General features: G+C 39.1%; 2 protein-coding genes across 10 annotated transcripts; both read left to right on the forward strand.

Moving 5' to 3' along the window:
- The first annotated feature begins 20,965 nt into the window (after window positions 1-20,965).
- LOC23687646 (lysosomal alpha-glucosidase) lies at window positions 20,966-55,078 on the forward strand. Of its 8 annotated transcripts, none has more exons than XM_021850360.1 (5): window positions 20,966-21,304; window positions 21,672-21,838; window positions 34,964-35,695; window positions 53,136-54,757; window positions 54,813-55,078. In XM_021850360.1, the coding sequence occupies exons 2-5, from the start codon at window positions 21,754-21,756 to the stop codon at window positions 55,035-55,037; spliced, it is 2,664 nt and encodes an 887-aa protein (XP_021706052.1). In that variant the 5' UTR covers window positions 20,966-21,304; window positions 21,672-21,753; the 3' UTR covers window positions 55,038-55,078. The 8 variants fall into 8 exon arrangements, with proteins under 8 accessions (XP_021706052.1, XP_011493504.1, XP_021706055.1 ...); XM_011495202.2 differs by having other exon boundaries at window positions 21,705-21,838; XM_021850363.1 differs by having other exon boundaries at window positions 20,966-21,257.
- Window positions 55,079-64,605: 9,527 nt separating this feature from the next.
- Window positions 64,606-117,624, forward strand: LOC5572241 (histone-lysine N-methyltransferase ash1). Of its 2 annotated transcripts, XM_021851534.1 has the most exons (9): window positions 64,606-64,879; window positions 65,028-65,191; window positions 93,177-93,523; window positions 104,336-104,759; window positions 104,816-111,143; window positions 111,206-112,332; window positions 112,398-112,556; window positions 116,341-116,388; window positions 116,509-117,624. In XM_021851534.1, the coding sequence occupies exons 3-9, from the start codon at window positions 93,288-93,290 to the stop codon at window positions 116,677-116,679; spliced, it is 8,493 nt and encodes a 2,830-aa protein (XP_021707226.1). In that variant the 5' UTR covers window positions 64,606-64,879; window positions 65,028-65,191; window positions 93,177-93,287; the 3' UTR covers window positions 116,680-117,624. The 2 variants fall into 2 exon arrangements, with proteins under 2 accessions (XP_021707226.1, XP_021707227.1); XM_021851535.1 differs by lacking the exon at window positions 116,341-116,388 and having other exon boundaries at window positions 64,606-65,191.
- Window positions 117,625-144,179: the final 26,555 nt, after the last annotated feature.

Consider the following 144,179-nt stretch of genomic DNA (forward strand, 5'->3'; position numbering starts at 1 on the left):
TGCATAGCGTTTTTCAACAGCCTACTTGATGGCAAGACGAAGTTTGCCGGGACCACTAGTATTCAATAAAACAAGTGAAACAAAAGCTACAGACTAATTTTGACAGCATGGATAGCACACTGCCGGCCAAAAACTTTGCAATAATGTGTTTATTGAAAACATTTAGCGGGGAAAAGTGGGGCAAAAGTTTGTGTAAGACCAGAGTTTCTGTTTTAAGATTTCTAGCTCAATTCGAAATAAATGTTTTAAGGGCCCATTCACAAATTTCATAACTCTAACGGGGATGGGTAGGTATTCTGAAAATATTACAGCTCATATAAAATTTGAAAAATATCCCTACAAAATGCGTTACGAGGGGTGGGTGGGTATCGAAAATGATCATTTTTGACGTTATGAAATATGTGAATGAACCCTAAACGTCATGGTCATAACTCTTGTACCACCGGTGAGGCAAAAGTTCGTTTAAGATTATCAGCTTAAAAACTATAACTAAAAATGGCTAAATATTTGAACCCAAGATTGTTCAACAAATTTAAAGTCAATATATTAAAAGTTTACTGTGATGATTTTTTTCTTTCACTCTTGTCAAACTGATTATTTTACACCCGATTCTGTTTTTGTGCGGATTTTTTTTACACGGCCGTGCAAAACAAGTTGCCAAACATTTTTTCCGCCAAAACCTTATTTTTGCATGAAACGTCGAGAAATGTTGTTACTTTTTTTTGCACGGTTTTTGAAATTTTGAACTTTTTTTGCACGGTACGCATCCCCAAAAACAGAATCGGGTGTATTTCACTATGGTCGAACTTTTACCCCATTTTATTCTAATAATATGAATAATATTTATAAAACATACTTGCTGGCACAGCAAACTTTGCACTGTTTGCAATAAAATAATGACAATTGATTAGCAACGCATTTTTTGTCTTTTTCCAAAACATTCGTCATGCAGTGTTTCCAAGATTCCATCTTATTTTTTAATTTGTTTCTTGTATGTATGCTCAAACCATAAAAATTTGGTTTTGGAGAGTTACAAATAGTAATATAAGCTTGATGAAATTAATGCGAATCATTAGAAAATAAAATAATGAATTTATATGTTTGGTCTGATGATCATTTATTATTATTGATTATCATGATTTATTTAGTTTGTTGTAATATAATGTGAATCGAGCGATTTATTATGGCGAGCTGTTAATATCGAAGCAAAAAGGCTAACTTCACGATGAATTTTGATTTGCACATGAATTTACAGTCCAATAAGAGCTACCTTCTTCAAATATCCTCCAGTAAATTAGTGATGCTTGACAATGTTTGCACTTCTACTTTTTTCATTGCCGACATTTTAAACGTTTCCAATTACAGCTATAAAACTAATAAAAATTTCAAACATGAAAATCGTAAATGTTTACAGCATTTTGTTGCATTTATGTTTTGTTGAACAAATTGTAATACATATTTAGGTATTCCTAAACTCATATAATACATAATTTTGACAACAAAAATATGTTGCAGAAGCTCCACCTTCTGCGCTTTTCCAGTCATATATCTGTATAAATAACAGTTTTATCGCTATGAAACAGAACATATTCATTAGTCATATTGGAGTCAATGAGATTTATATAAGACATATTGTGTTGCTTGGGTAACGAAACAAAATACACTTTATAGCAATGAGGAAGTCATGTCCGTGTTACAATATTATTCTCGACGCCGAGCAAAATCAGCACTGCTGGTCTGTTGCCAAATCATTCAATTTTACTTCCGCTTATCTCTCTATAAAGGATCACTACCCTTTACCGAGATTTTGATAATAAAATCAATCGGTATCATCAAAGACGAAATGAAGACTTCCATGTCCCTTACAATTGCCCAAAAGTTTATGGCACGTAAGGTAATAAAGCAAAATCTAGATTACCGTGAAAAGTGTACTGCGATCTGTCAAACTTGGGTACCTTTTGCAGGGTGTCCGGCCATTTGGCCGAACGCCGTGTGGCCGAATGCCGTTTGGTCGAACGCCATTTGGCCGAATGACATTTGGCCGAAAGGGTCATTTGGCCGAATCATGAACAAAAAAAATCAAATTGCTACAACGCTGATGTGTAGGATTCATAAGTGTGACCCAATAATTGATAAGTTAATTAATTTGTTGATTTTTATGATGTGACGGGACGTCATGTTTGTCACTATATAAGAGCTCCAAGAGAATGATAAAATCGACCCTTTTTTCAGAACGAAGTTGTGAACTCCACACTTCACGTTAAGACTCTGAGGTGATGATTGATTCGCCACTGGATTACCAATGGTGTAACAAGGTTTCAAGTGTTTGTAATGTTTTCATCAGATTTTTTTCCTTCTTTCAAACATAGGCTATTCTTTCTAGTTATGCTGGTTCCATTACTATCGGCAATGATTGACCTTATATTTTATTTGGGAATTTTTCCTTCTTTAAATCATCGGCAATTCTTTGTTGTTGTACTGGTGAAATAAATTATTATATGCATTGCACATGTTAATTTTCATAAGATATTTATCCTTCTTTTGTTCATAAGTAGGCTGTTCTTTCAAGAGGGAAATATATTTCATAATTAATTTAATTAAAGCTTAAAATACGTTCTGTGATATTTGGGACGATCAATATAAAACGTCTGATCAGTTAGCCGGCCGTAATTCAAGTCAGTTTATTGTTCATATTGTAGATGAGCTCATCATTAATTAGTAAGTGTTAGTGTACAATTTCAGTTCAGTGCTTTATTGCCATATTCATAAAAACTTCCTTCTTGTATGCAAGATATTCCTATGCAGCAATTGTGGATACTTCGTATATTACATCTTCCCCTCAAAGAAAGGATACTTATTTATTATTTAAATTAACCTACTATTTACAGTTTTAATCTAGAAATTTTTGTTTAGAGAAGATGTAAATTTTAAAGTAATTATTTCCAATTCCATTTGGGCAAAATAAATAGAATTCTGTTTTAGATCTCACTGGTGTTTAGCTTTCAACCTTTCACTTCTACTAAGTTCGCGATCACTTCCAGAGTGAGAACCATCGAATCTTGTTTTGACTTTACTCGAAGACTGCTTATCGTTATTCAAAGGATTTTGATCAGTTTTTGAGCGATCCGATAAAAGATCTGGATTATGCGTGTGACGATCAGTAATTTTTTTCAGGTGATGTTTATTCCTCCTATACACTGAACCATCAGAGTTGCGTATCCAATAGGATCTTGGTGTATCAGCCAGTGACGTAACTATTGCTTCGAGCCATTTTCCGTTTTTATCTAAATAAACCACCTTATCTCCCACCGCAAGATCACCTCTACATTTGCTATTTCTATCATAGTATTGCTTTTGTTTTGAAGAGTGCCTATCTTGCAGTTCTCTAACACAGTTATTGATTTTGGGTACTAGCAATGTATTAGAGGCAGGCAAGTATGTATTGCATTTTCTACTCATCAGTAACTCAGCAGGGGAAATTTTCAAATCCTTTAGTGGTGTATTGCGATATTCTAATAACACTTTTCGAAAATCGACGTTTGATTCTTTTGATTTGCGAAGAATGTTCTTAGCAATGTGGACAAACTTTTCGGCAAGCCCATTTGATTTTGGGTAATGCGGACTGGATGATATTAAATTAAATTCAAATTCGCTAGCAAAGTTTCTAAATTCCTTAGAACCAAATGACATATTATCTGCAATTATCATCCTTGGATGTCCCTGAGTAGCAAACAGATCAATTAATCTGTCTATTATTGCTGATGTTGTGTTGCTAGTCAGCCTAATTATTTCCAGCCACTTAGAAAAATAATCTACTGCGACCAAATAGGGTTTTCCTTCAAAGTCTAGAATATCCATTTCCAGTTTAACGAATGGCAATTCTGGTATTTCATGTTTCATCAATGGCTCCCTCACATTTTGCTTAGAAAATTTAAGACATATTTTACATCCACCAACTTTGTCTTCAACATCGGTAGCCAAACCTGGCCAGAAAAACAATTCCCTGGCTCTCGCTTTGGACTTTTCAATTCCGAAATGGCCAACGTGGAGCCAATCCAAGACAGTCCGACGAAGGCCTGTCGGTACATAAATTTTGTCCTTCATAAACACAATATCGTCTTCAACATGTAAGTCATGCTTAAATTTCCAAAGGAATCTGAGATTTTCGTGAAGGGATTTCTTATCATTCGGCCAGCCGTTGTGGTAAATTTTCAAAAAGTCACTCAGAACAGGATCATTTTTCGTAGCGACAACAAATTGTTGTTTGCGATTGTCACTAATGTTAATTGTGTGCACGTATTCTGTCAGGTCCTCTTCGACATCGTCTGGATCTATTATTCTTCTAGAGAAACGTGACAGCACATCGGCGATATACATGTATTTCCCAGGTAAGTACTTCAGCGTTAGTGCGTATGGAAGTAATTTGATACGAAGCCGCTGCAGCCTAGCTGAAGGTATTCCACACAACGGTTTTTCCATGATGGCAACTAACGGCTTATGGTCCGTTTCCACCAAAAACTGGCGACCATAAACATAGTTGTGAAATTTTTTGCAAGCAAACACAATTGAAAGCATCTCTTTTTCAATTTGTGCGTACCGTTGTTCCGCGTCATTCAAACTACGAGAGGAGAACGCCACAGGTTTTCCATCCTGTAAAAGACATGCCCCCAATCCAAATTGAGATGCATCACATTGTAGTTTGATTGGTTTTTTATCATTAAACGCCGACAGATGAGGAGAGTTCTTAATGAGTGTTTTAATATGCTCCAGACAATCCTCTTGAGCTTTTGTCCAAGTGAAAATGCAATTCTTCTTGAGCAAATCTCTTAGTGGCTTTGAAAATTCCGCCAAATTTGGAATGAACGTTCTAATGTAATTGATCATACTCAAAATCTTTTGCAATTCAACTTTGTTTGATGGCCCAGACAACCAGAAATCGCATGAAAGTTCACGTTATAACTCGTTTATTCATACTAATTATATCAAACTCGCAAAACACCGTGGATAAACTCGTCAAATTGATGAGTTTCCTCGCATAAAACACTTCTTTTCTGAGTTCATTTGCACATTTTGTTTCGCCTCGTACACTCGTACAAATTAAGTCGAATCAATTCGTAGCAGCTGTCAAATCAACATTTGTTATCATAAGTTAAGTCGCATAAGATCACAGGTTAGTTCGGTGGAATATTTAAACACTCGCATTGTATGTTATTATTCATCACATAATATATGCACGCATATCGCCTCCACTTTTGTACGTAGAAAGCCGTTTCGCGACATCTTATAAGTGAAATTTTGCACATACAAAACCTCCAGGTGATTTCGTTATGCGTACATTTTGGTTGTCTGGGGGTGCTTTTATTTCCTGAAGATCATCGAGTCGACCTTGATCTGGTCTGAACCCATTTCGCGAGATCTCATGGCCTAAGTAGGAAACTTGTTCCACGCGGTACTGCAGTTTCCTGAGATTGAATTTTATGTTCCTCTCGCGTGCTCTTTCCATCACCTTCTCCATAATCCGATCATGCTCTTCTACGCTATCGGCAAAAATCAAAAGATCGTCTATGTAGACAAACACACCGTCAATATCCGCAAAATTCTCTTCATTGAATTTTTGAAAAACTTCAGGGGAAATCGATAATCCGAATGGCAATCGATTGTAGCGATATACTCCGAAAGGTGTGTTGAAAGAGCACAAAAAACTTGATTTTTTATCCAACTTGATTTGGAAGAATCCATCTTTCAAATCAAGCACAGAAAATATTTTCTTGTTGGCCAATTTATGTCGCAAATCATCAATGGTTGGAATCAAATAAGGTTCCTTCAAAAGAACTTTATTCAATTCACGTGGATCCAAGCATAGCCTCAACGATTTATCCGGTTTTTCAACAATTGTCAGATTAGATATCCATTCTGTAGGCTCATTGACCGGCGAAATAATCTCATCTTCGCATAAACGACCTAGCTCACTTTTCAGTTTATCTAACAAAGCAAAAGCAACACGACGGGGTGGGTTTGCGGAAGGGGTGGCTCGGGGATCTATTTTCAAACGGTGCTGCTCTTTGAAGCACCCAATACCAGTAAAAACATCTGAGTACTTTTCAACAAATTGCTGATTAGGTTTATTCGATCGAATATCGAAAACACGATTTATTAGTCCGAGGTCTACGCAACTTTTCAAGCCCAGTATAGGATTTACATCTAGATCGACAATCACAAAATCCAGATCATGCAAAACGCCACGGGACACCACTTTGAGTGTTTTCTTACCGAGCGGCTTGATTTTAGACGACGTCCCGAATCCTTGGAGCACAATAGAGACATCTTCCAGTTCGGTCACTCCAATCTCCGATAAAACTCGTGCCGGAAGCACATTAACGTCCGCGCCCGTGTCCAGCTTGCATGACACATCCATATTGTCGATCCTAATCACCTCACACCAGGGAGACCCAATGGCAGATTCTAGCACATCCATATAGCAAACAGACAATTCTCCAGCATGTTTCGTCTGAGAACGATTTCGACAGACAGTACTAAAATGGTTTTGCCGACCACAGGCCGAGCAAGTCTTCCCGAATGCTGGACATTTGCCTTTCACGTGATCGTAGCCACAATAGCTGCAATTAGAGACATTAGCTTTAGTGTTGGACTTGACAACCTTTTTCGTGTTAGTGTTAGAATTTTGGTTAGTAGATTTGTGTGAGCTATTCGGTTTTGGCCGATTTTGCCGCTCAGAGCTACTTTTACTCATCCCTTTGCCCGCTGCACTCCCCTTTCTGCTGATCTGGTCCACACGCCCTGACGGTCCCGGATCGCCGTGACTCATAACCTTCAATTGCTCCCTCCTTTGTTCCTCAATTTTGCATGCTTCGATAACCTTCTCCAATGTCAGCTCCTTAGCCTCTTTCCCCATAAGCTTGTCGGAAAACGTCCGGTCGTGCAATCCGAAGACAATTTGATCTCGTACCAAACTATCTCGTAAATTCCCATATTCGCACGTCTGAACTAGGGTCGTAATATCCCGCAGAAAATCGTCAAATTTCTCGCCCTCACGTTGCTGACGATGTGTGAAGACAAATCGCTCGAAGATCACATTCTTCTTCTGGCCGCAATAGGTATCGAAAGCCTCCATGACATCATCAAAGTCTTTTTTTTCGGCTGCTGTTAACGGTAGAATGTTGAAAATCTCCAATCCCTCCGGACCAACGACCGACAGTAATATTGCGATTTTTACGTCGTCATCGTGGCGTTCATGGCCGGCTCCCTTCATCCAGAACACGAAAGCTTGCTTGAACCTCATCCAGTTAGCATGTAGGCTACCTGCCGTTTGTAATGGCGGCGGCGGCGGTAGCGACGGTGGCATTAACGCTTTGAATTCTGGAGTGCGCACTACTGGTGACTCCGATGATTTCGATTTAGTTTTAGTCATACTGCTTAGAAATCACTTTTCACCTTATATTGACGAAGGTGATCACCATGCACGCACTAAGAAGGATCACAATCACTTTTCAATGGCGGTTTTGCTACAGCGCCATGTGATATTTGGGACGATCAATATAAAACGTCTGATCAGTTAGCCGGCCGTAATTCAAGTCAGTTCAGTGTTCTTGAATATAGCAATAAACGACTCAGTGAACACTTACGTCAAAGAAGTACACTGTTTCTCAGTTGTGAAAAGAAGAAGCCAAGACTTGTTGATGTCAGAACTATGACATATATTACTTAGTTCGATTCGAGGGATCGATGCAAGCCGATCCAGCAGAAGGACGAATAAGTTTTAAACTGTTTCAGTTACTGTCAAAAGTTAACTACAAACGCGATGCTGGTGTCTATTACCACTATCATAGCATTGAACAACTGCTTACATTAAGGATGTTCTTCTTTCAGCTCTTCAGCTTTCAGCTGACTGTTTCTTCAAATAACACTAAAAAGCTTATGTATATCAATGATGATATTTCCTATTTTTATGAATAAGCTGAATAAGTTCTTTGAAATTCATAATAAATCCATGCTAACTGTAGTTCACTTTTGTTTTCAATTTCGGCCAAACGGCATTCGGCCAAATGACCCTTTCGGCCAAATGGCGTTCGGCCAAACGGCATTCGGCCAAATGACCCGGAACCCATTCCATGCATCAAAATTCATAAATTTTACCTAAAAGTAAAGAGATATTTAATCTCTAGCACTATTTCGAAAACTTCGCCTTCAAGGTTTCCTTTGTAATGTTTTCCAGTGATTGCTTCAGGATTTCCTCTAGTGATTTCTTTTGAAATTGCTCATAGTTTTCTGCAATAATGTTTCAAGTGATAAATCCACAAATTCCTCCAAAAATTGATTCATGGATTTCTCCAGGGATTCCTACATGACCATATTCAGGAATTTATACACCAGTTTCTCTAGAGATTCTTCTGATAAAAAAAAAACTTTCGATCGCAACCGTAATATCAGTGCCGATAGGGCCCCATTCCTTCACTCCAGAGATTCCTCCAGAGAAGCCAATAGGGATTCCTTCAACAGTTTATCGAAATTCCTACAGGAATATTTCCAGAGACTACTCCAGCCATTCCTCCAGGGATTTTTCCAAAAACTTCTTTAATAGGATTCTCCAAAAAAAGTTCAAAGTATTTTTTCAGGAATCCTTCCAGAGAGTCCTGCAATTGACTTCTCCAATGAAAACTAACAGGGTATTTTTTTCTGGAAAAACTTCCCTGGAAAAAATCCAGGTTGTAATTCCTGTAGCGATTAGGAGGTTTCTCTAGGATTATTCCTGGAGGTAACTCTTGGAGAATCCTTTGATGAATTGGTAAAGCAATTCCTAGTAAGAGTCCTAGAGGTGGCAAGTATCCTTGGAGAATCCATAGAGGAATTTATGAAGTAATCCTGGAGAACTTCTGGCAGAATTTCTGGATGAATTACTGAAGGAACCAATCTGAGAAAAGAATGCGATCTAAAGTTTATCTGTGAGGAATATTAGGAAGAAACTACTAAACATACTACTACTGAAACTACTGAGGCATGGGAAATTTCAAGTATCCTGCCAGATTTTGTTTTTAATTTTGAGTTAATTACTGTTAAAATCCAAAAGAAAATTACTGAACGGTTTCCTGAAGGAATATGTGGAAAAAATTTGGAGGAATTCTTGAAATAAAACTGGGAAAAAATCATTCAAAATCTTTGGACTAATTTAAGAATCTTGTGATAAGTTCCTTGAAGAAGAAAGAAATTACTATGGAAAAGACAAAACTTTTGTGTCCAGTCATCTAACTGCTGGTAATAATAATTTATGGAAAAGTGAACAAACTCTTCTCATGTAACATCTTCCCAGCTACAACTTTGCCGAAGACCACATTTTGATGGGACGTAAGGATAATTTGTTATTAGTGATAGCAAAGTCTAAATCATGCTGAGATGATCATTCAACTACTTTCAGAGCAACACTGCTGTTCTGCTGTAGAACATAGTAGCCTGGATTACTTTGATCTATTCTACCCGCCAGGAGCACCACTGTTGCCTGCCGAGCAGTTGGTTAAGCATGAAAAATGCAAGCCCAGTTTATGATTAAGAACAGCAATTTATCCTGACGTCCTTTCAAAATGTGGTCTTCAGCAAAGTTGTAGCTGAAAGGATTTCACATGAGCAGAGGTTGTTCACTTTTCCATAAAATATTATGTCGAAGAGATAGAGGCCTGGACACAAAAAGTTGGGGTTTTCCATAGTAATCTTCATACAAACTTCAAATGGCTTGTACACAGCCAAATTTCTTCCGAATCATTTTAAACTTTGGGAGGATGCTATTTACCATAATATAAATCGTTTAAGCATAGGAGAGCCAACATTTCAAAATTTGCATCACTCTAATACTCCAGGCATTGCTCCAAATTTGACTCTAGATATGTCTCGAAGGATTCCTCCAGCAATTTATGCAGGATTAACCTTCTGAAATTTTTCCAGCAGTTTGTTCAGGATTTTTTTCACAGATAACTCCAGAAAACCCTTTTTATGGTTCCTCCAGCACTGCCCATAACTGTAAAACAGTCACATTCGACATTTTTGACGAAATGGAGTTAATACCATGGAGAGTCATCAAATGACAAATACTTTCGACCAATTTACTGAAATATGTGAGATTGTTCTAGAAAATTCGAAAAAAATACCAAGATGTTTTGTCACATTGATAATTATAACCGCATAACAGTCACATTGAGATTATAAATAAGCCTCGTAATGTGACAGCATTGAAATTTCTATCAGAATTATTTTCTGACAATTCACCTAGTATGTGATATGAGTTGTACAAAATATCAGCCTCAAATAAGCACTTTTGAGTTCCCTTTTATTTGTTAGAAATTTTAGTTTCATCCCATACTGCCATAAAATGCACACTTGGTCTTCCATTTACTCAATGCCTACTTTTGTCGAATGTTACAAATATGCAGTTATGGGCAGAGCAGCTATTCAAGGGATTTTTCAGGAATTCCTCCAGAGAATTTCCTCCAAAAACTCCAGCATGAATTTTTCCAGAAATTCAACCACATATTTCTCCAAGAATTCTCAAAATTTCCTCAAGGGATGCCTTCACAAAATCCTACAGATTAGTGCTCTTATGAGCACTCCCACAGTTATTAACCGAGAGCTTTCTTTGCCAAAGTTGCCATTTTGCATTCGTATATCGTGTGGCAGGTACGATAATACTCTACGCCCAGGGAAGTCAAGGAAATTTCCATTACGAAAAGATTCTGGACCGACCGGGAATTGAACCCAGATATATTTCTGATGGAATTCCTGGAGGAATTCATGTTGGAATTTCTGGCAGAACTTCTAGAAGAATGCTTGAAAAGAACCCCAAAGTTATTTTTTGAGATCCAGAACCTCAAGATAAACCTTTTGGTAAATCCCTGGCGGATTTGTAAAAATAGTTGTGTAGTTGTAAAAATCCTTAAAGTATTTCCTGTAGCGATTTAACTGAAGCTATCTCCTCTAGGATAATTACAGGATAAAACTTTTGAGGAGTCCCTTTAGGAATTCGCGAAGTTATTATTTGTAGAACCCCAGGAGAAATTAGGTGGAGTCCATACAGGAATTTCTGAAGCAAACCTTGGAGTCATCTCTGCAAGAATCCGTCTAGATATTTTTCTGGAGGAATGCTTGGAGGAATCTCTGAAGAAACATCATGAGAAATCGTTTGAAAATACCTGGAAGTATATCTGGAGGAATCTCTCGACAAATTCTTGAAAAGGTTCATGGAGGAATTCTTGAATATACTCAAGGAGGAATCTTATTAAAATATTACCGAAGGATTTAGAAATCACTGGAAGTTTCCCTTTTGGAAATCTTAAAGAGACTCATTGCAACTAAACTAAAGAAATCTCTTTAGGAAATCCAGGAATCTCTTTATAGATTTTTCTGGAGGAACTCCAGGCAGAATTTCTAGAGAAATTAGGTAAAAGGTACTCCTGGAGTCCTATCTGATCCGGATTAAAAAATATCTGGTTGCGATAAAAACTTCTTCACGAAGGAATCTCTGGTGAAATCGTTGTATGGATCACTGTAGAGATTATCTTGGATAAATTTGTGGTAAAATCCATGGAGGAATATTAAAAAAAAAACCTGGGGAAATCTCTGGAAAAGCCGTTGGAGAAATTCTCTCCCAACACCAATGTTTTCATTACCAATCAGCCCAAAACGAATGAATAATTTGCTTTTTTTATAGGGAAAGTGTACCAGTTATGGCCATAGTGGTTCCCTATTTGGCCATATGTGAAATTATGATAACTTTTCAATTTTAAATCTTTTGAATGTTTTAAAATCAAGATATATCTTAAATCTAACTACTACAACAAACAAAAGTTTTCAAAATTTGAAGACATTAAAAAAATCACGTATGGCGAAATAGGGAACCACTATGTCCATAACTGATACACTTACCCTACTACACCACGGCATAAAAAATTAACAAGGCAGGCTCTTTACTGATATAAATCTGAGGGGTGCGGTCTCGAACATTTTGATCATTCAATTTAAAGACATCAGTTGAATCGGATAGTTTCTGACCGTATTCTTGTTTAAAATCTATTCCACAAAAAATCCGAATAACATACGTATCAATAAGACCAAGTAGATCGTTCCTTCAACACCTTTAACAGTTGATAGTTTTTGTGTCACATAAAATGTATGACAGTTTTTAGCGTAAAGCCTGATTTGCTACTGAAAAGGAATCGCTAAAGAAATTTCTCGCTGATTCCTTGCAGAAATTTTCTACAGGGACTCCCATTTGAACTGACAGTTCTTTTCAATAGAGTCCTAAAATGTTTAATGGAATCTTGTTTTCATCTAAGAACACGAAAGAGTATGTTACTGCAACAACTTTAGTCATTTTTCCCGCTCAAATAACGGATATATCATATTGAAACTTTAATTTAAAAATTTGATCCATAAATGAACCTTGACACTTGAGATCATGTTTGACGTTCGCTGAGTCGACAAAAATACCACAGGGATTTTAGTTTTAACACTGGGGTTATTCCTATCTGACATTTCGGAAGGGACACGGAAAACAAAATACACTCAAAATTTGAGTTTATGCCAAGGGGTGTGACAAAATCTATAAAAAAAAAGAGTTTTTTGTACTTAAACAAATCAAAAACATTAAAAAATGAGTAAAAATGTGTTTTTGGCCTAAACTTAAGCGTTTGGCACTAAAATTGGGACAAAGCTTCAGGACCCTATTGCGTACTGCGATCAGAAGAAAGCGCTTTCTTGATCCATTCCTAGCAGAAATTTCCCATGCATCAAGATAGGCCAAGAAATTACTTGTCAGCAGCGAATCAGGCTTTACGAAGTAATGACCACACACTCCTAGGCATACTCGGTTCATTATGATGAAAATTTAGGCTTGACAGCAGCCTGGCTGCTTGTTGATATCCAATTCGCACTCCCCAGATGTAAATATCAAGTTTGATCGTGAACATGTGACTCCTATCGTACCAAATAACGTCCTAAGATAAGATCGGACACCTGGCTTCTTTTAGTTGTTGTTCTTTTCATCCATCAGCCCAGTTGTGAATTTGACACCCTTGCGTGTGACGTTAAAACAGTGTTGCCATTTGTATAGAAGATGGTATACTATTCCAAAGAAAAAAATATTTCTTAATTATTATTTACTTTTTGATTTTTATGATTAGGTGAATTATAGTATGACCTAATGACAAAAACGACAAAATTCAAATACGCGACGAAAAACAAGTTATGAGAGCCCTTCATGAGCTGTAACATAAGGTGCGCGGCTACGAAGCAATACCATGCTAACACACTAACTTTGATTTGCAGTATTCTGTGAAATTACTCCGAAATTTCAACAGCAGAACGTTCCGTAATATAATATACAGATTTCGGTGAAAGTTTGCTTTTTTCGATAAAAATTTCATCGCAATCTGTAAAATTTCACCGAGTTTTGAGAAATATACCAAACGTTATGTTGGTGAGATTTCGATGAAATTTCACAGAATACTGCAAATCAATCTTAACTTGACAGTTACCTAGGTTTGATTCCCAGTCCATTAAATTTACGTTATGAAAAATTCCGCCGCTTCCATGCACATAAAGTAACTTTTGACTTGCCTCAGACCCGCAGACTTAACAGTTGAAGGCTTTGCACTTCATTTAAAACTGATTTCACTTCATTTTTTGGTAGGTTTACATTACTCGGCTAGTAGACACTAGTAATCCTTTATAGAGAGATTCGCGGAAGCTGACATTTCTGTCAAAGTGTGAGCCAATCGAGCAGCGAGAGCTGTCAAAGTGTGAGCCAAACGAACATGCGATATGTTTGTTTTGAACTTTTCTTGAGTAGTAATGCAATCTGCTTGAAATTATTTCGGTAAAAGGAATTTTGCATGAAACAAAACAATGAAACATTTTTCTTTCTTAAATTTTCGTCGATAAGATTTTTAGTTGTTGATTTTTTCGGCCGTTAATTAGTTTAGATATGTAGCTCAAAGATCTATAACGAAACAAAATACACATTTTAGCAATGAGGAAGTCATGTCCGTGTAACAATATTATTCTCAACGCCGAGCAAAATCAGCACTACTGGTCAGTTGCCAAATCATTCCATTTGACTTCCGCTTATCTCTCTATAAGACCCATAACGCGGGTAGATCACCTTTTCGTGGTGCGTTATGGGGTAAAGATCTACCAGTGAATCCTAGTCCTGACTCCTTTAAACGAAGAGAACAGGATGTTATAGTAGTAGTAATTTTAAACCTTGTTGAAAGTGACAAGTCTCGGTTTTCCCAGTTGCCGAGAATGATCTTGAGACAAGGAAAAAAATGAGTCAAATTCAACAATTTGTTTTCTAATCTTTTATTTATTTCGTTCTCTAGTTTGAAGAAGTAAGGACTAGGATTCTGATGCATAGACAATATCGGTGTAATTTCTTGGCTTTATCGAGGGATCCGATTTTGCCTGATAAAAGGGCGCGCCTGTGGAGAGTGCATGCACCACACTCTTCGAAGGGTAGGAACCTTTCAGTTAGAATCCTTTCCTGTGATCAAGTTAGGAATTACAACTGTAAGAAAACCGAATACTTTATCACTTCTCTATAGTGACAAAGTAAAACGACATGCACTACACAAAGGACACGGGATATACTACAATAGATCAAATATTGGTCGCAGTGGTTTATGTTCCGAACAGAAAAAAAAAAAAAAAAATCTCTCTATAAAGGATCACTAGTAGACACGAACTTTTATGCACAATAGCAGATAATAGCAACCCAACATAGTAATCCGGCAACACGGGCAAAACCAAAACAAACACATCCTATGGTAATTTTCCACACGCAGCCACACACTCGCAGACATCAAAATCAACCAATCAGCGACTGGATCACAAACTGGATCAAATTTTATACCCAGTTGTCCTATCTTTATCTAAGATAACGTCCGGACCACTAGATCATTTTTTCGCTAATTTGTTCAAGGTGGTTAGGATTGACCTGAAGAATTGACGTCGTCAAGTAGCTGTCAGTTTTCGGAATATATCACCTTAAGGCCTAGCCTAGGCTCTTCAGGCTAAGTAGCCCGTAATTCGTTTTAGCAGCAATGATGACTTTTTTTATTTTTTTTTTTTTTTAATTTCTTTATTAGTATCATTCCAAACATTACATTCATTATTTCTTATATCTAGGTGTTCTGTGTTATTAGACAACACTATCATCCTAATTTGATAACAAAAATCGAAGATTTTATTAACATTTTGTTAACAACATATTACATTTCATTTGCCATAGCAGTTCAGTGTTATTTTACAGATGAGTTGATTTCACCTGCTTATAAGAGAAAAAAAAAACGTTTTTAATATACTTAACCTAACTTAACCTAAACATATAACGCATTAATCGTGGCAATAGAAGATTGTAACGATTTTTGCCTGAAATTATTAATTATTTTATTTGACATTTGTTCCAATGTTTCAACATTGGATATTCTATGTAACTCATTGGTACTATACCAGGGAGGAAGCCTCAGAATCATTTTCAAAATTTTATTTTGAATTCTCTGCAGAGCTTTCTTTCTGGTATTACAACAGCTAGTCCATATTGGTACAGCATAAAACATGGCTGGCCTGAAAATTTGTTTGAATATCAAAAGCTTGTTCTTAAGACAAAGTTTTGATTTTCTATTAATAAGTGGATAGAGACATTTTACATATTTGTTACATTTGGCTTGAATGCCCTCAATGTGATTTTTGAAAGTTAAATTCTTATCTAGCATGAGCCCTAGATACTTAACTTCATCTGGTCAATTTATTGGAACCCCTCTCATCGTGACAACCTGTCTACTTGAAGGTTTCAAATAAAGAGCTTTTGGTTTATGTGGGAATATTATTAGTTGAGCTGGAGTGGAAGCATTAGGAGAAATCTTCCATTTCTGCAAGTATGAAGAAAAAATATCCAAACTTTTTTGCAATCGACTACAGATGACACGCAGGCTTCGTCCTTTGGCGGAGAGGCCTGTGTCATCCGCAAACAAACATTTTTGACATCCCTGAGGTAACTCAGGTAAGTCAGATGTGAAAATATTGTATAATATTGGTCCCAAAATGCTGCCTTGGGGAACACCAGTTCTTACAGGAAGTCTTTCAGATCTGGAGTTCTGATAATTAACCTGAAGTGTACGATTGGACAGATAACTTTGAATTATTCTAACAATGTATGTTGGAAAATTAAAGTTTTTCAATTTTACAATCAAACCTTCATGCCAAACTGCCAATGCTGTCGAATGCTTTTTCTATGTCTAGAAGAGCAAGACCAGTAGAGTAGCCTTCAGATTTGTTGAAACGGATCAAATCTGTTACACGTAAAAGTTGATGAGTGGTCGAGTGTCCATGGCGGAATCCGAACTGTTCATTGGCAAAAATTGAATTTTCGTTGATGTGGGCCATCATTCTGTTCAAAATAACCTTTTCAAAAAGTTTACTGATGGAGGAAAGCAAACTGATTGGACGATAGCTAGAAGCTTCTGCAGGATTTTTGTCTGGTTTTAAAATTGGAACAACCTTAGCATTTTTCCATTTGTCAGGATAATATGCTAATTGAATACATTTGTTGAATATATCAACTAAAAATGATATGCTAGTTTCTAGAAGTTTCTTGATAAGTATGTAGAAAATTCCATCATCGCCAGGAGCTTTCATATTTTTGAATTTTTTAATAATAGTTCTCACTTCTTCCAAATCAGTCTCCCAGGCATTTTCGAAAACGTGCTCTTCTCGGCTTGTTCATCTCGGGACCAACGGCTATGTTGGGGGTGGGATTCGATCTCAGGTCCTCGGCGTGAGAGACGAGTGTTCTAACCACTACACCAGGTCCGTCCCCTGAAAGTATATTTACCAGACTGTGTTTCAACAGAAACACCTAAAGTTTCAAAAACTTTAGTTTCAAATGACGAAAACAGTTGATGTTTTATACGCCTATGAATGATGATTACAACTCCCCCACATGCCCCATCAAGTCGATCGTTACGATAAACAAAAAAAGTTATTATCTCTTTTGAGTTTAGATCCAGGTTTTAAATAAGTTTCGGTAATAACTGCTATATGCACGTTATTAACTGTAAGAAAATTAAACAGCTCGTCCTCTTTACCATTCAGAAAACGAGCATTCCAATTTAAAATATTTAAATTATTATTTGGATCCATTAGAAAAACGTAATCCAATAACAATTTGATTTGTAAATTTTACACCTACTTGGACTGCTTCAGTCATAGTGGTGGCTTTGAACATTGCATCAATCATTAGATTCAATTGTTCAGTTAGAAAATTAAAATCAGAGGCAGACATGTCATGTGATTTCCCATTAGAATTTCCGGTAGACGAAGAAGCGGAGTTACCTGTGGCGGTAAGGTTTTTTTTCCATTTGATTTGAAACAAGTAGAATGGGTACTCATGGAACGAATAGGGGAAGAGTTTAAATTACCTGCAACGATATCGGCAAAGGATTTACCATGGGTAGATACATTAGAAATTGAAAGATTCGAACGGCTACCCGACGGATTACAATTAGTTTGTGAATGAGCATGATTATGATCTTCCTGATGGGTATGATTCCTAATCAAGCGATCGTTAACTGAAAAATGAGCATTGTTCGATACTCTACCAGGCAAATTCCGGAAACGACCGTTATCGTAACGGATATTATCTTTCATCTGCCTGGCACGAGCCTCAACGACTCTTTTGCGTGAAGGGCATTCCCAAAAGTATGCTTTGTGAGGGCCCTTGCAATTGGCGCATTCAAACTTTCTGGTATCTTTTTTCACAGGACAGTCGTCCTTAGCGTGAGAAGAACCTCCGCAAATCATGCATTTAGCATCCATGCGACAATTTTTTGTACAATGACCCCACTTTTGGCACCGACGGCACTGCGTGGGGTTCTGGTAATTTCCTCTAGGTTTCTGGAAATGTTCCCAATTCACACGGACATCGAACATAAGTTTAGCTTTTTCTAAAGCTTTAATATTATTTAGTTCTTTTTTGTTAAAGTGAACTAAATAAAATTCTTGAGAAAGCCCTTTCCGAACAATGCCAGATTGGGTTCTCTTTTTCATAATGATTACTTGGACTGGGGAAAATCCAAGTGAATCATTTATACCATTTTTGATCTCTTCAGGTGACTTATAGTCACTTGAGATACCTTTCAACAACTGAACTGACGAACCTGAACAAACGTTCAGTTTTGTCGTCATAAGTAAAAAATTTGTGCTTCTTCTCTTCAAGATGTTTGAGAAGAAGTTCGCGATCTTTAAGAGTTTCCGGCAAAACGCGACAGTCTCCTTTCTTTGCGATTTGGAAGGAAACCTTGATTCCCCTAATGGAGTTCAAGATCTCCTGTCTAAATCCCCCAAGTTCGGAACAACTGACCACGATAGGCGGCACTCTTTGCTTCCTCACTTGAATCAAAGAGCCTGGGCTAGAGGCTGCTTCGATTTGGTGTTCGGAAAATTTGTCTAGAGCATCGAACTGATTGCTCATTTCGATACAATTATCATTATTATTCATTTCACCCTTGGAAGAAAGTTCGCATTCCGGAGAAACGTCCTTTCTTCCATTCTTGCCACGTTTAGTGACAGTTTTAAATCCCACTTTTTTGGAAGGAAGTTGTGAATTCAGAGATTCACCCTTCCTTTTGTTTGTTGTTGATACCATGTTAAGTTAATAAACGGAAGAAGATGTGACCTCCTGAGAGGTTTTTTCCCAAGACGGTGTTCCAAGAAGGATTACCACCGCTAGCTTTCGCCAACGGGTCCAACGAAAAATCGAAGGCACGGGTCCAAACAAGGATCGTAAAGGGATCAATAGTAGAAAAAATAGTACTGAAAAGTACTGTTTTAGTATCACTGAAAAGTACCGTTTTTAATTTTAGCACTGAAAAGTACTGTTTTATTATAATAAATCTTCGAGCTGTTTAGTGGAATACCTATAAGTAGATGAGAAACTCGGCTAGTCGAGTCTAGTACACGACACTGAAGACGGCCTTACAGTTGAGGTCGAAATACGCGTATCTGTCAAAGGATCCAAATATAGTGGAATTAAATGGTATAGTACTAAATTCGGTTTTTTCATCTACTGTTTTATTGCTTTAGGTACTACACTTTTTATATTAAATTTAGGGGAGGGATTATTAGAGTATGTTTAAAACTACAAATTGAACTTTAACACTTCACTTTTGCAAAAAAAAATACTAAAATCACTTGTAAGGCCAGCAAATACCTTTAAACTCTAATATGTGTTGCTTATCTTGACAGATAGGCCTATTTCGTCTGCGACATACAGACTTCTTCAGTGTCGAGTGCTCGACTTTAAGAAAACTTCCAAGAGCAGAGAGAATTCGTGTACGCACAGCACGAAGGTACGATGCGCACTGCAATGATGACTTTGCTGCATGCAATTTCAAAGTGATAAAACTCAGTCTTGATAGTTTATATTGGCTTCAGAAAGTACCACAGGCGAAGTAGGCCGTCATTGAAATTTGTACGCGTCGTTGATGATTGTTGCTAATTCATCTCACGATTTCGAATCAAAGAAAATCAGTTGGTTTAGCACTAACACGGCTGAAAAAGTATCAGCATATTTTATGCATGTTTGCGCGTACAGTGATACTTTTTCAAGTCAATATAATCTATCGAGACTGAGTTTTATCACTTTGAAATGTAAGCTGAAAAGTCATCATTGTTGCCAAAACGAATGACGGGCTACTTAGCCTTAATATAGTACACCGTGATACTACACAACTTTCTACGGTTGCTATGCAACGCAAGTTCGACGAACCTGTCGTAATTTCCGGCTGCGTTCCTGGACCGTGGCAACAAGGAAGCCTGCTATTCGTCGTTGTTAGCCATCTTGACAAACTTGTTGACTTCGCCAGTAGCTGTTGGAATATTATTTTTTTTGTTTTAGCAACTCTTCAGCAAATAATATTTTCTAAGCAACTCTTGTGTGGAATATTATTTCTAACAACTCATGGTTTACCTCTTCAGATAAACACTACAGCAAGGTGCAATCGACTTTAGAGTCAATCACTGCTGCTGCTAACACGTGATCCGTTCGTCACTTGGATGAGCCACACTGTAATGGCACTGCTTTGCTGCTCCGCTCGATTCCGGTACGTTCGTCTTGCCGTTCGTCACTTGAATGAGCCACACTGTGATGGCACTGTCGGTTTTATAATTGAACAACGGTGCTGTGTCATCGAATATGGTAGGCTCCGCCTTTTCGATTTTCTCTCATGATGGAAACGAAGGAATACCGTAGTCAACAAGTAAACCCGAACAGAACAAGGGGAAAGTGATATTTTTCTAATTACTGATTTACAAATTGATTCAAAGTCACAACTCAGGATATTTTAATGGCGTTTATTTTAATGATTTATCCATGACAAGTTTCTTCTCTACAGAACCAACATGTTCGAATGCACGAATATGTTCCTACAGAATGTTTGCTAGTACAGTCATCTCTCCCTTACTCGATATTGAAGGGACCATCGAGTAAGGGAGGTATCAAGTTACAGAATACAAAAGCAATGCAACTGCGTTCCAAGGGACCATCGAGTTAACCATGAAAACCAACTTTTACTATGGTTCTCTAACTTTATATCGAGATACGGAATATCGAATAAGGGAGAGTTAACTGTAGTACGTGCACTTATTACACATTTCGCGCAAATATTCTTGCATTGCACGCACCGTGTAATCAAAGCTTTATGTACTATCAAATTGCTCAAAAGAACAAAAAATCGACTTCAAATGAATACAAACCTCCTATTGGAATTTTAAAAAAATATCACTCAAAGTCTTGACTTATCTTAGTATAATACCACAACGCAACAATCTATTCATCATTCTTTGGTGCAGCCTTAACAACCTTCTGATAAGATAACGAAAAAAAGCATCAAGCGAACTCCTAGCGCGTTGTCACTCGAGTCGAAGTCGAAGCCAATCAATTAGTAGATATCAGCTTGACTAGATTACTGCCTTCGACGGAAATCACTCAATTAGCAATCAAAACGCCGCCCACCAGCCATCCAATTCTCGTTCGTACAAATCTGTGTGACAATTTTCATTGTCGTTCATTTGCTTTGATTAGGTCGTCAATTTTTCGGACAGCAGCGAAAAAGATTTATTAGCCCTGTCAATGTGACGCGTAGCCATAAATCCGCTTTTGAGATAGCATTTGCCGCGAGTGAAAGTGATTTGGTGCGGGGGTAATTTCCCTAATGATTCATTGTCCTTGTCTGGGAAATCTGCCAACGTAAGCAAAGTTTTTTTTCGAGCGATTTCCCGAGAAGGACGGAAGAGGTTTTAAATTGGATGACATTGAAGTCACAACATTGCGACGAAGATGGAAATTTTCTGGAGACGTTGTCGTGTCATCCCGCGCGAAGTGAAGTGAATGGATTGGAATCGAAAGGGACGGAGAGGAAAAACACGGAAAATCTGTTGCGCGCTTTGGAAGGCAGCCAAATAAATAAGCATTAAAAGAAGGGAATCGCTCTGTTTTTTTCGAAAAGAAAGTCAATAAAATAATAAGACACAAAAAATAGTTTGAACATTTGACGTAATAGAATTATTTTATTGACCCTTATTGGACAAAATAGTGACGGTTTTCCTTTTCCTAGAGTATGATACATTTTTTCCCGTGTGAAATACAGTGGCAGGAGAAATAAATCGTAACGCAATAACTAGCCAAGCGAGCAAAAAATGCCGCCCCCGTTGAAACAACGCGAACTGACACCGGAAGAGGAGCAACAGGAAGTGGAAGTGGATTTTCCGGAATTCGACAAAAGTTAGCATTGCTTATTTATGTGGTAATATTTATGGAACCAAGTAGGCGTTGCGGGAGAGTGACCGAAATAGAGTGTGGTGAGGAAAGAGTACAAACACTGTTTCCTGTTCGAACAGTGAAAAGTAAAGTTTCTTTCCTTTATAAAGCTCTTGGCGTCATTTATTAAGGATTGGAGCTATTCCGCATCAAGGAATTTAGCTGAAAATCATTGCTTTCAAACTTTTCGTTTGCTCTAGTGATTTGTCTATCCAGGAATCCAAAAACAAATATCAGAAGAAAGCAAAAACATTTGTGAAAATGTATTTGGTGGAATATCAAGAAGTATCCTTCCTAGAATTAAAATAATGGAAGAATTTCTAAAAATTCTGATAACGACTCTTGATGAAATCCTAGAACAAAATAAAGCTAAATTTGTACATAAGGTGAATATGATTTATATCTGAAAGATTATTCGGTGCAATTCTTGTTTGCAGGGACAGTCGAAGAAATCTCTCGATTACTTACTTGAGAATTCACTAGGTAATTACCTCTTCTACTAGCAGTATCATTTTTTACCACAAAAATAAAATCAAACATCTTTCATTAACTTTTTTTCGATAGTTTTGTACATTTTTTCACAAGTTTTCACTCTTCTACTTGTAGAAATCATTTCGATTTTGATTATTAGTCATCCAAAGAGATCCAGCGATATTCTGAAATTCTTTGGGAGACTGATTGGTAGCCATAAACAATGTAAATATCTCAGACCACACAATTTTTCTTATGTTCGACTATTCGCTTATTGGCTCAATACTTTGATGAGTTTGTTGTGAAAAAAATTAAACAAATTAGTGCAAGCGTTTTTGAATTATGAGCATTTATGTTTCCCCGGTACCACTCCGTCCGGAAAGATTTAGAAAACTTCAAAACATATCATATTCTAATTTTTAAATTCCTTATTACCTGACATTGTGTAGCACACATTTTATTTTTTTGAAAAATAAACTAAAAATAAAATAACGGCCAAATAAATTTTATAAGGGAAGTGTCGGTCCCCCAAGGAATTTATGAATATCTTCAAAACCAGATGACTGATGGTCATTGTCAACACAGATTTTGAAAAAAGAGTTTTTCAGCACTTGTGAAAAAATAACGCAAACATATTGAGAAACAAAAAGTTAACACGTTTTGAATAGAATATTTAGAATATTTAGAATGATTTATAATTAATTGAACCAGGTTTGATAAGCAATAAACTATCGATATTCTATTCGATAACTCAACGCCAATTCGATAAAGGATAAAGGTTTTCGATTACATCTCTTTGACAATGATCCTAGTGACGACGTTAACTTGCAAATAAAATCTGTATAAGACGGTAACGTGTCAACGCCTAAAACGTTATTGTTATGGACGATAACGATAAACAACTTAATTGACGTTGATGATAATTTATTGATGAACAACCCTGTTGGGATTTCTCAAGGTTAGCTTCTGTGAAGAAATATCCACTATTTCTCTAGACTACAAGAAGAAAGAATAGGAATTTCACAAGAGTTTCACTACTTACTTATTTGGCTTCACATCAATTATCTTGATAAAGCCTCACCAACAATATTTCGCCAATTCACTCGGTTCATGGCCGCTTCTCTCCATCCTCCTCCTGGTCAATCGACCTTGCTTCTTGTTCCGACCGAATTCGTAGCGAACACCATCTTTACAGGGTTGTTGTCCGGCATTCTTGCAACATGCCCTGCCCAGCGTATCCTTCCAGCTTTAGCTACCTTCACGATACTGGGTTCGCCGTAGAGTTGAGCGAGCTCGTGGTTCATCCTTCGCCGCCGCACGCCGTTCTCCTGTACGCCGCCGAAGATCGTCCTTAGCACTCGGCGTTCGAAAACCCCAAGAGCTTGCAAGTCCTCCTCGAGCATAGTCCACGCCTCATGCCATAGAGGACTACCGGTCTTATGAGCGTTTTGTACATCATGCATTTAGTGCGGGGGTGAAACTTTCTTGACCGCAGTTTCTTTAGGGGGCCATAGTAGGCCGTCAACAAGAATCCGAGGTAGACGAACTCGTCCACCACCTCGAAGATATCCCCGTCTAACGTAACACTGCTGTCGCGTTCAGTTCCAACAACCAGCATGTACTTTGTTTTCGACGCATTTACCTCGTGCCTCGACTGTTAAATCCGGCTCTCCGCTTGATACCTTCAAGCGCAATATTGAACAACAGGCACAAAAGTCCATCGCCCTGTCGTAGTTCCCGCAGAGACTCGAACAAACTGGAGTGTTCACCCGAGATCTTCACGTAGTTTTGCACATCGTTGATTTAATAAATCTTGTGAGCTTCCCGGGAAAGTTGTACGTCTTTATGCGAAATGAGTTACCCTCCATGAAATAAAAAAAACACGGACACCGTCTTCAGCCATTTAGCTGCACAGACTGTAACTTAACACTAGACAACGGACAAGCATGCTCCAGTGGCACAGACGAGAAACATTCCTGACAAAAAGTTTCGACGGCTGAAGCGAGAATCGAACCCACACCCCATGACACGAAGCGATTACTGCCTGGCGACACTAACCACTCGGCCACAAAGCCCACAAAAAATACGAAAAATAAAAAAAAATCATCAAATTTGCTTTGTTTCCACACTTCTGGGAATTTCCCGGGATCCCGGTATTTCCCGGGAAATGATACATTCATTTCCCGTTTCACGGGAATTCAAATCCCGGGAAAATTGGAAACTCTAGGATTAAAATTTGACAAGATTGTAGTGTAATTCAGCGATAAATCTGGCGTTTGCTTTATGTGCATAATTTTACATCAAAGATATTTCTGGGTAGTTTTCAGTCTTCCAGTGTTTAACGAATTTTGAAATGTTAGCTGAAAGCCTGTGTCCTAGAAAAAGATCTTAAGATTTGAGCAATCAAACTAAGAACCACACAATTCCTAGCATTTCGAGACCACTACTGAGATCCCAGCCAACAAAAATGTTAACATAACTGAGTCTGCAACTCAGTAAAGTGAACACCTATTCGGTAAAAACAGATTGTATAAAATGCACAAATTCCCTCGATTCGCATAAATCTGGAGGCCATATACGTACATTTTAAAAAATTCTCCATGGTCAATACAACTCCAGGCGATTATAAAAAAGAAAATAAACGTTATATGATCTCTGAATTGTTGGGCTTCTGTTAAAATTGCGGTAGAATATTGAGGCTCCCTGGTTCCTGGCTCTTGAGGTTTTTTTTTTATCAGTATGCTGATTTGTGGAAGTTGTAAATATTTCTGTAATATTATAATTATACTTATAGGGTTCCTGGTAGTGTCTTTGGAATATCTAGAATCTAAAATCAGTTCTCACAATAATAGTGGTTGAATTGAGGAAAGATTTTTTGGAACTCAGTTGAAACCACTCGTAATTCCAGTAATATCGATGAATTTTTTTGTTTTTTTAATCTTATATCAAATCCTAAAGAATTCCAAAGACTGACATCAGAATTCCTAAGATTCACACCAGAATTTGCAGGAATCTCACCTAAAGCTCATAGATTCAGAAATACCATCTCAAAGATTAATAACCGGAATCCCATTCCCACCTGTATTCTAGAGTTCTTAACAGATTTCTAATATTTCCACAATATTCCTAGAATAGCTTTTAAAATTCTAGAATTATCGTTACACATCCAGAATGCCTATCGGAGTTCCAAAATTCCTACAGGGTTTCCGGAATTCGAAAGGAAATCTGAGCATCAGGGATGTCAGAATTCAAGCGTAAAATTCAAAATTACATTGTAAATGAATTCCCACCTCGGAAAAAAAATTATCGTAATGCAAGAATTCACACGGAAATTACAATTTCCTACGGTCCGAAATTTTACGGGAATCTCAGTTTTTTTTTCAAACTTCATAAATCCTATGGAAATCTCAAAAAACCTATCAAAATATCGAAGCGCACATCGTTTTCCCATGATTTTTACTCAAAAGTAAATTAGTCCATTCAATCACGCATTGTGGAAGCATGTGTAGCAACTTTTGAAGCTAACTACCAATAGTTTTGTAGTAAATGCTACCTTTGAACGTGTTGTTTGTAGAATATTGGTGTAGAAAAGAAAAATGACACAAACATGTTCGATTCGTGTTCCACATGTAGTATTTACTACCGAGAATGTAGTTAACTTAACATTACTACATTTTATTCATACCGCCCAATGTTTTCAAAGAATTTTCTAGAAAAAATCAATGGTTTTCCTATTTTTATCAAAGAATTCCACTAGTGATCTACCTAAAACTTGTATAACGATTCAAGGGTTTCTACAAATATTCGTACCATAGCGAATACCTTCAATAATACTTACAGGAACTTTTTGGAACAGTCCTGTAAAAATTCCAGAAGTCGATTTCGGAGAAATCCTTAGAAGAATTCTCATATTTTAAAGTATCACGATTTGAATTTTGGATCAATACCCCGAGGCAAGGTTAATTTGCACGCTCTGACCTAGACAACCTTGAAAGTTCGAGTCTTTAGCAAAGTTGCTCAGAAGCTTAAAAGTCATTTTAAGTGGCAGTAGTAGTGTTTGGTTAGCAATTTTGTCACGTTTTGTGATTTCATTAGTTTATCACAGATTAAACTTCATTTTATTTCTAAGCAATCATTAAGAAGAAAGCTGTGAAACAAATCTCTAAACATTACCATTTTTCATGGGTATCCGCCATTGTGTATTTTTTTTTGCCAGCACTATAATTTAAAACACAATCGTCAAACGTGTCATTAGAACCGTAATCTTAAATTCTTAAACTTGCAAGGTTTTGGCGAAAAAATCTGAAAACGATTTGATAATAATAAAATAGCCAATGGCAAAGCAAGCAATTCATCCAATCGGTCATAGTGTTTGTCCATGTGCTCTTGAGGGTTAGAGCTGCGCTGATACTGTTAGATACATTCGTTAGCTACAACTTTGCCGAAGACCGTATTCAAATCGGACGCCTCAGTAATTATTTATGCTATTAGCCATTCAAGTAATCGAGCAAAATTTTGAGTCCACCTACGACGTACGCAAATTATTTTTGTTAAAAACTCTGCCGTTCTTGGCCAGCCGACTTAATAATGAGACGTAATTGGTCATTGGTATGAGATTTCACAGAATTGTCGTGTTTTAGGTAAGTTCTAGTGACCCCAAACTATTGCACGATACACCGTATTAAGGTGAACCCAAACATTTGCACAATGACTTTTATTAAAATTTAATAGTTTTCACATTTTACCGCCAAAATTTCTCAAGTGCTTTTCAAAGAACATTCGATTAACGGTTTGAATGACGCAATAATTTTAAATTTTGGTTGATCTAAATCTGAGAAAAATTCCCATTTTTTAGTGCATTTTTTGAAATATGTCACTACTTTAAGTAAAAATTTAGTAAAAAATATTCAAAAATTGTTTTGGTCTAAATAGAAAGAATGACTCATTGTATTGGCGCGGTAAATGGCTGGGCATGGCGTACCATTGGTACCTCGCGTACCTGCAGGAATAAAATAGACCCCTCTGTGCGGTCCTTAGCCTCTTGCCCAGCAACTCCTATCCCTACCTCCTCGTGGTACTGGCCGGGGTACGAGTAACCTTGGGGACAATCGGGTAACCAACCCCCGGTGGGAACTTTGGTCGTATGCTGACAGGGAAGGGGGGGTTTGCTTTTGCAAACCTGGAGCGTCTGTACTCCATGTTAGGAGCGGCTCACAACAACGTCTGTTCCCCATGTCAGGGGCGGCTGATCATCGTCCGAGTGCCAGAGAAGGACTCTAAGCTAAACTGCGCACTATGGCCCTCCGAACATTTAGGGGGAATGGTCCTCCGGAAATCTAGGGGGTTGGTGTCAGGCCCTGCAAGCCAACCGTAAAAACACATCAGCACAGGAACGTCAACGAGAGAATACGGACCGGAACAATCGGCAAAGACCACAGCGACGAAAATGGACTAGCGATTGGAAACTCGGTACGTGGAACTGCAAATCTCTCAACTTCATTCGTTTAGAGATAATCATACCATCTACCAGAGCTGCGGCAACACACGTGAGCTGGAAACAGCTTTCATAGTGATGGGTGATATGCAAAGGCGCGTGATCGGGTGGTGGCCGATCAATGAACGAATGTGCAAGTTGAGAATCAAAGGCCGATTCTTTAACTTCAGCATAATCAACGTGCATAGCCCACACTCCGGAAGCACTGATGATGACAAGGACGCATTTTACGCGCAGCTCGAACGCGAGTACGACCGCTGCCCAAGCCACGACGTCAAGATCATCATAGGAGATTTGAACGCTCAGGTTGGCCAGGAGGAGGAGTTCAGACCGACGATTGGAAAGTGCAGCGCCCACCGGCTGACGAACGAGAACGGCCTACGACTGATAGATTTTGCCGCCTCCAAGAACATGGCCATTCGTAGCACCTATTTCCAGCACAGCCTCCCGTATCGGTTCACCTGGAGATCACCTCAGCAGACAGAATCGCAAATCGACCACGTTTTGATCGATGGACGGCACTTCTCCGACATAACCGACGTCAGAACCTATCGTGGCGCCAACATTGACTCCGACCACTACCTGGTGATGGTGAAACTGCGCCCAAAACTATCCGTCATCAACAATGTACGGTACCGACGCCCGCCCCGGTACAATCTCGAGCGGCTGAAACAACCGGATGTCGCCAATGCGTACGCGCAGCATCTTGAGGCAGCGTTGCCGGATGAGGGCGAGCTCGATAGGGCTCCTCTTGACGACTGCTGGAGGACAGTCAAAGCAGCCATTAACGACGCTGCCGAAAGCGTTGTCGGATATGTGGAACGGAGCTCAAGAAACGATTGGTTCGACGAGGAGTGCCAGGAGGTTTTAGAGGAGAAGAATGCAGCGCGGGCTGCAATGCTGCAGCATGGTACGCGGCAAAACGTGGAACGATACAGACTGAAGCGGAAACAGCAAACCCGCCTATTCCGGGACAAAAAACGCCGCCTGGAAGAGGTGGAATGCCAAGAGATGGAGTTGCTGTACCGTTCTCAAGAAACGCGGAAGTTCTATCAGAAGCTCAACACATCCCGCAAAGGCTTCGTGCCGCGAGCTGAGATGTGCCGGGATAAGGATGGGAGCATCTTGACGGACGGACGCGAGGTGATCGAAAGGTGGAAGCAGCACTACGATGAACACCTGAATGGCGCAGAGAACACAGGCACAGAAGGTCAGGACAGCGAAGGCGATGGCTACGTCAGCACAGCGGACAGCGGAAACCAACCAGCTTCCACGATGGGGGAAGTTAAGGATGCCATTCAACAGCTCAAGAACAACAAAGCCGTTGGCAAGGATGGTATCGGAGCCGAACTCATCAAGATGGGCCCGGACAAGTTGGCCGCTTGTCTGCATCGGCTGATAGTCAGAATATGGGAAACGGAACAGCTACCGGAGGAGTGGAAGCAAGGCGTTATATGCCCTATCTACAAAAAGGGCGACAAACTGGAGTGTGAAAATTATCGTGCAATCACCATCCTAAACGCCGCCTATAAAGTGCTATCCCAGATTCTCTTCCGTCGTCTATTACCTATAGCAAACGAGTTCGTGGGAAGTTATCAAACAGGTTTCATCGACGGCCGCTCGACAACGGACTGGATCTTTTCCGTGCGGCAAATCCTCCAGAAATGCCGTGAGTACCAGGTCCCTACGCACCATTTGTTCATCGATTTCAAGGCGGCATACGATAGTATCGACCGCATAGAGCTATGGAAAATCATGGACGAGAACAGCTTTCCCGGGAAGCTCACAAGATTGATCAGAGCAACGATGGACGGTGTGCAAAACTGCGTGAAGATATCGGGCGAACACTCCAGTTCGTTCGAGTCTCGGCGGGGACTACGACAGGGCGACGGACTTTCGTGCATGTCATGCGGAGAGCCGGACTTAACAGTCGAGGCACGATTTTCACGAGATCCGGACAATTTGTTTGCTTCGCGGACGACATGGATGTTATTGGGAGAAAATTTGAAACAGTGGCAGATTTGTTCACCCGCCTAAAACGCGAAGCAACAAGAGTCGGGCTAATGGTGAATGCGTCGAAAACAAAGTACATGCTGGTTGGCGGAACTGAGCGCGACAGGGCCCGCCTAGGAAGCAGTGTTACGATAGACGGGGATACCTTCGAGGTGGTGGACGAGTTCGTCTACCTCGGATCCTTGTTGACGGCTGACAACAATGTTAGTCGGGAAATACGAAGGCGCATCATCAGCGGAAGTCGTGCCTACTATGGGATCCAGAAGAAACTGCGGTCAAGAAAGATTCACCCCCGCACCAAATGCACGATGTACAAAACGCTCATAAGACCGGTAGTCCTCTATGAGCATGAGGCGTGGACTATGCTCGAGGAGGACTTGCAAGCTCTTGGGGTTTTCGAACGCCGAGTGCTAAGGACGATCTTCGGCGGCGTGCAGGAGAACGGCGTGTGGCGGCGAAGGATGAACCACGAGCTCGCTCAACTCTACGGCGAACCCAGTATCGTGAAGGTAGCTAAAGCTGGAAGGATACGCTGGGCAGGGCATGTTGCAAGAATGCCGGACAACAACCCTGTAAAGATGGTGTTCGCCACGAATCCGGTCGGAACAAGAAGGCGTGGGGCGCAGCGAGCTAGGTGGATTGACCAGGTACACCAGGACCTGGAGAGCGTGGGTCACAGTCGAGGATGGAGAGAAGCGGCCATGAACCGAGGGAATTGGCGAAATATTGTTGGCGAGGCTTTATCAAGATAATTGATGTAAAGCCAAATAAGTAAGTAAGTAGTGACTCATTGTATTCCGAATACGCCATAAAGATTTTTAATTTCTTGAAATCTTGAGTAAAACGCAGCTTGAAGAACTGGAGCTTTATTACAAACGTCTTTATTGGATGACGGTTCAGATTGGAATGAATAAATTACATCACAGTTTATAAGTCTATGGTTGCTGTGATGTAAATCCAGCAGTCAGCGAGTGCTAGATTTCTAACACCCCCTCTCAATCGATGACCCCGATCTTGCTTCTGAGGGATTGGAACCGGGTGACATCTAACGCCTTCGTGAAAAGGTCTGCTTGCTGCTCGGTGGTGCTGATCGGTTCGATCTTGATGGTCCCGGCAGCCACATGGTCCTTGATAAAGTGGTGCTTGATGCGCTTCGATTCAGCATTCTTGGCCAGCCCTATGCAGCCACGGTTGTCTTCGTACAGGATCCGCCAGCTTCTTGCAGTTGAGGTCTTCTAAAATTCCGGACAACCAGATAGCTTCCGATACGGCTGCACTCAGTACGACGTATTCGGCCTCGCTTGACGATATGGAGACCGTTGGTTGCTTCCGACTAGCCCAGGATACCGTCGAGCCGTAGACTTTGAACAGGAAACCTGTTACCGACTTCCGATCTTCCGCATCGGATGCCCAGTCAGCGTTCACGGATCCGACGAGCGGTCTGCTGTCCTCGTTTCTCTTGTAGTGTAGTCCCAGGGTAGCCGTCCCTTTGAGGTATCTGACAACTCGCTTCAGCGCCTGCAAGTGATTGTTCGTTGGTGATTGCTGGAACCTTCCCAAGTAGCAGCATTTGATACATCAGGCTGCCCAGCAACTCCCGGTATGGCTGGGAAGCGCGACATCCTTCACGATGCAGCTGCAATCCTTTCTCCATCGGATTCTTGGCGGGATTACATTCAGTCATACCGAACTTCTCCAAGATCTTCGTGGCAGGTGTCTCTTGGGTCAACTTCAGGTCACCATGCTCCGGATTGTAAGCGAGCCGCATCCCCAAGAAAAACCTTGCTTCGCAGCAATCGGTCATTTCGAACTCATCGGAAAGACGGCGCTTCAGCTTCTCAATTGTACGAATGTTCCGTCCGGCTATCAGGAGGTCGTCGACGTACAGCACTAAGAAAACTTCATCGCCTTCAGTGTTGCACACGTAGAGACAGTAGTCACGGTAGGATCTGCTGAATCCCAGCTTCAGAAGCGCTGAGTTGAACCTTTCGTTCCAGCAACGTGGTGCTTGCTTCAACCCGTACAACGACCTCTGCAGCTTGCACACGCTGCCGGGCTTTGCCTTCACGCCTTGGGGTACTTCCATAAACATATCTTCCTTCAGCATACCATGGAGGAACGCTGTCTTGACGTCCATCTGGTGCACCTTGAAACCATGATGAACCGCAACGGCTAGCACCACTCGCACGGTAGACAGCTTAGCCACTGATGCGAACGTGTCCTCGAAATCGAAAACAGGACGTTGAAGGAAACCCTTGACCACCAGTCGCGCCTTATGCCGAACCGATCGTCCGAACCTGCGCCTCTCGGACTGCTCGCCTCTAGAGCCGGAGGACATGTCCAGATCTGATTGCGAAGGGAGCGCAGGGTTGGCTAGTTCCGTCGCAGCTTCGTCATCGGTATCATCCTCGGTTAGAAGTTCGCCTTCGTGGTCGGACGGGTCGAACGGACCGACCGCCGCATCATCAGGTTGGATGGCGTCCTCATCAATGGCTTCCTTGGCATGTTCTTCCACCTCTTGCTCGTAGATCAAGAGTACCACCAGTCTCTCTTCCACGCGATCTCTTGCATTGTTGGCCCACGGAAAGTAGTTTTCATTTAACTTGACGTCACGAGAAATCACGATTTTCCTTTCGTCCTTGTCTCACAGCCGGTAGCCATTGGGCGCGTAACCAACCATGATCAGCTGTCGACTCTTCGCGTCGAGCTTCTTCCTCCGTTGACTCGGTATCCAGGCATAGGCTTGACAACCAAAAACGCGCGCCTTCTCCAGACTTGGCTTCCGACCGTACCATAGTTCAGCAGGCGTAACGTTTCTTGGAACAGTCGAGGTTGGGCTCCGATTGATCAGGAACACGGCCGACAGCACCGCTTCACACCAGCACGATTTTGGAGCATGAGATTCAATTTGCACGGTACGTACCTTCTCGATAAGGGTCCTGTTGAATCTCTCCGCCACTCTATTTTGTTGCGGAGAGTAGGCTACAGTTGACTCGACCTGAATCCGCTTCGCTTTGTAGTAGTTCTTCTGGCTGGTTGAGAAGTACTCACGACCCTGGTCCACGGTCAGTTTTGAAATCTTCGTGCCACAAGCCGCAGTCGCCATCGCTTCAAATTCCTTGAATTTTTCAAAAACTTCCGATTTTTTTCCTGATCAGGTACAGCGAAATGCGAGTAGTCATCGATGAACGAGACCAGATAGCGATGACCTTCCCAGGATGCAGGCTCAATCGGCCCACACACGTCCGAATGGATACGCTCCAACGGACTGGTCACCCGGTCTCTTGCACCATCGAACGGGTCCCGGTTGTGTTTTCCCAGGACACACACGTCGCAGAACTTGATCTTCTCCGGCTTGAAACGCACACCAAGGGCCAGGTTCTCACGCACCAGAGTGGCCATTCCACTTTCACTGATGTGACCGAGACGACGATGCCAGAGGGTAGCACTATCCGCTTCAGCCAAGCTTGCATTGGCCCGTTGCACTGCGATTTCCATAACGTAAAGGTTGCCCCGCATATGTGCCGTCGCAATCGTCTCACCATCCTTCTTCAGCATTACGTATTTTTCGTTGAAAATGATTTCCACGCCGGCCTTCGTCAGCTTTTTCACGGACATGAGGTTATCCCTGAGAGAGGGAACAAAGAGAACATCCTTCGCATGCATCAGAACACCAAGGTTGCTCATTCCGCTGACAACACCTGATTCCTTGGCCACGAGGGATTCTCCATTCTTCGCTACATCAATGTGCACAGGTTTATCGAGGACTTCCATGGTCGAAAAATGCTGCTTCGTGTTCGCCATATGGTCGCTGGCCCCCGAGTCCAGCAGGAATTTGATCTTCTCACCGCATCTCTCCTTGCTTTTACCGCCGTCCGCACGGCCGTCTGCCATATAGACAACCGATCTTGGCTCACTGGCAACGTTGGCGTTCGTCTTCTTCCGGCAATCCAAAACACTTTTGTATGTTTTTGAGTGGATGACCCCAAACTTTTGCACGAGAGTGTAGATTGGAAAATCTTCAAATTAATAATGATCTATCATTAACTACAGCGCCATCTATACTGCCCATAAAAGTCTAACTGTCCCATATGAAATTAGTGGGCATTGAGAAAATAGCGTTCAAAGTTTTAAAGCTTGTCTTCTCATACAAATGTTCATAATTTTCTAGTACATTTCAGCATGCTATATTCGTTTGGCATCGCAGCACAAATAACTCATTTTGCTTTTATTGATCAGCAAAAAATATAAACGTGAACACAATTCACGTTTTACAGTTGCTATTTGGGTTGAAAGTTCATATAGAGACTGTTATGCCTTTATTTTTCAATATGGGACTGCACAAACTTCATATTTTTCCACAACATTTTTAAACAAACTGTGAACATTTTTATATGCACAATAAAGTTTATAGTAAAACATCCATGTTGCGGCGAAAAATGGGCAGTATAGTCCATCTATAGTCGAAAATGTAATTGGAATTGTTTTTTTTTTTGCATATATTTGGTGGATTTTCTTTATACAAACTTCACGCTCGTCTAGCCCCCTAGGAATCCGCTTAAATTTTGACAGTAGCTTCTGAGGGTCTAAATAATCAAATTTGGATATTCTACCATAAGATTTCTGAAGTTAGATCATTATAGCCCACCCTAATGACACGCTATATCTGATTTCCTAAAAATTAAATACTCTGCCAGGTAATTGATTGAACAAGATCTTTTTCTTGGCATTACGTCCCACTGCGACAAAGCCTGCTTCTCAGCATTACATTCTTAGAACTTCCACATTCATAGCTGAGAGATTTCGGTACCAAAACAGTTATATTTGCTGTTTCGCTGTGGGGTTTTTATCGGTTATTCCATCATAGCCTTGAACTTGTACAAAGGCCTAGAAGTGTCTCAAACATACTTTGGAATACACAATTGTTGTTGGCGTGGGGTACTTAGTTTCTCACAAGAGCGAACACTCCAACCCCAAAGTCAGGCTGCTTCTCCTATTCATATTTATGCATTTAGTTTACTTTACATCAAATCCTCTTAACGTAAACCCACATGTAACTCTAAACCCACTTCTGAAAAGTACCTAACACGTGTCACCTTTCAATCTTCCAGGCCCTGCCTTCATCCACGTGCTGCTGCTAAACAAAACCATCCGCCTGTTCTTCGTCCTGGGCTTAGCTGCAATTGTGATTCCCGCCTTCGCGTACCTTTTCTTCTTCTCCCAGGAAATTGGCCACGCGCCCAAGCACCAACTGGTAGGGACCTGTGGCCACCCAACGCTTTACCACATCCAGTGCGGCTTCGGCAACATATCGCAGGACGAGTGCCATCGACTGGGATGTTGCTACACAAGTCTCTCCACATGTTACCACTCGCTGCCATCGGAGCACCAGTTTCGCCTCGAAGGAGATTGGCAGGATGGCGCCCAACTTACTCCCACCAGGAACCTCACCCCTTACCTCAAAAGTTCAGTGCCCAAAATACGTGCCCATCTCGGCATCGTCAGCCAGACACGGTTGCAACTTTCACTGACGACGGTTTCCGCGGAATCGACTCGGGAGCAGCTCCCAACCGAGCAAATAAACGTTATTGAAACCGATGAACTCCGGGCCCGTGTCTACAGCCCTACGTTTTTCGTGGAAGTGAAGCGCAAATCCAACGACGAAATTGTTTTCTCCACGGCACGAGGGCCACTGGTTGTGTCGGAGGGCTTCTTCGAGTGGACCCTACATCTGGGGGTGGACATTCTGTTTGGATTGGGCGAAGCTGTGCTCGAGCCCGGGAGGAAATATCTGCTGTTGAATAATCAGAACGTGTCCGCCGTGCCAGTTGTGATGGGATACAGTGAGTATGAGGATAAACTAACGGGCTGGTGGTTCAATTAGCGTGTGAATTATTATTATCTTTATTATTTTAATGGCCCATCAGGAGCGATGTTAGCTCAAAGCACGCAGAACAAGTTTTTCCATTTGGAATAGCAATTATTAAACAAAGGCTCTATTAAACAAATGGTTACGTAATTTCACCACATTCATAATAAGAAGATATTAGATTGTATTACACGATGATCATTTCATCCAAATTCAGACAGGCAAATACTCACCAGCCAAACATTGGTGCATATTATCTATTCCTCGCAACCTTTATTTATGTACAGTCACGAGCGTTTTATTTGTCGTAGCGCCAAATCACCTTGGATTTTGATTTATCTGCAACTCAGAATGGTTCCCAGAACAACCAAAAGGTTTTCAATGGATTTTACAGACGACTCTCCACAAATCGATATCCAATTGAACATCGAGATAGGGAGAGATCGAGACATGGAACAAATGTTTAATTGATACTAGATTGAAAATCACTTTGTTGCCAGAAATATTAAGAACCTAGGGGGTGCGGACTCGAAGATTTAGGTTGTTCATATTGAACACAATCTTTTCACGAGTGCTAACTGTTGTGTGTTTGCTTGTCTCGTAGCTCCTTCAGCTAAATGTAGGAAATGGAACCAATGAACAGACTAAATTAGAAAGTTTCTGTCCGTATGTTAGTTAGGAACATATTTTGAGCAGTTATTGAAGACTTATGCATGATTTAGACCAAGCACAACAACTCTTTAACAGTTGGCAGTCTTTGTGTTACATGAATTGTATAACAATTTTTAGCGCGTCGAAATCACGACCGTACATTTCTAGGCATACTCTGATCATTTTTATGAAAATTTTAGTTTGACAGCAGCCTGGATGCTTATTGATTTTCTGTTCGCATCCCCCAGTTAAGAACAAGCAGACGTCATTTTGTTTTCGCAAATTGTTTCAAATCCCTAAAATCTAGTCTAGTAGCTTTTGATAATGGGCATATCGACATACGGGAATGAAGGAACCGAAAAAATCATCGACATAGAAAGAGATATCGAGATGTAGAACAACGAGATGTGGAGAGTCGACTGTATAATGACTTCAAATGTTCCATAAGAGATTCCAGGAATTCACAAAACCTTCTCAGGAATTTCTATGGGATTCACAGGAAGTCATAAGATATTATGGGGATCCTGATTTGATTCGAACAGATTATCATAAGATTTTTGACGTAGGACTACGTCTTTCTTCTCTATACAGGAGTGAAATTGAAATTTCAAAACCAAGAGCGTTACGTTGCCATGAAATATTTTAAACGTTTATAACTTGTTGCTGGCTTCACGAAATCTTTTGATTAGCACCTCAATCGAAGGACAAGGCATCAAAAGTTCATGTGGTTTACTTCTGCTCCTTCTTTATGGCATTACGTCCCTACTGGGACAGAGCTTGCTACTCAGCTTAGTGTTCTTATGAGCACTTCCACAGTTATTAACTGAGAGCTTCCCAAACAGCACAGATTGTTTCAACTTAAGAATAAAATTATCTCTTGATACTAATCATCGTTGTCAATTGTTGAAAACATGACTTACAATTCCACTGAATAGCAACGCAAAAAACGCAAGAGGCGCAGTCTGTTTGCAACATATTTAAGTATCAAAATTGCTTATTTGTTGCAAAATACTTAAAAGAAAAATTAATGAAAACAAAAATATGAACGAGAATCGAACTTCCGACCTCAAGATCACCAATCTTCTCCTCTACTCACTACTCCACCCACTCTTCGAACAATTGCAATAACTGCACCCTTCGGAATACAAGTTCATTACTGGCGAAATCAGGCCATGCCTGAAATAATCTAAACTTTTCACAGATTCTGGACGCACTACTTGGGAATGGACGTCTCGCTTGTTTGCCTTCGAGACAGACAACACAACCAGCCAACGATCCATCTTGAAAATCGACTTAGTTAACAATCCGCTTCAGCTTCTTCAGGCCGCCTTCGTGTAGATGGCCAAGACGTTGATGCCAGAGCTCAATTCCAACAGCCAAGAACGATTTCTCCAGATGGTTGACTTGTGGAAACCTCTTTCTTGACTTCGCTGACAACTAGATCACCATTTTCGTCCAGAACTTCACAGGTGTCTTTGGTGGCGCGAAAATGGACGGAAGTGAAAAATTATGCTGCTGTCAATTCGTCTCGAAAATACCGATTTTCTTCGGTATTTCCATAGCAAATAAAGTTTCTTTTATTATTTTTAAAGCTTATTTGAAGTGCTCAGTGCAGTGCAGTTGGAAAATTACTACTATTAAAATTAGTATTGATTTAAATCAATGACATCTGTACCGAGAGGGTACTCAGACGGTTGCCACCGAGAGTTGAAAAAAAGTGCAGTGCTAGTTATTTTAAAATTTCGGTGTTTTTAAGAATTTTGATGGAATGCTTTAATGTTTTATGTTTATGATGCATTTTTGTCATCATAGTGTGTGCAAGTTGGGAAGTGTTCGTGGAGGTTCCAAAACCGTTTCTGGAATGGTCTCACGTCTCGTCGAAATTGGATTAGAAGATTTGGTGAGTTTGTTCCGATTATTTTCCTTTGGGATGATGTTTTAGTTTTGTTTTGTGTATACCCTTTTTAATCAACGAGTTCGTTCCTCAAGACAATATATGGAATTAGAATTAACACGGAACGGATTGATTTTTTTAAAATTTGTTTAGGATATTTCTTTGCTTGCTAGTTAAAACGCTATTTTTTTCGATCCGAGGACGCGAAATAGATAGCTCATGCTTTGCAATATGGGAAACAGATGGAACCTCTACCTCGGTCGTGTTTAAAACATTTTTTGTTTCTCGTTTTTTTATACATTTTATGTTGATCCGATGACCCTGGAGGGATCGGTTCCGCTTTTTATTTGTTAATGAGCGGATAGCCTTGCATAAATCATTGTATCGTTCACTGGGTAAAACACTGTTAAAAATAAAAATGAATAAAAAAAAATCCATCTTTTGGTTGCCGGCATTCAGAATAATAAATTTCAAAACACTTAAACAACAATGCCTTGGGTCTATCGCTAGCTTTTCAGGCGAATCATATGACCTTTCACCTCTCCCAACCTCCACCTCCGTAGTACTTATGAGTAGGGACGTTCCGATATTGCGAAGTATCGATATTTGATTCGATACAATTATCGAAACAAAGTATCGATACCATATCGATATATCATATGATATATTTCAATGGAGCAAAATTCTTCTATCACTTACTGCACTTACTTTCCCTAAATTTGACAAAACAAAATCTTTGAATACTCAAGATTATTGCTGTTTTGACCGACATTTACAAAACTATCTTCTGTTGACATACATTTTGAACGGAAACTGTTTTGGGTTTTCTCCAAATCTTATTTTTTTCTTGTATTTAAACAAAAATAGAATATATTTGAAGAAAACCATACACTTGTTTTTCACTTAGAGCATGTAGATGTCAAATCGTTAAACAATTTTTATGTACGCAGATTTTGCATAACAATCCGGCTAGTTTACTGCTGGGTGTAAATGGTATCCAGTAATTATTCTTTCCTGGACCCATCTTTGCTTCATTATTTTCATCGTAATGGCTTCAAATTCCAATAATTATTTGAATATTTTACAATGGAACTGTAGAAGCATAATTCCAAAGATAGATAGATTGAGAGTTATGCTTGAACATAACAAAATTGATATATTTTGTTTAAATGAAACTTGGCTTTCTGAATCAAAAATAGTACGCATTCCATCATTCAATATAATTAGAAAAGATAGAGATATTCCTTTTGGGGGAGTTTTGATTGGAATTCGCAATGGTATTGAATTTAAATTTATCAATTTATCATTGAATGTACATTTTGAATATATTATTATTTCTGTAAAACATACAGATTATCATTTTCATATTATTTGTTTGTATATTCCTCCTAATGTAAATTTTTCATTATCTGAATTGAAAATGGTTTTAGATAGTGTTCCTCATCCTTTTTATATTTTGGGTGATTTAAATGCCCATAATTTTGCTTGGGGTAGTGATAAAATTGATGGTCGTGGATCATTAATATTGGATTTGATTGATGAATATAATTTAAACATTTTAAATGATGGATCGTTCACCAGAATTGCTGTTCCTCCATTACAAAATTCATGCATTGATTTATCTTTATGTTCAAATAATTTATCTTTCAGGTCAACTTGGAGTATAATCAATGATCCAAATAATAGTGATCATCTTCCAATTTTGATTCGAATGAGCCATTGTATGCAAAACAATCATCAAGTAAATTCTTCTATTCCTGATTATTCAAAATATGTTGACTGGGTTAAATTTTCGGATTTAATTTCTTTTTCACTTATTAATCTTAAAGATTCAAATACTCCAATTGAAAATTACACTAAATTCATCAAAATTTTGTTCAATTGCTTACTTAAATCTCAGAAAAATAAAATTGTTTGCAATAATAAAAAAAATAAACGTCCTACATTTTGGTGGGATAATGATTGTTCAATTGCTTTAAAAAATAAATCGGAAGCTTTTAAAAAATTTCGTCGTTTAGGATCTAGAGAAAATTATTTCTTATATTGTAAAGCAGAAGCTTGGTTTACCCGTACCACAAAATTTAAGAAAAGAAATTATTGGAAACATTTTATTGAAAACCTTGACAGAGACACTTCATTATCCACATTGTGGTCTGTAGCAAGAAATTTGAGAAATTATGATAATTCTTCTCCTGTTTTAATGGAGTATTCTGATAATTGGATTGATCAATTTGCATCTAAAATTTGTCCAGATTTTGTTCCTCAATCTATTAATTTTAGAACAAAGCAATCGATTAATTATTTTCCAGAGCTTTGTTCACCATTTTCATTAGAAGAATTGGATTTGGCATTATCTATTACAAATAATACTGCACCAGGTATTGACAATATTAAATTTATCGTACTTAAAAATTTACCCTATGAAGGGAAAGTTCATTTACTTGCAATTTACAATTCATTTCTTTTACAAAATGTTATTCCATTAGATTGGCGTTCAGTTAAAGTAGTAAGCATACTTAAACCAGGAAAAGATGCTTCATTGGCTGATAGTCGTAGACCAATAAGTTTACTATCATGTCTTCGTAAACTTATGGAAAGAATGGTTTTAAATCGTCTTGAGGTATGGGCTGAACATAATAATATTTTATCTCCATGTCAATTTGGTTTCAGAAAAGAACGTGGTACTCGTGATTGTACAGCACTTTTGGTTTCTCAAATTGAACTTGCTTTTAATAAAAAACAGGATACTATTTCTACTTTTTTAGACGTGTCTGGAGCTTATGATTCTGTACTTATTGATTTGCTTTTTAATAAAATGAATTCTTATAAAATTCCTTTAATTTTATCCAATTTCATATACAACTTATTTTCATTCAAAATTATGCATTTCTATCACAATGGGTCGTCTAAATTTACTCGTAATAGTTATTTTGGCCTTCCTCAAGGATCTTGTTTGAGTCCTTTTTTGTACAATTTATTCACATGTGATTTTTCATCTGTTATCCCAAATGGTTGTTTTCTAGTTCAATTTGCTGATGATAATGTTATTTCCGTAAGTGGATATAATAGAGAAATAATACGTCATTATATGCAAATTTGTTTAGATAATATTGATTCGTGGGCTTACGGTAATGGTTTTACGTTTTCAGTGCAAAAAACTAAATATATTATATTTTCACGTAAACATTCCTCAGTAAGTGTAGATTTATTTCTTAATGGATATGAAATCGAACAAGTATTTGAATACAAGTATCTTGGTATTTGGTATGATTCAAAATTAAATTGGAACTTTCAAATTAAATACATCCAGAAAATTTGTTCTAAAAGGATTAATTTTCTTCGTACAATTACTGGTACTTGGTGGGGTGCTCATCCTTCTGATATGATTATTCTTTACAAAACTACAATACGCTCAGTTTTGGAATATGGTTGTTTTACTTTTGGTTGTGCCACTCAAACTCATTTTTCTAAACTTGAAAAAATTCAATTTCGTTGTTTAAGAATTTGTTTAAAATTAATGAATTCTACTCATACTAAATCTGTTGAAATTTTGGCAGGAGTGGTTCCACTCAGAATTCGTTTTCATGAATTAAATTGTAAATTTCTAAGTCAATGTTTCACAAATCAGCATCCCCTTATTCAAATTTTAAGTGATTTACACGGAATAAATCCTTCTAGTAAAATGTTAAACTCATTTAATCATTGTTCTACCGAAAACATATTACCTGGTTTTCCAAATACATTTTATAATTGTGATATTAATGTACATTCTTTTCAGACCTTTGTTGATAAATCTTTACATTGGGAAATCAAATACCAAGACATATGTGTGTTCGATATGCCAAATTATGTTTTGAGCGAAAATTTTGTGGCTTCGACCAAAAATTTATTTATTACACGGATGGATCATTAATTCAAAATAGTGCAGGTTTTGGAGTTTATAATATTGATGTAGTCCATTTTCACAAATTGAAATCTCCTTGTTCTATTTTTGTAGCTGAATTGATAGCATTGTACTTCACATGTAACATAATAAAGGATTATCCTCCAAATATGTTCGTTATTTGTACTGATAGTTTGAGTTGTATCAATTCCATCGAATCTTCAAAATTTAATTTTAAAACCCATTATTTAATTTTATTGATACGAAAATTGTTATACGATTTGCATTCTCAGGGATTTATAATTAAATTTGTTTGGGTTCCAGCTTGGGTTTAGCTAAATAATCCGCTTGTTCGTTACCAAATACAAGCGGATTATTTAGCTAAACTAGGAGCTACTCGCGGAATTATTTATGAACGAAATGTTTTTCATTCTGAATATTATACTAAAATCAAAAGAAATGCTTTAGATTCTTGGCAAATTGATTGGGATTCTAGTGATAAAGGTCGATGGTGTCATTCCATTTTTCCAATTGTGGATGAAAGTACCTGGTTTAAAAAACTGTCTGTCGGAAGAAATTTCATTTGCATGTTTTCAAGACTTATTTCTAATCATTATATTTAAAATAGTCATTTATATCGTATTAACATAATTGATTCAAATTTATGTGATTGTGGAGAATCTTATCAAGATATCGATCACATAGTTTTTTATTGCAAAAAATATATTTTGCCTAGGAAAAAAATAATAGAAAAATACAAAAGTTAAGAAATTACAGTACCTATATCTGTTCGTGATATTCTTGGTAGCAAATCGCTTCCTATGTTAAAAATTTTATACAACTTTTTCAGAGATATTAGTTATATTGTTTGATACTGCTTTGCTTTTTATCTCTTTCGTTTCAGAAATCAAGAAAATAACCTTCCTTTGTACCCTGCAATAATCCTCCCTTTTTGGTTACTTCCTTTTCAAGAATTCGGCTCTGATATGGATCACTTCCGGTTGAGCCTTTAGTTTTAAGATTTATTTTTGTAACGTAATAAGAAAAGATAAAGAGGTTTTGTGCCCTTTTGAGAACGATTTCCAATTGATATCACTCAAAGGGGTTTTTCCCTCTTTCAAAATTTTTAGTTCAATAAATAAATAATTATTCTTTCCTATTCTTCAGCTTTCGCAAGGACATCGCCAAGACAGTTCTCGACTGCTGAGGGATGCGTCAATTTCGTCTAAGAGGCAGATTTATCTCAAATATTTGTCTACACTGAAAATAATCTACACGTTCGGTCCATATTATTTTCAACGTGGATCTGTCGTGTCAAATGGCAAGGTGAAATAACGTGTAAAACATGTAATTCTGTTAAGGTTTGATTTTGGATCGATAGCAAAGGCTTTTACATACAATTTCAACGTGATGTACGATTGCTAGGGTGACCATCTCCTGAAGACTCAAAATCAGAACATTTTACAATTTTCACAACTTAGGGTTTCTTGGCATTGGGGTTTTTTTTCGGCCGATTTTTCTGAAACTTTGCAATAAGGCCGGAACAAATTTGAAATTATACTTTTGTCACCCCCCTTCAAATTTTACAAAAAGTTAAAGAGGGGAAATAAAAAAAAATGTTTTATTTTCAGTGTTGGTTTTCATTACTTTTCATGTTTTTGCTAGTTTTGTATTTCGTCCTTACGATATTTCATGAGATAACAGGTGTTTTGGGAACTTGTAACCAGAAGACACAGTGTGTTTGTTTGACAAATTGAGACATAAATTTGCGAAAAAATATGCGTTCTAGTGAGACTCGAACTCATGACTCCGTGTACGCTAGACCGGCGCTTTAACCAACCAAGCTACAGAACACCTTATGATTCTGCGGAACAGAAAGCCAAACTGAATCCGAGTACTAACTATGAACACAACTCTTTTCGCAAATCCATGTCTCTTTCGGACTTAGATGCCAAACCCCCAAAACGCTGACGTTTGTACCTCCCGATCGCAAGTGAGAGCGAATTGTTTATGGATGCTGAGTTCTTACGCTCTACAGCCGCATCACGGTGTGCCAGAAACCGTTATTAATAGAAAAAAAATGTTCAAGAATTTGACACCTACCATTCGAAAGATATAGTATTCAAGCATCTTCTCAGTGAATTTGAAAATATTCTAACGAGGGAATCAAAAGTTATAGTGATTTGAAGGTTTTGAGCTACATATTTTACATGGGATATTCACATGCTTCAAAATATTTCTGATCTGTGCTTCCTTATTAACTTGTAAACAAGCCAAGTAACCATCAGCTTTGCATTAAGCATTCAAAACATGTGATATTGAAACATCTTCCCTGTGAATTTGAAATCATTACTTCGAGAAAATCAGAAGTTATAGTGATTGGTATATTTATCATTATTACTATGAAGTTTAAATAAGAGATTTTTATGGCTTTGTTATATTAAAACACAGAATCTATATAAATAAAAATGTTTATACGACTGGCACTTGGCATTCAAAAGATGTATTATTCAAGCATCTTCGCAGTTAGTTTGAGAATACTTTATCAAGAGACAACATACCTAAAGTACATAGATGTTTTGGACCTATAATAAAGTAAATTTTGAGTATTAAATTACCACGTTCAATGTTTTTACCACTACCAAGTGCAAGGAATTATTATAAATATGTTAATCAATGTGATTTAATATCGTGATTGATCGCCCACTGTTGCTTCTCCGTTATTACAAGAGCAACTATGCTTGCACAAGGGACAAACGGATGCTACTTAGGATTAGTCGCAGCACTCTCTGTGTGTAAGTAATGGATTTCTCATTTCTTGTACTAAGCAATACCGGTGCGGCTGCGTCCGAATACAGGTCAACCCCAATTTAATACGGAATAAATATTTACGTGATACTATCTTTGAGGAAGCCGCTGTAGTCCTCTGCACTTCCACGACAAGTCAATGGGAGTTTGGAAAATTGAAAATTGGATTATATTACAGATTCGGCTTGGTGAACAAATTACACTTAATTACAAAAGTCCTAGAGATCATCACATAATTTTCACTGGTTATGCCTCCTTCAAAACATAATGAAGTCAACAACATAATGGATAAAAAAAATAAAAAATAATCTGAAGATTCAATATGACGATACCTTTGATGACGAACCATTCAAAGATTTTGCATGCTGCAGCTCATGCAACAAAAATCCAAAAGGTAATCTATCCCCAGACAACCAAAATGTACGTATAACGGAGGCTTTGTATGTGCAAAATTTCACTTATAAGATGTCGCGAAAAGGCCTTCTATGCACAAAAGTGGAGGCGATATGCGTGCATATATTATGTGATAAATTATAACATACAATGCGAGTGTTAAAATTTGCTACCGAACTAACTAGTGATCTTATGCGACTTAACTTATGATAACAAACGTTGATTTGACAGCTGCTACGGATTAATTCGACTTACCATGTACGAGTGTACGAGACGAAACAAAATGTACAAATGAACTCAGAAAAGAAGTGTTTTATGCGAGGAAACTCATCAATCTGACGAGTTTATCCACAATGTTTTGCGAGTTTGATGTAATTAGTATGAATAAACGAGTTGTAACGTGAACTTTCATGCGATTTCTGGTTGTCTGGGTCAGTATCTAAAGGAAAAGTCGACACTTCTAGTATCGAATAATTTGAGGAATTAAACAAAATATAAGGCTTGTTGCATTTAAATATTCTGCAAAATATGAAACAAGGTTTATTTCTACGATAACCGACTATTAACTATTAATTTATCTAATACATTCTTCTTCTTCCTGGCATTACGTCCCTACTGGGACAGAGCCTGCTTCTCAGCTTAGTGTTCTTATGAGCACTTCCACAGTTATTAACTGAGAACTTTCTGTGCCAATGACCATTTTTGCATGCGTATATCGTGTGGCAGGTACGAAGATACTCTATGCCCTGGGAAGTCGAGAAAATTTCCAACCCGAAAAGATCCTCGACCGGTGGGATTCGAACCCACGACCCTCAGCTTGGTCTTGCTGAATAGCTGCGCGTTTACCGCTACGGCTATTTGGGCCCCTAATCTAATACATATATAAACGTATCCCCTTCGCTGTCATGAATAACATGTGAACCATCATATTTAGCTTATTTAAAACACTAGCATAAAACGATCTCACCAGTTGATAATCCAAACCTCGACTGAGCAACAAGGAGCCACTTTCAAATAATTCAGGTTCACCAATATGCTTATTACCAAACACTGCCCAGCAAAACGCGCGGAAATTATACAAAATTTACAAAAACGAACCCATTTGCTTGTGGTTTAACGAAGCACTGCCTTTCTTCAATGAAGAATACAAGTTGAATGCAAATCTGTTAAGTTAATTTGTGTCGCTGTGACTTCCAACTACTTCCCGTAGTTGTGTATAACTAGCAACTCGACTGAAATATATTGCGATATTAGATTTTGACATTGCTTACAAACTAATGAATTCTTACAAATTGGTTTCCAACTCAACCGGTGTAAACGCACTTACGGATGATTTTTTCCCTCGGTAATATTTGCTATCCAGCTTTTCACGCTCGCCATAAAAACAATATGCCATAAAATATATGACAGACGCTGACTATCAGCACTGAACTGAAACTTGGAAATATATCCTCAGCATGCCTTGACGAACCGTAAAATTTCATTGTTTTTCTTTCTGTCAATCAAACGAAAATTTTGTGTGAATTTGCGGAAATAATCTTATTTGTTATTGGCCCTTTTCTTTGGTTCAGAAAGGGGGATGGGCGCGTTCTGGCAACTCGGTCGAGGCCAGAATGAAGTGTTGTGCTTGTGGGGACCACTTGAAGATGGGATGGAAGGTCATTACTTCGCGTTCGTGCTTTACTCCTGCTTATCTAAAAAGTTATATAGAGGTCCCCAAGCAAACTGCCACGAATACCAACGCACAATCAATCTTACACAAGTCGATTTCCTCAGAATGAAAACGTATCGATGTTTGTTTGACGTCATTGAGCTTTCGATCAACGGCAGTCCAACAAGGAAGTGGTTGTTTTGCAGCAATTCTTTTTATATTTGGATTCTCACAGCAAACAAAACCAACAGGCAACTGAATTGGTCTATACAATAACCGACCCTTAGCTTAACTATCTAAATTAACAGTTGCAAATACAATATTCCATAGCTTCCCAAACTCGGTTTTCGCGGCGCACCAGCCGTTCGTCGGATCGCTGTTTCATTCATCTTCAAGCGAGCTCGCAACAATCTGGTGCGTGCGAAAAGCGAGTTTGGAAAGCGCGGCAATAATCGTTCTAAGCTTACTAATATGTCGTCGCGTTAATTCTATGATAATGATCTTTAATCTACCATTCTGAAGTTCGATCAACATGCAGCAAATGGTTCGCGTATCAAAGTGTAAGACAAGAGAATAGTGACGACCGATTTGGGACTAGTACCAACACGACGATTAACCATGACATTGCGCACCACATTCAAACAAGAGGGCCGCCAACAGCCAGCAAATTCCGTCGGCTAGTACCGGACAAGCTGGAAGTCGCCAAGAAAAAGTTCCAGGTTATGAGCGAGTTAGGAATATTTCGCCCTTCCAGCAGCAGCTGGGCCAGTCCACACTGTGTGCAGAAGAACGGTCGATGGAGATTCGTAGGAGATTATCGATACCTGAACCAGGTGACTGTGCCAGATCGTTACCCTATCCCGCATATTCACGCATATTTCACCACACTTGATCTGGAGATGGCGTACCATCAGATCCCGGTTGAAGAAGCGGATATTTCGAAGACGGTTGTTATAACTCCGTTCGGAGTTTTCGAATTCACGCGAATGCAGTTCGGTTAATCTAAATGAAATCTAAATGAAAGCTTTTTTTTAATTTGAGTGACAGAAAAGCAACGAAAATTATTTCAGTGAGATATGGGTTACTAAGGATTTATTTTCGTGTTTCAGTTCAGTGGTGATAGTCAGCTTCTGTCAAAGATTTTATAGCATGGCTAGCGTAAAAAGCTGGATAGGTAGAACATAATTAGTATGAATTCAATTCAAATAATGTTATGCTTAACTTACGACTAACTGTGCAATTATAAGAAATAAATGAAAATACTAATTCAATCACTGCCACAAAGTTCTTCGATGTAGGTTTCTATACAAATTGTAAATAGTTTTAGGTTATTTCGTACAAATGATTTTAAAGCATTAAGTTCACCACCTTTAGGAATACAATTTATAAGGCAATTAAGGGAATTCATTCATTACACTATAGCACGTAATAAGTCAATCTAAAAGTAGATGATAACAATCAATTTTAGGAATTCAGCTGATATTTAGTTCATCACTTGTATGCACGCTGAGTCATATATCTTTCCTTTCAGCTTCTCAACAATCAACATTTTCACCTCGTTTGACTTTGACGTGATCTAACTACCTACAGGGCCTATCGCTTGTACGTCGTAACAGTCGCAATTATTAAATGCGTGTTGCGAACACTATTTTAGACGATTGAAAAATATATCTCAATGACTCCAAAACTTCAAACTACTCTAGCTATGTTGCTTTTTGATAAAATATTCTCAAACTATCTGCGAAGATAATTGACCACTATATCTTTTGAATGCTGAGGGTCAGTCCTATAGACATTTTTATTTATAAATTATGTACACTTTTATAATAAAGGCATATATAGCTCTAATTTAAACTTCATAGAAATAAAGGTAAATTTACAAATCACTATAACTTTTGATTTTCTCGACGAAATGATTTCAAATTTACAGAGAAGGTGCTTGGATATCACATGTTTCGAATGCTTAATGCAAAGCTGGTGATAACTTGGCTGGTTTACAAGTTAATGAAGATGTACCGTTGGGGAATATTTATAAGCAGGTGAATTTCTCTTTCAAAATAGCTTAAAACTTTCAAATCACGATAACTTTCGATTCCCTCGTGAGAATATTTTCAAATTCACGGGGAAGATGCTTGAGTGATATTTCTTTCGAATGGTAGGTGCCAAATTCTTGGACATTTTTTTCTGTTAATAACGGTTTCTGGCACGCCGTGATTAGTTTACGATATATCGGAAGGAAATATCGATGTCACCGATATATTGAATAGGAAATATCGATACCAAAATATCGAATATCGAAAGCAAAATATCGATATTCCGATATATCGGAAGTATCGGAACGTCCCTACTTGTGAGGGTGTCGCTGAGTCGGTGGCTTCTCGCTAAGTAAGTGCTACATCAACATTTCCTCCCCCTGTTCCAAGTTACGGTAAAGATGGGCGTGGCCGGGAATAGCGATATTCATTCTTTTGGTTATCTTGTTTAAGATTGAATCAAGGTTTACTCCCCAACCTTGTTTCTGAAAGTAATCCGGATGAGATTATCAAAAAAGAAACATGAATATTGTTTGTATCCAATTTACGAAGTAGAGTAAGGTGAGGCAAAAGTTCGACTTTAGTGGTATAATCAAAGTTTCCAGGAAAACAATAGCAGTTACAACAAAACAAATACCATACAGTGAACCTTAAACATATTGGCTATAATTTTTCTGAACAAACTTGTGTCAAGATATATACTCATTTTTAGTTATAACAGTTTCAAAATTGATTGTCTTATTCGAACTTTTGCCCCACCGGTGGGGCAAGAGTTCGAATCTAGTGTGGGGCAAAAGTTCGCTGGCTAAAACACAAAATATCGATCCTTTTATGACGAGCATACTTTACACCAGCCGTAATTTTAAGTTTGCCGAAAAATAAACACTTAATTTTCATTAAAAAAAATGCCCAAAACAGGGTTAATTGTAATATATTCAAAAATAGCAGTTTTTCGCAAAACTAAGCGGAAATGTAAAATTTTGGTGACAGTTTTCATACGATCAGACAAATTTAACAAAATTTGAAGATAATATGTGGATTTTAGGCAATTTGCAAATTTTCCCGTGATTTTATACATGGGTCGAACTTTTGCCCCACTGATTCGAAATTTGCCCCCCTATGGGCCAAAAATTGTTTTCAAGCATTTATGCAAAAACTAATACACCTCAAAGCAACCTCATGAAACGCCCTTACATAAAATATTGAAAAAGATTTTATCTTCAATTGGTTCCATGCAACGAAATTTTGACCAAAAATTACAATATTCACGTCAAAAAACAACAAATAGTCATAACTTTTCCAAATCTCAATCGATTTTTATGATATTTGGAGTAAAAGTCTCTAACTTGAATAGCATTCGAACCACCATGATAATTAAAAGATTTGTTTTGAATTGAGCTAGAAATCTAAAAAAAAACTCTTACCCCACTCGAACTTTTACCCCACTTTACTCTATACCGTAACTACGATAACGCTAGAACTTCGCAGTTGTCTTTGGTGTCGCCGGCGAAAGCTTGCCTCTTCTGGAACCCTGCTTGCTAGTTATATAGAGCCCCTTCACTGCTGCAGCTGGTCGGCCCTCGCTCAATCTTAACATCTTGCAAAATCTTTGACTTCCGGACGCTTCGAAACCCATTATCATTGGCTCGTAATGCTTAGCTTAGCTTAGCTTAGACTGACTACACATATCAATGGTTGCTATTCCGTGATTGACCGAAGTCAGTGAAAATGCACAAAGAATCAACTAGAAGTTCTGCTGGGATTGGCCATAATCTTCTTCAGTGTGCATAATTCAGTGCCTCTATTTATACAGGGTCAATAACGGCGCCGGCCACGTCCTTGCAGTCAGGTGGGATTGGGGGAAGGAATGTTAGTGTGTAACCTTTGCTTTTTGGAGACCGTGTTTGCCTCTGCATCTCCACAAAGGTTACTGGGAGGGATGTTTGTTAATGGGGATGATCGTTGGATCATAGGATTCACTTTGATAAGCGATTAGACCATGATAAACAATGATTTGTGAGATATATACATGCTTATACGTAAATAAAATATTTTCATTTGATATGAACAATTTCTATGTAGAGGAAAATTATGCCGACACTTGAGGTGACGAACCATTAAAAGTTTGTTGAACAAATACCTAAATGTAACATTCCTACAGCTGTCAGGACGAAAGCATGTGTTATTATATTTTACTCATTTGAAAAGAAACAAAAAACTCGATTGGTTGGGACATCATAGAACACTCTTATTCTTATGCCGACACTTGCAGTGGCGAACCATCCAAAGTTTGTTGAATAAAGTGAACCTTTCGCAAGTCTACACTTGTAGTGTCGAACCATTCAAAGTTTTTGAATTACAAAAATAAAGGTATACAAGAGGTGTTCTGAAAAAAAAAATGTTAAACATAAATAAATCATGAATCAGAGTTTGTGTCGACACTCACAGTGACGAACCATCCATAGTTTGTTGAAAAATCATATTTACATCCCACCATTGTAACGATTGAATGTGCAGTCATACATATTTTATAGATTAGAAATAGTAGCATGAAACGAGCTCACCAATTGATCCGTTATCCTTGACTGAGCAACCACAATCCACTTTCGGCTTCACTCGTTTGCTCGGCTATAAAAAAGCACTCAGGAAAAAAAAAATAAGCGCGCGACCCAAAAAGAATAAAAAAAAAAACTGTTCGGGCTTTCTTGACGCACTGCCCAGGAGCAAGCGTCAAGGTCGAAGGATCAAACAGAACTAACCGATCGCGGCACTTTTTCAGTTACTCCAACCGAACTCACCGATCACGCCACTTTTTCACTTACTAGACCAACGCGCGACATGTTTGATCCTGCCCTCGTCGCTCGCCCCGGCAAAAGCAAGTGTCAAGGTCGAAAGATCAAACAGAACTCTTCGAAACCCATTATCATTGGCTCGTAATGCTCTGATAATTAGTAGCATGGAAACCTGCTTAATTGGGTTGATAAGTGAAGAAAAATTCACAGTTTTTTGTAGCTTAATCGAAAGAACGCATTTTTCTAAGTGTAACACGATTTTATTGCACTTCAATATCCTAATGTTGATGTTATAAATGATTGAAAAATATTTCAATCCGTTGACTCAATGACATTTCAATTTACATAATGACAGCTCATCCCGAAGTAAAATTTACCGAGGGGTGATTCAGGGGTGACTTCCATACTAATTTCAAACGTGTTTTAACAATAGTTCCAGGCCACGTAAAATTTTGAAACCAACTAGTGACAGGTACTGATCAGCTCATCCACGTAGGCTTCTACACTTGTACTGTTGGCGAGACTTATTGAAGTAAACTTCCTTAGCAACCCAATTTTTCGATTTAGGCCGCTGTCTTGGAACGCAGATTTGAGCCTCATCCAGGTAGCTCGCGCATCGGTCACATCCAGCACTAAACTGTAGTTATAGTTCTCTAGGCTCAAACAGATGGTGGCCAACGCCCTCTGTTTCTGAACTTCCCATCTGAGTCGCATTGGGCAAGTCGAACACAACACAACAAAACATTTCATCTAACATAATTTTAAAGCACTTAACTCGAATCAAGCGAAAAAATCATATAGTCTAAACAGACCTTTACTGCCGTGAATCGCAAGTCAGTCCCATCAGTAAAAAGTAGGCATTGAGAAAATGGGGTGTGAAATTTCCAAACTCGTTTTCCATACGAATGTTCAAAAAATTCTAGACGATTGGAACATGTTCAAATCTTAATGAAACTTTTACAGTTTGCTTTTCACTACGATATCTTTCCGAGAAAAATAGAAAGATGGTTAATTTTTGTGTTACACGGCGCGGAAATCAGTAGTGGGGCTGATAGGCGGTTACTTTTCATTATGGGACAATTTGACTTGCTGTTTTTTTCCTATTTTTTCCCGAACAAATCATACTATCTCATTAAGGCAGGTGAAAGAGCATTGGCAGATATGATGAAAACTGAACACAACTCAATTTTGACGACAATGCAGATGGGGCTGACTTGCGATTCACGGCAGTTTAGATATGCACTATTTTATGTCTCTCCCAAACATCTATAATATTATTCTTAAGAAATTTCATCTTATCCCATTTCAGACATGAAAACCAACCAGTTCAACGGAGTCGTGTTCAACACCCCCGGCCTCACCGAGATCGAAATCGTCCGCTCCCGGCTCATAGTCATCCGTGCCCAATTCACCGGTCACTTCCAGCTGGAACTGCTACCGGGCCCGAACCCGGCCGATCTGCACCGGCAGCTGAAAACCCTCGCCCAAAACCACTACCATCCGCCATTTTGGTCCTTCGGTGTCCACGTGTGCGACGAATCCCTCAATGCCAGCCTCGCCACCGTTCGTTCCGATATTGAGACCATGCTTTCGACGGGAATTATTTTCGATTCGCACTGTCTCAACGACGACCTGTTCTGGCTGTCGAGTGCTATGTCTATCACGACGGAATTGGAGGAAGCTGTTGGGCTTTTGTCGAACAATAGCAAGCGATTCGTTCCATCGGTTGTCATGGTGATGGAGCCGACGGGTAATCCCGCGTACACGACTGCCAGAACAAACGGCCTACTGCTGCGAAGTGCTTACAACATTGCTTCGTATCGAGGGTTGGTGCGCAACAGGACCGCAGTCTACTTGGATTGGCGTACGGAGCGGCACGAGATGACGCTATGGTTGCAGCAGACCTGGTCCAGTGTGAGGAACTTGAACGGAGCGGGGTACAGCTTGAAGGAGGGTTCACTGCGGGACGATGGCAACAAGACGTATCCAAGTAGGAGTCAGTTGACATATTTGCCGGAAGCGTTGAACAGCTCGATTGCGGATTTGATCCGGTGGGATACCAAGTTGTCGGATAGTATGGACATGGCGGTGAAGAGTCAGAACCGGATGGGACCGGAGATGATGCGGAGGGTTTTGGGGGAGGTGGGAGAAGGGGTTTTGGTAATAAGTGGGGCGTATGATTTGAGGACGAAGGCTGCGATTGTGGCGCAGAATGTGTCGGGGACGTGGATTTCGTTGAGGAATGAGGTTAACCGAGCGATAGGGTTGTCCGTAGCGGGGTTGAGTTTCATCGGGACGCCCGTTTGCGGAAATGCGAGGGATAACGTGACGGAAGAGCTTTGCATAAGATGGTATCAGTTTGGGTCGCTTCTGCCGCTATTCAAGGTGTCGGAAGATAGGATGCCGCATCGGTTTAGCATGTTCGCTCAGCGGATCATGTTGTCTACGATACGAAAGCGATATGCCTTGGTAGAGTACATGAACACGTTGATCATGACGGATTCGGCTTATCTGCGGCCGATGTTCTACCACTACGAGGAAGCAAGGAACTATACGGCTGAGCTGTGGGAGCAGTTCATGGTTGGGGATGCTCTGTTGGTGGCGCCTGTGCTTCTTCCGCAGATGACGCAGATCGACATCTACTTTCCGGAGACGTTCTACGAGTTGTGGGCTGGCGATGAACTTCCGACGAATGATGTGCTTCAGTATGCTGTGGTGGAGTCCGACTTGCCGATGTTCATTCGACCGGGTTTTGTAGTTGGATTGAGACAGATCTCCGATGAAGTCATGGCGATTGATGATGCTCGGCTACAGCCAATGTTCCTCGTTGGTGCTATGAGTTGTAACATTCGGAAGACCAAATGTGATGCTTCGGGCTCATTGGTCTTTGCGAATGGTTTTGGGTTAGAATTCCGCGTAGTACTGGAGCAGGTAAGATGTGCGTAACCTTCATTTTACTACTGAATTCAACACTAATTACTTCTAGGAATTGACCATCCGAATACGACTGCTGCTCGAGAACGAGACACTCAAGGAATCGGCTTGCTCTGCGACGCAGAAGACTCTTTCCGGTGAAGTGCTGTTCGTACAACTCTATGGTCATCCGAATCGTACGGAGCCCTTGGCTCAACAGCTAAACTTTGACCTTTGCCAACTGACGGGAACGGAAACAGAACGAGTCTACAGCTTTCCCAATAATGACATACAATAAGAAATAGATATTTAAATAAAACTCTTCCTGATAATCAATCAGATCCATCTCCTGTTTCTCTTCTTCGAATTTTTGCTGAAATGAGATTTATTTCATGCTTGAAAGTAATGCGCTGTTGGAATCGAAAGCTCAAAGGCTTCAACAAAGTCTGTTCAATAATTCCCATTCTTTTTCAAGTGAAGCTTTCAGCAGAAGCATCATCAATCGAAGTTGTGTCCACAGTTCTGTTCGAAGAAATTGGTTACCCATCATCTTTTCTTAAACACAATCAAAGTAAGCTATGCTCTTTCGTTCCTCCAGATAGCCTACTGCGAGCGAAATGATGAGCTCTGCTGTCACCGAACGAACACCTCTAAGCGCTAGCTTCTTGGAAATTTCAAGCTTTTCGACACGGATTCGCTCGATGCCCATGGCCTACTAGATGGACACCAACCGAGTTCGATATTTCTTTTTCCGCATTAGCTTTGATGAAATAATGTTCAAATCTGGTAGGCTTAAAAGCCATACAACTTATGCAAGTAAAAAGTTTTTGAAAGAAATCGCTTCTATAAATACGAACAGGTCCTCGACCTCTTTCCAATAGCCGTTCTACTGATAACAAATTTTTCAATTGACAATATCTCAGTGAGCAAATGAATTTCACTCGAAAGCATCTTGCTTTGATCAGAGGCTTCAATCTGATTGTAGTTTGCGGCATATTAATGAACACGAGTAACGTCGAACTCAGTTTGAATTATCATAAACGAGTTTTAATTAAGTGAACGTTTCCAGTCATCATTCGAAGCACTAACAGTTTTAATTGAATTTCGCTAAACTTCAATGCCAATTCGAATTTCCATTGTGTCACATTGCAATCTTCTGGACACGGAGCTTATAAATCTTACAATGTTGCACAATCCAATTATACGCTGTACACAATGAAAGCAAAGAGGGAGAATTTTTCTCGCGAACTATCAGTCGGACTCTAACTTGTTGATTGATGAGATTAAAAATAATGATTTGAATCTACTCTGTATCGGACAAGGAAAGGCCAGCGGTCATGACAGAAATACTTCAGTTGCAAAAATAAATCCAAAATAGCGAATAAATTGCTTTGTTTCTTCGTATCTCGAAATCGAATCGAAATCGAATCGAAATCGAATCGAAATCGAATCGAAATCGAATCGAAATCGAATCGAAATCGAATCGAAATCGAATCGAAATCGAATCGAAATCGAATCGAAATCGAATCGAAATCGAATCGAAATCGAATCGAAATCGAATCGAAATCGAATCGAAATCGAATCGAAATCGAATCGAAATCGAATCGAAATCGAATCGAAATCGAATCGAAATCGAATCGAAATCGAATCGAAATCGAATCGAAATCGAATCGAAATCGAATCGAAATCGAATCGAAATCGAATCGAAATCGAATCGAAATCGAATCGAAATCGAATCGAAATCGAATCGAAATCGAATCGAAATCGAATCGAAATCGAATCGAAATCGAATCGAAATCGAATCGAAATCGAATCGAAATCGAATCGAAATCGAATCGAAATCGAATCGAAATCGAATCGAAATCGAATCGAAATCGAATCGAAATCGAATCGAAATCGAATCGAAATCGAATCGAAATCGAATCGAAATCGAATCGAAATCGAATCGAAATCGAATCGAAATCGAATCGAAATCGAATCGAAATCGAATCGAAATCGAATCGAAATCGAATCGAAATCGAATCGAAATCGAATCGAAATCGAATCGAAATCGAATCGAAATCGAATCGAAATCGAATCGAAATCGAATCGAAATCGAATCGAAATCGAATCGAAATCGAATCGAAATCGAATCGAAATCGAATCGAAATCGAATCGAAATCGAATCGAAAATCGAATCGAAATCGAATCGAAATCGAATCGAAATCGAATCGAAATCGAATCGAAATCGAATCGAAATCGAATCGAAATCGAATCGAAATCGAATCGAAATCGAATCGAAATCGAATCGAAATCGAATCGAAATCGAATCGAAATCGAATCGAAATCGAATCGAAATCGAATCGAAATCGAATCGAAATCGAATCGAAATCGAATCGAAATCGAATCGAAATCGAATCGAAATCGAATCGAAATCGAATCGAAATCGAATCGAAATCGAATCGAAATCGAATCGAAATCGAATCGAAATCGAATCGAAATCGAATCGAAATCGAATCGAAATCGAATCGAAATCGAATCGAAATCGAATCGAATCGAATCGAATCGAAATCGAATCGAAATCGAATCGAAATCGAATCGAAATCGAATCGAAATCGAATCGAAATCGAATCGAAATCGAATCGAAATCGAATCGAAATCGAATCGAAATCGAATCGAAATCGAATCGAAATCGAATCGAAATCGAATCGAAATCGAATCGAAATCGAATCGAAATCGAATCGAAATCGAATCGAAATCGAATCGAAATCGAATCGAAATCGAATCGAAATCGAATCGAAATCGAATCGAAATCGAATCGAAATCGAATCGAAATCGAATCGAAATCGAATCGAAAATCGAATCGAAATCGAATCGAAATCGAATCGAAATCGAATCGAAATCGAATCGAAATCGAATCGAAATCGAATCGAATCGAATCGAAATCGAATCGAAATCGAATCGAAATCGAATCGAAATCGAATCGAAATCGAATCGAATCGAATCGAAATCGAAATCGAAATCGAATCGAAATCGAATCGAAATCGAATCGAAATCGAATCGAAATCGAATCGAAATCGAATCGAAATCGAATCGAAATCGAATCGAAATCGAATCGAAATCGAATCGAAATCGAATCGAAATCGAAATCGAAATCGAATCGAAATCGAATCGAATCGAATCGAAATCGAATCGAAATCGAATCGAAATCGAATCGAAATCGAATCGAAATCGAATCGAAATCGAATCGAAATCGAATCGAAATCGAATCGAAATCGAATCGAAATCGAATCGATCGAATCGAAATCGAATCGAAATCGAATCGAAATCGAATCGAAATCGAATCGAAATCGAATCGAAATCGAATCGAAATCGAATCGAAATCGAATCGAAATCGAATCGAAATCGAATCGAAATCGAATCGAAATCGAATCGAAATCGAATCGAAATCGAATCGAAATCGAATCGAAATCGAATCGAAATCGAATCGAAATCGAATCGAAATCGAATCGAAATCGAATCGAAATCGAATCGAAATCGAATCGAAATCGAATCGAAATCGAATCGAAATCGAATCGAAATCGAATCGAAATCGAATCGAAATCGAATCGAAAATCGAATCGAATCGAATCGAAATCGAATCGAAATCGAATCGAAATCGAATCGAAATCGAATCGAAATCGAATCGAAATCGAATCGAAATCGAATCGAAATCGAATCGAAATCGAATCGAAATCGAATCGAAATCGAATCGAAATCGAATCGAAATCGAATCGAAATCGAATCGAAATCGAATCGAAATCGAATCGAAATCGAATCGAATCGAATCGAATCGAAATCGAATCGAAATCGAATCGAAATCGAATCGAAATCGAATCGAAATCGAATCGAAATCGAATCGAAATCGAATCGAAATCGAATCGAAATCGAATCGAAATCGAATCGAAATCGAATCGAAATCGAATCGAAATCGAATCGAAATCGAATCGAAATCGAATCGAAATCGAATCGAAATCGAATCGAAATCGAATCGAAATCGAATCGAAATCGAATCGAAATCGAATCGAAATCGAATCGAAATCGAATCGAAATCGAATCGAAATCGAATCGAAATCGAATCGAAATCGAATCGAAATCGAATCGAAATCGAATCGAAATCGAATCGAAATCGAATCGAAATCGAAATCGAATCGAAATCGAATCGAAATCGAATCGAAATCGAATCGAAATCGAATCGAAATCGAATCGAAATCGAATCGAAATCGAATCGAAATCGAATCGAAATCGAATCGAAATCGAATCGAAATCGAATCGAAATCGAATCGAAATCGAATCGAATCGAAATCGAATCGAAATCGAATCGAAATCGAATCGAAATCGAATCGAAATCGAATCGAAATCGAATCGAAATCGAATCGAAATCGAATCGAAATCGAATCGAAATCGAATCGAAATCGAATCGAAATCGAATCGAAATCGAATCGAAATCGAATCGAAATCGAATCGAAATCGAATCGAAATCGAATCGAAATCGAATCGAAATCGAATCGAAATCGAATCGAAATCGAATCGAAATCGAATCGAAATCGAATCGAAATCGAATCGAAATCGAATCGAAATCGAATCGAAATCGAATCGAAATCGAATCGAAATCGAATCGAAATCGAATCGAAATCGAATCGAAATCGAATCGAAATCGAATCGAAATCGAATCGAAATCGAATCGAAATCGAATCGAAATCGAATCGAAATCGAATCGAAATCGAATCGAAATCGAATCGAAATCGAATCGAAATCGAATCGAAATCGAATCGAAAATCGAATCGAAATCGAATCGAAATCGAAATCGAAATCGAATCGAAATCGAAATCGAATCGAAATCGAATCGAAATCGAATCGAAATCGAATCGAAATCGAATCGAAATCGAATCGAAATCGAATCGAAATCGAATCGAAATCGAATCGAAATCGAATCGAAATCGAATCGAAATCGAATCGAAATCGAATCGAAATCGAATCGAAATCGAATCGAAATCGAATCGAAATCGAATCGAAATCGAATCGAAATCGAATCGAAATCGAATCGAAATCGAATCGAAATCGAATCGAAATCGAATCGAAATCGAATCGAAATCGAATCGAAATCGAATCGAAATCGAATCGAAATCGAATCGAAATCGAATCGAAATCGAATCGAAATCGAATCGAAATCGAATCGAAATCGAATCGAAATCGAATCGAAATCGAATCGAAATCGAATCGAAATCGAATCGAAATCGAATCGAAATCGAATCGAAATCGAATCGAAATCGAATCGAAATCGAATCGAAATCGAATCGAAATCGAATCGAAAATCGAAATCGAATCGAATCGAATCGAAATCGAATCGAAATCGAATCGAAATCGAATCGAAATCGAATCGAAATCGAATCGAAATCGAATCGAAATCGAATCGAAATCGAATCGAAATCGAATCGAAATCGAATCGAAATCGAATCGAAATCGAATCGAAATCGAATCGAAATCGAATCGAAATCGAATCGAAATCGAATCGAAATCGAATCGAAATCGAATCGAAATCGAATCGAAATCGAATCGAAATCGAATCGAAATCGAATCGAAATCGAATCGAAATCGAATCGAAATCGAATCGAAATCGAATCGAAATCGAATCGAAATCGAATCGAAATCGAATCGAAATCGAATCGAAATCGAATCGAAATCGAATCGAAATCGAATCGAAATCGAATCGAAATCGAATCGAAATCGAATCGAATCGAAATCGAATCGAAATCGAATCGAAATCGAATCGAAATCGAATCGAAATCGAATCGAAATCGAATCGAAATCGAATCGAAATCGAATCGAAATCGAATCGAAATCGAATCGAATCGAATCGAAATCGAATCGAAATCGAATCGAAATCGAATCGAAATCGAATCGAAATCGAATCGAAATCGAATCGAAATCGAATCGAAATCGAATCGAAATCGAATCGAAATCGAATCGAAATCGAATCGAAATCGAATCGAAATCGAATCGAAATCGAATCGAAATCGAATCGAAATCGAATCGAAATCGAATCGAAATCGAATCGAAATCGAATCGAAATCGAATCGAAATCGAATCGAAATCGAATCGAAATCGAATCGAAATCGAATCGAAATCGAATCGAAATCGAATCGAAATCGAATCGAAATCGAATCGAAATCGAATCGAAATCGAATCGAAATCGAATCGAAATCGAATCGAAATCGAATCGAAATCGAATCGAAATCGAATCGAATCGAAATCGAATCGAAATCGAATCGAAATCGAATCGAAATCGAATCGAAATCGAATCGAAATCGAATCGAAATCGAATCGAAATCGAATCGAAATCGAATCGAAATCGAATCGAAATCGAAATCGAATCGAAATCGAATCGAAATCGAATCGAAATCGAATCGAAATCGAATCGAAATCGAATCGAAATCGAATCGAAATCGAATCGAAATCGAATCGAAATCGAATCGAAATCGAATCGAAATCGAATCGAAATCGAATCGAAATCGAATCGAAATCGAATCGAAATCGAATCGAAATCGAATCGAAATCGAATCGAAATCGAATCGAAATCGAATCGAAATCGAATCGAAATCGAATCGAAATCGAATCGAAATCGAATCGAAATCGAATCGAAATCGAATCGAAATCGAATCGAAATCGAATCGAAATCGAATCGAAATCGAATCGAAATCGAATCGAAATCGAATCGAAATCGAATCGAAATCGAATCGAAATCGAATCGAAATCGAATCGAAATCGAATCGAAATCGAATCGAAATCGAATCGAAATCGAATCGAAATCGAATCGAAATCGAATCGAAATCGAATCGAATCGAATCGAAATCGAATCGAAATCGAATCGAAATCGAATCGAAATCGAATCGAAATCGAATCGAAATCGAATCGAAATCGAATCGAAATCGATCGAAATCGAATCGAAATCGAATCGAAATCGAATCGAAATCGAATCGAAATCGAATCGAAATCGAATCGAAATCGAATCGAAATCGAATCGAAATCGAATCGAAATCGAATCGAAATCGAATCGAAATCGAATCGAAATCGAATCGAAATCGAATCGAAATCGAATCGAAATCGAATCGAAATCGAATCGAAATCGAATCGAAATCGAATCGAAATCGAATCGAAATCGAATCGAAATCGAATCGAAATCGAATCGAAATCGAATCGAAATCGAATCGAAATCGAATCGAAATCGAATCGAAATCGAATCGAAATCGAATCGAATCGAATCGAAATCGAATCGAAATCGAATCGAAATCGAATCGAAATCGAATCGAAATCGAATCGAAATCGAATCGAAATCGAATCGAATCGAAAATCGAATCGAAATCGAATCGAAATCGAATCGAAATCGAATCGAAATCGAATCGAAATCGAAATCGAAATCGAATCGAAATCGAATCGAAATCGAATCGAAATCGAATCGAAATCGAATCGAAATCGAATCGAAATCGAATCGAAATCGAATCGAAATCGAATCGAAATCGAATCGAAATCGAAATCGAAATCGAATCGAAATCGAATCGAAATCGAATCGAAATCGAATCGAAATCGAATCGAAATCGAATCGAAATCGAAATCGAAATCGAATCGAAATCGAATCGAAATCGAATCGAAATCGAATCGAAATCGAATCGAAATCGAATCGAAATCGAATCGAAATCGAATCGAAATCGAATCGAAATCGAATCGAAATCGAATCGAAATCGAATCGAAATCGAATCGAAATCGAATCGAAATCGAATCGAAATCGAATCGAAATCGGAATCGAAATCGAATCGAAATCGAATCGAAATCGAATCGAAATCGAATCGAAAATCGAATCGAAATCGAATCGAAATCGAATCGAAATCGAATCGAAATCGAATCGAAATCGAATCGAAATCGAATCGAAATCGAATCGAAATCGAATCGAAATCGAATCGAAATCGAAATCGAAAATCGAATCGAAATCGAATCGAAATCGAATCGAAATCGAATCGAAATCGAATCGAAATCGATCGAAATCGAATCGAAATCGAATCGAAATCGAATCGAAATCGAATCGAAATCGAATCGAAATCGAATCGAAATCGAATCGAAATCGAATCGAAATCGAATCGAAATCGAATCGAAATCGAATCGAAATCGAATCGAATCGAATCGAAATCCGAATCGAAAATCGAATCGAAATCGAATCGAAATCGAATCGAACGAATCGAAATCGAAAAATCGAATCGAAATCGAATCGAAATCGAATCGAATCGAATCGAATCGAATCGAAATCGAATCGAAATCGAATCGAAATCGAATCGAAATCGGAATCGACGAAATCGAATCGAAATCGAATCGAAATCGAATCGAATCGAATCGAAATCGAATCGAAATCGAATCGAAATCGAATCGAAATCGAATCGAAATCGAATCGAAATCGAATCGAAATCGAATCGAAATCGAATCGAAATCGAATCGAAATCGAATCGAAATCGAATCGAAATCGAATCGAAATCGAATCGAAATCGAATCGAAATCGAATCGAAATCGAATCGAAATCGAATCGAAATCGAATCGAAATCGAATCGAAATCGAATCGAAATCGAATCGAAATCGAATCGAAATCGAATCGAAATCGAATCGAAATCGAATCAAAATCGAATCAAAATCGAATCGAAAATCGAATCGAAATCGAATCGAAATCGAATCGAAATCGAATCGAATCGAATCGAAAATCGAATCGAAATCGAATCGAAATCGAATCGAAATCGAATCGAAATCGAATCGAAATCGAATCGAAATCGAATCGAATCGAATCGAAATCGAATCGAAATCGAATCGAAATCGAATCGAAATCGAATCGAAATCGAATCGAAATCGAATCGAATCGAAATCGAATCGAAACCGAATCGAATCGAAATCGAATTGAAATTGAATCAAAATCGAATCAAAATCGAATCGAAATCGAATCGAAATCGAATCGAAATCGAATCGAAATCGAATCGAAATCGAATCGAAATCGAATCGAAATCGAATCGAAATCCAATCCAAATCCAATCCAAATCCAATCATAATCCAATCCAAATCCAATCCAAATCCCATCCAAATCCAAACCAAATCCAATCAAAATCCAATTCTAATCCAATCGAAATATAATCAAAATCTTGTACAAATGCAATCCAAATAATCCTAATCCAATCGAAATTTATTCGAAATATGATTTAATTCTACAAACCGTCAGATCAAAATGGATTACAATTCGAATGCATTACAAATGGAATACAAATTTCATCTAAATCTAATACGTTTAAAATCGTTAGCACATCGAATAGAAATGCATTCTAAATTTTGCGTTTTTCGTTTGGGTGTTTAAGCGCCAACTGTTATACACGCAGTGGCGCCAATAAACGTCAAACTCATGTGTCTTCTTCACATTCCAATCAACACATCCAAACAGGGTTGTTGTCAAAACACGACGATTAGAGCCAGTAACTTGAAAGGGATTATTCATATATTACTTTCAACCCTTGTTTGCATATTTCTAGTTGCCATGGCCTTCTACGATGTCTCAAGCATTGAATGAAATTGTTTCCTAATTGATGATAATGATTCATTCGACATTAGATGCCATTACTCAACATTAGATGCCATTACATGAATGACCCCGAATGTTTAAGGTGAAAGACTCTTTGCCTGGCCATGTTTCGTAACATCGATGCATCCAAAACAGAGCCGATCTCACACACACCACCTTAACCTTCGATGCAAAGCGCGTTCGTGCCACACAGCAAGAGTCAAAATAAACGCTTCCGTGTGTTGGTGAGAGCGCGCGTTCCTATTTGGAGGAACAGTTTTGATGATGGTGAACTTTTTTCCAAACCGCGAACACTTACAGCAGTGACGGAGAAATTTTCTGTCAATATTTACGCCAGTTTGTCGCGCTCGAAAGTGGCCAAAGTGCGTCGCAAAGTGTAGCCCGGGACGTTACGCGCCGGAAGCAAATGGATTCGAGCGGTTCCGTGCGCGATTCGGTGGTGAAAAAGTGAACTTTCTTTCATGTCGAGTGGCCCCTTTCCGTAGTCGAGCAGAGTTGATTGGGACTCTGTTGGTTTGTTGGTTGGTTGGTTGGGAGTTTGACAGACGGCAGTACAGTAGGCTGCGCCAGACGCCATTTTAGAATTTTTATTTTGCCTTCAAGTGAGCGAGCGGGCAGTATTTTGCCTAGAGTGAAGAAGTGAAAATATATATTATTTGGTGCGGGCAGGTTTTGGAATTCTGGCGAGCGGGGGTGTTATGTAAATTGGGATTCGGTGAAGTGAGTGAAATTTTCGGGAAATGGGCAGTGAAGGAGATCCATTTGGCGGTTTTGCGTTGGAAGTGCAGTGGAGGGAACAGTAGTGACTGGCAAGGTGAAAAGTGCTGATTGAGGTAAGAACCGTGAGTGCTTTCAAGTGACCTGGATTTATGCTTTTCGAAATGGAATTTTTATTAGTGAGTTGTATCTGTGTACAAGACAACCAGTTTCACTAGGTTTGCAGTACAGTTAGATGGAAAGTATGCTGCGCTATGCACCGAGGGATCAAGTAAACGAATTATGATGTTATTTTCTTGTTTATCAAACGTGTACAAGACTGGTGTTTTTGTTGTGGATGCATATCTCATTAGGTTGAGGTTATGCCCCAAATGACCGAAGCTTTCTGTCTGTCTCTCTGTCAATCTGTCTCCTGTCAGTCTGCGGTAATTAGGCAACTTGTTATCTGCCTTGTGCAGTAGCTGCCTGCCTATTTCAAGGCTGCCGCTAGACGTCGTCATTTGGAACCCTTGTTGTTCTACGTTGATGACAGCTGGGTTAGCTTTGACCTCATTTTTTTGTCGCAGATAAAAAATAAGCAACTGCAATGGCCCACTTTGATCGATCCAGTTCCACGAGAGCAAAACAACCCAATATGGGAATGATTCGTTAGTTGTTCATTAGTTGATTGACGATAAGCAATTCTAAGAAACATAAAGAATTTGATTTATTGCGATTTCATACCTCATTTCAAGAAATAAAAATCATGCACGCAAAAGAAACGATTGCTCTTACCAACTTTATGCATGCCCATCGTTCAACTCATCATGGTAGTGGTTTCGCCTTAACCCTTTTTCGATCTAGTGTGCAGTGCATCGAAAGTCTTCCATTGCCGTGGCGACGGTGTATTCGTGATAAAGGCAAACCAAACTTCCGAAAGCTGAAAACCCATACGTCATCAGTATGGTTATCGCAGGTTTCGAGTTTTTGGGAAGCGCGCGCTCTGACTCTACATATCGAACGTAACCACGCACAGCGCGAGCTTCGGATGGGTGAATAACTACCAAAACAATTTGGAAACCTTGGTGGAGGTGTGCGCTGCACACCAGAAGAGAGATAACGGGTGCAAGGAATTTTGAAAACGCGCGCGCGCTCTCGTTTGGTTTGATACAGGGAGTAGTTGTATTTCAAGATGCAGCGCAGCGCCACTCTAGCTGGCAGATTGCAGGAAGAAAGAGAAAGGTGGCCATATTAAGTGAGGCGCAAAACATGAATGCCATGAGTGCATGCAAGAGCGACGGGCGAAGATAACAGCCGCCGGTTCGACGACCTTTCTGCGCACCTTTCGGATCGCGATAGGACAAAAACGTTGCATATCTATGATTTTTGTGTGATAAGATCTTAGCAGGCCGGTGAGGTATTTAGTTTTTGAAGTACTAACTTATTCAAGCGTATTCTAGAATGACGATACGTAGCATGATCGAATTCTCTTCATCGATCATCTATTTCACAAGAAACAAGTTTGATTGCTATTTCCCATTTCAGAACGCATTCGTTTTCACGTGCAAAAACGCTATTAAATAAGCATCATTATCATCCATGCGTCTATTTCAAGATTGTTTGATAATGTAAGCTATGACAATATGAACGACACAAACTTTGAGGCTCCATTCATTATTTTAACCCTTGAGGCTAGGTTAAAATTGTGACACGCAATTTCAATTTAAAGCTAAGTATTGCTGTGCGCGTTTGAAATGCAAATATCAAATGCGGGAACACCAAATGCGGTAAGATTTTTGGCAAGAAATGCGATGTCAATGATAGATTTTTCTTGCTACGGCGGCTGTGATTTATATAATCATTGCTAGGTGTCCTTTGATTGTTTTGTGTTACCGCATTCGGAGGACGTTTAGTCAACATTTGCATCACAAATGCAAACAGCAATATGATGTTTCGCTAAAGAAAAGAAAATAAATGACTGACTGGATCAAGAAACTTCCTACATAGAGCCCTTTTAAAATGACATTTCTTCTTAACTCCGTGTTGCGATCAGAAAACTGTGACTTTCTGGACCATTTCTGGGAAGAAGAGGGTCATTTTTTAACGCAGAAAAATACATAAGAATCGAAGAGGAGTCTAAGATATCTTCATACTTTATCATGTCATTATGCACCATTTTCATATGTTTGCATTTCATAGATGATTCACCCTTCTTTCAAAAATAAGCTGTTCTTTCAACGTATCTTTTCAGCTTGTTATGGCTGAACTGGCTAAATTTGGCTACAACTATATAACTCTACTTTTAACGTCCGACTGTCGGTTCTCCATCCAAAACATATTAAATAAGCAATGAGTAGAATTTTGAATACGATTAGTTGTGCTACTTTTCGCCGAGTGTCAATTCACCGAATGTCGTTTCCACAAACGTCAATCAACCGAATGCAAATCCCCCGTATACACCCGATTCTGTTTTTGTACGGTACGCATCCCCCGTGCCAAAACAGAATCGGGTGTATCTCTTTTTCTAGAATGACCTATTCCGGATCATCTGATTTTACCCTTCTTTATTTGGTTGTCGATTCTTTCGAGTTCCACCGATCTTTGCAATTTTGGCCAAATGTGCTTAGTCGAAAATGACCAAAATCTTCTTATTGTTTATTGTTCTTTCTAGTGTATTACCCTGGAATTGCATTCGGGGTACAGACAAATAGCATAATCAAGCAAATTCAAAGGACAAGTAGATCTATGCAGGTTCGGATCTGCTTCGCAAATCTCACGCTTGAGATTATGATGCAAAATCACTCAATCAACTCAAATCGTAAAAAATGATTCAGTCGCAAAACCCGTCAAAATCTCGTGAAACCCGAATGTTGTTGTTAACGTTAGCATTGGCGTAGCTAGGATTTTTTTCTGGAGGGGGCCTAGGGGGGACCTGGCAAACTCTTGGTTTACAGAAGTAATGTCGGTCACAATAATCACGATTTTCACAAACTTCGTGATTTGCATAGATTTGTATTGATTTAATTTATTTGTGATTTTGTCTCATATTGCTGCACAATGATACTTGTAAATTTAAATTTTCACTACGGAAAATATTCATTTCTTGTCTAATCCAATAAAAAAACCGTCAAGAATTCTTCCAGAGAACACATGAGGAATATCCCTTTGTTATTCTTCCATAAATTCTTCAAGTATCGAAGATTTCTTTATGAATGGTTTCCGTACTTTTCCAATGCATTTTCCAAGAACTCCTTTACCTATTTTCAATGATTTATTCCTGGGATTCTCACTGGAAATCTGGGATTAGGGGCTGTCCATTTATTACGTAAGACATTTTTCGGGGTTTTTCACCCCCGCCCCCCCCCCCCCCCACTTGTAAGATTTTTTGTATGAAAATTAAAAATAATTTGTATGGCACTTAAGAAATCTCAGACCCCCTCCCCCCATAAACCCTTACGTAATTAATGGACCGCCCCTTAGTAGTTATTATTCGACAGATTTCTTATTCTTGAAGCTTCTCTATGCTTTCTGATTTTACCACAAAATTTCTAGAAGCATATGTATCAAATTGCTTAAAATAATCTCTTGAAGAATTCAGAATTTGAGGGCCCTATTTTATAAGTTGAGTCGATCAAAATGACTCGACTGGAGTCACTGTCGACTAAAAAAATCGCTCGACTTAGCTCTGTCACTCGAGTTTTTCGACAATTGTCACTCTATGTGACTGAATTACTATGGGTGTCGACAGGTGACATCTGAAATATGCATGCTTACTTTGATCGACAGTGATTATAGACGAGTCACATGATTCTGTTCGATTTACAAAATAGACCCCTGAATCACTTTCCATGATGATCCTATACGTAGGGGAACATGGTCCAATTCGGACCTAGTAGCAGTTTTTTTGGTCATATCTTTTCAGCACGATGAAAGGCATGGATAGTTTTATGTTTTCGCGAAAGCCTGATTAAGCGCGCACACTTTTTGCTCAGAGAGTTTTGTGATATCTCCTACCAGGACATGACGAGACATGTTTCAACCAAATTCTTCACCCAATAATTTATCGTTTTTTTTTTATTGCACTTCTTATTGCACATAAATTCTTTGAGTTTAAAATCTCATCCAGTTGTTCATTAATAATTAAATAATCATTAAAACCGTCTTCAAGATCATCAAGCAAGGATTCGTTCCACGAATTCTTCACCAAATTTCTTCCAATTTTGCCTTTGAGATTCTTCCTAAAGTTTCTCTTCATATTCCTTAAACATATCTCTTAAAAATTCTTCAAGGATTGCTTCAAGAAATCATAGTAAAAAATTGTCCAGGGTTGATTTATCCAGGTTACTCTAAGGATTCCTCCTAATATTTCACAAGATTTTCTTAAACAATTAAATAAGATTCAATTGGGAAAATATTTTTCGAGATTTCTCAGAGAAGTTCTCTACAGATCTATTTGCATTTTTTCACAGAAAGTTCTAAGTGTTTCATTGAATTCATCCAAAAATCAATTCAAACTCCTCGCATGCCTTCAAAGTTCTCATTGGAAAATTTCTTCAAAAATAACTAAGAAAAATTTTCAAAATTAAAACATTCGTATAAAGTTTCTAGGGAAATGTAGGTAATCTATCATAAATTTTTCCACGAAAACTAAAAAAAAATCACGAGTGATTTGTATAGGGATTATGTCGGAGAACTATATTATTGTTTCTCTGGAATGTCGTCCAACGATTCCTCTAAAAAAATCCACAGAGCTCCATCCAAGTATTTTCTAGAGATTTTGTTTGTGGAGGAATTCCTGATGGACTTTCAGAAATCGGTAACCATACTTATAAAAATTCTGCAATTTTAAACGATTCCTAGATTTTTCTCTTTAGATTCTTTAAAATGTTGATTTTTAGAGTATCAAAAAAATTTCGTCGAAGTTGTTCAAGAAATTCCTCTATAATCCGGGGATTTGAAGTAGAATTTACAGAAAAAAATATAGTACAAAGTGTGAAAATTTCTGAAGGACTTTTGATAAACTTCGCGATATAATTTTTAATACATGGTTTTGTGAACCTATATGAAAAAAATTGACAAAGTCAAGTCAATGCAATTTTTGGAGGAATTGCGAAGAAAAAGATTGAACTTTTAGAGCCACAATTTTTTTTTTTTAGTCATATCCGGGAACATATTCTGGAATCAATTTGTGGATAAGACATAGGAGGAATGGTTGTCCTTCAGGAGGAATTTACGTTGAAAGTATGAACTAATCGCACATTTTTATTTGACTTATTTCCGAAAGATTTGTAGTAAAAGCTATGCTAGCTTCGATATTCTATGAGAAATTTGATTATACTAAAGTTTTTGAGCATATAAAACTTTGTATTTGAAAAACGTAGCCAAGAGTTTATGCAATAAGTTTATTCATGAGAAATTATTTAAAAAAAATTATGCGAAATCAAAGAAAGTATTTAATGCAAGATAAACAAGTATGGCTGATTTTGTTGGACTTTTCTTAAAAGTCTTAGCTAGGTTGAAATTTCTGGAAAAGATCTGTAACGAATTCGCCAAAAATCCCAAATATCTTCTGACTTAGAAGCTCCTGTAGTAATTTTGCTTATTTCTCAATTAATTTTATCGAACATTATACGAGTTGTATACGAATTTTCAGGATACTGACGCATTTTAGTATAACAATATTTTTTGCAATGGAGGTATCGAAAACTGCGCTTATCGCACATAACATTAAGCTGGTTCTATCGGTTACCAATTGAGCGACAACCGGATGGTTAATATTTCGGTTGTTGCGCGATTCACCGAAGTCAGAACCGCTACACTGATGCTGTGTACGACAAGCAAGGTTCTCCCACTATTGATGTACAAAATAAAATAACTACTTAAAAAAATTATTATTTAATTATAAAGGTTTTTCTTCACGATAGAATCATGTTATATATTTATTTTTGATGTTCATATATATTATCATCCAAAATTTCTGGGGGGGGGGGGGCTGGATGGTTCTGGAGGGGGCCTGGCCCCCCTGCCCCCCCCCCCCCCCCCTGTTCCTATGCCAATGAACGTTAGAGAGGATTACTATAATTTTACCAGACTAACAAGAAATTATTGCCGTGTGTGAGTAAACTGTGGAAATACGAGACAATGAGTCAAAAAAGTGATCCAACTCATCCATGATTTTTTGACTGCTGAGTTGCGTGATTGAGAACTCACGCATGAAAAATCTCAAGGGTGAGTTATGAGAAATTGAGTTTTTCACAACACTGCTTAGGAACAATACAATGAGTGTATGTTGCGAAAAAAATGAAGCAATTTGGTAAAGCCGTCGTTGGGTAATGAGCATTTGGGTTTCTGGTACCACGCTGGCCATATATAGATCTTGAAAACTTCAAAAAACATTATATCGTAATTATCCAACAATACTTAACTGGTTTGTATGATTTTTCCAGAGTGGCCTACCACTGCACTGTGTAGTCCAAATTTAATTTTTTTTTTTGATAAATTAACCAAAACAAAATGGCCGCAAAATACGTTTTATATGGAGAATGTCGCACAGTATTTCGATAGGCCGAAATCGTGAACTTAATTCAGTAGAGTTTGATATTTTTTGTGTTAAAGAAATGTTGTTCATTGTAAATATGTTCTGCAACTTTTGATTTGAAATGGTGTACATGTTCTTTTTCTGTGTCTTTGTGTGCCTTAGTAACTTCTGCTACGTGTTCTTTAAAACGTGTATTGAGAGTCCGTTTTGTTTGTCCTATGTAAATTTTATTGCAGTGATCGCATGTAATTTGGTAAACGCCTGATTTATATAAACTGTCAATTGGGTCTTTCGTTGAACCTAGGAGAGTTTGGAGTTGGTTGTGTCTACTGGTAACAACTAACTCGAAACCAAACTTTCGTAGGATTGGGTGTAGCTTTTTTGTTTCATCGTTGTAATTGACGGCTATACGTTTGAGAATTGGTTGTTCTTTTGTCAGAGTAGTAAGTGAACGTTTGTATTGTTCTCGTGTTCTTTTGTCAATGAGTTGTTTTATTGTTTGTCTTGTATAACCGTTTAATTGTCCTGTTTCAGAAATGTAGTTGAGTTCCTTTCTTCTACCAGTTTCACTGAGGGGGATTGTTAGCATTCGATGTATCATGTGATTGAAGGAAGACATTTTGAGTTGGTGTGTGTGATTTGATGTGTTTGGAATAATACGTTGAGTGTTAGTTGGTTTTCAAATGTAAGTGATGAGTGCTCCTTTACAATAAGTAAGTCCAAGAAAGGCAATTTGTTATCCTGTTCCACTTCGTAAGTAAATTCAATGTTTTTGTGAGCCTTATTAATTGTTTCTAAAGTTTGGGATAAGGTGTGTTTTTTAACTATGCTGAAAACATCATTAACGTATCTCCACCAGATTTTCGGGAGCTGGTTTTTATCTTTTAATCGTTTCTCTAAATTTGCCATAAAAATCTCACTTAAAAATGGAGAAAGAGGGTTTCCCATTGGGGCTCCATTTAACTGTTTATAAGTTTCATATCTAAAGGAAACATAGTTTTCTTGCATGCAAAGTTTAGTTAATTTAATATATGTACCTACTTGTTTTATCCAATCTGTGCCTTCATATTGACTAAGTAGCCAATCTTCTAATAGGCTTATGGCCTCTTTAACAGGTATGCTAAGGAATAAAGATTTGACATCAAAAGAAACTAAAATTTCATCATCGGCTATTTTTAGATTTTTCAAACAAAACAACAATAAATTACTAAACAAAGATCAAGGAAATGGGTACTCTTGGCTGTTTAAACTTATACCTAACCTTCACACACACACAATACATAAACACATTAATTGACCACCTGCCAAACAAGCAGGAATTTCTAATTTTGACAATCCTTTCATTTGATTAGGTACACAATTAAAAAATGACCCCCTGAATACGATTACAGGTAGAATCTAGTTCTAACATACCCACACACTTTTTTTCTAGTATAAATAATAGATCCATGCGATGTTCTCTTCAAGTCGAGCACTCGACACTGAAGAATTCTGTAAGTCGCAGACGAAATAGGCCTATCTGTCAAGATAAGCAACACATATTAGAGTTTAAAGGTATTTGCTCGCCTTACTAGTGATTTTAGTATTTTACACTTTTGCAAAAGTGAAGTGTTAAAGTTCAATTTATAGTTTTAAACATAATCCCTCCCCTAAATTTAATATAAAAATTGTAGGGTAAATGTTAGTTCGCAACTTTGCTGCAGTGAAATTTAAATTTTTGAAATGACGATCTTTAAATATGGTATGTTTGGCAAAATATGAAGGTATTTTATGAACGATCCTTCAAAAACCATTTTACTCAAATATTTTGAAAATGTGATGTTTTTGGTAGCAAAATTTTTCTACAAAATTGTGTAAACTGTCAGAATGAATCATTTTCTCGACACTAGGGCTCTAAAATGTAAGAGAAAGTAATTATAGTAATTCAAGTGCAAATATCAATCACTTTGGGGGTCGTATATGTTTTCGGGTGGCAAGTGGTGACAGATGAAACCAACTGGGATTTCAAATATATCATAGGTAGTTGTTCATCTCGATAGTGCCACGATTAACCACGAGTATCTCATTAAGTTAACAGGATTTTTATCAGGGTCAATGTAGGCACAGATAACAGATTTTGTCACATTGCCTACATCACAGATAACAGATGTTGAAGTCCGATTGTAAAACTGTGTAAGACAATTAACGGTAATTTTGAAAGGCAACACAAGTAGTAACATCGTGGTGGCGCTATCATCGCTAAGTTTCCATGACGTTGTCAGTGGTGAATATGTAATATTTCAAGATACTGATATTCACCACTGATTGACGCAATTCGCCGTGTGGCGGCGCTAGTGATTGCAAGAAACTTCAATTTGAATATTTACACAGGTTTTCAGAAAAAAATTTGTTCTAGCAATTGTTTGTTGGTCTCTGCTGAAAAATACCAAATCGATTCCAAAATTCCTTAGCTTTATAATCGATTTGGTATTTTCCAACTTAGGACTTCGTTAGGCTCTACCAAGGATCCGGTAAACACACTAAACACTAAATCAGCTGCTCCCACTGCAGCAAGGTCTACATTGGTCAAACAAAGCGGTCTCTCGAGGTTAGATTCAAAGAACACTTAGCGGAAATAGGAAAAGCTCAGAAGACGATAGACAAGGGGATGACATACGATTTCAAATCTAAGGTGGCAGAACATATCTTTTCAGAATGACATACAATTACGACGGCCGATATCAAAATTTTGAGGAATGTTTCTTCTCCTTGGAAACTGGATGAGGCGGAGAGTCTGGAAATTTGCAAACAGGTACCTACGACGCTATTCAACAGAGACAACGGCAACGGCAATACATGGCTATTCAACTAATCGTTCCCGTGATATACCTTTCAGCACTTAAAGTTTCAACAAAAAAGGGATGAAATGTACCTAAAGATCTGTAACTCGGTAGCTCAGGGATTGTGGATCACAGGGTCGTTCAACGTGACTTGTCTCTCACATCTCCAGCTGAGGACATTTTTCTTGAATAGGACCACTGTTCAAAGTAAACTTACCCACTGGTGTTTCACAAATAGGCACAATACAAACATTGAAATACGGAAAACACAAATTAAATTCGGGGATTCCAAAAAGGCGAGGCCTGATGGCTCCTTTTGAGCCCGGCAAAGCGGAAAATAACAAGAAGTGGTGGAAATATCTTAACCCAGGGCTATGCTCTCGAAATTAGCTACCACTGTGGTTCTTCTAACAGTATAACATATTTATTTAAATGACGTCACATCTTCTGGGGTCAATACTTGCGGTTTTGATGAATGGTAGCTTGTGGTTTGGGAACCTCTGGTTTGCACTGGTTGATGGATACATCCGGCAGTGAAGCCCGATCGACAATAACACAGGCAGGAAGATGGCGGCCATGATGATACCCTGATCGATTGCTGATTTTCGACAACCCATGCCGAAGTGATGAAATGGGTTCGGATGCCGTCGAAGATGATGGTTGGTGACATGAAAGCACATCCTCGAAACGTTGATCCAGATGTAGGGGGGAGGGGGGGGGGGGGGGGGGTGGGGGTTCTAGGGGCGCCATTCCAACGCCTACTTGTGGAGATGCTACTCCCAGGAAAAATCCTTCATGCTTCGGAAGTCTCAATATTACGAACTTGGTATTGGACCACTCCTCTAAAGCCATAAACACTGGCACTTTTGGCTGCAATTTACTGGCGCTGAACTTCGGTGGGTCTTTCGGCGTCGCTAGTAGCATCCGATGAACTGCTTATTAGAAATTCGCTCCAAAGAGAAGAAAAAGGTCCATTGCTTGGACCTAACCACAGATTAGACCCTGTGACGTCATATTTATCACTATCTGATTTGTTTCACAAAAGTATTACCTTTTTCTTGTTGGTTTTTAACTTGTTTGTTGTACTGTTCTTGTTCCTTGAGGTTTTAACACAATAACTATAAGTTTTAACATATTATTTTAGGCTTTATCTAACAAATACTAACACTGATCTTACGTTTGCATGATTTAACCCCTTCTGACTACTAATTTTAACCGTACTAACAATACGTTAGATAGTAGGTTGCACTAACGGACTAACAATCATTTTTTGAAGAACCTATTATGAAGAGACAATGGCCCAGAATTAAAACACTTGCACCACATGAGGTAATCAGATCTAACCTCCAAAATGAATAAAAGGCTACACACGCGCGCACTTCTAAACCGTTCTAGAATCACCAGCCAAAAGAGATCTGAATCTAGGAATGTTGGCGTATTTATAGGAAAGCTAAGACCAGCTAGCATAACTTTTGTGGTTTTCGCATGATAAAAACGATACATGCCTGTATTGACGCTACCGGCGCTCCACCTGTGGGTTGGAATTGTCATTTAAATATAAAGCTTGGTTCACACTATTCAATTTCGTGCAGTCACTCAAGCATGACAGATGGCCGTGAGAGTGGAGATGCCATTGACTCACACATCAAGTCTAATGTATGAGTGCTGCTAGCTCCATTTGTTTTAGTAGCTTACTTGGGATAAGGGCGTATTAGGTTATGGGATGGGAAATTGTAGACTTGTGGTGGAGCCAACAAGCTAAACATGGAACCGACGGTTACAGATCATAAATTTTAAGTTTAAAAAAATGGGTAATGAAATACGTTTATACCTAGTGTTAATATATAATGTGTGTATACGATGGTTTTCTTCAAGTCGAGTCTAAGTACACAACACTGAAGACGGCCTTACAGTTGAGGTCAAAATACGCGTATCTGTCAAAGGATACAAACTCTAGTGGAATTAAATGGTATAGTACTAAATTCGGTTTTTCATCTACTTCTAGGTATTCTACTAAACAGCTCGAAGATTTATTACCTTGATTGTTGCCTTCAAAGTAATCATTCGCATTATAAGTACTGAATCTTATATGGAAGTAGAATCAACACTATTATGTAAGAGACAAAATGTCGCATAATTACTAAAATAAACATCTTTAGATACAAGAGACATTTTGATTGCACATCGCAAATATTAATTAATACTTATAAAAATGGATTCAGCTGGATTTTAGAATGATAGCAATGACCATTGGCAACATTCGGTTCATTATCATATCTCATAGCACCGAAAATAGACATTGAATATCAAGCAATCAATCCACCGCCTCGTAGCGCTTTTCGTATGAATTTCGCACTTTTGTATGAGCTTGTTACACCTTAAGGACACCCACCCACCCCATCAGCGTAATGGAATTCGGAAATGGGCCCGAATTAATTTCATCCATCTATAGAAATTAATAAATGATACATAATTCGATGCATCTGTTTTAATTTGAGGTAATTAACCATATTTGAATAGTTGGCCAAGAAGTCAAGTGTCAAGAAGAAATGAACTTATTGATTGTTGCATTTTTGTACGTCGATTTCAGAGCCCGATAGAAATTTTCGGTAGTTATATGTTGTCTGTTTGAAATATCCTACACAGAAAAAATATTTTATTTTCAATGAGATGTAAACTGAAGTCTACTGTAAAAATAAATCCAATTAGTGTGTTGTTACAGCATCATGTAAATTTAAATGAATATACATTCAATTTTCAACTAAAAATGGTTGAATATTACATGATCGTGTAAATTTAAAGCGAATTCAATTGAAAAATAATGGATTGGTCGTTGAAATTTAGGTTTATTTTGATGCTCTAAATATGTGTTGTAAACTTCAATTTACAACATTTTTTTAGCTGTGTAGAACCCGCTTTTCAGACCAAAGACCGGTACTCAAGATTATTACTTGGTTCACTTTGATTGAACGCATTTAAACCTTTTTGGCATTCAATGCCCTGACCAAACAAAACTTTAGGTTTCAAGCTACCATAATGTCACTGATTTCGGAATCAAAAGATATGGATTCTTCAGAGGGATGCCATCCTATTTTTCCTATGGGACTTATCAGGAAGAACAATTCATATTCCAGTATCAAATTCCACTCTCACACCTACACTCAGAAATACGGGTCGTCACAGAATGACTAAATTTTAGTAATTTTTGAGTATTTTCTATCTGCCTCTCTTTCATTCTGAAGGGAAATTTTATTCCTATTTGTCAATTCGCCTGGGTTGAAGCATCGCTAAGCTTCAACCCAGGCGAAATGACATTTAGTGTAGAAATTCACAGCAGAATGAAAAAGAGGCAGACAGAAAATAGTCATTAATGCATAAAGTTTAGTAATTCTGTGACTATTTTTATTTCTGAGTGTATAATTTTCGGATGTTTACCTTTCCCTGCGAGGGAAAACAGTACAAAACGCATGGCGCGCAACAAAATCTGCTAAAGCTGTTAAATGGTAATGGTCTGCGCTGCGCGAGATCAGCGGTATCGACAGCACCCTCCAAAATGACGCGGTAAAGGAACGACAGCTGATAATCTTTTTAAAAGAGGCTGGACTCTTTACCTTAATATGAGCCCTGCTAAGACCCTTGACCTGCAAACGAATACGAAATCACCACATTCCCTACCGTTACGACCCCGGTTATGACCCATGAACTCGATGCGGAACTTACACATCATTCGACAACACCAGTGAAACGAAGAACACCGCAACATACACTGTTAATTGTACAATGTAACTCCCTTTCCTCCTCTTTTCCTGCAAATTAACCCCCCCCCCCTCCTTTATATACGGGGATGAATCAGCCTCGGGCTGAATTTCCCCATAATAAAGAGTCAATCAATCAATCAATGAGCTGCAGAAACCACAATGTTTTTTTTTTTTTGATAATCAAACCATAAATATCAGACAAAATAAAAGAAGATTGATTCAATCTCTTCAGAACGACGCGCAAGTTATGCGTTGAATGGGGTCCTAAAACTTTGTTTTTATTGAATATTAACACGATAGAGCGGAGTAGTAAGAATACTTTGGCAAATTTCCCCCTCGAATAACGGCTATATCATAATAATATTTTATTTTTAAAATTGAGTCCTAATTTGAACCTTGACACTTTTGATCATGTTTGACTTTTAGTTAGTCGACAAAAACGCCACAGCGGTTCAACTTTTTTAACAATGGGGTTGTTCCTATCTGACATCTCAGAAGGGACACGGAAAACAAAATAGACCCAAAATTTGGGTCTAAGCAAAGCGGTGTGACAACATCTCAAAAACCGGAAACAATTGTGTTTTGGACTCAAAGTAAAGAAAAACGTTTAAATATTGAGTAAACATGTGTGTATGGCCAAAACTTAAGCGTTTGGTACTAAAATTGAGACAGGGCTGTAGGATCTTAATTATTAAATGGCACAAAACAGTAGAATAGATGTTCAAACAGTAGATGGATTATTCACAAATTTCATGACGCCGAAAATTGTAGTTTACGGAACAAGTTGCATAATGATGATTTATACAGCACGAGTCGTAAATTTATCCTACGAGGCTTGCCGAGTGGGATAATGACAACGAGTGCTGTAAAAATCGAGTTCTGCAACGAGTTACGTACAACATTTTTTGCAATTTCGTAGAAGACTACTTGAGGGTATCGGAAATGCATTCATCATTATTTTACAATTTCTGAAAAAATGGTGTTATGATACATTACGCAATTCAAAACAGTTGCGTAATGAGAAAACGTTGCGTAATGAATCATTACAGCACTGGTTTCAGTTGTGTAATGACTATTCCCGCACTGCATACTTCAGTGCAGGAAAGTAGTCCGTTTCATGACAGATTGGCATGATGAAAAACAGTCTATTACAATGAGAAATTGCAAAAATCCTATTTTTGACACTCACCCACCCCTCGGTTAACACCCAAGGTATTTCCACAATTGGGAATTTTAGCTTGTATTTGTTATTTATAGTTGTATTCCCATTAGTTAAACCTTAACTCATAAAAAAAAAACATGTCTATGGTGGGAGATCAAAAAAAAACTTGGAAAGTGTGTCATCTGTATCTAACGGTTATATAAGTTTTTTTTAAATAAATCAATATATTTTCATGCTATTGGACCCATTAGAATGTGAAGAAAACTTAAGGTGATTGGGTCGTCCATAAATATCGTTTCGCACTCAGGATTGCCAGGGGAAACGGGACGACCCCATATTTGAAAATGAAGTCCATACAAAAAGTGTGTTGTAGGGGAAGGGTGAAGGGGTGGAATAAATATGGCCAAATTTTAATACTATGTAAATTTCGTTTATGCCAATCATAAGTTTGTTCTTCAGTCCCAATGACAGACAAATATTGAACTCCGTCTATTACATGAGTTTACTGACTGATATTGCTGTCAGTTCTTTTTTGGTATTCTTGGATATCTGAAGTCACGTCTATCACGTTGGAGTTACTGTATCACTTATGCATATTTTTCGATTTTCCTGTTCTTCACTTCCTTTAAATGACCGTCTCTCTAATCGACAAATATGTGTTTGTTTTCAAGATAGTTCATAAATGGTATCATGGTTCTTACAAAAATTGTAAGCAGCTAATATGCTAAGCAATAAAACAGTAACTTTTCAGTGCTAAAATTAAAAACCGGTACTTTTCAGTGCTACTAAAACAGTACTTTCAGTAACTATTTTTTCTACAATTGAGTCCCTTTACGATCCTTGTTTGGACCCGTGCCTTCGATTTTTCGTTGGACCCGTTGGCGAAAGCTAGCGGTGGTAATCCTTCTTGGACACCACGTCTTGGGAAAAAAAAAACCTCTCGAAGGTCACGTCTTCTTTCGTTTTATTCACATGGTTGCAACAACAAACAAAAGGGAAGGGTGAATCTCTGAATTTCACAAACTTCCTTCCAAAAGTGGGATTTAAAACTGTCACTAAACGTGGCAAGAATGGGAGAAAGACGTTTCTCCGGAATGCGAACTTTCTTCCAAGGGTGAAATGAATAATTGTATCGAAATGAGCAATCAGTTCGATGCTCTAGACAAATTTCCGAACACAAATCGAAGCAGCCTCTAGCCCAGGCTCTTTGATTCAAGTGAGGAGCAAAGAGTTCCGCCTATCGTGGTCAGTTGTTTCCGAATTTGGAAGATTTAGACAGGAGATCTTGAACTCCATTAGGGAATCAAAGTTTCCGTCTAAATCGCAAGAAAAGGAGACTGTCGCGTTTTGCCGGAAATCTTGAAGATCGCAAACTTCTTCTCAGACATCTTGAAGACAAGAGCCACACCTTTCTCAAGATATTATTATTTCACTTTAACAAAAAAGAACTAAATAATGTTGAAGCTTTAGATAAAGCAAAACTTTTGTTCGATGTCCTGTGACATGGGAACATTTCAGAAACCTGGAGGAAATTACCAGAACCCCACTCGGTGCCGTCGGTGCCAAAAGTGGGGTCATGGTACAAAAAATTGCCGCATGGATGCTAAATGCATGATTGGATGAGGTTCCTTCTCACGCTAAGGACGCTTGTCCTTCGCGAAGAAGAGTCATTTAGGGCTCGTGCCCAGCAAAAGAAGATATATCCGTTACGATAAGTCGTTTTCGGGGAGTTTGCCTGGTAGAGTATCGAACCATATCATGTTTTTCAGTTTAAACGATCGACTTGATCATGATTCAGTACCATGCAGGAATGATCATAATCATGCTCATTCATTCCAATCCGCATGGTTATTAATTAATTAACTCATTACGCGTGGTAAAAATGGACAAATTATGGGTGAAATTATGAAAAAAATCCACGTGTTCGGCTGGGATTCGAACCCTGGGTTATGAAAGGGGTCCGTGTGGTCTGTAGGGATTTGAATTCTAAACTTGTAACCAGAGTTGGGAAAAGTTCTGAGATTCACACTACTGTAGGCAAGCGTAGCGAATCACAGTCACCGGAGCCAGTAAAACTCACGCGTATCGCTGCTCTAGGCAAAATGCCTTGAAAATAGCAAAACACCCGTTGCTAAGTGCAACCCAAAACTACTGTAGAAAAATGTTCTATTTCCCGTTGCATTTCCCGCATTTGCAGCCTTCAATGACACTCCCACGGTGCCCCGACAGACCGTTATTATGTAAAAAAATTGTCCATCAAATCTGAGCACAGGGCTCGATTCCTGAGGTCACTCTGCACCTTTGGGCCAATTTTAAAAAAAATCCCTAGGAGGAATCTCGAGAAATCTTGATTTGAAGTTTTTTACTTTAAAAGTCAATATAATCTTTATTAAAATTTTACAATAGCACTGAAAAAACCTACAAAAACGCTCAAAAATGTGGCCAAACTGTTCTCAACTAGTATACAATTGTTACCGTTGTTAATATTTACAACTGGCTTAACTTAATCCACTCCTTAAAGTGAAGATGAATGATAAAATAAGTTAAATCGAAGCCAAACTCCAAATTTTCAAGAGCACAAATCTGGAGAACCGAATACCCGTTTTAGCTGAGGATTTAATCGATTGGTCACCACCAGCTAGTGACCAGTCGATTAGGTTTTCAGCTTAAACGGATGTTTCATTTTCCAGATTTGTGATCTTAAAAATTTAATGTTTGACTTCGATTTAACTTTTTTTTTCATAGTTTACTGGTTTAAATTTCATTGATTGTTGTTTTCCATATGAAACAAATTGAACAACAACAACAACAGATTGTACAAGAAATTATTCAATATTCCAGGTAGTCCACTATTGTGCAGTTTGCTGACGGTAATTATTACCTATGGAAACTGAATCAAAAGCGCCCTGTTAATGATCCAGGAAAACCGAAGCCAATTTGCCCCCTTGTCGAGCAAAGGCATAGGTTGAATATCTGTAATGAAAGCCAACGCTAGACAAATCTGTTTGTTCCTGTTGCCCTTGCGAAAGCCAAAGTTGAGTACTTGAACAGCATGTTCGTTTTGAATTTTCTGACCAGTGGAATTCGAGTCCGGGAATAGGATCATTTTTTCCGTAACAATTTCCTTAAAACTGATAACATAGCGATCGGGCGTATGAATTAGTGATCATGACGCTGGTCTTCCCAGGCTTTTGAATAGCTATTACATTCTGACCTGTTCTCCAGTTCAGGTTGGAACAATGTTGTGTTCCATGAAAGAGTTGAACAGGTCAAGCAACCGTCTTTTAGCGATATCGGGGAGATTTTTAAGAAGATTGAACTTAATCATAATCGCGTCCCGGAGAGGAGTTGTTTGATGAAAGAAGAGCCATAGAAAATTCCAGCATAGTGAATGGTTCGTCCAACGCATCGTCTCTCTGGGTTTCCCAGAATGGCGGTTGAGCTGGAACTGAGTCTGGACAGACCTTTTTTGCGAAATTGAATATCCAACGATTGGAGTATTTCGTCACTCTCATTTGAGGATGAGCGGTTTCGCATGTTGCGAGCCACTCTCCAAAAGCGTCGTCATTGAAGTTCTCGTGAGAGGTCATCGATAAAACGTCGCCAATAGCTTACGCTTCTTCGCTTTAATAAGATTCTTCAGTCTTTTTTCGAGCTTCGAGTACTCTAAATAAAGTTCTGAGGTACCATATCTACGAAAAGCTTTGAAGGCATTAGATTTTTCTCGATACAACTGAGTGCATTCATCATCCCAACCAGGTGTGGCTGGTCGTCTTTTGAAGGATGCACTTGGAAACTCGTTGTTTTTGGGATTCTAATGCACTTTTATAAATCAATTCTGTTAGGAATCGATACTCATCCAACGGTGGAGTGTGTTGAATGTTTCGATACCAAAAGTTACCGCTGATGCAAATTTTTGCCAATCGATATTCCTAGTGAGGTCGTAAGGAACCTGAATTGACTGCTCTGACCTTTCACAATTATTTCTGATAGACGTTATTATGGGCAAATGATCACTACCATGGGGATCATCAATCACCTTCCACATGCAATCGAATGATAGTGAACTTGAAACCCCAAAGATAGGTCAAATGCGGCTTTCTTTGCCGTCGGATGAAACGTGTCACTTCACCTGTGTTCAAAATGTTCAAGTTGAAAATCGTCGCATAAGTCATAGAAAATCGTCATAAAGATTCGCCCACCCAGTAACCATGTGAGTTCATATCACCCAGTATTAAAACTGGGATGAGAGCATGGAGACTGCATTCCCAGAGATGAATGGCGGTTTATTGAAACTCTTGGAGGAATATAAACAAGAAGCTACGCAAAAGATCTTTACCCTTTACGTTTATTTGGCAAAGCAACGATTTCTATGCCTGGATGAGTCGGGATGGGGATTCTGTAGAATGAATGGCACTTTTTGATCCTAAAAGCACACCCCCGTAATATCAATCTCGATCCTGGCGTATAATGTTAAAATCGTAGAAGTTAAGATCATCTTCAGAAGAAAGACATGTTTCACAGAGTGCAAAATATATCACAATCCGGAATTGTGAAAGCAAAAACTTAAATGTGTCTAATTTAGGTTTTAGACTATGACAGTTCCACTGTAACACAGTGATCATATCTTGTACCTCACTTGATGAATTAGCCATCGAAAGATATGATCGAAGCAAGGAGGGGCCACGAGAATAGTCAATTCCCTGAGATACTCTTCTATTGCGGGGAGAAAAAGTCGAGTATGCCTCTGAATGAGTCTGAAACTCCCGGAGGGCATCACATATGCGATCCACAAAGGGCCGTAAAAGTTATCAGTCCTCGCTTGGCCCGGGGGGTTTTCGAGGAAGAGCAAGGGACTTCAGTAGCTTTTTTCTTGCTATCTTGTCTAGAGCTTCTTTTCGAAGTATATTTAATCGGTGGAGGCGGGGGCGTCAGATCTTTGCTGCAACACGGAACGGAAGCATCAAAGACCTGTTTCTTCGGGATTTTTGAATTTGCCCACCTCCTTTGGATTAGCAAACTTCTGGAGGGAAGATTTCATACGTTACGGCGCAGTCCCGAGAAGATGAGACTTTCGTTTTCCGGGTGCGTGTACCTCCGAAGAATCTCCCCCATCAGTTTCGTCGTCGTTCGCTTCGTCGGAAGACAACTCTTGAAAGAGTTACCAACTGGATGGCTGATGAAGACTTCTTTGCAGGCGGATTTAAAGCTTTCACCATTTCCGCATACGTCTTCTTGGAGCGCTTCACAATGGAGCGACTCTCATTTCGAATGCGCCTTTTGTATGCCGGCATTTCTGCAAGTCATGAAGACTCTCACGACAGTAGCTGCATTTTTTCAGCTTCCTGTGTGCAATCATCTTCCAAGTGAGCTTGGTTGCATTTACCACAACGGGGCTTGTTGTCGCAAAAGCTAGCACTATGACCCAAAGCTGTTTGCAGTTGGTACAATTGAATACCTTCGGCACGTAAAGGCGCACTGGGTAAAAAACACTATCAATGCAAACAAATTTAGGGAGAACGGAACCAGGAAAAGTTACACGAAACGAGGCTGACGGCGAAAACACTTTCTTATTGCCTTCCATGGAAACTGATTGTAATTGTTTACAATCCAGTATAGCCACATCAGGAATGGACCGGTTCTCAAAACGCTTTGCCAGTCTTAATGTCTTCGCATGTCAGACTCGCGTCGATGATTTTTCCCTTCCACCTCAACCTCTCTGGCCAAAATATACACATAATATTCCACAGTAAAGCCTCATGCTGAGCAATTTCATTCGCTGCTTTGTAACTAGGTGCAGTTAACACGCAGCTTGGATTGCTTCACTTGGTGAATAACGGTCCCAGGATATTTACGCGTCAGCTCTCTAGAGATCAGAGCACATTCAAAATCCTTATTTTTGCGCCGGAAATAGACAACCCAAGGCCCAGCCGAAGACGGTTGATAAAACCGCGTTCGAGCAAACGAGAATCTTTAGGAGGCGTATCGCCTCCATCCGATTCGTCCATGCGGGAAAAAATCCAACCGCAACCGAATCGACAATAATAATAAAAAAAAAAGTATAGAGAAAAAAAACAAACAAAAAAAATTTAAAGCGATTGGAAAATATTAATCAATTAGTGGACTATTTTTGTACACACCTCCCCTATAAAGGCAAAAATATAAATAAGAATGAAAATAAAAAACTTTTGAAAAGAAAAAAAAAATCAGTCAGTGGCATTTTGTACACCCTTCCCCTAACCCTGCAAACAAATTTGCACCGGGAGAGAGACAGAGGAGAAGCGAAAAACAACCTTGAACTCAACACTGTTTGTTCGGGAGATGCGAAGGCAATTCAATAGAGTATGGATAGGTATAGAAAAATTGCTACTTATCCGTTCCCGTTTGATGACGGCACTAGCAGCTAGCCTTCCACGTCGTAGGTAGGCAAATATGTCTCGCCGTCCTCGCAGCAGATGTATGCGGGGGAACAATTATCGGTGGAACGATACCCGTTGACCCTTGCCAACCTGGTTCGCTTCCTTTGATGCGCGCGGTTTTAAGCACTAGAGGCACAATTGGTAAAAACCACACGGGCGGTGGAAGAAATAAAAAAACCAAAAAAAGCAGCCGACTGCAAAAAACTGAACTACAGTAGACTCTCCATAACTCGATATCCAAGGGACCATCGACTTATAGAATTATCGAGTTATAGAACACACCGAAAAAACAATCCAAAAATCCAAGGATCAAATTTCTGTACTTCCAATACATTGATGATCACATTTGTAAGAAAGCGATATTATTTTGTTGATAGCATTTTAAAAAAATCATATTTAAAAAACTTTTTTTTAAATTATGGACAAATCACTTATTTTTACTGAAAATCAATAATGTTGTTTTCGGGTTTTTTCAACTTTCATTACAACTTGCAAGTCTTTCTTCACTTCAAAACAAGAAGTGATCCATGTTCCCCTGTATAAAAAGGAATGTAAAGAGAGATATCGAGTTATGGAGGGAAATTTACCTCACACGTGACATCGACTAGTGGAGGCATCGAGTTATAGAAATATCGACTTATGGAGAGCAAGATGTATGGGAATTTCAAGGGACCGAAAAATCCATCGAGTTATAGAATATATCGAGTTATAGAACATCGAGTTGTGGAGAGTCGACTGTAACTTGTTCAAGCGCACAACAAGGAATGAACACAACTGGCTTAACTTAATCCACTCCTGAAAGTGAAGATGAATGATAAAATAAGTTAAATCGAAGCCAAACTCCAAATTTTCAAGAGCACAAATCTGGAGAACCGAATACCCGTTTTAGCTGAGGATTTAATCGATTGGTCACCACCAGCTAGTGACCAGTCGATTAGGTTTTCAGCTTAAACGGATGTTTGATTTTCCAGATTTGTGATCTTAAAAATTTAATGTTTGACTTCGATTTAACTTTTTTTTCATAGTTTACTGGTTTAAATTTCATTGATTGTTGTTTTCCATATGAAACAAATTGAAAAGTAATCCAAATAAATCAATAATTAACAATGTTGTTATTAAAAAGGATCTGAGAATAAATGTTGCACAATAATAGTTAGCAGATAAGTCATGTGAATACTTTTATAGTCAATTAGAGCTAGTATTACCGGTTGTTTCAAATTTTGAATGATTTGGTTACTCTGGTACGCTCAAGTCAATAACAGAATGATCATACGCCGATGTCTTCCACGGGGTCGCTGAGCTTCACCTGATTGATGCAACTTTTTCTTCCGGCATTCGCACTAAATGACCAGCTCACTGAAGTTTGCCTATTTTATTCGCTTAATAGTTTTCGCTGCTGTTGTCAAACAAATGTGCTAATGGAGCCAAGAATAAGTGTTTTAACCATGACAAATTAACAGTGATGTTTCTTTAAGGCATGTTTGCATTCATCGTTGCTCTCTTTGCATTATTATTGAAAACTGATTTAGTTTTCGAAACACTTTTCAGTGTTGTACAATAAAGGATCACGAGGTGTTTTGGCGAAGTTGTCAATGAAATAATGGATCAATGAAGTCAGATAAGCCTTTATCGAGCAACAGTGTAGAAATGTCGTTTCCCTTTGCAAGTTTCGGGTTCCTAAGCTGGTTACGTAATCCGTAAAGGAGATAACACGTGTTTTACTCCAAGGGAAACATTATTATCATACGTCACAATTGTTATACGGCTCTTCAACAAATTCATCCACATCTCAATCAAGCACTGCTTCAGCACCAACATATCTGAACTTGCTTCTTTCTCTACATGCAACCATATACATTTGGGTAAATTAAATGGCATTACAAGCTTATCCTAGTTGTCCATCTTTGTAATAGTGAAACCCTTCTTTACTGAACTGCGATCGATTCCAAAAAAAGTCATGGTCTGCAAAATCAAGGAGTTTATGCGACAAAACGCAATATTGAACAGTAAATTGAGTAAACTCATCTCTTTTTATTCCATGTAATTTTCAAAAAAAAAAAGATCCTCTTCTATAATAATTACACCTGATTGTATTTGTCAGCTTTATCAGCTTTAAGTCTTATTTTTAAGTCTTTGATATTACCTGCCACAGCTATTTTTTTTGTTACTGAGTCGAACGCGACTTAGAAGTCAATAAACAGATTGACGATGAATCCCGAAAAAAAAAAAACAAATGAAGGGTTGCAGATATATAGAGTGAAAGTCCTAGTGAAGTTGATACTTAAATAGTACTTATTGGGAATTTGTTTGAAGTTGTTAATCGTCGAACACTTGCTACATATAATCGGTGTTCGGACAGATCTGGCTAGATGACATTTTGGCCTTGCAAAGATAAGTCAAGGACTCCATCAATTACAATACTTCCAATTCTATTGATGTTTCTTCAGAGTATACCCCATTAGGCATAAAGACGTTAGGCATAAGGACGTTAGGCATAAGGATGTTAGGCATAATGAACGTTAGGCATAAAGACATTAGGCATAATATACGTCAGGCATAATGGACGTTTGGCATAAAATAACTTGCGCGTGTGTCATTTGAAACTCGTCTTATAATGCAACATTTTCGGGCCCATTTACAAATTCAATTACGCTGATGGGGGTGGGTATCTGTCCTTAAGGTGTGACAGCTCATAAAAAATGTGCGATGTTTATACAAAAAGCGTTACGAAAGGGTGGATTGATTGGCTGGTATTAAATGACTTTTTTCGGTGCTATGAAATGTGACCATGAACCAAATGACAGATATGGAGGAACATTGGTTGTCATTTCAATTCTAAAATCCAGCTCAATACATTTTTGTAAGTATCAATTTAAATATGCGATGTGCAATCAAAGTGTTATTTGTTTCTAAAGATGTTTATTTTAATGAGTATATGACATTTTTTGTTATGTTTCTCTTACATAATTGAGTTAATTCTAAAGAAGGGAAATCTTCCATATAAATAGTAATACTTATAGTGCAAATGAGTACCTTGAAGACGATAATCGAGAGGCAAGTCAAGAATTTATGTTATAATAGGTGACATAATCTTCAGCAATAATTTGCTGGTAGTATGACAACTATCTTCTTAGCGTTACATTGCTACTTCGAGTCTGCTCATCATTAGTGAGAACGGTTTCCTTTGCTACTTATGTAAACAATTTTCGATGATTTTCAATCAATTTCCTCGAAATTCGTCAAGTTTGAAAAGTAAAATTTGATTAAATATTTATTTTAATTACAAAAGTCAAGTTCAAATTCAACATAACACAATATCCAGCATAAAACATGGCGTGCATTTAGGAGCAAAGTGATATTCCCAATGTTATTGCATAGAGCTCCTACAACTTATTTGATTACCCAGTGTTACTCATAATCAATAAACAGCAAGTCGAAACGAAAATTTCGGATGGAAATATTTACATCTACAATTCCAAAAACTATTAGAAAAATAAAAGTACAAATAACAACATACATTGGAAGAAGGTGCTTTCTCAAAGAGTCTTTTCCTCCAACCATTTAATTAACCGTATAAGTATAAAGAAAAGCTTATGATTCAAAGAAGGGAAAATGTATGGTGGAAATATTTAAAGCAATAATGACATTATTGTCTCGAAAGAACAGCTTATTTATAGAAGAAGGGAAATTTTCTGATTAAGACATTAGCAGCACAAACTCCAACAATTTTGTTGACATCAAAACTATAAAGAACAGCCTTCAATTTAAAGAAGGGATAATCTCTTATGAAAAATTTGCCAGTTATATGTGTAGAACCAAACCCAAAAATGAGCAACTGATAATGTACAGCGTCGTTCTTATTCTTGGCTTTCTCATTTGTGCACGATACATTATGCTTTATGGCCAAGAAAGTGAAGAAAATGAAAAGATCCTGGATCGACTAGGAACCGAACTAAGATACCTTCAGCATGGCTTTACTCTATGGTTAGAATTCACGCCACTCACGCTGAGGACCTGGGATCAAATCCCATCCCCGAGATAGTCACTTATGACGTGAAAGTCATAGTTTCGACTTCCTTCGGAAGGGAAGTAAATCCGTTGGTCCCGAGATGAACCAGCCCAGGGCTAAAATCACGTTAATAAGATAGGAAAAAAAATTATCAAAAAAGTCAGTACATTTTTCCAGTAAACGATTTATATTTTCATTTTGAAAATTATGCCTATCGTCCATTATGCCTAATGTCCATTATGCCAAACATCTATTATGCCAAACGTCCATTATTAAGCCAGTTGTAAATATTTCTAATTGTAACAAAGGTAACAATTGTATACTAGTTGAGAACAGTTTGTCCAACTTTTTGAGCGTTTTTGTAGGTTTTTTTAAGTGCTTTTGCAAAATGTTAATATGGATTATAGTGAATTTTTAAGTAAAAAACTTCAAATCAAGATTTTTCGAGATTCCTCCTAGGGATTTTTTTTTAAATTGGCCCAAAGGTGCAGAATGACCTCAGGAATCGAGCCCTGTGCTCAGATTTGGTGGACATTTTTTTTACATAATAACGGTCTCTCGAGGCACCGTGACTCCTGATTTAGAAAATTCATGTACCCAACATAGGCTACTTGATGAGTTTCACAATTTTGAACTACTGTATTAGGAGAGCCACGTGATTTTCGCAAAAACTCAAGCCTACTACTATTACCATTCCCAGCACTGCTTGTAACCAACTCAGTTAATGGGTCACCAAGTGACTCGGTACCTTAGTTGGTAAAGCGCTCGTCTAGCATACAAGAGTCCTGGGTTCGAATCCCAGCCGAGCACGTGGCTTTTTTCATAATTTCACCCATAATTTGTCCATCCACGCGTAATGAGTTAATTAATATAGTAACCATGCGGATTGGATTACCGAACAGCTCAATATAAGCGCCAATTTATGTACAATGTCTCTATCCCCTTATTAATAGAAAATCAAAACTTTGTCTTAAGAACATGCTTTTGATATTCAAACATATTTTAAGGCCAGCCATGTTGTATGCTGTACCAATATCCTTATTTAGGTTAAGTTTGTAAAACTATAGACAAATAAAAAAAAATATGGACTAGCTGTTGTAATACCAAGAAAAAAGCTCTGCAGAGAATTCAAAATAAAATTTCGAAAATGATTGAACCAATGAGTTACATAGAATATCCAATGTTGAAACATTGGAACAAATGTCAAATAAAAAATTATTATTAAATTATTTTCAGGCAAAAATCGTTACAATCTTCTATTGCCACGATTAATGCGTTATATGTTTAGGTTAAGTTAGGTTAAGTAAATTGAAAACGTTACTTTTTTTTCTTTTATAAGCAGGTGAAATCAACTCACCTGTAAAAATCTGAACTGCTACGGCATATGAAATGTAATATGTTGTTAACAAAATGTTAATAAAATCTTAAATTTGTTTTACCAAATTAGGATGATAGTGTTTTCTATTTACACAGAACACCTAGATATAAGAAATGAATGTAATGTTTGGAATGATTGATACTAATAAAGAAATTTTAGAAAAAAAAGTTATTTGTGAAGGGGTTGCTGAAGTAATTGCTGAATTATGGCAGATTAAGTGAGCCAAGAATTGTCAATAATCTGTCTCTTTAAATTATTAAAATGAGATCAGTTTCAGTTTTATCGAAGACACTTGTCAAACTCGATAGTACCATAAATTTATATCACACAATTTTTCTTTCGTTAGGAGATCATTGACCCTTCTTCCTAGCTCTTGTCCAGTCATCAAATGAAATATGATCTCTCCAACCAGTGACATCCCAAATTCTTAGCATCACATGGAATCTTGAATTCCTAAACTACTACCGACAAATAACTTTATCATAACTGAAAAAAGAACCAAAACAGAAAGCAAGAAAGTGAAACATAAATCTACAGCTATGGCAAAGAAGCGGTCACGTGACATAATTCTACCTAAGTCTCACCTTCTAAGCAGACCTAGCAAACCAGGCCAAGGGATGATGGAACGGAGCGCAGAAAGACGCTCGCCGGAGAATGTGCTGCTTGATTAATGACCGGTCTTTTCTCGGCCCAACAAGTGGCAAAAACCCAGGCTCTTCTCGGAGAAAAGGATACCACGACTTTGCCTTAGCGCGTGTATTTGTGCATGTTTCCTTCAGTTGGAAAGCTAAGGGGCTGTGACGCTGACTGGCTTCGTTCCGGGGCCGGTCGAGTGTGTGACAATTTATGGCACCGTCGACACGGGATCGAAATCATAAATCATACGACCTGAAGCAGGGCGCACTGGTTTGAGTCTGCCTGTCGCTTCTGGTTGGAATTCTTAGAACGTCAAGGTCGTGCTTTAGCTGGATGCCATCTGTTGCATCAGTAAAAGATTGTGGAAGAACTTTGCAGAAAAGTTGGTTGGCTAGACTATGTGAACCGTGATTCCACAATGTCCAAAATTCGTCCATATTTGTGAAACTCATACTCATGTTACAAAGTTCTAAGTTTCATTGAACTTAGCCATTTATCGAACAGCAAAACACGACAGCCTACTTTCTACGCAGATTGAAAGAAAACCTTGATTCTTCTAATGAAGTTTAAGTTTCATGCCTAAATTTACCAAATCCGGAAATATTGCCCATTGGTAGCACGCTTTGCTTCCTTACTCGAATCGAAGAGCCTGCGCTAGAGGCTGCTTCGATTCGCAACATGTAACTATTTTCAACCTTGAAAAAAACGAACATTCTGGAAAAAAAATCCCCCATTTTTGCAATAATCCTTCAGTTTATCTTGCAGTGCAAACTATTCCCTGTTTCCCATTCTGACAAACAAGCCAGATGTTCCTAATGATTTACATAACTTCTTTAAACAATATTAAACGCTGCGCTGGCGGCAACAGCAGCTATAAAAGTCTCCAGCAAAAACAAAGCGCATACGAATTAACTCGCATAATAAAAACCGCCCAACGCAAAAAAAAAAAACAGCAAATTCAGCTGTTTGATGCCACCGCGATAAAAGTGCACCTTTGCCATAAATGTCTGCGCCGCTTTTTGGACTGCAAGTTAGGGTGACTTCTGCCAACTGCGTTTATAGGCCTTTTCATGTGACAGATCCGTCTATGCATTTGTTTACATCGGTGGAGGACCGGTGCTAACACGGGCCTGTCATTTTCATAGAAGAAATGTCAAAGTGCTTCCTGATCAGCTGATTTGAGCCGTCATGTGAATAGGCCTATACCATTTGTTTTTGTTTATTTCTTTATCGTTTTCTTTTTCCACTCTTTGTGCTCAGTGGCAATTAGCCGTCTACTGCATTTCGATGCAAATTTCGCTTTTGATCTCACCTTGTTCCACACTATGTCTTCTACTAATTAATTTTTAAACAGAAGAAAAGTAATCTAATTTCACCGTTTCCTTTTTCCGCTTCCTTTTCAGAACAATTTTCCAATCGAATAATCGGTTCATTACCGGTGAGTGTGTGTGTGTGTGCGTGTGGAGCAAAAGCAATCACACAGTGAAGAAGTGACTCGAATCGAACAGTAGGCGATGACGACGGTAAAGAGCACACCGCCGGTGGATCCGAAGCCACCCGGCAAATCGCCACTGTCGTCCTCGTCATCTTCGTCCTCATCGTCGGATTCGGACGATGGGTCGGACACGTCATCGGATTCCGACTCGTCTTCGGTGGCGTCGACGAGCAAAACCAGCAGCAAGCAGAGCAGCGACAAGAAGGACCCGCAGCAGCAACAGCAACAACAGCAGCAGCAGTTCAGCGTTATGAGGTAGGAACGAGGGGTGGGTCACAACGGGGTAACATAAGGTCAGAAGAATAGAAGAATAGAATAACAGAAGAATAGAAGAAAAGAACAACAGCAGAACATAAGATCAGAAAAACAGAACCACAGGACAACAGAATAACAGAATAGTTTTAAGAAAAAGGATATCCTGTAAAATCACTCGAAGCATCTTCAAATATTGGAGCTTAAAAGATTTTTTAGATTCATTTTGGATCAATGAAAGAACTTTAATAATAATACAGATAAATTGACAGAATAACAGAAGAACAGAATAATTGTAAAGGAAAGTATTCAAAATCGTTTTGAATAAATTAATTATTCACTATCATAACTTGGGCCTTCCTTAGCCGAGTGGTTAGAATCCGCAGTAGCTACAAAGAAAGGCCATGCTGAAGGTGTTCGATTCCCGATCGGTCCATGATCTTTTTGTAATGGAAATTTCCTTGACTCCCCTGGGCATAGAGTATCTTCGTACCTGCCACACGATATACAAATGCGAAAATGGTAACTTTGGCAAAGAAAGCTCTCAGTTAATAACTGTGGAAGTGCTCATTGAACATTAAGCTGAGAAGCACGCTCTGTCCCAGTGAGGACGTAATGCCAAGACGAAGAACGAAGAATAGTCTTTTGGACTATTATTGTGGAGATAACTCCGGTCTGAACTTCTTGCAAAAAGAATCACTGGAAACAAATTTGGAAAACACATCCTTGAAAAAGTTACAGGGAGAATTATTCTTGAAATGCATAAAAAAATATGCAAATATCTTTGGTGTGGTTCAATACCAGGAGGAATTACGGTGAAATTTTTCTTTGGAACCCATGCTACAATTCTTTTAGAATCCTAAAAAAATATCTCGATGTTCTTATGAAGAAGTTTCTGGAGTACTTACATGAAATCCCTAAATGATTTATTGCAGAATTCATGCAAAAATCCATGCTGTATTTTTTGACGACCCTGTAAAAATTACTGAAAAAATCGGCGGACAGATTTCTGGAAGAATTCTTGCAGGGTTTTCTGGCGGTAACAAAATCCATTCACTCCAGAGCACACTAACCGAATTCTCAGAGGTATTCCAAAAAGAATTGCTCGAAAATTTTCTAAAAGAACCTCTTAAGAAAAAAATTGGAGGAATTTAATTAATTATGATTCGTGGTTTTCGGCTAACCAGTCGAGTGGAAGTTTAACAACTACCGAAAAGCTAAACATTACATATACTTTGAAATTGAATTAAATGGTCAAATTTATATGAAGTTTTGCGCAAAAGTTACACTACCTAAAAAAATAATGCACTCTCGGGCTAGGCATTGGCGTTGTGTTTGGATGGGCATCTAATTCTTCCGAAAGAGGTGCATTTTGCGTAAAAGGACCACGTGATTATTGAGCTTAAATCGAATTCAGATTAACTTCTGCGTCCACGAGTCCTCTCATGGCGTAGGGGTAACGCACCCTAACAAGAGATCAGGAAGTCGTGAGTTCGATTCTCACCGAGAAGACGTGTAATTTTTTCGCAAAACTTCACATCAATTTGTCCATTTAATTCAATAGACCATTTACGTGATTTTTTTTTTATTGGGTTATATGCTTTCTGTCAATTTACTGAACAAACTTTCCTAAGGAACCGATATGTTTTGGAGCCTTTAACTAAAACTTGCGGCACGTTAGTTCACCCCTCGGTCCCCTACAATTTGTTTCACCTCAAAAAAAAATGCAGACCCCTTTTTCCCCTATGGTTTTGCCACCACGTCGTGGTGAATTTAAAATCAGCTGGCATGACCAGATGATTTTTGTGTATGTTTTCATTCATCATAATGGGCTCTGCTGGTTTCGATCCCTCCTTCCTTCACGGTTCCTGAAGTCTCCGTAATCACCGCGGAAACCACCTTCAACGCTTCGGTCGGTTATGACCGCACCCGGCGAACACTACACGGTTCTGTAACGCAAGGATTGTAGTCGACAGATGCCTGATCTCTCTGTTTTGTGCCGACGAGGATTGAATAAGCCGGAAGATTCCCGCCTAGAGGCAGCAACAGCCGCTCAAAATTTCCTTGCGCGGCTGTCGCTGCCTCAAGGCAGACATCTTCCGGATCAACAGCCAACAGATAGATTTAGGCATTTGTCGGCATGAATAGTAAAAAATAGCCTCTAATAGAACTGGCGGTAACGTAATTGTTGGGTGGATGAGAGATTTGTTGTTAGGGGGTGATTTTGAATTTTGAATCTGTTGAGGAAAATATATTTTTCTAAAGGAAGACCTGAATCAGGTTGGGGTTGAAACTGTGATTCAGAACGGGTTGCGCAAGGTTCAACCTAAATCAAAAACGTTTGTTTGAGTAATTTCAGGTTAGTTTCTTTGGCGCTCCTGTTTGGGGCCCCTTGACCCAACGTTGCCAACCTTCCAGATTTGTCTGGAATATTTCAGATTTTTGATGCTCCATTTTACAAAAATCTGGAAGATCTAGATAAAATTTGATTTGTATTTGTAAGGTTTTGTAAATAATTTGTAAGGTTCTTCATATAAGACATAAGCGATTCAGATTTTTTCAGACAAATTTTCAAAAACTTTCAGATTTTTGATAAATTGACTTGGCATCCCTGCCCTGACCGGAATCACGGTCAGTGTGAGCGCGCACCTGATTTGACGTTTCCAAATGTAAACAAGCATCCCAATGCAGTGGTGGAATCGGAAAACTGTTGCAAAATCACCACGCTGATACCCATAGGGTTGAACAAACTGTGCCGCATCTCGAATTATTTTTCAAAATGTGGTGAGTATCCATGTTTTCGAAAATTTGTGAGAAAATCCGGAGTGCATATAAACAAAATCTGAAAGTGTCAATATTCATTAAATATGATTGTCTTTCGAAGAGAAATACAAAAAAAAACTGGGGGTTAGATCTGACGGAAATGGTCTATTGCAAAATATATATAATGTTAAGCTTTACGGTAGTCTTCAAGGAAGAAAACTAGGTATATTCCAGAAAAAAATCAGTGTACTAGCTCCTGGTGCATTTATTGCAAGATATCTATATAAATAAAAATGGAGTGGTGTTTGTATGTCACGAAATGGCTTGAGAACGGGACAACCGATTTGCACAATTCTTTCACTGTTGTTTTCTTGAAGGGTTCCGACGTGTTCGTGTGATGGAAAAGTTTAGGGAAGTTTTCGGAAAATTGGTAAAACGGGAGAGTACTAATAAGTCATTTTGTATGGCAGGTCCCATGACATGTTTCAACAGCCTACTTGATGGCAAGACGAAGTTTGCCGGGACCACTAGTCCTGAAATAAACCCATGGGTTCGAGTCTGCCAGTCGAGGATCTTTTCGTAGAAGAGAATTTCTCGACTTCCCAGGGCATAAAGTATCTTTGTACTTGGCATATTGATAATTGCACGAATTTTTAGATTCTAATGAAGTTTTTCATTTACTAGATACAATTTACACACTCACTAACATCAGCAGGCGTATGCTCTAAAAGCTATGACGTTTCAAAATTATTTAAAGCTGCTAGATTAATTGCAACGAAACTTGTTTATTTTCACGCTGTGTTGTGGATAAGAACAAACATTTGCACATAATTGTATAATTCCTGAAATGGCAAAATTTACCGGAACCATAAAACAACCATTGCCAACTAGATCTCAAGCTATCAACAAAATGTTTTTTTTTTCACGGAAGGAGTATGCCCGGGATGCGAAAAAATTCGGCACGGAGAAACGATCCTGGAAGGATTATCGTGGAAAGTTCTTGAGAGAAGGGCAATCCAGATACGTTTGGATGACATCTTACGGTTCTGTAATGAATTGGAGCTATTCTCGATGAGGTCAGTTTTGATAATCGAGCAATGTTAAGGACCCGAGGTTACGGAGTGCGCGGCAAAAGACTTATCTGCCGGGGAGAATTTACTCGGAAGCCAAGAATTTCTCTGTTATGCTTCATTGGGCAGAACGGAATGGAAGAAGTCTTTTGCACAGATGGAACATTCAACAGAACCAAATTTTTTGAATGCTTCGTAAAGTTTGCGAACGCTGGAGAAGTTGAAAAGTACCCTGGTCAACATTCTATCTGGATTCTTGATGGTGCTTGCATACATTGCGACGCCATGATAATTTACTATCTTCGTTCCCTTGGAATTATACCTATTTTTCTTCCGGCCTATTGTCCTTTCTTTAAACCGATAGAAATTGTTTTTGGACTTATTAAACAGCATATGAAACGAGATATGCAGTTACTTGTAGCTGAAGTTATGGAGCAATACTCAAAATACCCGATGGAAAACTTGTTGAAGAAATGCGGCTACATCAGAGGAGGTCGATTTGATCCTGCACTGGTGTAAAAATTCATCCACCGTATTGCCAGCTACACCCCACTTACCGACTTCTTTTCCCGACGAATGACCCTTGAAATCGCGAACAGAAACTAACAGCCAGCAGCCGTAAAGTCCATCCGGAAGTTTTTCCCTAGAGAACCCATTGGTGGCTGGAACCAAAACGTTGGGATCAGCAACATCGTCTTCTGAATCGGATCCGGTTCTCGCTTCAAGATGCAGGTCGTACTCGAAGAGCGGATCGGCATTCCCACTGGCGGAGGAACTTCCGGCAACTTGGTCTGCATCGTTGTTCATGTCCATCGGTTCCCTCAAGTACTCAACGTTCAGAAACGAACTGAACTCGTCATCTGGAGGTGTGAATTCTGCACCAGGCATTGGAGCGTTTATGCGGCGGCGTTTCTGGCAATGTTCGGACTGCATAGCGAAATTCGATGATGTTGGCCAGAGCGTAAAGAGTAATGAGAGTCTAACATCACTGTTGCTGACTAAAACACATTGGATTTCGAACAAAATACTTACCAGAGATGAGTGTTGAGGACAAATCACCTGATGTTCGATGGAAATCCCGATTTATGCACAATTTTTGCAAGAAAAAATGTTTTATGGTGATATGGTTCGCACCTGGGAGGGAGGCACCGATACTACACACGAAATATGACACAAAGTTATTTCGAACTGCAAGAAAACTCCAGCTTGCCAACGACAATCAAGGCAGACTTGATGAAAATCGCTAGTTTTCATTTGTTGTGTTCCTTCGATCGTTCTGGACAAACATGGAAAAAGGGCCAAAGCTTTCTATTCATTTCATTTTCGTTTTTATTGTAAAAAGTAAAATGATGCTTTTAAAATGCTTTATATTCAGTCAGAACAAAAGTTTCTATTGTGACATTACTTTTGAATAAGCATGAATAGCTTTTCAATAGATTTTTTGTCACATTTGATAAAATGCAAAAATATGTTTTAATCAATTACGCGCTTTTATCATGTTAGTCCATTGTTTTAGATCTGGGCTCACAGTGACAGTTCGTGACAGCAGAATCTCGGCTCACCTTGACGTACATAAATTTCGTATCGGTTTCTCCCTCCCAGGTTCGCACAAATGATAAACAAAACAAAAACAAAAAAATGGTAGCGAAGCAGCTGTCAAACTGTAATGCGGGTGTGTGTGTGAGGTGTGAAAATGTGCACTGTGCAAAAAATTGTTGCACAGTAGTCTAATGAGGTGCAAAATGCTCAATAAGCCATTTTACGAGACGTTTCGGAACAGCTGATCGCCGGAATGGTGTCAATTGACAGGAGACCTGGGATTAAATCCAGCGTGATTTTGAACAACGCCTCATCTTACTAAACGAGGACATGGAGAAAATGGTAAAAAAGAGATCTAAAAATGTTCGTTACTGCAACATTACACCTAGATATTGTATAAGCTATCTCTTTCTCACCTATATTTCACATAAAAAGGCATGTTTGTGATCAGAAATATTTTAATATTTTTTCTCCATTTATGTTTTTGCCTGTATGTAAAGCTACGCTAGAAATGCGCACAGTCATCAGCCATCATCATCGCGAAAACTGACGTCGATGATTGAAAAGTCCCACACTGATAAAAATCCACACGCTCGATCTGTGTGTTTAAAATTATGGATCGATTCATGAACGTCCATATCGATTTGCTATGATTTTCTTGCAAACTTCGTGTGTGTTACACATTAAATTCCTGTGTTTTGCTTCATGGATTGATTCATCAACCGGCAACAGGGATTCCATATTTTTTCCACATAAGTTCCCGAAGCTTTCTCTTCAGATTCGTATGTGTCAACCTATGGACGCATAGATCATCACTCCAACACGGATTCAGTGTGTTTTGCTTATGGTTATCTTGTGTCATAATCATCATGTTCAAGTTGGTCGATTCATTGATTTGCGCAATGAGATTGTTATGATGAAATCCATGAGCTATGCTATCGATTTCCATGTTCAAAGCTTCTAAATTGTTTGTGATCAACCCCTGGGATGCATAGTGAACTGAGTTGCGGTTGGACCTCGTGTCGAACGACAGTCATCATCATGCTTCCAAAGAGAAGAAGCAAATTTTGAAGCTGAAAGTGTTAGATGAAAATTTGTGAATTCGATTTTTCTTTTATTAGTGAAGTTGACCGATGTACGAGAGTTCTACCTTTCTATAAGAAAACATTGATTATAATGTATAGTTTAGTAGAAAAATCGGATTCCACTAACAGATTTTCCTGGCTTTCAGTTTCGAAAAAAATGGAATATGCTTATCCCTGGCTTCCCAAATTATGGATTTGCGGCGCCCCGCTTGTTGCTGGCTCACGGGTTTGAAAAAAAAATCAAGAGAGCTTGCGACAAGCAGAGGAGCCTCAGATCCATATTTTGGGGAGCAAAAGTTTTTCTACCAAATTTCTTCTTTCAGTCCCTTGAAATTTATGTTCTATCACACATGACTATCTAAAGCTACTACATTTAGAATTCAATAAGCAAATCAGTTGGTTTTCATGATTTAATATTTGGAAATTCATGTTTGTTTCACATGACAACCTAATGTTGATACACATGTTATCATACCGTGAAATCAATGATGAAATCCATATGGCTACCACACTCAAATCATGTGGTTTTCCTCATTGCGCAAATCTATAAGTAAAACACACGACCTTGACGTGTAGATTTTTCTCAGTGCAGGTATCCTGTCATTTGACCAGCTTCGTAAAATGGCTCATACAATATTCAAATGCAGAAGTGGTCAACTGGTAAAGAAAGCTTCCAGTTAATAACTGAGGAAGAACTCATTAGAACGATAAGCTGAGAAGCAGACATTGTGATAAATATAACGTAACGCCAGAAAGAAGATGTTTATAGTGTCTGAGTGTTTTAAAAATAGGTTCATTTGAGTACTTACGTCAAAAAAGAAACCGAAAAGGAATTAAATATATAACAAGCAGGAATCCAGAGATAAGAGTTTTCATAAAGATTTTGTCGAACGTTCCTCTAAGGATTTCTCTGAGGGTTTTTTTTTAATTACGGCAAACATTACTCGTGACAATACGCGATCTTTTCAGTGCATCAAAACACCTGAACAACACAATAACAGAAATAACAGTTAGGGTAGGTGTACCAGTTATGGACATAGTGGTTCCTTATTTCGACATACGGGGTTTGTTGAATGTTTTTACACTTTGAAAGATTTTCTGTGCAGTAGTAGTAAGATTTAATATGTATCTTGATGTTTAAACATTCAAAAAGATTTAAAATGTGATAGCTTTTAAAATTTCCCGTATGGCCAAATAGGGAACCACACTGGCCATAACTGGTACACTTCCCCTATAACAGATACAACATAATTAACAGAAACAGCATAAATAAAAGATACAACAGTAATAGCAAGAATATATTACAGAAATTAAAGAAATAACAGATGAAACAGAAAAAAACACATATAATATACATATAACAGAAATACAGTCAACTCTCCCTTACCCGATATTCAGTATCTCGATATCGAGTTAGAGAACTATAGTAAAAGTTGGTTTACATGGCTACCTCGATAGGGGTGACCCATTTCGCATAAAGATGATTCGCATAATGGACGTTTCGCATAATGAACGTTTCGCATAAAGCAGTATCATATAAAAACAGGTAGGATTTAAGAGAAGGCATATAATTCTGATTATGCCAAACATCCTTATACGAAACGTCTTTATGCGAAATGTCCCACCCCCTCCTCGATGGCCCCTTGGATCGCAATAGACCATTTCCGTGAAAATTTTTTATTGGGTTATATGCTTTCTGTCAATTTACTGAACTGAAATGTGTTTTGGAGCCTTTAAGGCGAAGTAGGCCGTCATTGAAATTTGTACGCGTAGTTGATGATTGTTGCTAATTCATCTCACGATTTCGAATCAAAGAAAATCAATTAGTTTTGCACTGACACAGCTGAAAAAGTATCAGCATACTTTATGCATGTTAACGCGTACAGTGATACTTTTTTCAAATCAATATAAACTATCAAGATTGAGTTTTATCACTTTTAAATGCATGCTGAAAAGTCATCATTGTTGCCAAAACGAATGACGGGCTACTTAGCCTTAACTTAAACAATGAAAAACTTGCGGCACTTTAGTTCACCCCTCGGTCCCCTACAATTTGTTTCGCCTCGAGAAAATCCCCTTTTTCCCTATGGGTTTGCCACCACGTTGTGGTGAATTTATGATCAGCTGGCATGACTAGTTAAAATGATACATAAAGCGCTCGCATTGCCATAATCGTTCCACCTTTCATAAGGCAAAATGTATGAATTTCGATCGTCCAGTTCGCTGCGTGTTGTAACCGTTTGGTTACAAATTGTTGATTTTTGTTTTGTATTTGTTGATGTTTGTTGGACCCTTCACGTTTCTTGTGCAAAAACAGAAGGAAAATACCACAGGAGTGATAGGGTTAAGTACCGCTGTAAATGTCTTCGTCCTTCGTGTTTGCTACCAATTATTGATCATGGCGATGATTCATGAGAAGCGAGATGACATGCTAAAAAGATGTACTTTGTTGAAAGTGGGAAATCTTTAAAAGAACGGTCATTGCCCGAATCCGGCCTCTTTTAATATCAGGCGTAATTTACCCTGCAGTGTACTCGTGAAAGTTCTTTAATTCCCCATGTGTCCATTAGGACCTCTTGTTCTTGTTTCGCCATTGTTTCCGTCTAGCACACGGCTCGGCTCGTGAAGCCATTAGGCTTCCGGGCCTAAAAGTTAAGGATCCTGTCCTCTAGTAGGACCAATATCTCGGGGCCGGAGTCCCTAAACGTCAAGGAGTTCCCCCTCTCGGCCGTCCAAGGTGGCCATGCCACGGCCGGCCGATTGCGCCTAAGAGGGAAAACGCCTGTGAACCCCACCGTCCAGCAACACCAAAGAACCCGTCCGTACATCCGCCCGCTTCGTCATTCCGACGAGGGTTCCGGCCGCACAGCAGGATTGGTGTCGCTGTGTCGGCCATTCGTCCACGCAACATCAAAAGACAGCGGTATGTACCGGTACCAACGATAAGAATAGGTCACACTTAACAAATTTACACTAAATTGCAAAATACAGAACAACAAGCACACGACACAAATAGGAATTTTAATAAAAATGCATTAGAAACATTAAAGTTTCCGTGAGTTAGTTTTTGCATTCGCGAAAAACCCTTGATTACCCAGTAGCTAGCCGACCCTGGGATTGCCGGAGAGTCTCTTGTGCCTGAGTTGGCCTGGCACTGTATATTTTCCCGCTCAGTTTCAGTGTAGATATTAAGGAGTTGGATGATAGGGAAGGAAATGGTCTAGGATTCACTATAAGCGAGTGAAACGACCGGATGTAAACGTTGCTAAGAAATTTATTGTTACTCCGTGCGCGTGGTTTCCAGGGATGAGACACACGTATTTCCACTGTGTGTCATAGCTAACTTTGCTCCATTGCTCACTCTCTGAAACGAGAAAACAAATTGACCCTACACAAATCTACTCTCTGAAATAGCTCAAGTTTCATTGGAATTAAGTACTTGAATTGGAACAAACAGGAAACATTGTAGGCATTTAGCCAGAAACACTCCATTAATTTCTTGTAAGATTTCTGAAGCGATTGCTCTAATGATATCTAGAGGAATTTCTGCGAATATTTCAATCAAGAAATTCCTTTCCTTCACTACACTGATTACTTCACAAATTCTTTTAGAAACTCTTTTCAAGAAGATCTTCAAAGTATGTCTTTCATACATTTTTAGAGCAATTCTCCTAAATTCTCATCTTTTTTCTTGGAATTTCTTTGCAAGACTACTTGGAGGAATGCTTCGAAAAATTTCGGTAAAAACCTCTGAGAAATCCTAGTAAAAATCCTTGGAAGGTAGTGTCGTTCAATGTGGTTACATTTCATCAAAAGTCAGGACAATCATACATTGTGCATGATGCCTTTGAGAGTGTTTGAAAACCTGACTGAACCCATGTGTCCTACACACATGTGTTTTACTAACCAGAAAACTAAAAATATCATGCAATCATCGAGTGGAAATTATTTCATCTTAGGACGATTGCACAACAATGTAAAACGACCAACAAACCGATGTCATAAGCAAAATACGCCATGAATTCAATACGTCATTTCTCAACTGTAACCACTAGAAGTCAATCAACAAATTAGCGATCGATTTGAACCCTCCGATCCACATATTTCACATGGATGGCTGAAAGTTGTCATTCGTCCAAAAAGGCAGCGAAACGTTAATTAATTAATGAAGTGCGGTATGCCAAATATGTGTTACTGCGAAGATTCCACGCAGTCAACTGCCCACGTTATGCTAATGACTTTCAACATAATGAAGTGGCGATAATTGCTATTCCCTTTCATTGTTCAGTAAAGTCCCAAAACTACCGCAGTCGGAAAGCCCTTTTACTACGAAATTCGATTTGCTTTTATCGTTCCAGCTCGGACAGCGCCGGTTTGCGAATGAAAATTGCAATCCCCCGCAGCAATCAATCGAACTCGACAGCGACACCGTCTCCATCTGGTGGCCGGCCAAGTTCTTCCGCCAGTGATGTATTGAACCGCGTCGCATCGGCCAGCGTTACAACCCCCGGTACCGTTTCGGGAAGTCCGGTGCCTGTGGCAACCCCTGCGAGTGAGAGCGGCAAATCCAGCCAACAGGTGGAGACACCGTCGCCGTCGAAGGGCAAGGACCGGAAGGCCAGCAAGAGCGAATCCAGTTCGGAGACGTCGTCGTATTTCTCGAACCTGAGCGATACCGACACCGATAGCAGCAGTTCGGATAACCACAACAGCGGTGGTAAGCGCGGTAACAGCTCTTCGGGAAGTGGCCAGAAGAAGCAGAAGTTCATCAAGCGGAAGAAGGTGAGTTGGATGGGATAGGTGGAACTTGGGATGTCACTAAAGGTTATTTGTTTCAGAACAACCGAAGCGTGTCGACTAGCACGAGTAGCGATGGAAGCAACGAGTCGAGCGATTCAGATTCCAGCAGTGATGACAACGCGGACGACAGCAAGGATCAAAGCCAGGAGTCACGGATACCTGTCGGGAGCGCTTCAACGCCGTTGTCTACTTCAACACCGGCGAAATCACCTCCGTCGGCGTCTACGCCGGTTCCGACGGTGCCACCATCCAGGGTGAACCCAGATGCGGACGTGGGTTCGTCCTCTGATAACGAACTTCCGGCCTTGGTCAATGCAGCAATCATGCGCGTCGCCGAGAGTGGATCGGACAACGATAGCGTACGTGGAACGCCATCGGCCATTCCGCAGTACACTTCCAGTCTGCTACAGGAGTTCGTTGCCCGTACGGCAATGCTCGGAAGCGTTGGAAGCTCATCGGAGGGGGGAGCAACGACCAATCAGTCAAATGCTCACCACAAAATTAAGACTGAATCTCCGCTGCCAAGCGCTGGCGCTAATACGGCGGCATCCGGTAGCAGTACCGTCAACGGCGTACCTTCAAAAGCGGCAGTTATAATGCCGATCAAACGACGAGGTCGTCCACCTAAAGCTGCTGTGAACCCAGTTGCCGCCGCAGCAGCTACAACGTCAACGGCAAAGGCAAATACTCCAACAGTTAGTGAATCTCCAGACTCGGGAATCCTGTCTACGCATAGCTCAACTGGCTCGCCTAAAACGGAGAAGAAAGCTTTGACGTCTATGATTCAGAAGAAGCGACCTGAGCCCGAGCCAAGTAGCAGCGGGACGAGTAGTAAACCTCCACCCTCGGCACCACTCACCAAGTACACCCTCTCAAGCCTGGATCGCAATACGTATGCTACGGAGAGGGTACTGTATCCACCGAGGGGCAAAAAGAAGGCTGGGCGACCTCCGAAAGATAAGCAACCTCAGGCAGTTCAACCACCGCCGCCCGTCGAAGACAATCTCGATCCACTGTGGAAGAAGATCGACATCAGCAAAAAGTTCCACGAGCCTCGACTGAGTGGCTACAAAAGCGACGGTGGACATTCGACCATCTGCTGCAGCAAAAGGCTTGCCTCCCAAAGCGGCTACATCAGTGACTACGGCGGAGGAAGCAGTCATCGAAGAAACCGCCTCTCCGGGTACAAATCCGACTGCAGCACAAAATCCCGGAAGAGCTGCGGCTACAAGAGTGATTACAGTGTTAAAGCGAAGAGCTGCGGATACCGCAGTGACTGCAGTACGAGGCATCGAAAGCAAGTTCGACGGAAACGGCGAAAGAAGCTGGCTCCGAACAACAACAACCTGAACAACAAGAACTTCAACCAGAGTAGTAAATCTTCGAGCGTTAGCGAACAGGACATCCTACAACTGGCGGGGCTAACCCTTGGCAGCACAAGCGAGGAAAGCAGCAGTAGTCAGGAGTCGCTATCGTCGATCAACACCACAACCCCTTTTAGCAAGGCCTTACGAATATCTCAGGACACGCTTACCGCCAGCAAAAGCACCATTCCATCACTCCTCACCCCAAAGAACCGTGTCAACGCACTCCTCCCCATCAACAACTTCCGAGGGATATTCTCGTCCATCAGCAAGTTCGGCAATCTCGACACGTTCGGTTCCAGCATTGGCCCGAAGAACACCTTCGCTACCTTCTTGAGAAACAATCGTAACAAAGACGGTAAAGACAACGGTAAGGTCACGGTCAAAAAGCTTCCACTCTCCAAAGCGAACGTTATCAAAAACTCCGAAGAGTGCAGCAAGCGGTTCCAGCGATCCACCAGCCAAGATCTCCTCACCAGAATTACGAACGCAGATATCCCGAAACCTTCGCCAGCTAAATCCGTCTGTTCGAAGCGCAGCCGACGGAAGAGCTGCCACAGCGATAAGTTGGATAGTGTCTCGGTGAAGAGTTGCGGAACGATTCGGCAACGACGACTCAGTACGATGAGTCGTTGCAGCAGTCGGTCAGCCGGCTCGAGGCATCCCTGGAAGAAGAAAAAACGGAAGAGGTTGCGGTCGAATTCCGTTGCAGGGAAGTCGTCGGCAGACATCAAGATTGGTGTGGAGATCGAGCGGTTGAGCGAATCGTTCGGAAGTCAATGTCGAATCAATGTGAAGGACGGAGTGCTGGGGATCGGAGCGGCTGCTTTAGCGGGAGCTGCTGCGAAGAATCAGCAAAAGGGAAGGTCGATGAAGAAACGAAAGGCTTCGGAGCATGTGGAGTCACCTTCAACGACTGCGGCCGGCACAAAGCGAAGGAACAAGAAATCAGTTCCCACGCAAAGTCCCGATGATCACAAACTGCCGCTGAAGAAGCGTCACTACTTGCTGAGTGAACAGACGGCGAAGGGAAATGATAGCGGAGCAGAACGGGAGGACACTAGAAGCCACACGGTGGTCAATCCTTGCGCCACAATCGGTGGTCGAGTGGCGATAGCCGCTGCTGCTGCCACAGCGTCGACTTTAACACATGTAAGAGATCCAACGAAGGCAGTGACGCCTAAGAAGCGACATCTGCTGAAGTCTCCAGAACCCGTAGTGCCGGAAGAGATAGTTCAAATCAAGTCCAGCGATTCACCGTTGACGGTCGATCCAAAGACTGCGGAGGGTGCGGCAACAGAGGCTACCGTTGGCAACAAAAAGCACGACGCCATCACCCGCAAGAAAAACCGCTTGGAAGGATTGGTATCGAAGATCCAACCTACCGCAACGGTAACAGCAATACTGGCAGACAACAACATTCTAGCTGCGGCAAGTCATCGTGCAACGCCACCCTCCCGTCCATCTGTGATCCACTCATCAACTTCCGTACCGGCAACGACCGCTTCTTCCGCGGCTTCGTCTTCCAATGCAAATGCACCTCCACCGGGAGTTTTCGAACCGACAGTTGACCTTGAGCTTTCGATTCCCGCTTCCATTCCGTCGCTGATCGCCAAGGTCGAACTGTTGGATTCGCCTCGTCTCAAAGATAACATCGCCAAAACGGAAGGTGAAGACACCGGAAAGAAAAACTCCGAGAAGGTCATCGAGAAGCTGCTCACCAAGACTGGAGCACATCTGCTGTTGAAGAAGAAACGGAAGAAGCCCAACCGAACTGGGTTTCCAACTGTCAAGCGGAAGAAGAAGCGCTTCGTGGAGGACAAACCCGCTGAGGAGGAAAACAAACCTGAGGTGGGTCCGGAGTTGTTTGATTCGTCTAATCTGACGAAGCACGTGCCGTCGGAAGCAGAGAAAGCCACAACGAAGCCTGGTTCGCAGAAGGAAACAGCAAAGAACTGCGATCGAGTACCGAAAGAGGGTGAACCGACGGATAGTTTTATCGAACGGAACACCAGGCCACGCCTGTCGGTGGTTAGTTTGGAACGTCTTCAAGGTAAGATTCCGATGAGCGGTAGGGAGGTGGTCAGTCCAACAACTCCTCCGGCAACTGGAGCTGGCAGGGGGAGAAAATCGGCGGCTGTTGCTACAACTGTGACGCCTGCCGTAGCGGAAGTGCCTCCTGCTCCGTCAACGTCGACGACGACTACGTTACCGACGGAGCGCAGACAATTGCGTGAGAAATCCAAGGACAAGTCGGAGCCTGAAAAGAAGGAGGAGCCAAAGTCGAAAGAGGAGCCCAAAGCAAAGGAGAAGAAGCTTCGACAAGAACCGATTCCTCAGGTGAAGATCAGCAGAAAAGAGGTTATGGAAAAAATAGTTAAGAGTAAGGAGAAACCGCCAGAACCGATACTGCCACCGGACGTTCCCAAGCAAGCAGAAAAACCAACCAAGAATCTTTTGGAAAAGGAAAACAAAAAGCAAGTGGTTCCTCCGGTTAAGAAGAGCAAGCCTCCCGTAGAGGAAGTTCCTCTGCCAATACCTATACCGATACCGACGCCTGCTCTTCCAATTCGTCGAACTCGTAGCAACTCCATTGCGCTTGATCCTTCCGAGCTTCTCAAGAAAACTGTCTCGCAAGAGAAGGAAATCGTACTAAAGAACGCCGTCATCAAGCTACAACCATGCACGATCAGCAACGAAGATTCTGATTCGCTGGATTCGATGCCATTGCTGAAACGGCTGCACTCCCGATCCTTATCGCGTCAGCAGCAATCTGCTACTCCTGAAACTGCACCCATTACATCCCCCAAGACTCCAACTCGACCAAGAGGTCGTCCACGAACGGCATCGCCAACGCCTGCCACCGAGACTCCCCCGATCCCGGTGACTCCCACACTCTCGGAACAGCTGAGTAAACTGCGTCGATCGCGGATGAGTGTTGTCGATACTACGAAGCGTCCTCCGGAGCCGGAGCTTCCTGAAACTCCCCGGGCTAAGGAAACTCGTTCGGCAGCGGCAAGAAAGTCCTTCTCGAAGGAAACTCCCGTTGTTGAACAGCCAACTCCGATCCATCAGTATGACATTCCACCGGTCAAGATCATCATTTCGAAAAAAGATCAGAAGGCCGTGGCAACAGCGGTGGCAGTTGAGAGAAAGCTGTCAAAGGAGAAGAGTCCCGTACCGTTGTTCATCGAAGAAATGTCCAAGGATAGACCCAAGTGTCGCAGTTCCAGCAGAATTGATGCAGTGGTTGACAAAATCCGTAAAGAACAGCAGAAGACTGCAGGATCGGTTGAAACTCTCGCAGCAACGATTCCCATACCTCCTCCACCGACGAAAATGAAGCGCGGGAAGAGTGACGAGTTGAAGGTGGAGCTGGAGAAGCCAGCCAAGAAGCAGAAGAAACTGGATGCATTGTCGATTGCCCAGGAAGTGGTTGTCCCTCTGGTGCCTGTGGATGTCCAGCAGTACGAGATGAGAGAATCCGAGACACAACTTGCCAGTATTCAGCCTGCTTCATCCACGGAAGATCTGGAGCACGATCCGCTGCCGGCCGAGGAAGGACCTCCGGATTACTTCCGCGACGAGACTCCTTCGCCTCCTGTGGATGGCAAGAACAAAAAGGTCCCTCGCAAGAAGTACATTGCAGCGGGTCTGTTTTCCGATTGCTACAAGGACGATGGCAAGACATCCGGACGCAATGGACCGAAAGTTCAACCGGAATCTTTGCTACCTCCTCCAGCGTACTGCGAACGATTCCTTCGACGAACGCAACGAGACTTCCAGCTTCCGTATGATCTGTGGTGGCTGCATGAGAATGGTAAGCTCACAGCCAGACATGCCATTGCCAGCTGGAACTATCGAAAGATCCGTACTAACGTGTACTACGACGTGAAGCCGAATCCGTCCACGGATCATCCGCAGTGTAACTGCAAGCCGGATAGCGGCTGCCAGGATGACTGTCTCAATCGGCTGGTGTTCGTAGAGTGCAGTCCGGAGAACTGCCCTTGCGGGGAACGGTGCAAGAATACGAAGATTCAGCGTCATGAGTACGCTCCGGGGTTGGAACGATTCATGACGGAGCAGAAGGGTTGGGGAATTCGATCCAAGGAGGGCGTAAGGAAAGGGTTGTTCATCATGGAATATCTGGGTGAGGTTGTGACGGAGAAGGAGTTCAAGGAGCGCATGCGGACGATCTACCTGAACGACACGCATCACTACTGCTTGAACCTGACCGGTGGACTGGTGATTGACGGGCACCGGATGGGAAGCGATTGCCGTTTTGTGAATCACTCCTGCGCACCGAACTGCGAAATGCAAAAATGGTCCGTCAATGGCCTGTTCCGGATGGCACTGTTTGCCTCGCGGGATATTCCGCCGTATGAAGAGTTGACGTATGATTACAACTTTTCGCTGTTTAACCCGACGGAAGGTCAACCATGCATGTGCGGTGCGGAACAATGCCGAGGGGTGATTGGTGGCAAGTCTCAGCGAGTGAAACCTCTTCCGGTGGCGTCGGAAGCGAAGAAACAGGAAACGACTGTTTCAACGTCGACTACGGCAGCCGCTCCGACGGAACATAGTCCACGAAGTGCAGCGCGCTCAAGGAAACGACAAGCGAAGAAGAATGCTCCGCTGACTCAACTGAACGGCCAGCCTCTGCCAAATTTTGTCCCGCCTACGGTGAAGGAGCGTGCGTTGATCGTTGAACATCACTGCTTCCTGATGCGCAATCTGAACAAGATTCGGAAGCTGAAGGATCGATCACCGGAGCACTTGGCGTCTGGACATTTGGGAAGTCCAGCAACGGGAGGACCGAATGCAGGACATGTGGCGCCAGGTGGAAAGCCATCACTTGCGTCACAGATATCCGCCCTGAGATGTCCGAGGAACATCCGAACACGTGGCCTGGCCTTTGTCGAGGACGATCCGGAGTTGGAGAAGGTCGCTCGTATTGCCGTAGCACTGAAGGAGATCTGCATCGAGATCGCTAGCTTGAAAGGTAAGAATCGGCAATGCTTCCATCTTGTAGAATATTGATCAAGTATTTATCATGTATTTCAGATGAACGTGGCCATTTGTACTTAAATCGCCTGACCCTTCCCTCGAAGAAGAAAGTCCCGCTGTACTACGAGAGAATCCCGCGTCCGATCGATCTGGCGCAAATTCAGAGCAACATTGATCAAGGGACGTACAAACAACCGAAAGCATTCGAAGAAGATCTGCTGATCATGTTAAGCAATGCGGTCAAATACTACGGTATCAGCTCTCCAGAGGGTGTGGCTTCCGAGAAGCTCAAGGAACACTACTACATCTGCAAGCAACGGCAGGTGGACAGGCTGATCGCGTACATCGGTGAACAGAACGAACTGTTGAAGGGTTTCATTCCGAAGTCGGAACCGGAGCCGGTTGTGCTGGTGAAGGGTCGTGGAAAGTTCAAGAAGCAAGAGCAAGCGGAAGACATCATCCGGTGCATTTGCGGATTGTTCAAGGACGAAGGACTGATGATTCAGTGCTCCAAGTGCTTAGTTTGGCAGCACATCGAGTGTACGAAGGCGGATCCGGCGGTGGAAAACTATCTGTGTGAGAAGTGCGAACCCCGCCAGGTGAACTACGAAATTCCGTTGAATGAGTTCACCGATGAAGGCTATCAGTATTACATTTCGTTGATGCGCGGTAACCTCCAGATTCGCCAGACTGATACGGTTTACGTATTGAGGGATATTCCGATGGCTCCGGATCCAAGTAACCCGAATGGGCCACCAAGGAAGCATACATACGAAACGATCGGGAAGGTGGACTACGCCGAGTGCGACATCTTCCGGGTGGAGAGTTTGTGGAAGGACAAGGAAGGTCGACGTTTCGTCTACGGTCATCACTATCTGAGGCCGCATGAGACGTACCACGAGCCAACGAGACGGTTCTATCCGAACGAAGTGATGCGCGTTCCGTTGTTCGAGGTGATACCGATTGAGCTGGTGATGGAACGTTGCTGGGTGTTGGATCCGACGACTTTCTGCAAAGGTCGTCCCGTGGATAGTTCCGAGCCGCACGTTTACATCTGCGAACTGAGGGTGGACAAAAGTGCTCGGCTGTTCTCCAAGATCTCCCGACACGCCCATCCGGTGTGCATGAAGTCCTACGCATTCCACAAGTTCGAGCAGAAACTGAAGATCTCCAAGACCTTTGCGGTATGTATTCTTGAGCATTCGTTAGAGTGGTCCTTCATTAACCATGATCGTTTCTTCCATTGCAGCCCCACGATCTGGGATCTCTAGCGCATCTGTTGGCTGCCAAGGACAACCGGAAGAAGAGCAAGAAAGACGACTCGGTATCGTCAGCTTCCGCCACGCCGACCAGCACCGGGACCAAGAAGATGACTCCAATCATTCAACTGCTACCGCCTCCACCGAAGGTAAGTCCAGGCTGAAGAGGGTCTACGGGTTCATCTGCTTCTCGCTCATCAATCGCTCGCTTATGCCACACGCACACACATGCATCCATTCTCGCTCGCTCAAACACAGACACAGAATTTCTGGGAACGACTTGGTGGGATTTCAAGGTAACACTACATTTGGATTTCGTCCAAGATTCCACTGGAAGCCTTTCAAACTTCCCAGAAGATGGCTTTCAAGCTTCCTAGTTAAATGCTTTCAAGCTTCCTGCTGGAAATCTTACAAGTACACCGCAGGAAGCCTTTCACGCTTCCTAGTTTTTCAGTAGAACTTCCCAGTAGATGGCTATTAAGCTTCCCAGTGCAAGCCTTCAATCTTTCCGCTTGAAGACATTCAATCTTACCGCTGGAACCCTTTCAATGTTGTCGCGGGATGCCTTTCAAGGTTCCCAGTAGCAGTCTTTCAAGCTTCCCACTGGAAACCTTTCAATATTCCTGCTGAAAGCTTTTCAAGCTTCCCACTGGAAGCTTTTCAAGCATCCCGTTGAAAGCCATTCAAGCTTCCCGCTAGAAGCCTATCAAGCTGCCTGCTTGAAATTTCTTTAAGCTTCCTGCTGGAAGCCTATCAAGCTGCCTGCTTGAAATTTCTTTAAGCTTCCTGCTGGAAGCCATTCAAGCTTGCCAGTAGATGGCTTCCAAGTTGCCTAGTGGAATCCTTTCAAGCTTCCTGCTGAAAACTTTATAAAGTCTCCGCTGGAAGCTTTTCAATCTTCTCGCTGGAAGCCTTCCGGGCTTTTTTTTGAAAGCCTTCTTGGCTTCTTCTGGTAGCCGTCTGGTTTTCTTCTGGAAGCCTTCTGGGATTCTTCTGGAAGTCTTTTGGGCTTCTGGAAGCCTTCCGGGCTTCTTCTGAAAGCCTTCCGGGTCTCTTCTGGAAGCCTTCTGGGCCTTTTCTGGAAGCCTTTTGGACTTCTTCTGGAAGCCTTTCGAACTTCTTATGGAAGCCTTCCGAGTTTGTTCTGTAAACCTTCTGCCTTCTTCTGGGGACTTTCTGGGCTTTTTCTGGAAGTTTCTGGGCATCTTCTGGAAGTTTTCTGGGTTTCTTCTGAAATTCTTTTGGAAGCCTTCCGGGCTTCTCCTGGAAGTTTGTCGAGCTTCTTCTGGAAGCCTTCTGGGCTTCATCTGAAGGCCATCCAGGCTTCATCAGGAAGCCTTCTAAACTTCAACTGGAAGCCTTCTGGGCATCTTCTGGAAGCTTTCTGGGCTTCCTCAGGAAGCCTTTTGGGCTCCTTCTGAATGCCTTCCAGAATGGCTTCTGGATGGCTTCTGGGCTTCTTCTGGAAGCCTTCTGGGCTTCTTTTGGAAGCCTTCTGTGCTACCTCAAGAAGCCTTTTGGGCTTTCTCTGGAAGCCTTCTGACCTTCTCCTTAGATTCTTCTGGAAGCTTTCTGGGCTTCTCCTGGAAGCCTTCTGGGCCTTTTCTAAGAGCCTTTCGGGCTCCTTCTGGATGCCTTCCGAGCTTCTTCTGGAAGCCTTCCGAGCTTCTTCTAGAAGCATCTGAGCTTTTTCTGGAAGCTTTCTGGGCTTCTTCTTGAAGCTTTTTGGGCTACTTCTGGAAGCTTTCTAAGCTTCCTCAGAAAGTCTTTTGGGTTTCATCATGAAGCCTTTTGGGCTTTCTCACGAAGCCTTCTGACCTTCTTCTGAAAATCTTCTGGAAGCCTTCCGAGCTTCTACTGGAAGTTTGTCGAGCTTCCTCTGGGCATCTTCTGGAAACCTTCTGGGCCTCTTCTGGAAGCCTTTCGGGCTTCTTCTGGTTGCCTTCGAGCTTGTTCTGGAAGCCTTCTGGTCTTCTTCTGGAAGCTTTCTGGACTTCTTTCAAAAGTTTTTAGGGCTTCCTCAGAAACCCTTTTGCGCTTTCTCTAGAAGCCTTCTGACCATCTTCTGAGATTCTTCTGACATCCTTTCGGGAATCTTCTGAAAGCTTTCCGGGCATCTTCTGGAAGCCTTCCGGGCATCTTTTGGAAGCTTTCTGGGCTTCTCCTGGAAGCCTTCTGGGATTCATATGGAAGCCTTCTAAAGTTCATCTAGAAGCCTTCTGAGCCTCTTCTAAACGCCTTCCGAGCTTCTTCTGGAAACCTTCTGGGCATATTATGGAAGCTTTCTGGGCTTCTTCTGGAAGCTTTCTGGTCTTACTCAGGAAGCCTTTCGGGCTTTCTCTGGAAGTCTTCTGACCTTCCACTGAGATTCTTCTGGAAGCCTTCTGCGACTTTTCTGGAAGTCTTTCGGGCTTCTTCTGAATGCCTTCCTAGCTTCTTCTGGAAGCCTTCCGAACTTCTTCTGAGATTCTTCTGGAAGCTTTCCGGGCTTCTTCTGAAAGCTTTCCGAGCTTCTTTCGGAAGCCATTCGGGCCTCTTCTAGCAGGCTTCCGGGATTCTTCAGCAAGCCTTCCGGTCTTCTTCTGGAATCCTCAGGAAGCCTTTTGGGCTTTCTCTAGAAGCCTTCTGACCATCTTCTGAGATCCTTCCGGGAGTCTTCTGAAAGCTTTCCGGGCATCTTTTGGAAGCTTTCTGGGCTTCTCCTGGAAACCTTCTGGGATTCATATGAAAGCCTCCTAAAGTTCATCTAGAAGCCTTTTGAGCCTTTTCTAAAAGCCTTTCGAACTTCTTCTGGAAGCCTTTCGATCTTCTTCTGTAAGCCTTCTGGGCTTATTACGGAAGTTTTTTGGGCTTCCTCAGAAAGCCTTTTGGACTTTCTCAGGAAGCCTTCTGACCTTCCTCTGAGATTCTTTTGGAAGCCTTCCGGTCTTCTTCTGGAATCCTTCCGGGCGTCTTTTGAGAGCCTTCTGAGCTTCTTCTAGAAGCCATCTAAGCTTCTTCTGAAATTTTTCTGGGAGCTTTTTGGGTTTCTTCTGGAATCTTTCTGGACTTCCTCAGGAAGCCTTATGGACTTTCTCAGGAAGCCTTTTGGAATTTTTCAGGAAGCCTTTTGGACTTTCTCAAGAAGCCTTCTGACCTTTTTCTGAGATTCTTCGGAAAGCTTTCTGGGCTTTATCTAGAAGTCTTCTGGGTTTCTTCTAGAAGTTTTTCGGGCTGCTTCTGAAAGCCTTTCGAGCTTCTTCTGCAAGCCTTCTGAGCTACTTCTGGAAGCCTTCAGGGCTTCTTCTTGAAGCCTTCTCGGCTTTTTCGGAAAGCCTTCTGGATTTCTTCTGGAAGCCTTCTGGGCTTCTTATGGCAGCTTTCTGGACTTCTTCAGGGATTTGTCTGTAAGTTCTCTAAGTTTCTAGTAGAAATCTTCCTGGCTTTTTCCTGAAGATTTCCTGGCATCTTCAGGAAAACTTCAAGGCTTTTTTGTATCGGACTTCTGTTTCAAATATTCAACCGAAAGTTTTCCTGGCTTATACTAATGACTTGTCTAGCTTCTATTGGAAGCCTACCAGTCTTCTGCTGTATTTTACCTTTGCTTAAAACTTCCTTGTTTCAATAATCATTCAAATCATTTCTGAACCAGAGCGCTTTCAGTCGATTAGACTTACTTATATGCATTTCAAAGGCTTATACACTAACATTTGATAATATTGGTCAAAAACATACTAGAATCGTAAACTACGGACATTGCACTCATAATCACCTCCCATCAAACCGCAAGCTTCAACAATCCGCTTAGTACTCATCCGGCACTCATCGAACGCGTTCACCAGAAACCTTTGTGATAACCGTGTTTTGGTGCTCAATGTTCTTTCTCATTCTTTTTCCCCCCGTTTTTTTGTATGTGAAAATCAAATCAAACTGTGTCTGTGTTCGTTTACAAAGCCTGACAGCCACAGCACCGATGGAGCGCTAGTACTACCTTCAACCGAGGTAATTGCAATGCTCCAAACCTTTCAGCATATCTTAGTCAGATCGATCCAAGCAACCTTGTATTCTCCTGTCGAATTTTCTCGTTCCCATGGCTAACCGATTTTTCTTTCGCCTACCTAGACCCTCGCCGAGAAGCGCAACCGCCTGGAGCTGGTTCTGGGCCGGCTGATGGCCAAACTGAACGCCAATCCGGCGGCCCTTCCCGTGTTGGACATCAGCTACCTGTTGACCGGCCGCGGAGCGAGACTTCGGCGCACCATTGCCAACGCCACTCCCGTTCCGGCCATTTGAGAGTGGGTCAAGAAGCGCAAAAAGCGCCGGAAATGGAAACGCTGCTACGACTGAAGCCCGCCGCTGGACGTTTTGCAATCATCATTCGTCATTACTGTCGTCATTGACGCGAGCATTATTTTGTACATATAGCAACCGCCTACTTGTGCACGAACTGGTTAAACATATTTTATTTTCATTTTTAAGGTTATGTTTGTAGATCATTCATTGACAAGCGCTAAGTTATTTAATTTATTTATGTGACCCATAATCGTGAAGGAAAACAGTTTTTGTTTAGATCGAAGTTGTTTTGTTTCCCATTGCTTATTTTTTCACTAGTTAAAACCGTTGAGTTGACGCATTAAACGATTTCTGTTGATCAAAGTATAAAAATAGTTGTATGTAATTGAGTAAAATTCAAAAGCACATTTCACTGTCCCGTCGACGATGATCCCCTTCAAGTATTAACTTCATTGCACCAATTCTAGGCAATTTTTGCACTTTCTACGATACTTTTAAGATGACCACAAGCAAATAATTTGAAGATAATCAAGATTAAGCAAGAGAGTTTATATGTAGAATAGTAGTTTTGAGTGCAAAACAAAATATGGACTGACAGTACATGATATGGTTTAGGTAAAATATCGGATGAATTAATATATTTGGAACAGAAATCAGCCCGAAGGTAGGCAGGCATAAGTGGAATACATTAATATTTTTACTTCTCGAAAGCTATAATAGGGATTTTAAAAAGGCAATGGAAGAAACTGTACTACACATGTCAGATTAACGTCTGTAAAACAAAGAGTGAAATTTGGTAAGACATTATTAAGAGATGAATACACATTGAAACTCATAATACTAGATCTATAGAATCTTACGAACCTGAAGCAAGATAGATTGTCGAACATTAGCACACCCGGGATCCGATATAGAAAATGAGAATAATAACACAAATTAATCTGATTTGTAATTTGTTGGCGTACTTTCATCCGAAAATTCCTACTATTGTACTGCCGTTCTACGCATATTTGTCCCGTGGTCCATAAGTTTTGCATAGAACATGGGACAAGTAGGCGTAGAAGGGCAGTGTACAAGTTTCAATTTTGACTATATATCAAAATAGATCTAAACTGGTCTGAATGTGATTCAATTTCAATTCGATTTGATTTCGAACAAAGCATACCAATTTATTCCTATTGATAATAACAAATTCAAAAATTGAATGACGAATAAAACGATGAAACACGTGCAGTAATTGATGACTTAAGACTTAACTGACTGCATCACAGCTGTCTTATCCAACCCATCGATCGATCGTTGAAGGTAGGTACAAGACGATGACTAAATTCGAGCCTCAACCCAAACCACGGCGTAAAATTCCTGGAAGCCGGGCAATTGAAATGGATGGGCTGACATTGCGAGTCATCGATGCCGTCATAACTAACCCATCATGCAAATTCACTCTAATCTGCATCGTGTGGGCAGCAGCTGACTCTGTACTCGATGACTGACCCAACCACAGACAAACAGACGTAACAATTAGAACTAATGGCTATCCAAATTATAGTAGCGAAGAACAAGTTCGTCTAATGCTAAAAGCACTGTATTTGACAAACCTCGGACTACACGCAAACAAATTTTGTTGTATAATCTACCGAATCCATGGTAGAAATAAGAACTGCACCAACGATTTTCAACCGACTACAAAAATCTGTTAAGTTTACTATAATCTGGTGAAAATCACTGAGCAGTGCAGTAAATTTGACTATGTCCATAGTAGCATTCACTACAAAGCATTGTATTTCAGTCCGTGACACCCACCGTACAACACAGTGTGGTCAAAAGTATGATGCTAAGATTCTCAAATCTAGAATGTTCCTAGTCAAAAATACTACAACTCTGGTTAAATCAACAGAAGAAATTTTCTTGTGTAGTGATGTTGACTATGTTTTGGTAGAGTTAACAGATTAATATAGTCGGTTGAAAATCGTTGGTGCAGTTCTTAATTTTACTATGGATGGTCTTGTCCACTGGTGTACTAAACTAGCTCGGTCGAAGAATTTTGACACTAGAGCGGGTCCAGATCACGTGGGGATCATACGGGAGCGTGCCCCGCTTAAGTGTCACAATTCTTGAACGGAGTGAATTTAGTACATCGGTGGATTAGACCATTCAGTAGTTTCTACAATAAAATTCAGTTCAGTGTAGGTGACGGAGCACGAACGTCAAACTCAAACAAAAGCGGTGAGGGCGCCACAGGTGAGTCGTTTGTCAACATCCAAATCTTTCGATTGAGCGCTATTCTGCTCTACGATGAAAATAATTCGAGTGTTACGTCTGTTTGTGTGTGACCAAATCAAGCAACAACATCTTCGACGATTGCTGCGTGTTCCTCCTGTAATGGAAGAAGGCGACTGTGCGCCTGGTAAAGGGTGTCTTCTATGATCTCCTGGAAAGAATAGCGTGATGGAGTTGCGCGGTAGTTGGTAGAGCTGGGTCGAATCGATGAGCAAAGCAGTGCGAACAGATCCATAAAAGACTACTGTCGTTTTCGTTTTTAGGAACTGGGTCGGTGATCAACACATAAACAAACCAATGGCAATTAAATTGTAGTTCGGTCGAACCTGAATTGGGTTTGGGTTGAAACTGTGATTCAGAACGGATTGCGCCAGTTCCAACCTAGGTTCAAAAACGAATTCGACATACGATTTGTACAACTTAAATCCCTTCGGGCGATAATCAACGCAAACCCGGTACCTTATGGGTGCATTAGTAGCATATCGTAATGCATCCGAAAGTAAGCCTACAAACAGTCCTTCTAATGAACGGGAATTAAGCGATAATGCATAGGAGCGGGCCTTATCTGCTGCTGACATTATTCCGTCTCCCTAATGCTGCAACTATATACACGGTATGCCAGAAACCGTTATTAACGCAAAAAAAAGTCCAAGTATTTGACACCTACCATTGGAAAGATATAGCATTCAAGCATCTTCTCCATGAATTTAAAAATATTTTAACGAGGGAATCGAAAGTTATCGTGATTTGAAGGGTTTAAGCTATTTAGGAAGGGATTTCTACATTGTTCACAATTTTCTCCACCAGTGCATCATTATTTATTTGTAAACTAGCCAAGTAACCATCAGCTTTGCATTAAGCTTTCAAAACATATGATATCTAAGCAGCTTCTCTGAAAATTTGAGATAATTTCTTCGAGAAAATTAAAAGTTACAGTGATGTGTATATTTACCATTATTTCAATGAAGTATAAATAAGAGCTTATTTATGAGGCTTCGTACATAATTTACAAATAAAAATGTTTATAGATGTGACACTCGGTATTCAAAAGATATAGTAGTCAAGCATCTTCGCAGTAAGTTTGATAAAACTTTATCAAAAGACAACATAACTGGAGTATTTTAAAGTTTTTAACCTGTCTTTAAGACTTGTTTTTCAATCGTCTAAAATAATGTTCGCAACACGCATTTTATCATTGCGACACAAATAAACTTAGCAGATTTGTATTGAACTTATATATTTCATTCAAGAAAGCCAGTGTTTCGTTACAGTATAAGCAAATGTGTTAATTTTTCAAAATTTGGTTTAGGGGTCAATTTTATAAGTCGAGTCAATCAAAATGACTCGACTGGAGTCACTGTCGACCGAAAAATTCGTTCGACTCAGCTCTGTCACTCGAGTTTTTCGACAGTTATCACTCTATGTGACTGGATTAGTAGTTCTGTTTGATCTTTCGACCTTGACACTTGCTTTTGCCGGGGCAAGCGACGAGGGCAGGATCAAACATGTCGCGCGTCGGTCTCGTAAGTGAAAAAGTGGCGTGATCGGTGAGTTCGGTTGGAGTAACTGAAAAAGTGCCGCGATCGGTTAGTTCTGTTTGATCCTTCGACCTTGACGAAAGCCCGAACAGTTTTTTTTATTCTTTTTGGGTCGCGCGCTTATTTTTTTTTTTCCTGAGTGCTTTTTTACGGGCAAACGAGTGAAGCCGAAAGTGGATTGTGGCTGCTCAGTCAAGGATAACGGATCAATTGGTGAGCTCGTTTTCTAATTTCTAATCTATAAAATATGTATGACTGCACATTCAATCGTTACAATGGTGGGATGTAAATATGATTTTTCAACAAACTATGGATGGTTCGTCACTGTGAGTGTCGACACAAACTCTGATTCATGATTTATTTATGTTAAACATATTTTTTTCAGAACACCTCTTATATACCTTTATTTTTGTAATTAAAAAAACTTTGAATGGTTCGACACTACAAGTGTAGACTTGCGAAAGGTTAAAAAAGACACTACACGTTAATGCTTCCAGTGGGCTATTTGCCCTTTGAAGGAAGCACCACACTAGACAACGGACTAGCATGCAACGCCCAGTGGCACAGTCGGAAGACATTCCTGTCGAAAAGTTTTCCGGCCTGAGGCGGGAATCGAACCCACACTCCTTAGCACGATGCGGCTAAATGCCTCGGTGACACTAACCGCACGGCTACGAAGCCCACGAGGTTCACTTTATTCAACAAACTTAGGATGGTTCGCCACTGTAAGTGTCGGCATAAGAATAAGAGTGTTCTATGATGTCCCAACCAATCGAGTTTTTTGTTTCTTTTCAAATGAGTAAAATATAATAACACATGCTTTCGTCCTGACAGCTGTAGGAATGTTACATTTAGGTATTTGTTCAACAAACTTTGAATGGTTCGTCACCTCAAGTGTCGGCATAATTTTCCTCTACATAGAAATTGTTCATATCAAATGAAAATATTATATTTACGTATAAGCATGTATATCTCACAAATCATTGTTTATCATGGTCTAATCGCTTATCAAAGTGAATCCTATGACCCAACGATCCTCCCCATTAACAAACATCCCTCCCAGTAACCTTTGTGGAGATGCAGAGGCAAACACGGTCTCCAAAAAAGCAAAGGTTACACACTAACATTCCTTCCCCCAATCCCACCTGACTGCAAGGACGTGGCCGGCGCCGTTATTGACCCTGTATAAATAGAGGCACTGAATTATGCACACTGAAGAAGATTATGGCCAATCCCAGCCGAACTTCTAGTTGATTCTTTGTGCATTTTCACTGACTTCGGTCAATCACGGAATAGCAACCATTGATATGTGTAGTCAGTCTAAGCTAAGCTAGGTTATCACTCTATGTGACTGGATTACTATGGACCGATGCACGAGTTCACTAATTTGACGTTTGAGCGGTGCCGAATTCACGAGTTGCCATGGTCCCATAAATAACACGGCACCGCTAAAACGTCAAATAGTGAACCCGTGCATAGGTCCATAGGGGATTGCACGCTGCGGTTGCTAAGGTAAAAATTTCTAAGTGTTTAACGTTTCGTGGCCTTGTTGTTTACGGTTTGGACTTAGAAAATTTCTGTCCGCGTTGGTGAAGCAACTTAGCTATGCAACGCTTCCTGAGATGAGATTTTCAAGGGCGTGGGCACATCCACGTGTTCAATTATGTTGATCGGTCTCTATCAGGACAAATGAACATGACATTAATACGGGTAAAGTAGCGAAAAATCATTCGAACCACTGGTTGGAATTACCAAAATCTTGGAAGCATCCACGCATTGTGCGTAGATAATTTTAGAGAAGTGAGGTGCCATTTACATGTTCACTATCGACAGGGTCAAACACGGTGTAAACGGTAAACTATCCACTACGATATCTCAGTTGATAAGTGTTTTAAGAAGACCGATTGTAATTGTATGCAATCATGGCTGAGAACCGTCCACAAAATTTGCCCATCTCCCGCTAGTTCCGTGTAAGTTAGTTATTATTATTGGGGACGGATTCGACCATCAAGATGGGTAGTGTCTTCAGGAGAGTTGTACAAGACAGTGCTCGCTTCCTTTCAGAATATATCGTGGTAAAATAAATCCTTAACTTGTGCACTAGTTTACAATATCACTTCCGGTGTGTTATCATTGAATGATATTTCGTAATCTAAGCGAGATAGGAAGTCTTTGAAAAGTTGTGCAGAGTTAGCAATGCTTTCTCGAGGGGCCCTGCAAAGTTTCAAATTCATCCACACCGTAACGTTAGTGAACGAAAACACTTCCAATATAATGTCGTTAATAAATATCTAGGAATCTAAACCAGATAGGAAATTTCTCGCTTAGAGAAATTTGTTCAAAGAAAGAAGAGCTTAATCAAGGGAATATGCAAATTTCCAAATTCATCCAATACATGGCACTAGTGTATGCTAGTATTTCTGGTATGAAGCAACTGAAAAATATCCCAGAATCTCATTTAAATAGCAAATTTCTATCGTAGAGAAAGTTTTTCAAAGTAAGAAGAGTTTTTTTGATTGTATTTGCAAAGTTTCAAATTTATCAATTTTTTTTTTCTCTGTAGATAAGATTCTAGATGAGTCCCAGGACAAAGTCGTAATGGAATCCTTGGAAGTATTTGCAAAAAAATCCATAAAGAAATTCTCTAAGACTTCCAATTTCTAAAGCTATTCCATAAACAAATTCCTGAAAGATTACATTGAAGAATTGCTATATATCGCTGAAAGAATTCCTGAAGGTATTGCTTGTAAATTTTCTTAGTGGATACCAGTGAGAAAATCTGTAAAAATCCTTGAAGGATCTCTGTAAAATATATTGTGAAGAATTTCTGAAGGGATCAATTGAAAATTCCTTGAGGAAAACTTGGGGCAATTCCTGAAGAAATCACCGAAGGGGTTCTGCATAAAATGTTTAGGGAATTCTGTATGAATCCTTCGGAGATGGAATCCTAGTGGGAAGAGTTTTAGATGGAATTCGTCAAGGAAACCCTAAGGAGAATTCCTCAAGTAATCCCTGCGTAAATTCTTGAATGAATCACTGGAGAAATTCGTGAATTATTCCCTTTGGGATATTCCTGACTGAATCCCTAAGGGAATCCGTGAAGGAATCCTTAAGCCAATGGTGCTCATCTTGCGCTCCCGGAGCCAAATGTAGCCCTCGAAGCCCATCGATGCGGTCCGCGGAATAAATCAAACATCTAAAGCAGAATAAATGGTAAGTGAACAGAAGTATAAAGAAAACATGTTAAGAGTAAGGTTGTATAAGTCGATCACTTCTCACCACAATTTTCTGAGAAGTATTTCAATTCCATTTGCATCTTGAAAAATTCATAATCAATCAAGAATTTTAAAATAGAATTTCCACTTCAGCAAGAAAGTTTATTTTAAATGTATTATTTAACAATTATCGCCTTATGCATCAAATCATTACAACATCAAGCTGTTAATTTATGTTCATCATCATGGTCACACGCATATTAGCGTGCGGCTTATTTTTCGAAAGTTCTCAAAACAAAAAAATTGTGTGCTCTTCTGAATTCAAATCACATAAAAAAACCTCAAAATTTGAGCCAAAAATATTAAGGTTTAGAAGTGGAGCAAGTGGCTTGAAGGTGAATTCTCAAGTTATGATTTTATTCCTAATCTTACTAGAAAATAGTTTTGTTTGACCATAACATCATTAATACTCAACCGATTTTACATCTTTTTGTATGCCTTAGAAACTAATAAAGTTGTTGTCAAACTGTGTATACAACGCATTAATATAAATATTATTTTGACTTTGTAATTCAACAAAAACTAACAAAAAAAAAAAAAATTAAAAATTTAAATTACTAATTTAAAACAGATTTTTTGCATGTAAAAGCTTTTACTTTTGAAAAACAATCAAAGTATCTTTTAAACATGTAAAAATATTGCTAATCGGTAGGGTATTCATGAAGACCATAGCGCTTCAAACAAAGTTGAATTTTTCAGTAAAACAAGAAAAAGATGGTGAAAACTACTTGTAACTAAGTTTTGATTTAAGATGAAATTTAATGTTCTAAAAACTTTTTGTAAATTTAATAATGAAGAGAATGATGGTAAAGATTTCAAAATTCGTTAGAAAATAAAAATATAATGAAGATATTCTATAACTTAAAAATTCACCTTCAATCAATTGCGTCATCTCTAAATCTTAATTTGTTTGGCCTTAATTTTGAGGTATCTCTTTTAATGTGATTTCAATTCAGAAGAGCAAACAAATTTTTGGTTTTGAGAACCTTTCGAAAAAAAAAGCCGCACCGTAACGCATATGCATTTTGCAGAATAATTTAAATTTGTTATGCGAGCTTTGATGACGAATCGCAATTTGGCCCGCCATATGCTGCAACTTGAGAACCACTTTCTATATAATCCCTAGGAGTATTCCTGAAAAAATACCTGGACAAATATTTGAAGGCATCTCAGCAAAATCCATGAAGGGATCCACAGGAGCATTCTTGAAAGAAACCCTGGAATTATTCTTGATATATCAAAAAAATAACTCCTGAAGTTATACCAAAGACAAATTATATGTGAAAGCATCCCTATAAAACCCTGATATCTGATGGATCCTGAAATAATATCTGAACAAATTTATTAAGGTATCCCTGGAGCAATTTCTAAAGGCAACTCTAGAGTAATTCCTGAAAAAATCAAGGTTAGGATTGCCAGGAACTTGAACTCCCGAGGAATTTCCTGCAGGAATTACTTGAGAAACCAATGGAGGTCCCCAGAGTAATCCTATTACTACAGGGATCCCCTAAAAAATCCTCAGAAAGAATTTCAGTATGAACATTTCGGCATTTCGGAAAGGATACAAGAACAGAATCGCTTCTTAGTTTTAGAGATTCTGCAGGAATGCCTTCTGCAAATTATAACTGGAATACATGATCTAATAACAATTCTTATTGCGCTTGAAATTCAAAAATTATGATTGGCCATAATTTTTATAAAAGTCTGAATCAGAAATTTCCTCCACGGTCACAAAAACAAAGAAAGTTATAATCACGTATCGATTGGACATTGGGCGGTATGATTAAAATGTAGTAAAGTTGAGTTTACTACATTCTCGGTAGTAAACGCTACATGTGGAACACGAGTGGAACATGTTTGTGTCATTTTCCTTTTCTAACATACCACAAACAACCAGTGCCGGATTTGGGCTTCGGGGGGCCCGGGTCAGATTTCAGAAAGCTGGCCCCTTAATACAAAATTCAGATTTTATTTTTGAAATTTAAAGGGATGTAAGTGACATATTCCAATAGTATTTTTGTTGATTTTTCTGTCTAACGGGAAAAGTGGCACAATTCGTACAAGATAGGCTCATCTTCTGGCTTCTGTATAATTTGTATGGAGTGAAAAATTGTTGAAAACTTCAAAACCATTTACTCCGAAGTAGTTTCAACCTACTCATATAGAACATTGCATCTTTTCACTTATCTCATTATTCCTTATTTAGCCAAAAAGAATAAAGGTTACAAGACAAACACTTTTTTTTTAAAATTGTATGGGAAATGATGCTATTTTTATCGAAATTCCACTTCCTCTTCTTCTCAGGACACCGTAATTTCGGGTGAAATTGATCATTTTTCACGGTTTTTCTGGCATCCTTTTTGAAAGGTTATCAATATCAATACATCACATCAATACAACTAAATGCTGGAAAACAAGTACGACGATGAACCTAATTGGTTCATATTCCGAAATTTTCTAACAAACGTGATGAATTGAATTTCAAGAATAGTGCGGAAAACGCCTAAATGTAGGCAATGTCCAAAGCATTTTCCTAACACGCAACAGATATTCAATTATTTCAACAAACCGAGCAAATTGATATGAGTTTCGATTGTAAAATCTATTTTAGGGATATACGTTAAGCATCCTCACATATTTTCAGGCTGACACCATGTCCAAATCCTTGTTTAGAACTAGAAGTTTATGAATATGTATCAATATAACATCAAACATGATTCTGGAATTTTACAATATTTTCATAGAAAAAAAAAACATTCTTTGTCACAAAATCCTTCACTACACACAATACGATAATATTTGAGACACACAACGTTCATTTACTATACGTTGCATTGATTTTGGTGTACTATTAGTGAGATTTAAAATCGCATGACACCGTGATCAATTCCACCCTACTGAATAATTTCACCCCGAATTTACGGTACCTCATATCCAAGAAAGCTTCTGGCATTCATCATTATCCCAACATCAAAGGTTTCCAGAGATAAAACGAACTGATTACAGCTTAAACATCCTTTTGAAATTGATAAAGAGTTATTTTAGGTTATTCCGTCCGCAAGAATTTAGCACAATTTGTTTTACAACCGTTTGACTTCATTAAGCACAAGTTTCCAGATTTTCTCCCGTCGCCGCATGCTTTCATAAAAAATATAGTATTTTTATTCTTTGGAAGATATTTAAAGTTTACTCTAGACCTTTACAAAATAAAAAATCTTAATAATACTGACTACTAACAGAAAAAAATCCTTAAACTTCAAGCTTCTGATAGCATTGCAAATATGTTTAAATTTTAAAGTCCTAATTTAAATAAACTCTTCGAATTGCGCAGTACTCTACAGTTCAAAAACGTGAAGCGCACTTTTAATTCCAATAATTTTTTTAAAACTAGCTCGAGAAGGATTTTGGAGATTTTGGCTTAACATTTATGATTTTTTTTTTTTTTTGAAATGTATTGAAGGATAATAGGTAATCGACGAGTGACACCTGAAATATGCATGCTTGCTTTGATCGACAATGAATATAGACGAGTCACATGAGTCTGCTCGATTTACAAAATAGGCCCCTTAAGAGGAAAATAACCATCATCGTTTTTCAAATTTTTAAAACCAGTTTTTTTACTCAAAATCAAAGCAATGTTCATGAAAATCTATCATTGCATTGCACTTACTATCTGTAATTCAATGATAGATTTTCATGAGGATTTCTTTAAATTTGAACGAAAAAACTGGGTTTTAGTTTTCGATAATTGCTGATGATTGAATGATGGATTCTTGAGCCTTAATTTTAGGCGTTTTGCTGGACAGTGATTTGTTATGGCCCAAATAAGCGTATTTGTAAATCTGAACAATTTGATAGTGGTTCCTTGTTGCTCAGTCGAGGATGGATTATCAATTGGTGAAATCGCTCTATGCTACTGTTCTAAATGGGCTAAATATGATTGTTCAGAATTTATTTGGACAACGAAGGGTATACATTTATATATTTGTTCAAATAATAATTCGTAGTTGGTTATTATCGAAATAAACCTTGTTTCATGTTTTTCAAATATTTAAATATGTCTCATATTCGGTTTAGTTACATAATAACACAAGATCCTTGAATTGTTAGATACTATAAATATCGACTTTTCCTTTAAATCCTGATAGATTACGTTTTAGATTAATGTTGCATGATTCGCATCATGTAAAATATTTTAATGATTCTTCATAAAACGTGTCGTCATATTAAGTCAAGTCAAGTTTTGTACATATGGAAAAATTACTTTTTATTTTATTTTATTTATTATTTTGTTTACTTTATTATGTTTAGAGAGGGGTGTAACCAGTGAATATGATGCGATGATCGCTAGGACTTTTGTAATTATGCGTTTTGTTTACCAAGACGAATCCTGTAATATAACCCCTTTCAATTTTCCAAACTCCCAATGATTTCTCGTGTAAGTGTAGAGGACCCCATCGGCTTCCTCAGATATAGCAACACGTAATACATTTATTCCATAACCCAAATTGACCTGTATTCGGACGCATCGAGCGCCTATATTGCTTAGTACAAGGAATGAGAATTCCATTACTTAAACGCTGAGGGTGGTGCAACAAATCCTAAGTAGCATCCGTTGGTTCCTTGTGCAAGTATAGTTGCAATAACAAAGAAGCAGCAGTGAGCCAATCACGCTCTTTAATCACATTGATTAACATATTCACAAGAATTTGTTGGTAATGATAAAAACATTGAACGTGCTAATTATAAATATTCAAAACATGCTCTTCCAAAACTTCAACTCTAGTTATGTTGTCTTTTGATAAAGTTTTCTCAAACTAACTGCGAAGATGCTAGTCAAGTAGCTTGTGTAGTCAACTATATCTTTTGAATGCCGAGTGTCAGTCCTACAGACATTTTTATTTGTAAATTATGTACATTAACGTAACAAAGCCTTGTGCATAAGCTCTTATTCAAACTTCATATATATAATGGTAAATATACAAATCACTGCAACTTCTGATTTTCTCGAAAAAAATATCTCAAATTTTCAGAGAAGATGCTCAGATATTATATGTTTTGAATGCTTAATGCAAAGCTGATTATTAATTGGCTAGTTTACAAATTAATAATGATGCAGAGAAAATTGTGAAGTATGTAAAAATTCCTTCCTAAATAGCTCAAAAACTTCAAATCACGATAGCTTTCGATTCCCTCGTTAAAATATTTTCAAATTCACGGAGAAGATGCTTGAATACTATATTTCGAATGGTAGGTGTCAAATACTTGGACATTTTTTTGCGTTAATAACAGTTTCTGGCACACCGTGATATACAGTCAGGTCTCCTATTAGACACATGGTTGGGTAAGCGTTATAGGAATCCGCGTTATCGGAGACCCAGGGCTTATGTGAATTTATCAATTTGGGGGTGTTGTACTGTCTTCGGCGAAGTTTCAGTACGATTTACCTTTAAGAGTTGAGGATCATTCTGGTAGGGCGCTTTTTTGACTTGCACACTTGAGGGATAAGAATGCAAACTTTGTAACATAAGATATCTCTAAATTCTGATGTTTTGGAAGGTTGGTGTCTTCGGAAGAGTTGTTCTATAGCTCAACGGCTGACATGCGGCTGACATTCGGAAACGGAATTATGCCACCAGGCGGCCCTAGTGATCATGAAACTTCTATTTTGCGGATCGCTCAGCATCCTAACCACTTTGAAACATGGCGTCTTCGGCAAAGTTGTTCAGTAGCACTAGGGCTAACATTATTTGAACCAAAAGTTTCGAGATTTTGCCTCCAGGCAGCGCTGATGAGCATGGAATTTTTGTGTAACGGATAGCCCAGTAGCTTGAGCACTATGCTATAGAGCAACTCGATCTACTAAAACTATTCAAAACCGGCTTGGCTCTGCAGTTCACATCGCCTTCACCCTCACTTTAACTTTTGGGTTTAGCCACCACGATGTTGGCTAAAATAATGATGGCCTTTGAGCTACTGAACAACTTTGCCAAGACGCCATCGTCTTAAGTGGTCAACCTCCTGAGAGTTTCAAATTCACTAGCGTCGCCTGGTGGCAAAATGTTAAATCAACTAGCCCAGAAATCTTCAAAGTATCTAGAAGAAAAACTCGATGTTTAATTATGAAGAGCAAGATATAATAGATTTTATCATTAGTGTACTGTACTAAAGCTCTATGGGCTTATTGTGGTTACAGTTCGTTATGTCGCGCTAAGTATTAATGACTTTGGCTGAGTGTAGAAATCATCAATGTGTACGGCCTTTGAGCAAGATAGAGTGATTTTTTATCGTACAGAAAAAAGAGGGGGTTCGAGCATGGTAGTATATACAATGAGCATGAGCATTCATGACCGAAAAAATCGTAGTTGCTACTTCGTGATTGGCCAGAATAATCGAAATTGCACAAGGAACCAACAGACGGAGCAAGGGAATAGCTTATCACCTGTGGTGGATAATTTCGAGAATTTCAAATGTTATAAGATCAATAACGGTACCGGCCACGTCCTTACGGTAATCGAAGAAGGGAAGGAATGTTAGTGTGTCATCCATTGTTACTAAAGACCGAGTAAACCTCTGCATCTTCATGGTTATCACTGGAAGGAGTTTTTGTTTGAAGAAGATTCGGGATTCATCTTGGTAAATGATGCAATTCATGTAACCTCAATTTTAAAAGTCATCTATGGACCTATGCACGGGTTCACTATTTGACGTTTGAGCGGTGCCGTGTTATTTACGTGACCATGGCAACGAGTGAATTCGGCACCGCTCAAACGTCAAATTAGTGAACTCGTGCATTGGTCCATTCTTAACGTAGTTGGTCCATGCAGGAGTTCATTCGTTGATGTTTGAGCAGTGCCGTGTTATTTACGTGGGGGGTGACCCATTTCGCATAAAGACGTTTCGCATAAGGACGTTTCGCATACGGACGTTTGGCATAATGGACGTTTCGCATAAAGCAGTTTCATACAAGAACAGGTAACATTTTAAAGAAGGCATATAATTCTCTTTATGCCAAACGTCCATTATGCGAAACGTCCACCCATAAAATTATGCGAAACGTCCTTATGCGAAACGTCTTTATGCGAAACGTCCCTCCCCCATTTACGTGACCATGGAAACGGATGAATTTGAAACGGATCTCTCCCTTTACTTGATACAATATTTCTGGTACAGTGACCCCACGCAGTTGAATCACCCACAATTTATGAATCAGCTGACTTCAAAAGACAAAATTATTATCAAACTTGTTACAAAACATCACACAATTATTTTTACACATTGTTTCTTATCAGTAAAAATAATTGTGTGATGTTTTGTAACAAGTTTGATAATAATTTTGTCTTTTGAAGTCAGCTGATTCATAAATTGTGGGTGATTCAACAGCGTGGGGTAACTGTACTACTAGTCGCCATTGAAAGCACTCAAAAATGTCCCACATTTTCGAATGCTTATAAACAGTCACGACCAGTGATTCCCACATTCGGACGCGCCACTATTGCCAAACACCCCGCGGCAGTTTCCAAATAAGGAATGTTGAAACAAATTAACCGTCACAAATCCTCTTTTAATGATCCTCTTCCCTCGCTAATCGGTAAGTGCGCAGACTCCTACGCCCAGAACGTTACTCCTCGACCTGCACCCGGTTAACGATCGGATCGTGCTCAAAGCGTAGTAAAGCTACTACTACTGCACAGCGAAACAGCTCGGTAAACTCTTGACTTAACACGATCCACACGTGACGAATGTCAGCCATCAGTAAAGTGCCATGATTTGTTTGACGCTAATTTGAATATTCCTCGTGAGCCAGAGGGGATCCAAGTAATCACTGGAAGGGTCGGCTACCTAGTAAAGCTCCCAATCGAAGATGGCTGTCGTCTTTGATCGGTGTTCAAGAACTATGGCCTACTGACGGATTAAACGCTCCTAAACATGTGCTCGAGGGGCGAAACGCGGTGTCATAATTCTCTCGACAGTTTCAATTAACGGTGCCATTTAATTATTACGTTTTACTGATTGACCAACCAAAGGACACACTTGCCGAGATCTGTCATTTGAGGGTTTAATTGGCATTCATGTGGCCATTATTTCACTCGCCGATATGTGTGCCTGTGCACTATGGTTCACGTACGGCGTATCCATTAGCATTCAACAAATTAACGCCAAGATAAATTAATAAACAAACACAGCGACTCAGATCGGATCGAAACTGCAACGCCAACAGGGAAGGGGAACTGGGGGTGATTTGATCATAGGGGCAAAAGGCGCCATTCTCGATTTGGGCGAACGATGTGTTTTAGAACGTTTTTTTTTTCACCTGAGGTTGAAGAAAATGTTTAAAAATGCTTCTCTACATAAATTTAAACTCGTTGAAATGAAAGGAAAATAAATCTATAAAATCGTATATCATGCGCAAAAAAAATTGAATTTTTCCTTAAAAAACGAAATCTTGAAGCAAAAAAAAAAACACCACGAAAGATAAACTAAACATAAAACGTTATACATTCACAAGATATATACGCTATGCCCCCAGTTCCCCGGCCGTGCAAGACATCAAAACGAATCGCGCGCGGCGCACTATGCAAAACCTCTTAATGAATTTATAATTAGTACCCTCGGGGCGGTAGGAAATATTACCGACAACAGCCACCCCCGAATCGTGTGCATTTCCTCGGGGACCCACCGCGCGATGGCTGGATTTGAGCGGAATGGCGGTGCAAAACAAATTGTCGCAAGCGCAAGATACGCTTGATTTGCTTTTCGCAAGGCTACTGTGATTAGTTATTTGCACTAAACAGCAGATGTCAAAAGCAAAAGCGCGCACTGTTCGAACATCAAAGCAACCCCCTTAATTCGAGCATTACGCGCCAGCAGGCGATGACTTGATTGCAGAAATTTGTTCGAACATATTTGCACCAACAGATGCTGGGGAGTGAAGGGAAGGTAGGGTAAACGGGTATAATGTGCTCCAGTAATTCTAAGAGATACATTTTTTATAAGTATATTTTCAATCATTACATTCATTTTAACTTAACTTGTTTACTTGAATGTTTTAAATAAAGAGCTTTTGGTTTATGTGAGAATATTAAAAGTGAGAGCTGTGAAAGTATTATTAAAAATCTTTTTTTTTGCAAGTATGAAGAAAATATATCCAAACTTTTTTACAATCTACTACAGATACACGCAGGCTTCATTCTTTTGCGGTGAGGCCTGTGTCATCCGCAAACAAGGATTTTTGACATCCCTGAGGGAACTCAGGTTAGTCAGATGTAAAAATATTGTATAATATTGGTCCCAAAATGCTGCCTTGAGGAACACCAGCTCTTACAGAAAATTTGTCAGACTATGAGTTCTGATAATCAATCTAAAGTGCACAGTTTGACAGATAACTTTCAATAATTTAACATTGTATGTTGATTTTTTTTTATAAATTTTACAAACGAACCTTCATACCAAACATTGAATTAAATACCCAACAAACATTTTAGTGGAATAAGAATTAAACATTCACTGTTAAGCATGCTTCACTGAATTCACGGTTATTCAACTAGTAATGTTTCATGGGAAAAGGGTAAAAAGGGGCAAGATGGGTCGTCCTAAAACCATTCACACACTAATAAGCCATGGTAATAAACGAATGAAAAGTCATGAAGTTTCATATCCGCCTTTTGAGGAGTTGTTTCCAGAACGTCCGCTTAAACTATATTTTCAAAACCAAGGGCATGATGGGCCAACCAATGTAAAACTAGAGATTTCTCTGAACAAATATCAAATATTTTGTAGTCTCCTAAGGGCGATTCAAAACTTTTTTTATTAAAAACTTCTCCGTAATTGAACTTTTTCCCAAACATCTGTTCACTATCAAGATTCTGTGGTGAAATTTGAGAAAAAATTCAAATGGGGTTTTTATGTAATTTATAATTTAAGTTAAATTTTAATTTTTAATGAAAATAAATAAGTGATCGCAGCAAGCGGTGCGCGGGGTTGGCTGCTTTTCGTTTTCTGTCACGTTTTTGCTCGTTCTCTGGTAATTTTAAATCGGCTGACCAACGGAAGAAAAATCGGGTTGCGTACAAGCATGAAGTTGTAGTGAAATTAGTGAGTTTATCGAGTAAAATAGTGGTCTTCATCTGTGAAAATGGTGAATTGAGAAGCTATTCCCAAATTTGTATATAGAAGTAAATCGTGAACGAATTTTTTTCTTTATTTGGAAGTGTTTATCGCATTGAGCGATATGGGTTGGTTTTCTCGTCCTCAATTACGAGTGAGCCGATGGACAGAACTTTGGAGCTGACTTCCCTGAAGATTACGAAGGCTCGCGATTGCAGTTCCTTGGAGAGTTTGAATTTAGTATTGAAGCTAACGACAGAAGTGACCGAGAGAATCAAGAAAGATTCAGCTGCTGGTGCTGCAGTTTAAACTTCATCAGAAGGCTTCTGTAGCTGTACCAGTGCCTTCGGATTGTGGAAGCTGCTTAAGGAACTTGATGAGAGATTTCCAATTTAAACTTTATTTGATATAATAATAATGATTTTGCACATTTGTTTTAATGTATGGGAGACAGTTTCAATTTCTGCATAACGGGAAAGGGGTAAAACAAATTTTCATCTCATTTCAGAGAGCAAGCAAAGGTGCTTAAACCAAGGCTCTAGGGCCAGGACATGTCCCAGCCCAGGAGAACAATGGAGTGTTCGTTATCTTTCTTAGCAACGCCACTCCCAACGATTTTACCTTTAATCCTGAATCGGAACGGTTGGTTCGGTTGTCCCCGTTTCTTCTTTTCTGAATTTAAAATATTTTGGCTATCAGTTTATTTATGCGTGAATAATCTGATCGTCATGATTTTTATCAATTATCTTTAACTACAAAGTCTGCACAGTGGGCCTGACAATTTTAATATTTGTATCATATCGCTGATATTCTGCAAATATTAATGCTGACAAGAAAATACCTGAATAAATTTAGGCATTTCCAGGATGCTTCTCAATATTGGCCATGCAAGCGCTTAGATTAGATTAGAATGTTTAATGAAAATAAATAAAAGGTTTTTTCAGTGTATTTTTTTTTCTTATAGTCCAAACGGTTTGAGTTTTCATTATCGGATGATAAGTTTATACTTACATTCCGGTACTAACGTGTTTGGATCATTTTTCAAAATTTCTCCATAGTAATTTCCATATAAAACTACATTATCTTTAGGCCTCCTTTAAACCACATAGAAAGCTGAAAATTTCACAGAAGACTATTGTTATGGAAAGGATGGTAAGAAAGATATGGGAGATTGAATTTTCAAACTTTTTTGAATTTTGAACCGCCCTAGTACACTATAGTGTGCATTGCTTCGGTTTTTGGTTCATTGTCAAAGAGTAAAGAAAAAAAAAATGCATATTTTAGTTCTTTTAAGTAATATAAATTTTAAGTGTAATCATAAATTTAAATTTCTACTTAAACATGTTTTCTGCAATTAGGTATACAAGCAAAATTTTGTCAAAAAATGTCTCATTGAAGAACCCTGCGGATTTTTCAAAAGATTTTTTTTTAACTAGGACGTTTTTGTCAAGTAGGGCTGGTAACAGTCAGGAAGCAAAATAATAGTGACTTTAATGACCAAAATGATCAACATAGTGAGCAAAAGGTGACTTCAAAACTACAAGTATTAGCCATAAAAATGACGAGAATGAAAATATGTTCTTTGTATCTAATAACCAATCTACATATTCACTGAATTAAGAATGTAGAGAACTACAGTAATTTGAAATATATTTTTACAATGGTCAAAAATATGAGACTTCTCATTTTTCACGTGATGAACATTAGCTTGGTATAGGTTATTCATTCATACTTACGGTTTCAGTCGAACAAAAGCTAGCAGTTTATTAAATGCATTAACTCTGGAAAACAAACTCATGATAGAATGTTCAGCAAAATTCCTGTTCATGAGCTTATTGATGAAAATGTGTAAAAAATTTAAATTATAGCAACAAAACGAAATATTTGAAGCATTTTTTAACAAATCTGTGGAATAAATCGAAGTTATTAGTTGTTGTCAACATTGTGATGAAAATCCTGAATGAATTTCAGAACACTTTGGAAAAAATCTATACAGAATTCAAAATTCAAAAACAAGCTAAATCAATAAGAACTCAGGCTAAATTTGTGGCTAAATTTCTGAAATATTAAACAATAACTCCAGAGCATTGTTGAAAAACTTGATTGTGATTGTTGAAAAACTTGAGACAAAACGAATTAGTGCAAAGGTGATTAGAAAATGAAACCGAACATTTTATATGATCTACTACCCTTAAAATGATAAATTTAGTATACTTAGATTATAAAGCAAACAGTAAACGATTGAAATAACATATTTGTTGCTGAAATTCATGAACAGGTGGAATTGACGTTAGGAAATAACCACTGATATCACTATCGATTAATTATTATTGTCTTACAATGTTTAAGCATTCATTATAAGAGCGCGTTATTTGACACGTTTTTTAGTTGACCAAAATCGTGTAAAAACAGTACCAAGGGTTAATCAATGGAAAAGTGTTTAGCTTATTTGCTGGAATTTTTTGAAATGATCTTTGAAAAATTAGTACTCGCTTTAAAAGTCCTGGAAGAGTGTCCAACAAACGTTCTCTCAGTAGGCAGTTCTTCTATAGCATCAGATTACCGCAAAAAGTTCCCTAGTAATTTATTCAACAGGTCTGTCAAATATCGGTCCGGGTTTTCACCTAAGTTTATTGAAATATTACGGCCAGAAAATTTATCCCATTGCCAGATAATGTTCAACATTTTCCGTTGGCAATGTGTACGGAATATTCACCTGAATTCTTCCGGAAGGTTAACCAGGAGTAATTCTCGCAGAGACAGTCCCAATATTTACACTTGGTCTTTTAAAATATATGCTTATTCGAAAGCCTCTGTCTGCAATCAGTTGATCAAATTGATGGACCCTTCGGTAGCTCTAATTAAAACACTTTTTGAGGACCCCTCGATTTTTGATAATTCTTGGATCACTGAAACTGCCATAACTCAGAAATTTCTTCAACAATTCCGCCACAATGACTTGGTTTTGGAAAGAGAAAACATAGGAGCTTCATTTGCAAAACTAAAAATATTTGGCGGCCAATTTGTATTTGGCTGACATATCTAATTTTATTAGAAAAACTGAGATGTCATGGTGTTCACAACCACCGATTTTGAAACTATTTGCATCATCGGAGAGTTGAGTTGGTTTTACACAAAATAAGAAAAAATCATGTGTGTTTTTTAATCAAAAGTTATGTGCAATTTTGTAAAACACTTTCTATCGCGCTCGTGCAATTTGCGGTCATATAACGGTGCTATAGCGATTTACGCTTGCTGTATTTAAAAAGTGAATAAAATCTATATAATTCTAACATGAGATATTTTATGCATTGGTGCTAGAAAGGGGGATACGATGAGAGTGGCCCGCTAGTATGTTAATATAGATTTCTCTTATAATGATCATTTATTCCGGTATCGGACACACATACTTTGTTGCTCTCAAACTAAAACTTCCTAGAGGTCACACGCAAATCATGTCCGCTCCAAGAAGTGGTGGAGGTCAGGCAGAGCATTACAAACATTACAAAATCTTCGAAGGTCTTTTATAAAAGACGTTTCAAGCAGTGTTGATAGAATCACACTTAAAGATCAATCAATGAGTTCTCTCATGAAAGCTAACTTATTAGAAATGTACATCGAATATCTCATGCTTGAGTTTTTCGTGCAAAATACCTTAATCTCACTTAAGCCGTAAAAAACGATTCAGTCATAAGGCCCGTCAAAAACTTGTGAAAACCGAATCTTGTTGTTTACGTTAGAAAGAATTACTATAATTCTATCAGACTATCAGGAAATCAATGTTTTTGTGTGAGTAAACTGTGGATATACATATGAGACAATGAGTCAAACAGATGAGCCATGATTCCATGATTTTTTGACTGCTGAGTTGCGTGATTGACAACTCACGCACAAGGATGGAAAAAATCGTCTCTAGCGACAAACAACACGGTATTTGAACGGTCTAAAAGGGCCGTCGCTCTTGCAGCAGCATGATTTGAGCACTTCACTACACGAGCGTTTTACCGATACATGAAGCATCCGATGCATCCATCCACGCAGACCATGTGCAATTTATTTTAGAATCATAAATAGCATGTACAAAGGCAAATCACATAAAAAACCGAAAAACCTCAAAATAATAAAAATTTAACTCACGAACGATTAATCGCTAGCGCACATTCAGAACGATGCATCATTTGGCGAGCGCAGTTTGTTGTGATTACTTAACGACAAAAGGTTAATCGTTGTTGCTATGATCGCACGATAAACACAACCGCGATGCATCATGGATTTGGTCATGATCACTAGATTTCCATCCTTGCTCACGCATGACAAATTTCAATAATGAGTTATGAGAATTTAAGTTTCTCACAGCACTGGTTTCATGGAGGGGTGGGGTGGGCTGCCTAATTTAGCGTCACATAATGGGCCCTTCCTAGACCTAGTATTTAGGTCCAAAGCCATACTGAAGGTGTCTGGGTTCGATTCTCGGTTGGTTCAAAACCTTTCTGTTGTGAAGGGGTTAAAAAAATTTCTGAGTTATGGCTGTTTGAATGAGCCAAGAATTGTCCAAAATCGAGGGATCCTCAAAAACTGTTTTCATTCCTCATTCATCAATTTGAACGTCCGAATGCAGTTTCTTTACTTAATCGACAGGAGCTTTCGAATTTCGCACGAATTCGTAGGTGGTACAGTCTTAGACCATTGTATGAGAGTTGCCTCCTTCCCGTCCGTTACCAAAGTCAAAAATTTTTTTGACTAACCTCTAACTCGTAGACAAAATTGACGCATCCTCCAATAGTCGAGAGTTGTCCTGGCCACGTCCTCATGAAAGCTGGGGAATGGGGAAGGATGATTGATTTAACACCTACTTAAGAAAGATGCAGAGAACTCAACGACCTCTCATAGGTGTTACGGGATGTCATGGAATGTTGATGGAAAGGATAGTGCCACAGGATACGTTCTGGCTGACAAATGGTTAATATTTACGCATTGTGATCATGCGCTGCTGATCAGAACAAACTCACCAAATTCCTTTTTCGAAACTCCTCTGAAATCCGTCGCTTCTCTAAGAATGAACAATAACATGAGTTGTAATTGGGCTCTGCCCAACAAAATGCACGCACGGCACAAAAAACCGACAAAAAACTGCAGTTTATAATCCGTCTTGAACAAAGCATCCACGAATTACATTCAGTTTTTGAATCAACACGTTTAACACACACAGGAGATAGAAAAAGAGCTATCCGGGTGGCGTAGCACTGACCGAACTATTAGTGGAATTATTCAAAAGTTTAGCACATGCAGAACAAATCTTTCGACATAATCTTTCAAATGAAAAAAAACAACACTTTTATCACTTTCACAACATGTTTCCACATCATTTGCACGTGGCATAACGCCACCCGCCGAATCAAATTCTTCACCAGCCGAATTAAAAAAAAAGGTCGCGGAACGAAGTAAACGTGACACAAAATTCAAAAAGCAGCCGCCCGCACGCACGGCTCGCTGCGATCACCTTAATCGACAAGAGCTTTCGAAAGAGCATATATTTAAATATTTTAAGATCCCAAGTGAAAATAATGGGCCGGTCTAAGCGAGAGTTACTCGTATAATTAGTTAGGATGCTGAATAGGTTCCCAGCATAATTCGAAGATTGTTACAGGTAGCTTTGGAAATCCTAAAAACCTTTTTCTAAATTCCTTCTAAAATTCTTAAGGGTTTTCAGCAATATCGCAGCGGGATCTTAAGAAAATTTGCGTTGCGTAGTAATGAAGTGGTTTGTAGATTGCATACTGAGAGCTTGCATGTTTTTGCTTTCTCAATCTTACTTCGATTGCTTATGGAGGGCTATTTTGGAGCGAATCCGATCAGAGTTCAGAGTTCAAAAGACATGAGAGCTTCCATTGCCGGCCACGCCCATCTCTCCGTTACTGGAACAGGAGAGGAGATAGTTTTATTTAAAATTGGAATTGGAAAACTTATTATCATCTAACATCATTCCGACAGTTTATAAGCGATATTAGAAAATTGATCTTAAGCAGTTATGCATTTTGAACTGAACGCAAGCCAAAAGTGAACTAATTTTGCACGAGAACCTAGTAAGCATTGAACTCTTGTGCAAGATTCTGCACCTGCTCATGAACGACCCGTTCGCTTTGAAATGCACAATAAAGATGAAAACCAGAAAAAAAAACTACATCATAACATAATTAATTCATATCATTACAAATATTTGGAACCATAAATGTTTCCTAGCATCGCACAATGGTCGGGCTCCATATAAAGGGGCGGCCAAAACTACCAAAAATTTTTTTTTAGATTTTTATGTTTTTTATCATTTTAAAATATACCTCATGTATCATATTATTATGACCCTTAATTTAAATTGAACTAAAATTTAATTTCTATGACTTTTATGACGGCAAATCGGCTGAAGTCAAAAAATTGAAATATGTAACAATAAAATGAAGTACAAAATTTATACTTTAGGACTGCAATATTTCCAGAAAGTTACGCACTATCTGAAAGCTTATGGTTCAACACTTTTATCGAGCATGAGGATGGAAAAAAAAATATTTGGTTAAGTTATGTTGTGTGAATAACCCCTTCTGAAACAATAAAAACGTCAAATAACATATTCAGATTACACATTTCATCGATTAAGGTGATAAAACTAGTTTTGGCTAAACTTCATTTTTTTCCGACCATTGTGCATCGTTGCAAACTTCCGCGATGAAATATATCGTGTATCTGCCATGACGACAGTTTTCACGTTCAATTTTCAGCTCGCACGGGTTCTTAAACCGTTCATTGTTCAAGCCTACCTGATCCCTCGTTCAAAAGTTTGAACTGGAACGCAAACTGAACGCGTTCAAATGCAACACTGATCTTAAGGTAGTATCGTACATTACGGAGATGAAAAGGATTCTACTTAGCAATAGATCAGTGTGCAGCAGAATCTTAAGATACCCTCGAAATTCCTCAGATGCTCTTACCCCAAACGTCAATTGTTCTTGAGGTTAATTCCGGGATACTGCGAATTTCCGTCAATTTCAAATTGGTTTATAACATGATATCAAGCTCAACTTCATAAACACAATTCAAACCCATTTAACGTTTTATTTTTATTAATTTATTTTGTTAACCCTAGTCTACGTCGGTTTACATATACATTCACAAATACATATTTTTTGTTTTATTTCTTAATGCTAAATAATAGGAAGCTTAATTGTGTAGTGTACTAAATTACGCACCGCATTCATTGACCGCGAGGAGCTCATACGACCCGCAAGCTACGGGTATTGCACCACTGTTCCATACCATTCTCCATTTTTCTATGAATCTTATATCCATGTCTCTATGAAAATCCTATTTAAAGCTAATAATATACAGTGTTTCGAAAAATATCATAATTTGTATGCCCAGTAATTAATTTCAGCTGTTAATGTTTGCACTTTAGACTCCAGTCAGTCATTCGATATCAGACGGTTTAGTTTGCAAGGAACATAATTTTGAGGAGTAATTTTCAACTTACCATGTTTTGTCAAGTTTACTGATTTTTTATATTCAATAAAAATAAAAAGATTTTTATATTTTTATATTTTTATATTCAACAGAATAAAAAGTCATCATTTTATAAATCATTTAGTTTGTAACACCCACAAATATTTTTTTTTATAAATTCGTTTCTAATGAAATACAGTGAGTCACAGTGAAAATCGTCCACCCTCATATTTTCCTTTCAAAGTTCTGTTATTATTATATATAAAAAAGCTGTGGTTTTCTAATTCATGCAATTATTTGCATATTTCCATTACTTCATTGTGGTCGATCGCACAAGTTTCTTAGTTTAAGTTTTAGCGATCTTAATTCACTCAATAGTAAGCGCACTTTTCAAAGTATATCTGCTCGTTATTTGATATTTCCTGATTTGAACATCCAACAGATGCCACAAGTTCTCGATGATGTCGAGATTTGTAGATTGTCTCGGCAGATTGATGATTGATGGGCATTTTTTTAACCAAGCTTTCGGTTTTACCGCTGTATGTTGCAGATTTTTATCCTGGTAGATGTAATGCCCATTTTTTTTGAGATAACGTAGAAAGGTAAATTAAAAGCCATTTTTTACGCTAGGCTTTCGCTTCTTCTTCAGTGAATCAAGATAGACATATTGAGCCATGATCCCGTCGATAAAGTGCAAGTTACTAACATCAGATGCAGGCATGAAGCCTCAAACCATCACGGAACTACTATCATGTTTAGCAGTTTCACAAAGATTTTCAGGTCTTCATTCGGTTTCCGGCAAACTATAACCCTGCCGTCAGATCCGAAAATATTAAACTTGCTCTCATCTGTGAATAGTAAGTGCTTCCAGAAGTTGAAATCCTTTCCAACGTGTGTTTCTGTAAACTTCATACGACATTTCACGTACTTCGGTGATACAAACGTCTTCCGACTTGCAACTCGGCCATGAAACGTTATGTTTTCGAAGCACTCTACGCATAGTTTCTGGCTTTATGTTCTGAGATTCCTGCTTCCTGAAATACTTTTCCGCTTCAATTGCGAGTTTTAGGGCAGTTATCTTGGAGTCAGCATCAACCTGGCGAAGAAGCTATGATATTTCAACCGCTCAACCGCTCCATTGATAATTTTCTTCAACGATTGTTTGGGTTTGTTTTACTTCAATGGTTAATTTTGTAACGATTTATAATACTCTACACGGTAGTACGCCCTTTTCCCAAATTTGATGATTTTCAGTTGACTTTTGCCATTTTTGTGTAGTTTCATCACAAGTTTTCTTATATCTGACGATGTCTGTTTGTTTTGTGAAATTTTAATGGAAATACTCTAAAAAACTAAACTTTTCTTATTCTTGCATAGCAGATCGTGCTTAAATGTATGTGTGTGCGTGAGTTGAAGAAATGATATGAATGAAAACTTTATAAAATTACCCCAAAAATCATGCATAACGGCATGGTGGACGATTTTAACCGTGACCTAATTATTGATTATTTTTACAAATTTAAAGCTTAATTTATTCTTTTATTATCCAATGACTTGAATTGCATACAATTATCAAGACCCTTGCCGAACTAACGTAACGAGCCATTGAATTTGAATTCTCGTTTAATTCATGAATAGTACAAATTACTTTTCTGGTCATGTTCAAGGTGGACGATTTTCACTGTGATTCACTGTGTATCGTATTTCTGTATTCTGACACAGTTTCGAGAACTTTTGCAGTTCTTGATTTGTGTTTCTACATGGCCTGTACACAAATAGAGTACATAAAGCTTATACAAAGCATTGCAGACACTTGAGGGATAAAAAATATGTGGAACGTACATACAGTGCACAATGGTCGGGCTCCATATAAAGGAGCGGCCAAAACTACCAAAACACTTTTTTGAGATTTATATGGTTTTTATCATTTTAAAATATACCTCACGTATTATATTATTATGATTCTTAATTGAAATTGAACTAAAATTTAAATTTCTTTAACTTTTATGACGTCAAACTGACTGAAGTCAAAAAATTGAAAAATGTAACAATAAAATAGAGTATAAAATTAATATTTAAGGAATGCAAAATTTTCCCAAAGTTACGCACTATCTGAAAGCTTATGGTTCAACACTTTTATCGAGCATGAGGATGGAAAAAAATATTTTGTTGAAGCTTTAATACTGTTCAATATTACACTTTGGTAATTTTGATTATTTTAAACATGAAAAACAACTCTTGTCGCGTCATGTCGCCGCCGTTTCGAATATTGCACTTTAAAATACATCCTTAGAACTTACAAAAAACGTTTAAATTTTTTGCAGAAATTTGCTGATTTGCAAGTTAGAGCTTTTTGAATAATTCAATGTTTTCATACATTTTGACGATAATTTTCATACAAAGTTGATATAAAATATATTTAACCACTCTTCATACATATTTTGATCAAATTCGTTAAAATACAAACAAATATTGTGCTTTCAGCCAAATTTGATTGCATTTTAATAAAAAAAAACTTTAAAAAAATTAGTTGCGTTATATGTGAATAACCCCTTCGGAAACAATAAAAATGCCAAATAACATATTCAGATTACATATTTCATCGATTTAGGCAATAAAACTAGTTTTGGCCAATTTTTTTTTTCGACCATTGTGCAGTGGCCCAATTTCATATTCGTACGGGATACTGTTTCCACATCAAGTTAGTAAAAAACTATTAAATGAAGTATTGAGCTACAAATACTTTATCCACATTGAAGGTAATAGGTGTCATCTATTGTTTGCCAATCAAAAAATGTTTCCATTTACATTC

Source organism: Aedes aegypti, chromosome 3 (assembly GCF_002204515.2).
Source record: "Aedes aegypti strain LVP_AGWG chromosome 3, AaegL5.0 Primary Assembly, whole genome shotgun sequence".
Lineage (NCBI taxonomy): Eukaryota > Metazoa > Arthropoda > Insecta > Diptera > Culicidae > Aedes > Aedes aegypti.

Coding starts and splice junctions, on each gene's coding strand:
- LOC23687646 (XM_021850360.1), top strand. CDS start 21,754: ATGCCGCCCCCGTTGAAACAACGCGAACTGACACCGGAAGAGGAGCAA. Junction 21,839..34,963: donor TTTTCCGGAATTCGACAAAA/GTTAGCATTGCT, acceptor TCAATCTTCCAG/GCCCTGCCTTCATCCACGTG. Junction 35,696..53,135: donor GCCAGTTGTGATGGGATACA/GTGAGTATGAGG, acceptor ATCCCATTTCAG/ACATGAAAACCAACCAGTTC.
- LOC5572241 (XM_021851534.1), top strand. CDS start 93,288: ATGACGACGGTAAAGAGCACACCGCCGGTGGATCCGAAGCCACCCGGC. Junction 93,524..104,335: donor CAGCAGTTCAGCGTTATGAG/GTAGGAACGAGG, acceptor TTATCGTTCCAG/CTCGGACAGCGCCGGTTTGC. Junction 116,389..116,508: donor TAGTACTACCTTCAACCGAG/GTAATTGCAATG, acceptor TCGCCTACCTAG/ACCCTCGCCGAGAAGCGCAA.